At 45.6% G+C, this 121,861-nt stretch overlaps 1 protein-coding gene and 1 non-coding gene across 6 annotated transcripts; both read left to right on the forward strand.

Moving 5' to 3' along the window:
* The first annotated feature begins 657 nt into the window (after positions 1-657).
* Positions 658-100,019, forward strand: CHD8 (chromodomain helicase DNA binding protein 8). 5 transcript variants are annotated; one of them, XM_044274658.1, is made up of 38 exons: positions 658-799; positions 8,740-9,529; positions 26,378-26,728; positions 35,845-35,950; positions 41,495-41,768; positions 44,209-44,323; positions 45,052-45,237; positions 65,046-65,114; positions 65,203-65,258; positions 65,333-65,534; positions 66,703-66,840; positions 66,925-67,046; positions 67,167-67,410; positions 69,353-69,529; positions 69,734-69,877; positions 71,196-71,451; positions 71,541-71,751; positions 71,963-72,158; positions 72,475-72,642; positions 72,724-72,906; positions 74,110-74,220; positions 83,339-83,532; positions 83,743-83,942; positions 84,049-84,205; positions 84,696-84,785; positions 87,198-87,301; positions 91,865-91,991; positions 92,232-92,304; positions 92,416-92,467; positions 92,824-93,025; positions 93,169-93,377; positions 93,488-94,000; positions 94,708-94,838; positions 94,924-95,124; positions 95,268-95,375; positions 95,615-95,761; positions 96,834-96,947; positions 98,918-100,019. In XM_044274658.1, exons 2-38 carry the CDS (start codon positions 8,864-8,866, stop codon positions 99,317-99,319), a joined length of 6,999 nt encoding a protein of 2,332 aa, XP_044130593.1. In that variant the 5' UTR covers positions 658-799; positions 8,740-8,863; the 3' UTR covers positions 99,320-100,019. The 5 variants fall into 5 exon arrangements, with proteins under 5 accessions (XP_044130593.1, XP_044130585.1, XP_044130610.1 ...); XM_044274650.1 differs by having other exon boundaries at positions 659-760; XM_044274675.1 differs by having other exon boundaries at positions 659-760; positions 94,711-94,838.
* LOC122925290 lies at positions 92,046-92,158 on the forward strand. The gene has a single exon (XR_006387601.1). It is a non-coding gene; the product is annotated as a small nucleolar RNA U6-53/MBII-28 (small nucleolar RNA).
* Positions 100,020-121,861: the final 21,842 nt, after the last annotated feature.

Genomic DNA, 121,861 nt, shown 5'->3' on the forward strand with positions numbered 1-121,861 from the left:
CCCATTTGGAAATTTATTTTTTACTACATTTTATGCAATAGTAAATGGTTCCATTAAAAAGTACAACTTGTCCCGTAAAAAGCAGGCCCTTTTATACATCTATGCGAACAGAAAAATAAAAGCGTTATGGCTCTGGAAAGGCAGGGAGTGAAAAATGAAACCGCAAAAACAGAAAATGGCATGGTCCTGAAGGGGTTAACATCATTTGCTCCATTGAGGGGGGGGGGTGGAGGGTCCCCCTCTTGATGACCCCAATAGCTTGAATCCCCGCTGATACATTGTAACACATTTATTTATTACTTGTTCATGAATACAATTAGAATAACGGCACGCGTTTTCCTTCTTTTACTACACTGGTGTCAAACGAAGAATAACCCGTGTCTGACTCCTAATCATTCATTCATCCGGTCTTCGCGTTACATCGTGTGTTTTTTATTATTTTTTAATCAGGCATTTATGGGGCAGCCTAAACTGAAGGCCCCTCTACGCTCTTCCGCAGGCACTTCCTGATGAGCGCAACCTACACTCTGTGCGTGACGTCAGCACACTCCCCTGATTGCTATGTTTATCGACCAATAGGAAATAAAAAAGGGCGGGCTCTGGGGCATAGAGCCTTCTGCCATTGTCCCAGCTCGCCGTGACGTAGGGCGTAGCTGTGCGAGGCTGAGTTGCATCGCGCGGCGCGTCCATGCTCGGCACAGCCGGGACCAGCTCATAAAGGGTCAACAGCGGCCGAGACCCGGACGGTGTGACGTCACAGGTGAGACGGGGGCGTTGACGTCACAGAGTGGGGTCACAGGTGAGACGTGGGGGAGGGGGTATAAGCGGACTACAGTTCACGTACATACATAGCTCACGTACGTGGATGTAGTGTTAGGTGGATGTAGGTCGGGGACGTTTGTGCCGCACACGTGTGAATGTGCGCTTGTAGGGTGGCAGGAGGCACGGCTGGCACCATGGGATCGCCATGTTTGTTTAGGGTTAACGCTGTGAGGCTACATTGTATCTGGGGCCAGTGCCCCTCTCTGTACGTCCTCCTATCACTGTGCCCCCCATATACTGTGAAGGACTGTACCCTCTGGTGTTGCACTTAGCGTGGGTCTGTGTGCCGGCGTCCCGGTGTGGGCCCCCAACTCTTGGACGCTTGTGTAACGCCAGCAGGGTTGCCAATAGCGAATTGTTCAAGCGTTCGATTCGGCTGCTTCGCGGAATGTTACAGCTCCATGACGAATGACTTTGTCACAAAGTGCACATCTTTGTAGGTAGCGGGACCTCCTCCTCGTTGTACCCCTCAGATGCCGCGTTCATGCGTGATGTCAATAAAGCGTACTTGCCTGATCTCTTTACTCGCGCCGCCATCTTTCTTGAAGGTCTGGCGTGAAATCTTGCACGGCCGGTGGTGACGTCGCCCCGCACAGGATTTCATGTGAGATCTTCAACCAAGACGACTGCGACCGGCCCGTGGTGAGCAAATAGATCGGGTAAGTATTTATTTACTTTTTTTTTTCTCACTATTTTGGGTTAAATCTATTCACTTCTACGAAGCACGAGGAAATTTGGCTTAATAGTGAATCAGTCCTGGAAATCGCTCAACACTAGTGTCCAACCGTCCAGAAATTTCTAGGCAGCCTGTAAAAATAGGCGACTTTTTATTTTTCCTGTGTCTGTGGGGGAAAAAAAGTGTCTGATTATTTTTTTCCTGTGAGGCTGGTACATGGCTAGATGATTTTGGTGGTAATTCTCCTCACAGTGAAGGCTGGTAATGGGTTCCTAGCAGTAGATCGAGCTGTAGACATGGGTTAGTCAGAATCTTTATTATTCTTTGTGGTCTTTTAACTTGTCCGTAAAAGGTATTGGCCATCCGTGATTTTGGGTTAAAGGGGTTGTCCAGGTTCAGAGCTGAACCCGGACATCCCTCCATTTTCACCCCAGCAGCCCCCCTGACATGAGCTCCGGAGCAGTTCATGCTCCGATGCTCTCCTTTGCCCTGCGCTAAATCGCGCAGGGCAAAGGCATTTTTCAGAGTTCCGGTGACGTACCGGGCTCTCCATGGGGCTGACAGGAACCCCGGTGACGTCACCGGCACTGATGGGCGGGATTTGGCTCTGCCCTAGCCAGTAAAACGGCTAGGGCAGAGCTAAAGCCCGCCCCTCAGAGCCGGTGACGTCACCGAACACACTGCTGGGCGGAAGTTACCGCCCGGCAGTGTGTTATTAAAAACAAAAGAGCCTGTGCCCTGCGCGATCTAGCGCAGGGCACTGGAGCGCATCGGAGCATGAGATGCTCCGATGCTAGGCTCAGGGGGGCTGCCGGGGTGAAAATAAGGGTATGTCCGGGTTCAGCTCTGAACCCGGACAACCCCTTTAAGTTGTTCAGAAAAATTGGCAACCCTGAATGCCAGTGAAGGTCCCCTGGGGACAGATGCCTCTAAGGGTACTTTCACACTAGCGTTATTCTTTTCCGGTGTTGAGTTCCGTCCTAGGGGCTCTATACCGGAAAAGTACTGACCAGTTTTATCCTAATGCATTCTGAATGGAGAGCTTTCCCTTCAGGATGCATCAGTTCAGTCTCTTGCGTTTTTTGGATGGAGAAAATACAGCAGCATGCTGCAGTTTTCTGTCTGGCCATAAATCCTGAACACATTGCCGGATTCGGCATTAATTTCCATTGAAGCGTATTAGTGCCGGATCCGGCATTCATTTCTATTGAAATGCATTAATGCTGGATCCGGCCCCAAGTGTTCTGGCATTCTGGCAAAGCGGATCCGGTTTTGCAGTCTGCGCATGCTCTGCAAAATAGCCCTTTAAAAATGAGAAAAAAATACTGGATCCGTTTTTCCGGATGACGAGCAGAGAGACGGATCCGGTATTGCAATGCATTTGTCAGACGGATCCACCTCACAAATGCATCAGTTTGCCAGATCCGGCGACGTAACTGCCTCCCAGAATCCTCTGCCGCAAGTGTGAAAGTACCCTCAGGTGATGGGCACATGGGGCAGCAGATCGCTGCAGATTTTGGAGCATTTCTGCAGCAAAATCCGCTGTGTATCGGTAATAAATCCTGCAGGTTTCAGCCCGTGCACTGAAAAGGGGGAAATCGTCGGCGTAACTCGACATGTTGTGTTTTTTTTTTTTGCAGTGTTTGAGATTTCCTAAAATGTGCTCCACTTTGCCTGCACTGCTGCGCACATCTGTACGTGTCCGTTCTGTGCTCCTGATATATACCGTGGAGCTCTGGATCCGGACTGGAGTCTAAGGCCTCCTGCACACGAACCTGTGTGCCCCGTGGTCATGCTGCGGGCTGCAATGCACAAACACCGTCCGTGGGGCAGCGGATCACGGACCCATTCACTTTAATGGGTCCGCGATCCGGCCATTCCGCAAAAACATAGAACATGTTCTATCTGTTTACGGAACGGAAGTACGGGACGAAACCCCACGGAAGCACTCTGTAGGGTTCCGTTTCATGCTTCCGTCCTGCACCATTCCGCATCTCCAGATTTGCGGACCTATTGAAGTGAATGGGTCAGCATCCGTGATGCGGAATGCCCACAGAACGGCACCCGTGTATTGCGGATCCACAAATGCGGTCTGCAATATGGCAACGGGGCGCACATGTTGGTGTGCAGGAGGCCTAAGGCTACTTTCACACTCATGGTGTTAATTCCATTATTGAGATCCGGCAGAAGATCTCCGTACCGGAATTAAACTGATCCGCTTTGATTTTTCACGTCAGGATGCATCTAATTCATTAAGATGCGGTTGTGTGGGATCTAAACGGATCTGTCACTAAATACATTGAAAGACAATGGATGATGGATCCGTTTTTTTTAGGCTACATAAAAAACGGATCCATCACTTCCCTTGTTTTCAGTGCCGGATCTGTTTTCGTGACTGGACACAAAGCCACAGCTTGCAGCAGTTTTGTGTCCGGTCACCAAACGCAATGCTGCCGGATGGGAAGACGTCCTGATGCATCCTGAACGGATCTCTTCCCATTCACAATGCATGAGGACTAAACGGAAACGTTTCTTTCCGGTATTCAGATCCTCAGTACTGGAAAACAACTGCACAAGCGTGAAGGTGTAAATCTACCTCTCCAGTACATTTCTAGGACTGGCGGAGGTGGGTACTGTTCTGCAGTATTGTGTGGTGATAATGATGGCACTGCGAGCCTCTTCTGCCCAGAACTGCAGTAGGCATATACAGAGATGTTATATGCGCTGCAGTGCATTTCTGCATTGGCCAGTGTGGAAAATCGCCCATGATTGACTTTAATGGTCGGTGTACAACCGGGTGCTGTCCGTTCCACGCTCGAACAACACCTAGATGTAAATATTCTGATTCGTGGGGCTCGGAACCTCTGGAACCACTGTCTGTCCAGAGAAGAAAGGAGCTGTGGTCCACGGTTCCAGTAAGTCAGGCATGCTCAACCTGCGGCCCTCCGGCTGTTGTAAAACTACAACTCCCACAATGCCCTGCTGTAGGCTGTTCGGACATGCTGGGAGTTGTAGTTTTGCAACAGCTGGAGGGCCGCAGTTTGAACATGTCCTGCAGTAAGTGGATCCGGCTTACTAGCGAGTTAGGGCAGGTGATAACTGAAGGGGTTGTGGAACCCACAATCACTTCTCAGATCCCCTGTGTTCCAGGACTGATCTCGGTCTATGTGCTGGGATTGCTGCAGCCAGTCACAAGCGGGGGACTAGTGCATCAGCAGGGAGTGCAGAGACTTTCACACCTAGAACCTCCTTCATCTGTTGTCATTTTCTATGTTTTGTGCTTTTATCCTCTTACTGAGGTGTACCTACAGGAGCTTGCACTCCCCTTATATACTCCTACTGGCTTTCTGCTGGGCTCCCACTCATGGCAGGGACCCAGTACAGTATATAGGCAGCCTTCCCATCAGGCCCGCCGTATCGCGACATTACAGGACTCCAGTATGTCACTATACCTGATGTCATGAGATGTGACAGCACAGTCACTGGTGTGGGAGTATATATTATATGTGTGTTATTACATATATGTGTATATATTATGTGTGTTATATGTTAGATGAATGGTGCTGTGTATATTTAAATGTATTAAATTAATGGTGCTGTGTGTGTACATACACACTGCACCAATAATTTATTTTATATATATATATATATATATATACACACTGCACCATTATATATTATATACACACTGCACCATTAATTTATAAAATATATATATTATATACACACTGCACCGTTATATATAGACACACACACATACAGCGTTTGGCATGTGTGGGACTGGGGATAGGTGGCGGTACTAGTTGGAATTCCCCTTCTCCTAGACACCCGCTGTGTTTGCGTCCTGTACACCCGTGGTCACCAAGTAGCCATGCGTCTATTGGCACGGACGGTACTTGCGTTGCATTGACATTTGCGAGGAAACCACGCTAAATTTGGCTCCGCCGCCCGGTGCAGTGTGGCAGCAGCCGTGTCGGCCGTCAGCTTTGACGCTTTCATTCATTCTCTGGCGCGAGCCTCCGTGAAATCGAGCCTGGCTGCGCTTTTGCCTTGGATACGGCTAGGCCTCAGAGTGATGGGCGGAGCGCAAGTCTCAACCAAACGCAGCGCTGCTTGGCTTCTTTTGATGGACTGGAGACTTGGCCAATGGCAGCGCGCTGCAGCTGTGCGGGGCGGGGCCTGAGGCTGGTTAGGTTGCGCCGTGTGTATCTGTATGGGGAGGAGAAAGCTGTGTGTGCAGCGGCAGCATGTGTGTTACCGGGAGATTACATGTGTGCCGTTGTACGCTAGGTAAATACACGAGCTGGAGGGCGTGTAAGTTCCGGGGAGGACGGCCTTCCTGGTGGTCATAGGTGAGTGTGAGACCACCAGTGTTACCAGCGGCTCGTGGACACATGACAGTTCTTCCTGGCTCTGACAGCTGATCTGGTGTCCTGGCTGTGGCTGCTTTGTTTCCTCCCTGTTACTTTGTTGCTGCTCATCCAGAAGGGATGTTTTCCTGTTTGATAAAGGTGCTGTAACTTTCTAATATATAACTTTGTTTTAGCTTTTCCACCACTTTCAAGATCTCTGCCTGCTGTCAGTGAATGGGATCCTGAAGCCCCATTGCGGCCAAGAGTTTCCTACAGATGATCTGCGGCACAATTCTTGTCCTGGTCTTCAGTCGCTGCCGCGTATCCGTATAGTTGAACCGTTTCAGGCTGTTTAACGCGTTGGCAGCAGTCACACGTAGCAAAAATGAAGATTTCTTCTCGTCTAATTCCTCGGGTGAAGAATACGATCTTTAAGGGGGCATTCCAGCACAGTACAAAAGCGCTGCCATGGCCTGCAAATGGTTAATATATACTCTCCTCGCTGATCCAACTGTGCCCAGGTACATGGTTGGGAATGCCACTCTGCCAGTCGCTAGCTGAGTCAGGTCGTCTCTGCATCCAGCCATTAGCTTCCCTGGCCAGAGCTGGTAATGGAGTGCTGCGGCAGGGAGTAGGTGCCGTGAACATAAGCTCTTCCTTCTTTTTTTTTTTTTTTTTTTTTTTACCATTTGCTGCCCGTTTGTGTTGTGCTAGAATAGCCCTTTAAAAAAAAAAAATAATTCGCATCCACCTGCCCCAGAAAATTTCCATATGTAAAATGACTTGCAGTCTGCCTGCAAAATTCACAGAATGTCAGTTCTTTCTGCAGATTTTCCCCTTTTGCCATGCATAGGGTGAAACCTGCAAGAAAATCCTCGGGTAAAATGTGGGTTTTGCTGCAGAATTGCACACAGCTGTGGGGAGGGGAGGACTAGGTCTGTGCAGGTTCCTGACAGCAACCAGAGATCTTGAAAAATGTGGAAAATTGAAACTCAAAAAGCATGTACTTGTCTTTGACAGAATACAGCACGTGTTGGCAGCACCACCTCAGGCCGGGTACCTGACCCATCGGGCTGGAAACCAGCAGGCCATACAGCCACTATGGGGAAATAACCAAAGGCTGTACACCATTTTTCTGGCTTACCAGACCTGGAAACCTTTGCAAGACATATTCTACACTATAATCTTTTACTCTTTTGCTTTTGCGCTTTTCCCGTGACAGTTTAAAGGGAGCTTAGCAGGAGGTATATGGCTTCCCACAACCTGATGGACTGTCCGTAACTGATGCCAGAATTATGGCACAGATCTGATGGCCTCACTAATTTATTAAAAGTGCACCTTCTTGATTTGGTGCATCTTAGGGCTGACTCGCATGACTGGGACTCGAACTGACTGTATCATAGTGATTTATGATTGTTTGCTGGGGGGTCTAATGTACTGTACGCATCTTCAGGTGAGCACAGTACAATAGAGCAGCTATCAGATAAGATGCAGTCACTTCAGCTCAGGGGAGCTGCAGTCGGTCCGGCAGATGCGACTGACACATAGGTAGTGTTTCCTGGACCCAGGACGGTCGTGTCAATCATGCACTCCAGGTTAAAGGGTTTGTCCTACATTTGGAGTTTTTTCTTTGGAAGACCAATTTCACACAAGCACATTAAGTCCAGGACACACGCTTGTTACGAGAGCAGTATTTCAGCTGACCACCGCTCCTGTGACACAAACCCTCAGCATTATCATGATTTATAATGCTGTGAATTCCAGACTGTGGAGGTACTAAATTGTACTTGAAGGATTATGCGAGTACTATTCAGTAGATCTGAGGTCGGGCAGAACATAAAGCATTATACTGAAGTATAGAAAGTTTGTTTCACTGGAGCAGTGTTCATCTTGGGAAGTACTGCGGCCACCCGGAGTGTGTTTCCTGGACTGAATACCCCTGTGTAGGGTGTTAAAGGGCTTGTCATCATGGACAATGGGGGCATATTGCTAGGGTATGCCCCCATTATCTTATAGGTGCGAGTCCCACCACTATTATCGAGAACGGAGCCCTGAAAGTGAAGGAGGGTGCACTGCGTATGCACAGCCGCCCTCCATTCATTTTCTATGGGGACACCGAAAATAGCCGAGCGCTAGCGACTTGCCCCCATTGTCTATGATGAGACAACCCTTTTAAGGCCCTTTTTATTTTTATTTTTTTTTGCGGCTCGGATGCAAACCCATTCACTTCAATGGGGCCGCCAAAGATGCAGACAGCACTCCGTGTGCTGTCCGCATCCACACGTCTGTTCTGTGGCCCTGCAAGTAAGATAGAAATGGTGCTGGGACCCGAACCTATATCGAGAATGGAGCCTGGCAAGGTGGTGGCTGGAGGACTCCAGTTCCGCCACCACCAAGCCAGCTCCCCATAGAATTGAATGGGGGCGTACTGCGCATGCGCTGCCCCGCCCCCATTCATTTCTATAGGGCCGACGGAAATGGCCAAGCCAGCTATTTTCACCGGCCCCATAGAAAATGAATGGAGGGTGGCCGCACAGTGTGCACTCCTTCACTTGTGGGGCTCAGTTCTCAATATAGGTGCGGGTACCAGCGGTGGAACCCACACCTAGGTGTAGGGTTCCCTCTGAGATGGAATGGCATGAATGTAACACATATAGAAGTGGGATGCTTGTAGGTACAGTTGACCTTACAATTGCATTGAAATTATAGCGATTGTAATATTTTTGGTGGTCGGGAGGGTGAATTTGGCTATTGGTGAGAGGTGTGTTAATGGATTATGAATAGATACAACATTTTGGGGTCTCTGAGACATGATGGGGCGATGTGTGCAGTTCTGTGAGTTTCATATAATTGTTGGTAATGACTTCTCTTTCTTTTCTCTCTCCATAGATTACCATCCTGGCTTCTTTCTCTATCCATTCTCTTGCGACTGAAGTAAGTTTTCGCCTGCTCAGTATTCTCGGGGAAGGCTACTAGCCTTCCCCACAGAGTTTGGTCTAAGAAGAAGTCCAAGATGGCGGACCCTATTATGGACCTTTTTGATGACCCAAATCTATTTGGCCTGGATTCATTAACTAGTGATTCATTTACCCGTGATGGACCTGACACCATGGATGAAGCCCTTGGCCTGGGCAATGTTCTGGAGTCTCTGGAACCGCTCACCACTGATCGAGGTGGAGAACATGCAATTCCAGATGGAATTGAGCAGCGACCAGAGCCACAGATTGTGCAGGACATTCCTGTCCCAGTTGCCCCAGTAGAACCAGTGCTTCCATCCCAGCCAGCTACTATTCCGGAAGCTATAAACCAAGGCAATCCCTTTATGGGAACTTCCACTAGTGGACAAGCAGCTCCTAAAATCATGATTTTGAAAGCCCCACCAGGAATGACAGTGGGTGGTTGTCCTGTGACTCAAATTCAGACACTGACTCCTGGCCAGACAGCCAATGGAGGCAAAGTGACATTTGCTAAAGTCCTCACAGGGACCCCACTGAGACCTGGGGTATCTATTGTATCTGGGAATACTGTGTTAGCCAAAGTTCCAAACCAATCTGTCACTGGACAGCCAGGAGTGCGACCTGTTCGACAGTTACTACTTCAGCCAGTGCGGACTACAGCGAGCACCGACCTTCACACTGGCGTTAAACCTACAGTTACTTTTGCCTCTGCACCTCAGCAGGTAGAGTACTTGAGATTTTTCCATCATTTTATTGCAGTTGATCTATTTTTTCATGTTTGTATGAAAATGAAATAAATGTGAAGGAGAGAGCCCTGTAGGCTGGTATCACGGTAGAAGATAATGTCTTATGGATTTATGAGAATTATTAAATAAGGGCCCCCCCCCCCCCCCCTTTTAGTTATAGATCTGAAGAGGAATTGGGGGTGGGGTGTGCTCTGCTTTTTGTCCCTTCTGTCGCCCGGTAGTGCTCTGTATTAGGGCTCATGCACACAAACGTATTTTTTTTTCCGTGTCCATTCCGTTTGTTTTGCAGCCCGTATGTGGAACCATTCACTTCAATGTTGCTGAAAGAAATGGAAATGACTGTGTATGTATGTACACATGGCTAATCTGCCAAAAAATAGAACATGTTCACATTACCGACAAGGATAGGACTGTTCTATTAGGGGTTTTCGGTTCAGCAGAATGCACGCTGCCAGTATGCGGACCGCAAAATGCATGATATTAGGGCTGCCATATATCCATCACTGGGCGAGCATAGAGCCCTTAGATCAGGCATCCTCAAACTGCGGCCCTCCAGCTGTTGCAAAACTACAACTCCCAGCAAGCCCGAACAGCCTACAGGTATCAGCCTACAGCAGGGCATTGTGGGAGTTGTAGTTTTACAACAGCTGGAGGGCCGTAGTTTGAGGATGCCTGCCTTAGATGGTTAAAATCACAAGATCAATTAGTAATAAAACTGGAATGTAGTGATGCAAGGACTACTATCTGAAGGAAGATGTGCCTCACGTTAGATTTGAGAATGACCCTACTACAATGGGGACCAGCCGAGATCCGCCCATCACCACAAATGCACTATTCCATTTCCAAAGTCCGTCGGGTTGTAATAATTCAATTAAGAATTATTAATTATGGTCATAAAAATAATTAACCATAAAAAAATAAAATTTGTTATAATTTCTTAAAATCGTGACCTGGTGAATTGTAGACAACCCAATTGATACAATTCACATCTGAGTCCGACTATTTCCTCAGATAAATAAGTTCTTTTTGACGTGAGATGACGTTAATGATAAACATGTAGTTCTGCATTAAACAATGATACACAGGAATTATAAAAATATGCAGATTTATTGGTTACAAAATTATAAACATGCATAAGTAAATAAACACAATGATACATGTAAATGAAAAAATAAATATATATGCGTTAATATAAAGCATTGCAAGCTTAACTACTTGTCACATTATAACCAAGCTATTATTAGGTTAGGATATCAAAGTTGGAACATAAGTTATATACATCACTTCTGTTCAGAGAAAACCTCATGATATCAGGACGGGCATGTCTAATCCTAGACATCAATATGGAATGCTAAATACATTCCACCCCCCTCTAACCAACTACACATCACATGACTTATCCATCTAAGGTTAAACTTAGAAGAGATAACTGTATCCTTCCGCCCCATCCTGGACTATTTTCACACAAATAACTTTGATAAGACTATTAAGACAAATAACAGGGATCTAGGATCTTTCCTAGACCATATCTTAAATGGGAAGGACTTGAAATAAGTCTTTCCTGTGGGAATCCATCACTTAGCTTGGCGATGAATGAAGAATGTTAGATAGATAGAAAAAGTCCAGCGGGAGCACCAACCAGGCAGCGGGTGCAATGTCCACAGGGGCCGCGGCAACACCCCAAAAATGTAACTGGAAGAAGGCTCTTGTGAGCCGAAACGTCGCACAAGTTGCCACAATATGGGTGAATAAAAGTTCACTATTTTTCACTTTTAATTGGAGTGCAGTCCATTTTCTTCAAGATAGATAGATAGATAGATATGCAATCATTTTATACTTTGCTAGATTATGAGTCATGATTCTTCTGCAGGTAGAATGAAGTCTCACAATATCCTAAGATTACATCTCAATATGGAGATGATTGATTAATGTATTTATTTATTCGCCAATCTAGATGGTATAATGTCACCCACACTATCAAATTAGTCTTAATAAAATGAAATATCATTTTCTGTGTCTCTTACCAAGTCCTAGTAGGAATCTCACTTCTGCTCCTAGGAAGGCTGGGTGGTCCATCATAGCGCATCTCACCATGGCTTTCATCTTGATAGACCCCTCCTAGAGAGCTTAACTTGTCTCCTTCTCCTCCTTTTCTTGTGTGTCCTCGTCTCCCCCCTGTGTATGGTTTATGATCACAAACTTATCAGTTAGACACACCTTCCTAGTTTGGAACTTTCCAATCATTGTCGGATGGGTGTGACTATTGATAAGAAATATGACATCATAACCTTACCCAGAATGCACTTTTGCTACTGTTGTAATGTCACCTACTGATACCTAGGTGGCACTGCTGTGTGAGCTATTTGTATCATAGTATAAAGGGTTAACTTATGCAAGTCTGAATAAAACATATTCTATACATTTTGACCTTAAAAGCTTTAATTCAAAGCTATAGGGATTAATTCAGACACTTGTAGCAATTAGAGACAGACCTCTAGGCGTCTCTCTGAATGTTTCTCACACTGTTGATTTGTTAATCATAAAAAAACTTCAATGGCTTTGTTTTCTCACAGAGATATCAGTACCTCCTCTTGTCACACCAAAAGCTGTAATTCATGGTTACAAAACACACATCCACAGACACTCTTTTAGAGACAAAGATTCTCCTAATGAGAAATGTATATATAATATACTGGATACATGTTGTCTTCATCACATATAACCGTATAATATATATTATATGTTCTACTGATTGTCTTATGCTAAGGACTAAGGCTCATTAAATGAATACATGAATATTATATATTTTGCTTCATTGATAAATGCCTAATTGTATAGGTAATTATCACCAGCTGCATAGAGCTTATCTTTATCTCCCGTCATAAATTTAAAAGTAGACAAGGAGGCCTCTTCTCAGACTGGTACATTTATGAGAAGAATAACACTGAAGAGTAGAAACCTTTTGTGCGACCTTACTGTGGACTACTCAAGACATACAAAATTGTAACTATAGTCGAGCATGGCTCTTAAAGGTAATGAACATTCATCTTGACTAAAATAATTGGATATCAATGCATTTACCTATGAAAATGCACAAGTCTTCACCCTACTCATGTAAAAAAGGCTTCACCATATGGCTGAGGCATATAAATGGAGTATGATGGCTTTTTGCGGCAGTCTTTGGAACTAGGTTGAGCGCTAGGGGCTATGAGGAGGTAGTGATTTTAAAGCCGGAACGCAGAAAACAATACTAGATTTGTATTCTTCTTTAAATATAGTGCAGTGTCAGATCACATTAGACAAGTTGTCAGGAAGAATTGGCATATAATCCCAGCAGATGTAGATTTGTCTGACGTGCGTTACAACCAGCTCTGGCGGCGTGCCGTAGAAATAAACATTAGTGTTGGGGTCCTTTTCAGACATTAGGAAGGTCTGCACCAGATGTGGTACCTGTACTTACTGTAGACAGATGCGCACAGATGAAGCGTTACGCTTGGGAACTATTCCTCAATTGATTACATGCAAAGCAGACTTTGTGTTTGTATTAGGGTTGTTTTGGGTAGGAATCGACCGATTATCGGATTTACCGATATCGGCCGATATTCAGGATTTTGAACGCTATCTGTATCAGCATTTATTTTGCCGATATTCCGATAGCGTATGGGGAACACGGAGAGCGCTGCTGTCAGCGCTCTCCGTGTTCCCCTTAGCAGCACAGGGGGAGAAGGACCAAAATATTAAGTATAAATGAAAAAGAAAGATACACATTAACAATAAACATTTAATTTTCAGCAGATTTGTGGGAATTATTTTTATTTTTTTTTCAAAAATGAAAATTCCCAGAATATCGGTATAAATTATTAATTTTCAATACTTTTGTCCGGTATCTACCTCCGTACCAGGATTTGACATTTTCACAGAGCATGGAGCGTTCTGCTATCGGCGTGCGCCATGTTCCCTCAGCAGCACAGGGGAGAAGTAGATTTTAGATAGAGATATATATATATATATATATATATAATATTCTAATCTCTATCTCTCCACAGGCGGCACCACCGTCCAAATATAGCGTAAAAAATGGGTGCAAAATCCAAGTACGGCAGCAGGTGCTTACCCAGTAGTAAAGATGCAAAAATTGGACTGCACTCCAAGCAATTCTTTGAAAAAAATCTGTGTTTATTCACCCATCAATGGCAAAGCGACGTTTCGGCTTGAGAAAGGCTCAGTTGGAGCCGAAACGTTGCTTTGCCATTGATGGGTGAATAAACACAGATTTTTTCAAAGAATTGCTTGGAGTGCAGTCCAATTTTTGCATATATATATATATATATTTATATTATATAATTTTCAACCGCTCCAACATCCGTTTCCTGCCCTCGGACGCTTTTTCAAAGCATGATGGGATATTTAGATAATTTCTTTAATTTAAAACGTATGGACCTAAAGCTCCAATGCGAAGGATCCACATGATTTGTCAACCTCAAACGTCCTTTACCACTTCTCGCAGACTGTACAATTGGTTTCTGAATATAAACTAGGGTTTTTTCGATACCAAAAATTTTTTTTATTCGATCCCATAAAAAAGTATTGCAATACTCTATACCACATGAAAAAAAATAACTCCTAAAAAAAAAAAAGCAGCGTGCATTCCGCATTTTATGGAACTTCCGGCCCATAATAGAACAGTCCTATCCTAATTTTTGGGAAGACAAGGTAACAAAAAAAAAAAAAAAAAAGGCGACTCGCGCATTTATATATATTTTTTTTTTTAATTTTTTTTTCTGTTTCGGCATTCACCACATAGGAGATTTTTATTTTAACAGTTTGGACTTTTCGGATGTGGCAATATGTGATATGTTTATTTATTGTTTATATATTTTATATGTAAAATTGGGAAAGGGGGTGATTTACACATTTTTATTATTATTTTATTTACTGTTTATTTAATAACCATTTCCCCCTTAGGGGCTAGATTCTGGGATCTTTTCATCCCTTATCCTATTCACCCTGATCAGGGTGAACAGGACTTCACACTCTCCCTGCTGTCCTGTGCATAGTACACACAGGAGCAGGGAGGTTACCATGGCAGCAAGGGCTTCAGTAGCATCCTGGATGCCATGGTAACCGATCAAGCCCCAGGATTACACTGCTGGGGCTCCGATCGGAACTGCCACCATTGGGGAGGAGGGGATGGGGAGGGAGCACTGCAACACCAATAATAAGTAACGTTTAAAGGGTTTCTGTCATGAGAAATAATGTTATGTAGCTGACTGACGTTAGCGATGTGCTAATGTCAGCAGTACATAACAGCAGGGTGGATTTGATTTAAATCACTAGTCGGTCAGGCTTTATTTTCTACATAAAGACTAATTCTTGCTGGTATAATTTTTAATATGCAAGTAGAAGAAGATTTTTAGAATAACAACTTTTCATATTTGGTTGATTCTGTATTTATAGGTTTGTAGAAGTTAGGATTAAGGTCTTTTTCTCAACTTTTTCTGTTCATGTTATAACATTTTTGCTGCGAAGAAGAGGCATGTGATCTCTGCTGAGTCAAATTCAGCTTTAAGAACTGCAAAAGGAAACCAAGCATCTGTGATAATATCTTGTAGGCAGAGAAACTGCCCAATAATCAGTTTAATAATAAGAGCATGACCATATGAATGGATTAATGGAATTTATTTACCAAAAAAATTAAACCATATACAGCCTTATTCTACATAATTTTAAAAAACGAATCTTTATTTCATGATGGAATAACCTTTTGGATGGTAATATATTTTTCTCAAAGCATTTTATATTTAAAAAAAAAAATCCACTTTCTTTTAGTTTTATATCATTGATTTTTATCCACTCTGTATAACTAAATTGCTTCAGCTATACTTTTCGTACTTGCTGTTCAGTCCATATAATCGCCCCCCAACTACATCTTCTTGTCATCCTGTTCCCTTACAAATCTGGAGGCGTTTTATTTCCTTTAATAGATAGATATAAACCTAATAGAAATACTTCTAGAAGGTCCTTTTTCCCCCGTGCTGGAAAGTGGGTCAGAAATCCCAGGAGCTGCACCCGCCCGATCAGCTGCAGTTGTCCGGCTGTCACTGATAGCCGGACCCCTGCTGTATGCGCTGGCATTGGTGAAAACACAGATGCCGGCGCGTTAACCCTTGTACTGCTGCGATCAGCACTGGCTGCAGGATCCTGCCGGGTGCGGGGTGGCCATCGAGTCCCCATCACAGCAGCGCAGGGTCCCGATGGCAGCCCGATGCCTTCCTTAGGCATCGTGACTGCCTTCCATGTAACCGTGTGAGATCCAGCCCCTTGGATCTCGCAGACAGGAAGCTGTAAGTGTATTACAGTGAGTGATACACTTAGAGCCAATGCATGACAATACAGAAGTATTGTCATGCATTGTAAAGGGGATCAGACCCCCAGAAGTTTAAGTCTCAGAGTGGGGGGGAAAAAAAGTTTTACTTTTCTTTTTTTTTCTCCTATTTTGTAAAAAAAAAAAGACATATTCGGTATCACCGTGTCTGTATCAATCGGCTCTATAAAAATATCACACGCGCTAACACCGTAAAAAAAATAAAAACTGGTTAAAAAAACATTACTAAACCTTACATCACTAAAAGTGCAACACCAAGCGATCAAAAAGGCGTATGCCCCTCAATCGTACCAATCGCCTCATCCTGCAAAAAAATAAGCCCCTACTTAAGACAATCGCCCAAAAAAAAAAAAAAAAAAAAGATGGCTCTCAGAATATGAGACACTAAAACATCATTATATATATATATATATTTTTTTTTGTTTCAAAAATGCTTTTGTGTTTAAAGTATAACTGTCGTATTTTTTTGGGGGTATTGGATTGTGGTGATTAATATCTCCTTGGTGGCCCTATTTCAACTTTTCACTGTGTATTCAATTACCCCTTAATTCCACAGTTTTGTTCCCTGTACTGCCTACTTTTACCTCTGCTTAAAATAGGGTTGCTAGGCATGGTCCGTCTATGTGTTGATAGACAGAGGACGCAGAAGCACGCAGCCTGCAAGGTCAGATTACTGACAGCCAGGGACTGTAAGTAAATGATTAAAGCCAGGTCCTCCCCAGCAGCTGATAACAGTGCCTGGGCTGTGTGCACTTTACCCTGTCCCTGCGCTTGGCAGACGCTCCCTCACTCAGCAGAGCAGGAGAATGCAGAGTTGAAGCAGCGCAGACCAGGGAAGGGAGATCTGCCGTCTGCTCAGTGTATAAATGAAAGAAACATGTGGTAAGAGGACCCCTTTGTGCTGCAGGAGATTAACCCTTTAGGGGGAGGGCTCTGGTTACTGACACTTTTGGGGGGCTATTGTTACTGGCTAGTGAGGGCAGGCGGGATTAGCCTCAGGGTGAGGGCAGTGGCGGCCATCTTAACTGAATAGTGAGATTGCAGTTTTATGCAGACTGGTTGCTAAGGGCTGAATCTTATTAAATATGGGGTAAAGTCAGTCTAATAGTATCTGATTCTGGAATATCATGTTATTAGTAACTACATATATGAAAATTGAAATTGGGGTCGAAGTGTGACAGTTATCCTTTAAATGTAAAAAAAAAAAGTAGACCTATTAGGTATGGCAGGGCTTGACAAATCCCAGGTCGCCACGGCGACCAGGAATTTAGTCCTGGCGCTTGGGTATTTGTCAGCCCGTTTTCAAAGGTGCCCGGGCGATGGGTGCGGAGCTGCCGTTCTGTTGGGAGGCAGCACTGTTTGAAACAGCTCAGTCTGAGTCAGAGAGTCAGGGGCTCGGGAGGAGTGTAATCTGATCCTAGAGTGGAAGCTGCTTCTGCCAGCCCCTCCCCTCCCCGCCCACCAACCAATCAGAGCTGAGGCAAGGCAAGCACTAGCAGCTCTGAGTCTGAGTCACACACTGTACAGGGAGTCTAAGAAAGAATCGAATGAGTCTCAGGTTAAAAGACTCTAAAGATCCGACTTGGTTAGAGACTCATTCGATTCTTTGAGTTAGAAGAACCGTCAGTCAGACTCTAGAACAGTTTACACTGAGGCTGATGCTTTTGCAGCAGTGATAAGCTTAAGGGACAGGAGCAGAGAGATAAGAGAAGTGAAAGGACAGAGTCTAGATTACAGTTTGAATTAACCCTTTAGGATCAAATTGGCTTCTCAAGGAGATATATATGTAAAAGGCATCCCTTCTTCTGTCTCATTCAGTAGCTATATAACTAGGGGTACTTTCACACTTGCAGCAGGACGGATCCGGCAGGCTGTTCACCCTGTCGGATCCGTCCTTCAGCTGTTTTTGCTGGACCACCGCTCCGTCCCTATTGACTATAATGGGGACGAAGCTCCGGCGCAGCACTGCAGTGCATGGCGAAAGGCCGCCGGACTAAAAGTACTGCATGTCCAACTTTTTAGTCCGGCGGCCTCTCACAGCGAACTGCCGTGATGCGCCAGAGCTCCACCCCCGTCCCCATTATAGTCAATAGGGTCCGGGGACGGAGTGGCGGTATATGTAACATGGTATACAGCATTATTGGGGGGGGGGGGCCTGTATGGAGAAGTGGGGGGGAGCGCTATGGGGGCTTTATGATGCGGCTCCGCCTGGCTCCTAACTTTTTTAGCTGGCTCCTAGATTCCAAGGAAATTTGTCAATGCTTTATTATGTACAACAAAAAGTCATATTTGGTATTGTCGCGTCCATAACAACCTGCTCTATAAAAATAGCACATGATCTAACCTGTCGGATGAACATTGTAAATAACAAAATATAAAAAAAAAGGTGTTTAAAACAGCTATTTCTTGTTACCTTGCCTCACAAAAAGTGTAATATAAAGCAACCAAAAATCATATGTACCCTAAACTAGTACCAACAAAACTGCCACCTTATCCCATAGTTTCCAAAATGGGGTCATTTATTTTTGAGTTTATACTCTAGGGGTGCATCAGGGGGTCTTCAGATGTGACATGGCAAGTTAAAAATTATCCTTGTGAAATCTCCCTTACAAAAAACCATATGGTGGTTCTTTTCTTCTGTGCCCTGCCGTGTGCCCGTACAGCAGTTTAGGATCATATGTGGGGTGTTTCTGGTAACTACAGAATCGGGGTAATATTGAGTTTTGTTTGGCTGTTAACCCTTGCTGTATTACTAGATTAAATTGCAAATCTATCAAAAAAGTGAATTTCTGAAATTTCATCTACATTTTCCTTTAACCGCCTAACACAGGATCGCGGTCCGGAGGCGGCTGTCCCAGGCACAGTCACGCATACATGCGTCATCTCACGAGACGCAAGATGACGCGCTCAGCCGGCCCGCGCATGCGCATCGTGGGCCGGCAAAAGTTAGAGGGGGGTCACGTCATCAGCTTGCCAGCCAATGATCGTGGCTGGCAAGCTGATGATTTGTAAAAAAAACAAATCAGAAGCCAGTTAACACATTTATAAATATAATGTGTTAAATGGCTGCTGTGCTCCTCTGCTGGTCCTTTTCGTCGGCTGGTCCCAGCAGAGGAGCACAGTTCAGTGAGTACACACAAACAGCACACCTAGCCCCAGATCGCCCCTGTCAATCACCTAGTGAAAGGGAAAAAAGTGATCGGTGTAAACTGTCACTTTTTTTTTTTTTCACTGGTATTGACTGATAGGTTTTAGGATAGTTTAGGCCCCTTGGTTAGGTAGTTGGCAATCGGTTAGCGCCCAGCCCACCGCACCGCAGTCACTGATTAGCGTATCGCTAATCAGCATTTGTACTTTTATAGTATCTGTAAGTGATCAAAACTGATCATTCAGATCTATAATAGTATTAGTGTCACCTTAGCTCGCCCTCCACCCAAAACGCAGTGTTTGCCTGATCAGGCCTGATCGGTCGCCCACACGTGCGTTCACCCACGCCCGCCCTGCCGCAGTGACAAAAAATAATAATTTTTTTTGATCACTGCACAATCACTTTAAAAGCGCTGCGGCGATAAAAAAAATCAGTTTTGATATTTTTTTTAGATCAATCGCAGCGGCCTCTGGTACTTCGCTAGCCTCCCATTTGTAAGACAGGCTTGCTTTTTTTTCTTGGGTAGTCTCAGGGAATACCCCCTAAATTTAGTAGTCCAAATGTCAAACAAGGGGTATTCTTCTGAAGAGGCCTACAGGCTTCTGACCCAGTCGGATGAGGAATGGGAACCCTCATCTGACCAATCTAGCGGGTCAGAATATGAACCTGTAGAAAGCAGTGGCAGTCTGACCCAAAGTTCGGACGAGGAGGTAGAGGTCCCTGATACCACCAGGCGTACCCGGCCCCATGTTGCTAGACCACAGGTAGCGCAGGATCCGCTTCAAGGGCAGCAGAGTGGGGCTGGCGCTGTCGGATTACGTAGTGAGGCATACACCAGCAGCACAGCCCTCCCTGGACCTAGTACCAGCACTGCCGTACAACATGATGAAGTGGCGAGCACCAGAAGGGCAGTTGAAGCTGGTACGGTGGCACGTGCAATAGTTAACCCGTCGCAGCCACCGCACAGACAGGCCCGTAGACCCCCTAGAGTCCCTGAGGTGCTGGCAAACCCTGATTGGCAGTCCCGAACTTCAGCCGCACCATTAGTTCCCCCTTTCACCGCCCAGTCTGGAGTTCGGGTTGAGACAGCTCAGATCAGTTCGGCCCTGGGATTTTTTGAGCTGTTCTTGACTGCGGAGCTCTTGGACATAGTCGTGGCAGAAACAAACCGGTATGCCACTCAATTTATATCCGCCAACCCGGGAAGCTTTTATGCCCAGCCTTTCCGGTGGAAACCCGTCCAAGATTCCGAATTAATTTTTTTTTTCTGGGCCTTCTCCTCAACATGGGTCTAACCAAAAAGCAAGAATTGCGGTCATATTGGTCCACAAACCCAATTCATCACATGACCATGTTCTCTGCTGCCATGTCCAGGGCACGATTTGAGGCCATCCTGCGTTTCCTGCACTTTAGTGACAATAGCACCTCTCGTCGCAGAGGCCACCCAGCTTTTGACCGGCTCCACAAAATCCGGCCCCTCATAGACCACTTCAACCAGAAATTTGCTGATTTGTATACCCCTGAGCAAAACATCTGCGTAGACGAGTCACTTATACATTTTACCGGGCGCCTTGGCTTCAAACAATACATCCCAAGCAAGCGCGCCCGGTATGGGGTCAAATTGTATAAGCTCTGTGAAAGGGCCACAGGCTATACCCACAAATTTCGGATCTATGAGGGTAAAGATCAGACCCTGGAGCCGGTCGGTTGCCCTGACTACCTGGGGAGCAGTGGGAAGACAGTCTGGGACTTGGTGTCACCCTTATTTCTCAAGGGGTACCATCTTTATGTGGACAATTTCTACACAAGTGTGCCCCTCTTCAGGCATTTGTTCCTAGAACAGATTGGCTGCTGTGGCACCGCGCGAACTAGTCGCGCGGGCCTCCCCCAACGGCTTGTTACCACCCGTCTTGCAAGGGGGGAGAGGGCTGCCTTGTGTAATGAAGAACTGCTCGCGGTGAAATGGAGAGACAAGCGTGACGTTTACATGCTCTCCTCCATTCACGCAGACACGACAATCCAAATTGAGCGAGCAACCAGTGTCATTGAAAAGCCCCTCTGTGTCCACGACTATAATTTGCTCATGGGAGGGGTGGACTTCAATGACCAGATGTTGGCTCCGTATTTAGTTTCCCGACGCACCAGACGCTGGTATAAGAAGGTGTCTGTATATTTAATTCAATTGGCTGCATATAATAGTTTTGTTCTCTACAGTAAGGCTGGGAGAACAGGATCCTTCCTCAAATTTTCAGGAAGAGATCATCGAGAACCTCCTGTATCCAGGAGGTTTCGTGGCCCCATCCACCAGTGTAGTTAGCCGTCTACACGAGCGACATTTCCCCAATGTCGTTGCTGGTACCTCAACCCAACCGTCACCCTGAAAAAGATGTTGTGTCTGTAGCAGGAGTGGAATAAGGCGTGACGCCCGCTATTTCTGTCCTGACTGCCCTGACAACCCTGCCCTATGCTTTGGAAAGTGTTTCCGGAAGTACCACACACAGGTACACTTGGCATAGGGATCACATCTCACAGGACAGGCACACAGGGCTATTAGGGCCCATTCACACAGAGCTACTGCAAACCTCTCCTTTCACCTGGGACAAAGTGCATAATGTACTTCGCCACATCTTTGGGCGATTTGCGCTTTGCACATTGTCCCATGGGGAAGGAGAGGTTTGTCCTATAAAGGTAAAAAAATAAAAATAAATCACCAGTAAGCAAAAAAGTTTACGTTATGTTCAAAAAGTTAGTGTTTATATGTTCTGTTCAAAAGTTATTATAAAGTTAATAAATTTATTGCGTTGCGTCCTGGGTTTTTTTTTTTTTTTTTTACCTTTCAGGTGGACCAACCGATCGACCAGCTGCAGCACTGATGTGCATTCTGACAGAAGCATTGCGCTGCTGTCAGATTACACACAAGTCGGTGTATGCGGCGCTGCAAGATGAGATTTCTCCTCTGCAGTAAAAGATACGTTTGCCGAGGCATATGAGCTGAGGAGGTGGCGGTGTTCATATGCTTTGGCAAACACTTTGTATATAAAAAATAAAATAAAAAATCCCGGCAATGATTTATTCATCCACATCGATTGATGTGAATGGAGAAATCTGGTTTGCCAGGGCATACGAGCTAAGTGGGTATGGATGTTGGGCGGAGCTCCTATGTCCTGGCAGACGCCTTTCCCCCTCCTTTTTTTTTTTTTTTTTGGCAGAGATTTTTTTCATCCACATTGATCGATGCGAATGAAGAAATCTGTGCCGTTCATTTTTTCTTTCAGCCCAGAGGCTGAACGGAAAAAAATCTCATTACCTGTATGCTCAATAGAAGGAGAATAGCAGAGACTCCTAATGCTGGCCATAGATGTAATGATTGCGGAGACCCTCAAATGCCAGGGCAGTACAAACACCCCACAAATGACCCCATTTTGGAAAGAAGACACCCCAAGGTATTCGCTGAGGGGCATATTGAGTCCATGAAAGATTTAAATTTTTGTCCCAAGTTAGCGGAAATTGAGACTTTGTGAGAAAAAACTAAAAAAAAAATCAATTTCTGCTAACTTGTGCCCAAAAAAAAAAATTTCTATGAACTCGCCAGGCCCCTCATTGAATACCTTGGGGTGTCTTCTTTCCAAAATGGGGTCACATGTGGGGTATTTATACTGCCCTGGCTTTTTAGGGGCCCTAAAGTGTGAGAAGTCTGGGATCCAAATGTCTAAAAATGCCCTCCTAAAAGTAATTTGGGCACCTTTGCGCATCTAGGCTGCAAAAAAGTGTCACACATGTGGTATCGCCGTACTCAGAAGTTGGGGAATGTGTTTTGGGGTGTCATTTTCCATATACCCATGCTGGGTGAGATAAATATCTTGGTCAAATGCCAACTTTGTATAAAAAAAAAAAGGGTAAAAGTTGACTTTTGCCGAGATATTTATCTCACCCAGCATGGGTATATGGAAAATGACACCCCAAAACACATTCCCCAACTTCTCCTGAGTACGGCGATACCACATGTGTGACACTTTTTTGCAGCCTAGGTGGGCAAAGGGGCCCATATTCCAAAGAGCACCTTTCGGATTTCACCGGTCATTTTTTTTTTTTTTTTTTTTTTTCCAGATTTTGATTTCAAACTTCTTCTCACGCATCTGGGCCCCTCAAATGCCAGGTGTAACGGACTGTTTCAGCAGACAAGGGGTTAAAATCCGTTTAGGCGATATGCCCCTTTCTGAGAGACAGGCAGAGTTACTGCAGAACACCAACCTCCCGAACTGGATACAAAATAGCACTCCAAACTGGAACCTCGCGAATAGCTGTCAGCAGACGAACAGGAAAAGCATATCAGTCAGTCTCCAACAGCATACAGGGAATCCCCCCAATAACGAGACAAGGCTCCGTGTTGAGGGTCAAGCAGTGCTCAGGCTGGGTGTGCCAGCACGTCAGGTTTTTATTACAGTTGTTGCAAATACAGGTCCGCCCGCAGGGTTTTGAAATGCAACCAATCAGTATCTTACAACACACACAATGCAAGTACAGCAACCAATCGTTCCCGCCCCCAGAGGACCAGAAGGGAGACTGCGACACAGGACCGATACAACATATCCCCACAATGCATCATGGTTTCCTCCTCTCTGTCCCAGAGACAACCGAGAGCAATCCAATTATCTCTGAGGACAAAGGGGAGATCGCCAATACACATGTAGAGACAACAGGACAGACATCACCATTTAAACACACAATGGCACACCCCCACAGCAAACACAGACATTTAACATATCCCCAGATAGCTCAAGTCTGAGTGCATATCATTAGGTGAATGGCACTCAGAATACACGAATACAATAATATTAGCTATCTGGGTACCCTCACATAACATACAATTTAACCGAACGCATAATAACACAAAATACAATTCCACAGACAGATTTAAGCTGTGCGGCCGGTCTGTCTTCTCCTTTAAAGTTACTATGGGCCATAATCCTGAGGCAAGAGGCTTTTAAACAGCCCTCTCCAAAACCCCGTGGCGAGGTTGGTTTCGCCACACATCGTCCCCACCCCAGGGAAGACTAACCAGATACCTGACCTCACGCCGGTCGGTACCTGAGTTAGTCTGGCAGCCCACCCACAACCAAATACTGGACCTGTTGAATTTAGTAGCCTGTCTCTGTCCAGTGAATCCACCAAGGTTATATTGGTAGCTGCTACTCCCGGTCTCTGAGTTGCTCCCTGGCTTGGAGTGGAGGTTGCTTTGTGGGCAGGGATCAGCGGGACTCTGCCCTGGTACCAGCGCTACCATGGAAGAAGTCTGGTTGTTGGAGGGGGAAACCGACTGTCTCCCCTTTGGCTAAACAGCCCTGTTGCAGGGGGACAGGAACAACTTGGTCCGTTATACCAGGGCAGTATAACTACCCCACAAGTGACCCCATTTTGGAAAGAAGACACCCCAAGGTATTTTGTGATGGGCATAGTGAGTTCATGGAAGTTTTAATTTTTTGTCACAAGTTAGTGGAATATGAGACTTTGTAAGGAGAAAAAAAACAAACTTGTGACAAAAAATAAAAAGTTCTATGAACTCACTATGCCCATCAGCGAATACCTTAGGGTGTCTACTTTCCGAAATGGGGTCATTTGTGGGGGTTTTCTACTGTCTGGGCATTGTAGAACCTCAGGAAACATGACAGGTGCTCAGAAAGTCAGAGCTGCTTCAAAAAGTGGAAATTCACATTTTTGTACCATAGTTTGTAAACGCTATAACTTTTACCCAAACAATTTTTTTTTTTTTTTTTTTTTTTGCCCAAACAAATTTTTTTTTATCAAAGACATGTAGAACAATAAATTTAGCGAAAAAATTTTATATGGATGTTTTTTTTTTTTTTATGGTGCAAAATTTTACAACTGAAAGTGAAAAATGTCATTTGTTTGCAAAAAAAAATCATTACATTTCGATTAATAACAAAAAAAAGTTAAAATGTCAGCAGCAATGAAATACCACCAAATGAAAGCTCTATTAGTGAGATGAAAAGGAGATAAAATTAATTTGGGTGGTAAGTTGCATGACAGAGCAATAAACCGTGAAAGTAGTGTAGTGCCGAAGTGTAAAAAGTGGTCTGGTCATGAAGGGGGTTTCAGCTAGCGGGGTTGAAGTGGTTAAGCTAGGGGAGCTGAGGTGGTTTAGGCTACTTTCACACTAGCGTTCGGGCGGATCCGTTCTGAACGGATCCGCTCATAATAATGCAGACGGAGGCTCCGTTCAGAACGGATCCGTCTGCATTATATTAGCTAAAAAAAGCTAAGTGTGAAAATAGCCTCGGACGGATCCGTCCAGACTTTCAATGTAAAGTCAATGGGGGACGGATCCGCCTGAAGATTGAGCCACAGGGTGACATCTTCAAACGGATCCGTCCCCATTGACTTACATTGTAAGTCTGGGCGGATCCGCACGCCTCCGCACGGCCAGGCGGACACCCGAACGCTGCAAGCAGCGTTCAGCTGTCCGCCTGTCCGTGCGGAGGCGAGCGGAGCGGAGGCTGAACGCCGCCAGACTGATGCAGTCTGAGCGGATCCGCTCCATTCAGACTGCATCAGGGCTGGACGGAGGCGTTCGGGTCCGCTCGTGAGCCCCTTCAAACGGAGCTCACGAACGGACCAGCGAACGCTAGTGTGAAAGCAGCCTAAAGTGGGTTTTGGAAATTTTCTGAAACATTTCAAGATTTGCTTCTAAGCCTTCTAATGTCCCCAAAAAAGAAAATGTCATTCACAAAATGATCCAAACATGAAGTAGACATATGGGGAATGTAAAGTAATAACTATTATATGGGTATCGCTGTCTGTTTGTTTTAAAAGCCGAGAAATGTAAATTTGAAAAGCTGCAAATTTTTTATTTTTAATGAAAAATATTAACAAAAATGTACCACTATCATGAAGTACAATGTATCACGAGAAAACAATCTCTGAATGGCTTGGATAAGTAAAAGTGTTCCAAAGTTATTACCACATAAAGTGACACATGTCAGATTTGCAAAAATCGGTCTGGGATTTAAGGTTAAAAGTGGCTCGGTAGTGAAGGTGTTAATGCCGCATGTCTTTTGCCAGTGATTTATTTATTTTTTCATTGTCTCATTTAAAGAGCCATAATTTCTTTCAGTTGCTGTTTGAGGGCTTAGTTTTTGCGAAATACATTGAATTGCGTTTTTAGGAGATATTCTCCATCTCTATTTTGATGCCTTAATGCATTTTGTTCTGCCATCTTATGTTCTCTTGCTTTCTAGCTTACCTCTGTATATATTCGTTTCTGTTTTCTCAGGGGGATTCTAAACGTTTCACACTTGTGCTTCAGCAACCCACTCAGACTGCTTCTGGAGCACCGCAGGGTCAACGCCACGTGGTGCTTGGTGGTCTTCCGGGAAAGCTTGTTCTTCAAGGAAATCAGTTGGCTGCTCTGACCCAAGCCAAGACTCAAGGACAACCAGCCAAAGTGGTGACAATTCAGCTGCAGATGCAGCAGCCTGGTGTGGCCGGACAAACGCCACAGAGGTTTCAGATTGTCCAGCAGACACCAGGTGGCCTGACTATTGGAGGACAGCAGGCACATATTATAAGTCAGCAAGGTGCTCAGAGGCTTTCAGTACCTCTCAAGGTTCTCTTACAGCCACAGGTGAGTGGAAAAACAGTTTGAACCATAATTCTAAGTTATCCAAAATAAAAGGAGGCAAAGTGTTTGTTATGCATACTGGGTTCAGATGATAGGAATTGTGTTAACTGCTACAATTGATAGGACTGATGACTGAAACCAATGGGATCTGTCAGGGACTGTTCGTTAGGCTTCAATGGAAATAACATGATGTTAGGGGTGGGCGATATGGCCTAAGATCTTTATTGCGATAGAATTTGAAGCATGTGGGATATATATATTGCGATGTTATTTTCTTTATGTATACAAAAAATTCAAATTGCAAAACTTTTCAAGAGATTTTTAATGTGTATTGTGTAACAGATCTTCTTTTTTTTTTACCAAACAATGTAAAGATGAAGAATAAGTGTTGGTAAAACACACATCATACATGTCCCTCAGAGCCAGTGCCATCAGCCCCATGGCATTTGCCGTCATCATCATCATACATGTCCCTCAGAGCCATTGCCATCAGATCAGCCCTATGACTATCCTTTGCAAATAGATCTCCAGCCCCCCCAGAAGAATCGCTGTTATTATACTTGCCTTTTCTGCAGGGTGCTTGGCAGCAGCTGGCTGGAGTCCGCAGGTGTTGCGCCTTCTTCCCAGCATGCATTGGGCGGGACCTGACGTCACACACAGCGTCAACCAGCGGGCTGATGCTGTGTGCACACCAGGCCCTGGCCAATACACCGCTTCTTCAATTCACTACCGCTCCGTGGTCATATCGCGGTCCGGCAATATAGACCAAATCGCCCACCCCTACTTGATGTGACTTAAATTTCTAAAAATGCCATCTGTCTAGGCTTACACAATACACACAGGGCTTTGCACTGCCCCCAGCTGTGATGTGAAAGCCCCCGACTGCTTTAGTAATGACAGTGTGTATATCGGGCATCCTCCATGTCCATTATATACAAGATGCCTCCAGTACTCTGTTACAGGAGCTCAATCGCCCCTATCATCGACTTGTTTCTGCACCAGCATCAAAGTACTGGAAGCCAGGAACGGCCTGAAGCAGTCAATGACCACCTCCATCATTGACGCGGAAGATGTCTGGCCTGTATGTGTACATCATCTATACCAGGGCAGCCAGAGGCCTGCCCTATCACAGCTAGGTGACCGTCCAAAGTCCTGTATACTTGCATTAAGCAAACATGGCTGCTTAGGCCATTGTTTAAAATTGAAGTCTTAATTGGCCAGTGCAGAAACCATGATTAGGCTTTTTATCGAAGCGATTACCCAGACATTTATCATCTTCCAGATCATAGAGCCAAACAAGTCCTACCAAATACACCACAAAAGCACAAACATCGATAAAGTTTACATTTTTAGGACTCTTTCGTACAACAATTTGCAGACCACAAACCTGGGATCCGCAAAACTGAGGCACCAGCCGTATGCACCTCGCATCATGGTGTGAAACCATTGACTTCAGTGGTTCCACGATCAGTACGATGCGGCCAAAAATAGGACATGTCCTATGGAACTACATGCTAAATCCTAATATTTGCATGTAAAAGTTGGTTGGTGTATTACTATGGTCTTGGCATTTAATTCACATTCTTTGGATTTCTTTAAGGGGTTTGTGTCATTAGCTTCTCTTCATTCTAAAGTTTATTTTCATCAGTTCCTCCTCGGATCTTTATTTAATTTTTTTTAAATTTACCTCATTTACCGTTTTCTTATTTCCCGTGCTTGAATCCTATTTCCTGGTTTGTCATGCCTTATAGCGGTGAGATGTGTCCTGCCATCAGCAGATCACGTGGCCCTAGCCACGCTTCCTACGTTACAGGGCTCCAACAGTGGATGATTTGTCACAGGGCGCAGTTGTAGGCTAACTACTTTAGGTAGTATTTAGGGAAAAATGATATAATGGTGATATCCACTGGTTGCGATAGTGGCACAACCCCTCTAACATATGCAGCACTGAATGTAGATGTGTGGTATGTAGGGATCGACCGATTATCGGATTTACCGATATTATCGGCCGATATTGAGGATTTTGAACGGTATCGGCATCTATTTTGCCGATATTCCGATAGCGTATGAGGAACACAGATCGCGCTGCTGACGGCGCTCTGTGTTCCCCTTAGCAGCACAGGGGAGAAGGAAGCAGTCTCTCCTCCCCCTGTGCTGCCGCTGCCGCCAATGAGAGGAGGAGGAGGGAGGAGAAGAGAAGGGGAGGGGCTGTGGCCACTGCGCCACCAATGAAGCTTAATCTCTCATTTATTCATATACAGGAGGCGGGAGCTGCAGAATCACATAGCCGGCTCCCGACCTCTATGAGCAATAGCTGCGATCTGCGGTAGTTAACCCCTCAGGTGCCGCGGATCGCAGCTATTGCTCATAGAAGTCGGGGGCCGGCTATGTGATTCTGCAGCCAGCTCCCGCCTCCTGTATATGAATAAATGAGAGATTAAGCTCCATTGGTGGCGCAGTGCGCCCCCCCCCCCCCAAGCCCACCCCAGTATTAATCATTGCGCAGTGTGCCCCCCCCCCCCCCCCCCAAGCCAAGTATTAGACATTGGTGCAGTTCCGCCCCCCCAACCCCAGTATTAGACATTGGTGGTGCAAAAATGAGAATTCCCAGAATATCGGTATAAATTATCGGCCTTAAAGTTCACAAATTATCGGTATCGGCCCTAAAAAATCTATATCGGTCGATCCCTAGTGGTATGTATGAACTCCTCACATCTTAGTTTTTTGCAGACTACATTTTATTGTGCAGAAGAACCTTTGCATTTTAGTCGCAAACTTGAATTGTCCAATTTTTGCTTCTAATCTGTTTGCTGTAGAGTGTGCATTTGTAATAAAGTGGTGACATGTCCCCAAGCGGCACAAAACCCAGCGGTGATGTGCTCCTTGTATACACGTGATGTCTGAGGCCAGCGCATGGCTAATGTGGTGCACGGAAGGAGTGATGAACGGGCCCTCAGCGCAGTAAAAATTCAGGGAGCAGATGAGTGTGGGTTTCTTTTTCTTTAGGTACAACGGTGTCCTTCCAGTTATTCATACATTTCTAGCAGGAATAGCAGAGTACCGTCATTACACAGACTTGGGAGACTAGCAGTACAAGCCATTCGTTATGTCCAACTGTATGTAGCGTAGAATCTTTTTCTTATAGGTCCGAGTTCCGTGTTGGTAAAGATATAGAAAATGTGAATTCTCTGTGGCCTCACTAAAAATCTCTGCAGGTCCACGTCGGTTCTGAACAGGAGTTGAAAGGATATATTTACTTTTGCAGACAATTTATTGCTCCAGTGCATCTTGCATGAAAAATGAAACCACTTGTACAACACTGATTGTAGGGCTGCAACCATTAATCGATGTTATCGATAGTATTCGATAACTGGATTTGTTGTCAACGAATCCCGTTAGCAACGAATCGCACGATTATTCGATGAGCGGGCGATCAGGCGCTATGCCTGCGGGTCCTTGAACTTTAAATTCCGCATCTTTATTACCTTACAATGAAGCTCCAGTAACAGGCAGAGCGGGCGGCGTAACATCACTTACTCACGTGACGCGCAATCTCCGCCTGCTCCATGCATAAAGTGGGCGGAGCAGGCGCATTACGTGAGTAAGTGACGCTACGCCGCCGCCTGCTCTGCCTGTTACTGGAGCTTCATTGTAAGGTAATAAAGATGCAGTGATTTAAAGTAAAAGTTACTGCCGATTAAGGAATATTGCTGTTATGGGGAGGGGGATCTGTGTATGGCACTGTTATAGGCGCTCCCCATAACGGCGCCGTCCACAGGTCCCGCTCCCCATAACGGCGCCGTCCACAGGTCCCGCTCCCCATAACGGCGCCGTCCACAGGTCCCGCTCCCCATAACGGCGCCGTCCACAGGTCCCGCTCCCCATAACGGCGCCGTCCACAGGTCCCGCTCCCCATAACGGCGCCGTCCACAGGTCCCGCTCCCCATAACGGCGCCGTCCACAGGTCCCGCTCCCCATAACGGCGCCGTCCACAGGTCCCGCTCCCCATAACGGCGCCGTCCACAGGTCCCGCTCCCCATAACGGCGCCGTCCACAGGTCCCGCTCCCCATAACGGCGCCGTCCACAGGTCCCGCTCCCCATAACGGCGCCGTCCACAGGTCCCGCTCCCCATAACGGCGCCGTCCACAGGTCCCGCTCCCCATAACGGCGCCGTCCACAGGTCCCGCTCCCCATAACGGCGCCGTCCACAGGTCCCGCTCCCCATAACGGCGCCGTCCACAGGTCCCGCTCCCCATAACGGCGCCGTCCACAGGTCCCGCTCCCCATAACGGCGCCGTCCACAGGTCCCGCTCCCCATAACGGCGCCGTCCACAGATCCCGCTCCCCATAACTTTCTAACCTCAAGTTTAGCTAAGTGACTGCAGGACAGAGACACAGCATGCTGTTCAAATGGAAGTTCTTGGATGTGGTACATCACACGGGGGCATACACAGATCTCATAGGGCCCTACAGCAAAACTTAGTATGCACCTTTCTACTATGTGCGTCTTGGGGCTCATTCACACGAACGTGTGATGCCCGTTGCCGTATTGCAGATCCGCAATACATGGGCACCGTTCCGTGGCCATTCCACATCACAGATGCGGACACATTTATTTCAATGGGTCTGCAAATCTGGAGATGCGGAACGGAGCACTATGGAGTGCTTCCTGTGGTTCCGTGCCTAAGCACCTCAAAAAGATGGAGCAAGTTTTATCTTTTTGCAGAACGGACGGATCACGGACCCCATTCAGGTGAATGGGTCCACGATCCACATGCGGCTGGCCAACGGTCTGTGCCCGCAATTTGCCGTCCACAGTACTAGCACAGAGCCCTTACGTTCCTGTGAGCAATCCCTTATAGATCACAGCCATGGGAATGGAGGTATAATACATGGTTTGTCAGACTGTGGAGAGTGAGGAAGCCATCCAAGTCTTGAGTCAGGCTACACAGGCGGGTTCAGAAATTTGTGGAAGAAGATTTAGTGTGTGTGTATATATGTGTGTGTGTGTGTGTGTGTGTGTGTGTGTGTATATATATATATATATATATATATATATATATATATATATATATATATATATATATATATATATATATATATATATACAGTCATGTGAAAAAATTAGGACACCCTTTGAAAGCATGTGATTTTTTGTAACATTTTTAATAAAAGGTTATTTCATATCCGTTTCAACAATACAGAGAGATTAAAGTAATCCGACTAAACAAAGAAAACTGAAGAAAAGTCTTTTCAAGATCTTCTGTAAATGTCATTGTACAAAAATGCCTATTCTAACTGAGGAAAAAGATAGGACACCCTTGCCCCTAATAGCGAGTGTTACCTCCTTTGGCTGAAATAACTGCAGTGAGACGGTTCTTGTAGCCATCTACCAGTCTTCGACATCGGTCTGAGGAAATTTTACCCCACTCCTCAATGCAGAACTTTTTCAGCTGTGAGATGTTTGAGGGGTTTCTTGCACGTACAGCCCTTTTCAAGTCACCCCACAGCATCTCAATGGGATTCAAATCTGGATTTTGACTTGGCCATTCCAGGACTCTCCATTTCTTCTTTTTCAGCCAATCTTTGGTTGATTTACTAGTATGTTTTGGGTCATTGTCATGTTGCATGGTCCAGTTCCGCTTCAGCTTTAATTTTCTAACTGATGGTCTCACATGTTCTTCAAGCACCTTCTGATACACAGTAGAATTCATCGTGGATTCTATGATGGTGAGCTGACCAGGTCCTGCTGCAGCAAAGCAGCCCCAAACCATGACACTTCCACCTCCATGCTTCACAGTTGGTATGAGGTTCTTTTCTTGGAATGCTGTGTTTGGTTTACGCCAAACATGTCCTCTGCTGTTGTGTCCAAATAATTCAATTTTGGACTCATCTGTCCAAAGAACATTATTCCAGAAGTCCTGGTCTTTGTCAACTTTATCTCTGGCAAATGTCAGTCTGGCCTCGATGTTTCTCTTGGAAAGCAAAGGTTTCCTCCTTGCACACCTCCCATGCAAGTTAAACTTGTACAGTCTCTTTCTGATTGTAGAGGCATGTACTTCTACATCAACAGTAGCCAGAGCCTGCTGTAGTTCTCGAGATGACACTTTAGGGTTTTTGGAGACCTCTTTTAGCATCTTGCGGTCTGCTCTTGGGGTGAACTTGCTGGGGCGACCAGTCCTGGGCATGTTGGCAGTTGTTTTGAAAGCCCTCCACTTGTAGACTATCTTCCGGACAGTGGAATGGCTGATTTCAAAATCTTTTGAGATCTTTTTAAATCCCTTCCCAGACTCATAGGCTGCTACAATCTTTTTTCTGAAGTCCTCTGACAGCTCTTTTGCTCTCACCATGGTGCTCACTCTCACTTCAACAGTCAGGAGCACACCAAACTAAATGTCTGAGGTTTAAATAGGGCAAGCCTCATTCAACATGCAGAGTAACAATCTACTAATTATGTGCACCTGGTGTGATATACCTGTGTGAGATCTGAGCCAATTTAAGAGGGAATACATGTGAGGGTGTCCTAATCTTTTTCCTCAGTTAGAATAGGCATTTTTGTAGAATGACATTTACAGAAGATCTTGAAAAGACTTTTCTTCAGTTTTCTTTGTTTAGTCGGATTACTTTAATCTCTCTGTATTGTTGAAACGGAGATGAAATAACCTTTTATTAAAAATGTTACAAAAAACCACATGCTTTCAAAGGGTGTCCTAATTTTTTCACATGACTGTGTGTGTGTATATATATATATATATATATATATATATATATATATATATATATATATATATATATATAATCTATCGCACACAGTACAGACCAAAAGTTTGGACACACCTTCTCATTCAAAGAGTTTTCTTTATTTTCATGACTATGAAAATTGTAGATTCATACTGAAGGTATCAAAATATGAATTAACACATGTGGAATTATATACATAACAAAAAAGTGTGAAATAACTGAAAATATGTCATCTTCTAGGTTCTTCAAAGTAGCCTCCTTTTGCTTTGATTACTGCTTTGCACACTCTTGGCATTCTCTTGATGAGCTTCAAGAGGTAGTCACCTGAAATGGTTTTCACTTCACAGGTGTGCACCGTCAGGTTTAATAAGTTGGATTTCTTGCCTTATAAATGGGGTTGGGACCATCAGTTGCGTTGTGGAGAAGTCAGGTGGATACACAGCTGATGGTCCTACTGAATAGACTGTTAGAATTTGTATTATGGCAAGAAAAAAGCAGCTAAGTAAAGAAAAACGAGTGGCCATCATTACTTTAAGAAATGAAGGTCAGTCATTCCGAAAAATGGGGACACTTTCAAAGTTTTCCCAAAGTGCAGTCACAAAAACCATCAAGCGCTACAAAGAAACTGGCTCACATGCGGACCGCCCCAGGAAAGGAAGACCAAGAGTCACCTCTGCTGCGGAGGATAAGTTCATCCGAGTCACCAGCCTCAGAAATCGCAGGTTAACAGCAGCTCAGATTAGAGACCAGGTCAATTCCACACACAGTTCTAGCAGCAGACACATGTCTAGAACAACTGTTAAGAGGAGACTGTGTGAATCAGGCCTTCATGGTAGAATATCTGCTAGGAAACCACTGCTTAGGACAGGCAACAAGCAGAAGAGACTTGTTTGGGCTAAAGAACACAAGGAATGGACATTAGACCAGTGGCAATCTGTGCTTTGGTCTGATGAGTCCAAATTTGAGATCTTTGGTTCCAACCACCGTGTCTTTGTGCGACGCATAAAAGGTGAACGGATGGACTCTACATGCCTGGTTCCCACCGTGAAGCATGGAGGAGGAGGTGTGATGGTGTGGGGGTGCTTTCCTGGTGACACTGTTGGGGATTTATTCAAAATTGAAGGCATACTGAACCAGCATGGCTACCACAGCATCTTGCAGCGGCATGCTATTCCATCCGCTTTGCGTTTAGTTGGACCATCATTTATTTTTCAACAAGACAATGACCCCAAACACACCTCCAGGCTGTGTAAGGGCTATTTGACCATGAAAGAGTGATGGGGTGCTGCGCCAGATGACCTGGCCTCCACAGTCACTGGACCTGAACCCAATCGAGATGGTTTGGAGTGAGCTGGACCGCAGAGTGAAGGCAAAAGGGCCAACAAGTGCTAAGCATCTCTGGGAACTCCTTCAAGACTGTTGGAAGACCATTTCAGATGACTACCTCTTGAAGCTCATCAAGAGAATGCCAAGAGTGTGCAAAGCAGTAATCGAAGCAAAAGGTGGCTACTTTGAAGAACCTAGAATATGACATATTTTCAGTTGTTTCACACTGTTTTGTTATGTATATAATTCCACATGTGTTAATTCATAGTTTTGATGCCTTCAGTGTGAATCTACAATTTTCATAGTCATGAAAATAAAGAAAACTCTTTGAATGAGAAGGTGTGTCCAAACTTTTGGTCTGTAGATAGATAGATATCTATCTATCTGGACAAAGCTCCAATGAGAGAGCTGAAACATTGCTGTCTGATGGGTGAATAAACCATCCACTTTTTCTTCATCACCATTTGGAGTGCTGCCTTTTTTCTTCTATATAATCACTATGCACAGTTATATAAGGAAGACTGTCAATCAGTGATGGACCAACCACTGGACTTCATGGCATAAGAAGGGGTTTTAGTAAATAAATGATGATTTCTACTGAATCCTTTCCTATAAAATTAGACAACCATGTCGTCGTCGTCCCCCCCCCCCCCCCCCCCCCCCCCAACTCCTGCTGCTCTATTGCATGTGCCTTCATGATTGGCACTATATAAAATCTCAAAATGACCAACCAATAGGAGGCGCTGTAAACAATATTATAGGGCGCTTACTTATTGTTAACAGCCCACATCCAGTGTCCTATGCCCCCACAGACTGCACAGTGATCCGACCTTAAACCTGGCAGTCAGGGCACATGCCCTTAGATGTCCAGCAGCAGCCTCCATTGAATAATGCTGCCTTTGGCATTGGAAGCTACCGCATGCAAAGTATTTTCAGTGGGTCCTGCAGGTATAGTCTGAGATAATCTGCAGTGTCTTGTAGTAATACTAATAACTTGTTGTTTAATAAAGGTTTTCTGATGTCTGCCACCAACCTTTGTGTTTCCTTCCAGGCTGGTTCTTCACAAGGTGCTACACAAAGTCTGTCTGTGGTAAAGGTTTTGAACGCAAATGAAGTGGCAAATCTCACAGCTAGCCAATCTATAGTGAAAGTCGGAGGTATGTTCTACAAGGCTAATGTTTTTGCTTATTTACTGTAGATTCCTGAAATATGACTCCATTCAAAATACATATTTCCTGTATTTAAAAAAATAAATGTTTTATACACCCTTCACGACATCCAACAAATGTCAGACGTTTAAAGATGGTACCGGCTCGACCTGTGCCATAGCCTGCTGGTCACGGCTGTGTTGCGCACCCATAAATAAGCAGTGTCCCTGGTCATAGAGAACTTACACCTAACCCCCTTAGATACCACAGTCAGTAGCAGATGCAGCATCTGAGCAGTTAGTTGGAGTAATTAGGGACCCCCGTAAACCCCGATTGGCACCACTGCAAATTTGGTAGCCTGGGACCTTGTGAAGGCTCCAAGATCTGCCTCAGCAATTCTTCTATTAAGTCCTATCTGTGGCATCGCTTAATCCTTTCTAGCCCGGAGGTTTTTTGACTTTTCGTTTTTCGCTCCCCGCCTTCCCAGAGCCATAACGTTTATTTTTCCGTTCACATAGTCGTATGAGGGCTTATATTCCAAAGGTGGTGGAATTAGAACAAAAAAATTAAAATAACGCAATTTTGCCACACTTTTACGATTTTTTTTTTATTTTTATTTTTTTTATTTTTTTTTGCGGGGCGATGTGTACTTTTTCATTGATGCCATTCTGAGACATATATGGCTTTTTGATTTACTTTTTATTTATTTTTTGGGAGGAGAAGCAGCCCAAAAAAAATTTAAAATCTGCCATTTTGACTTCCCCCATTTTTTTGGGCTTTTTCCGTATGGGATTGATACTATTATATTTTGATAGTACGGGCATTTACGCACATGGTGATACCTATGATGTGGATTTAAAAAACGTATTTTTCTTCTCATTTTAGGAAAAGGAGGCGATTTGAACTTTTACATTTTTTTTTTTTTTTTTATTATTTCCGATAGGGAAATATAACAATCAAACATTTGATTGCTATTATCCTTCTCTAATGCACTTGCTACTTTCCTATGGAGCCCTATTACAGGCAAGGGCTCCATAAGAAACACTGCAGCAGCCTCCTGTCATTCACAGGGGCTGCTGCACCCAACTCCGGCTTCTCTGGTCTCCACACGGGGGTGCCGGAGCATAACTGGAAGCGTGTGCTTCTGGTTTTCAGTGCGCTCAGATGCCGTGGTCAGGTTTGGTAACTTTCATATACTACATATTGGTGAGTTATCCTGGCAGACTGCTCAGTCATAATGACATATTGTAGTCAGGATCAATCGTTACCATCTATTGTAGAGCAGTGTGGATAGGCCCCATCCGCTTATCCTTCCCTTGGTAGCTCTGCAAATGGTGGCAACCAGTTCTGTTCATATTGTAGGACAGGCTGTTGGTGGCCATTTTAAATCCTTTGTGGAGAACCCTTTTAATACATAGACGTTATAATTCCGATATTCTGCAATAGTAAACTGTTGTAGTCTGTGCTGGAAGTGATCAAACAAGTGAAAAGAAATACAAAATTGAAAAAAATGTCACAACTTTTCCCAGTTTTACATATAAGAATAAACAATATATTTTTATCATTTTGTATCGTTGCATCCACAATTGGCCAAATAACATATAAATGTTTTTTACCTGTACAGAGGACGCTATAACTGAAAGTCGTCGGTCATATGAACTCCAAAATGGTACCAATAAATACTGCATCTTGCCCTGCAGAAAACAAACCTACATACTCTTTAGATAGAAATATAAAAAAGTCATGGATGTCAGAATATTGTAAAAGTAGTAAAACAAAATATAAAACCTATAAATTTCGTACCGCTGTAAAGGTAAGATGGATGCCAGTTTTTACACACAGTGAGCATTTTAAAGGCCATCTGTCAGCAGATCTGTGCCTATCACACTGTTCGACCTGTGACATGTGCACTTGGCAGCTGAAGACATCTGTGTTGGTCCCATGTTCCCATGTGCCCACATTGCTGAGAAAAATGGTGTTTTAATATATGCAAATGACTCTCTAGGAGCAATGGGCTCGGCTCTCTAAAAAATGACAACATCCACGTTGCTCCTAGAGGCTCATTTGCATATAATAAAACATAATTTTTCTCAGCAATGCGGGCACATGGGAACATGAGACCAACACAGATGCCAAGTGGACATGTAACTGGTACAAATCTGCTGACAGATGCCCTTTAAACACAAAGGCAATGGCAGAGTTATTTATTAATTTTTTTTCCCCAATTTTTGTCTTCACTCCACAATTATAATTTTTTTTACCCATTTTTGAATACATACATACAACTTAGAACAGGTTGACATGAGAGCTGTGTATACTGTACTTCCATCTCTGACTTCAGCTTGTGCGGAGCAGCAGGAGAGGGTTTGGAGGACGACGAGCAGGTAGCTTGCGCAGAGAGGAGTCGTCTCGCAGACCTTCCTCCAGTCCCTGTATGGGTTTAGACATGTAGGGCTGTTGTGCACGAGCGAGTCCATTGCACGAATCGCGCTCTGTGTGTGAGTGTGATCCTCTGTTCTGGACTTGCAGAAGTGCACCGCATGATCATAATTTATAATGCTGTGTGCCTCTGCTTGCCCTTACTGCTAGAGGATTATACTGACGTAATGCTGTCACTATGATTCTGTAGAAATAAGGTCAAGCAGAGGCACACAGCATTATAAATCATGATAATGCAGTGCATTCCTTTGGCATCTAAGTAGTTTTTATAGAAAATTTAAAATAATCTTTCAAAATCCACCAAGGGCCCATGGACTAGCCAGTTGACCCAGTTAGACGTTAAGGATATACTGAAATTAAATTCTGTATTGCTATATGACTCTTATCGGACTGTATTGTTGATGTTTTCTCCATAGGGCTTGCATTATGCAGCTAATACAATCTAACATGTCCTCCTACTACATGCCCCTGTCCCCACATAAACCCCTTAATGTAGATCTTTGGGAATGGCCTTGTATTCTAACGGTGTGGGAGGAACTTGTGTAATGTTTCAGTGCGTCACAATCCAATTATCTCCTGCGTGGGGACTGTTTAATATTTCAGATGACCAAACCACTGATAGATTTAGTGCTGCTGAGCGGAAAATCTTGTTTATTTGGGCAGCGGCCATAGTATCCTTCACTGCTGCGTACTACCAGACCCCTCCGACGAGCAATGTGGCATTCTTGTATGTATCTGTACAATACTTGACTGCTTCCAGTTTACATCATGTTGTATTCTGGAGCAGTTGCACAGATGCAAACCTATACGAACTTGAGGACTATCGCTCCTAGCATCATATATAATATGTGTTGTATCATTTTTTTTATATTGTTTTTCAAAACAAAAAAATGGTCACATTGTGATTTCTGCTTCACGGCTGCACTCATGATGTACGTTGTCCTTGTTTTATGCTTTTGACCTATTGAAATAGATTTAGGTAAAAAATGCTGACATTGCTGCCACCCCCCCCAAAAATAAATAAATTTTGTAGTGGATTTGCTGCTCTCATTCCCTTTAGAGCAGTACCGCTGCTACCAGGTCTGCCCTTTTTACACAATGGGCGTAGCTGTGTAGATCCAGCACTGGAGTTACAGAAAAACAGCTGATTGGAGTGTGCAGGGTGTTGGACCCTGTCTAATCTGATAGCCTAGCCTTAGGATAGGCCATCAGAATGCTAAAAAATCCATTTAAAGCTAAAGTTAGTTAAAGGGGTATTTCGGTAGGTACAAGTTATCCCCTATACACACAATAGGGGATAACTATTAGATCGGTTGGGGTCCTACTGCTGTGACTCCCACCGATCACAAAATGGGCCCCCGTACCCCTTGCAGGCCCCTTGCTGGCCCCTTGCTGCTCCTGAAATGACCCGAGTGGCCGGCCACACATGCACGCGGTTGCTCAATTACTTTCTATGGGAGTCTTGGAGATGGCCAAGTACAGATCTCGCATATCTCTGGAACTCCCGTAGAAATGAATGGAGTGACTAGCCGCCTCGGTCATTTTAGGGGTGCAGCAGGGGGTATGGGCCCCCATTCTCGTGACCGGTGAGGTTCCCAGTGGTAGGACCCTCACCGATCTGATAGCTATCCCCTATCCACATGACTTGTACTTAACGGAATACCCCTTTAAGTTGCTAAGAACTTAAAATGTGTCTAAAGAGAACCTGCCACCTCTATTATGCCCTTTCTGAGGATAGTATAGTGACGTACCCGCTTTCACAGTACTGACAGGGTGAACCTCGCAGTGTGTGCCAGACCTGTGAAGAAGGTGTCTAAGATTTGTGGCTCTGCCCTGCCACATCTCCTGCCCACGATTGGCAGCTTTCTTTCATTTAAGGCTACTTTCACAGTAGCGTTTTTTGTTTGTTTTTGTGGATCTGCAAAAAACGCTTCCGTTACAATAATACAACCGCATGCATCCATCATGAACGGATCCGGTTGTATTATGTCTTCTATAGCCATGACGGATCAGTCTTGAACACCATTGAAAGTCAATGGAGGCTGGATCAGTTTCTATTGTGTCAGATAAAACGGATCTGTCCCCATTGACTTACATTGTGTGCCAGGATGGATCAGTTTGGCTCAGTTTCATCAGAAACAGCATTTTGGTGTCCGCCTCCAAAGCGGAACGGAGGCCAACTGATGCATTCTGAGCGGATCCTTTTCCATTCAGAATGCATTAGGGCAAAACTGATACGCTTTGGACCGCGTGTGAGAGCCCTGAACGGATCTCAGAAACGGAAAGCCAGAATGCCAGTGTGAAAGTAGATTTATGCATAGGAGAGTAATGGTGGAGGGTGTAGCCACTAGTCTCATCAAACTCGTCTGTTGCAGGGCTGTCGCACGATGTGAGGTTCGCCCTGTCGATACTGGATTCTAGACGAGAAGCGACAGGCCACAGAAAACAGCGGGTCTGTCACTATACCAGGCATGCTCCACCTGCGGCCCTCCAGCTGTTGCAAAACTACAACTCCCATCGTTCCCTGACAGCCTACAGCTATCATCCTACAGAAGGGCATCGTGGGAGTTGTAGTTTTACAACAGCTGGAGGGCCGCAGGTTAAGCATCCCTGCACTATACTTTGCTGCCCTTAGTGAAACTAGCATAGTTGAGGTGACTGGTTCCTTTTTAAAGGGGTATTCCTGTTGTGAGAAGTTATCCCTACCGACAGAATAGGGGATAATTGATTCGATCAGTGGGGGTCCTACCACTGGCATGCACACTGCTGCTCCATTCATTTCTATGGTCGTTCCAGAGAGCTGTACTGTCTCCAGAGCTCCCATAGTGGTAAATGGAGTGGCAATGTGCATGCCTCATCTGAGGTGTGGGGTGCAGGTTCCCGTTCTTGTCATCAGTGGGGGTCCCAGCGGTAAGACCCTCGCCAATGTAATAGTTATCCCCTATCCTGTGAAAAGGGGATAACTTCAGGCATACACAGTAGCATAGGGGACCCTGGGGACCCATGGGGGAGAAATGTGTGAAATGTCATTCTGAAAACCAGTAGTTGTAGTTCACTTTATTTAGTTTTTTTTTTAATGGTAAAATCGGAAATTATTTATTTTTCTGTCTCTAGCTGGTGAATCGCGTAAACTGGATCATCAGAAGAAACAGGAAAAAGCTAACCGTATTGTGGCAGAGGCCATTGCCAGGGCTCGTGCCCGAGGACAGCAAAATATTCCCCGTGTCTTAAATGAGGATGAACTTCCAAGTGTCCATGCTGATGATGATGATGGAAGTCGGAAAAAGAGGAAGAAGAAAAAGGGTGAACCAGGAGATGGTGCTAACGACAAGTCCAGAAAGTCTAAATCGTGCAGTAGCTCACGGTCTAAGAGCAAATCGAAGCCTAGGTGAGTAACCACGCGCTAACATCTTTACCACCATGTCCACACATGGATTTTAGGACTGGCCATATAGCCTAATCTAATTTCATGTCCTGAAGTGTTTTTCTCCTTAGTAGGCAGCCTAGACAAAGCCATGTGTGGACTTGTAAAGCCTGTAGGGACTTGGGTCTCAGCACAAAGTATGACCTAAGCAGAAGGGACGAAGCTAGAAATTGCTGCCATCCAAACCCAATGGCCGTTTACATTGATCGATAATCAGGCCAATTATCGGGGGTGAGCGTTTGTAGAAACTCTTGTTCCTGATTGGCCTATATAAAAGGAGCTGATGATCACCTGGTGAATGAGAACACGCTCCTTCATTAGGTGAGCGGTTCTTTCAGTCGCACCAAAATGACCATTTTGTGCTGCCCAGAAACAATGGTTTTCTATGGGAATGAGTAATCCGTGTAATGATCTGTAGCCCGCAACCTCCACTGACTATTGGGAAATATCTGTTCATGTGAAAAGACCTTAAGGCTTTGTTCACACCTGTCTGTCTTGGAGGCTCACTTAGGAGTTGCAGATTATGTAAAATAAAATAAAAAATGCCAGACAGAATAGCAGTGTTCTGCACTATTTTATCCTGTAAAATGGTGGATGTTGTCTTGTGACATATCCTGTTTGGCTTGTATTCTGTTTTTCTGTGCCTACGAGGAATAGAATTTGTGACACCAATATGAGCAAAGTAGGGTTGTTTTGATACCATAAAGTATTGCGATACCATTGCGGTATCATTCGATACCACGCGAAAAAAAATAAAACGCCAAAAATTGGGAAAGGGGGTGATTTGTACTTAATATTTTGGTGTTTTTTTATTTATTTATTTTCTTTTACTTTTTATTTAAAAACTATTCCCCCCCCCCCCTTTGAGGCTAGAACCTTGGATCTTTTCATCCCTTGTCCTATTCAGCCTGATAGAGCTCTATTAGGGTGAATAGGACTTCACACTCTCCCTGCTGCCCTGTGCATAGTACACACAGCAGCAGGGAGCTGACTATGGCAGCCAAGGCTTCAGTAGCATACTGGCTGCCATGGTAACCGATCAGAGCCCCAGGATTACACTGCTGGGGCTCCGATCAGAAGCTGCCACTGTACCACCAATGAGGGGGGAGGGGACCCTGTGGCCACTGCAGCCAATGATTTTAATACTGGGGGGGGCATTGCGCCACCAATGATTATAATAATGGGGGAGGGGAGGGGGCGCACTGCGCCACCAATGATAATTTACATTTAATACCTGAGGCGGGTGCAGCACCTGAGGGGTCAACTGCTGCTGACCGCAGCGCCCCACCAGCACCCGCCTCCATGGAATTGTATTAAATATTTACTTTCATTGGTGGCGCAGTGCGCCCACCCCTCTCTCTCCTGATTGGCAGCAGCACAGGAGGGAGAGACTGCTTCCTTCTCCCCTGTGCTGCTGAGGAGAACACGGAGCGTGCTGAGAGCAGCGTGCTCCATGTTCTCTGATACTAGACTGCGCAATAGCGAAGCCTAGTATCGAAAAAAGGCAAATCCCGGTATCAAGGTCGTTACCAGACAAAAGTATGGATTCGGTATTGAAAATTCCATACCCGAAACAACCAAAGCCTTTACATTTATAATTTCAGTCAAAACTGCCTCCCCAGCAGCGAGTGTGTGTGCCTCACAGTTTAGAACATGAAGTAGGCCTATTTTGCTGTAAAATTTAGCACATCATGGCCCTACATCTTAGAGGTGTTGTGCCACCTTACACATTGGTGCCATATCACCTCTGGGACCCGCACCAATCTCTAGAACAAAGCCCCCAAAGTGAACGAGAGCGCACCATGCATACGATTCATTCATTCATTCATTCATTCATTCATTTCTATGGGAGTTTCAAAAATAGCTGAGTATGATTGCTTAGTTAGTTATTTTCAGAAGTCCTATAGAATCGAATGGCGAAAATACTGCGCAAGTGCATCCTCCTTCCCATTCACTTCTATAGGACTGCCCTGTAACACAGCCGGCGCTCAGCTATTTTTTGGAACTCCTATAGAAATGAATGGAGGGTGTCCGCACATGTTTACTTTGGGGGCTCCGTTACAGAGATAGGTGCAGGTCCCACCTCTGGGACCCACACTTATGTGACATTAGTGGAATATCCTAGTGACAACCAGTTTAAGCTAGGTTCACACAGTGGTGCAGGTTTTCAACCCCAGTCAGCATAAAGTTATCCATAGTTTACCACAGTGACTCACGCTGGCTTATACATTTTGGTGCATCTTTGGAGGCTTTTTTTTTGCCTACCTTCACACCTGTTGGTTGGCTTATAAGCGGCCCCTTTCTCGCTAAACGACGACCCGTTCTAGCTAAACTGTGCCCCTTTGTCTATTAAGGAGCAAAAGTGAAGTCCTTTGGTTACAAACTGTCTTCATTTTGTTTCCAGTACCATCACTCCTATTGTAAGTAAGAAAAGAAAGCGCAACCCATCATCTGATAACTCTGATGCTGAAGTGGTGCCATCTCAGGCTTCTCCAGCTGAGGATGAAGATAGTGTCCAGGTACTGTGCTCCCAATGCTGGGGCCTCCGTCTGTAAATGGTGTCCAAATGGCTTTTTATGCAGAGATGTCGGTATACAACGCAGAAACGTTCCTTCCAGAATAAGAACTAAGGGGGTGATATAATAAGACCGCCGCTTTAGACGCCTGTCTTAATAAAGCGCTGGCGGTGGATCGCCGAAGTTATGAAATAGCGCCTGCCTCCCCATAACTTCGGCGCATCCAGCGCCGCTTCTAAATGTAAGACAGCTTCCTAGTTTTCTTACTTTTAGACCATTTTCTACGTCTAGGCATAGAAAATGGTGAATGAGACATTCCTGTCCCCTTCTCCACCCACTTCTTTTAGACCTGGCATGAGCGGGGAAAAGTCTCGGATAGTGGCGCAGCTAACCATTGCGGTTATAGGTGTATTTCAGGTTAATAAATGACCCCCTAATTCTTCAGGTCAGAACTCTAACTCTGGTTACAGAAACAACATTGAACATGTACAAAGGCCTGCGCTGCAGGGCAGGTAGATGAATGGCTGCGGAGGCTCAGATAGGCCAAATGTCCTCATGACTGGCAGTTTAGGAGGCCAAATAGTGGATAGGTCATACACTTGTCGGAAAACTCCCTCGCATCAGATTTACTCTTTCTTTTTATGCTATTTTATTGCTAACTGTTAAATTACAGGATAAATGTACAGTACTTAAAATAGTTGTCGCATTCATTTTTTTTCCCTGCACTTCAGAAGAGACGATCAAATCGCCAAGTGAAACGTAAAAAGTACACTGAAGATTTGGACATTAAAATTACCGATGACGAAGATGATGAGGAAGTCGATGTGACTGGTCCTGTCAAAAACGAGCCTGTCCTTCTGCCTGAACCCATCCTGATGCCTGACAATGAAGCTGTCCCTTCCATGCAGTTCTTTGTTGTGAGTATTACAGCTTCCTTTACAACGATTGTTGCCCCTCCAATATGAAGAAGCATATCCTATACATTGTGTAAGGGAAGGTCTATACACAAACTTACTTGTTGCCCCAATTTTTTTTAAATCCTTTATGCTCCTCGTTTCTTAGAAAATACTCTAATGGTTGGTCTAGTATAGTGTTTAACCCCTTAAGGACCGGGCTCATTTTCACCTTAAGGACCAGGCCATTTTTTGCAAATCTGACCAGTGTCACTTTAAGTGGTGATAACTTTAAAACGCTTTGACTTATCCAGGCCATTCTGAGATTGTTTTTCTCGCCCAGTTTCCTTGGGGGACACAGAAGACCTTGGGTATAGCTCATCTCCATAGGAGGCGTGACACTAAGTGAAAACTGTTAAGCCCCTCCTCCACAGCTATACCCTCAGCCTGGAGAGAGAGACTGCCAGTTTTTAGCTTAGTGTCCAAGGAGGCAAGACACTCCCTGCTCTGCAGGGCTGTTTTCTCCTTGTTTTAATTTTTGATTTTTACTTTTTTCTTTTCTTTTTGTTCCAGAACATCAGGGACAACAGAGACGCACTAGACCTCTCTGTTTCTCCCGGGGTCGAGCTGCGCCAGTGCCGGTCTTCCGCACTGCTGCCTCCCCCACAGAAGGCAAGGTGGATCAGGGCAGCCCAGCTCCCCTACATCCCGCCAGCACAAGGGTCGCCCGCACGCCAAGTCCCTCTTCCAGCGTCCTGCCACTACGGTGCCAGTAGCTGAAGGGGCGACCCTGCTGGAACGGACCGAGGGTGAAGACGGCTATGGTGAGAGATTGGCTTCTCCAGCCCTACGTCCGTCGTCTCCCCCCCCCCCCCCCCCCCCCCCCCCCCGGTCTCCTGCGTGCCTGACCCCCATACTGACAGGGCCTCTGGACCCTTTTGTCCCTGCTAGCCCTAGGCTGGCCCCTGGCTGCCACAGGGCGACATTCTGCTCCCTCTCCTCCCCTCCATAGGACATTGGCACCCTTCTCCCTGCAAGAAGCATGCCTGGGGAGCTGCAGAGGTTCGCACCTAGCTGCCCCTGACGGTGGGGTTATGCAGGCTTCCCACCCTCACAGACTCCAGGGTCCCCCTCCCTCTTACCGGCCACTGCTTTCAGGGCCAGAGGGCCCGCGCCTTGCTGCCCCTGACCCATCACGGGCACCGGTCCGGTCAGCACTAATATTCCGGTGCGGCCGGGCGCCGCAAAAGATTTTAGGCTCCGCGGCTCCCGCGGCGGGCCGCCATTCCAGGCCCCCTTACTCTTCCGGCCGGCGGGGTGGGCTCCCGCGGCCAGCGAGCCGCCATTCCGGCCCTCCTGTCTCTTCTGGCGGCGGGGTGGGCTCCCGCGGCCGGCAAAACCGCATTCCGACCCCTGTCTCTTCCGGCCGGCCGGGTGGGCTCCCGCGGCCGGCATTGGGCTTGACTATGCCCCAGCAGGTGCCGGTCGGCGGGGCTCCGCTAATTTGGTCCCAGGCTTCACGGCCTGCTGGGCCGCAATCCCGACCGGCCCGCGGGGTGGGCTCCCGCGGCCGGTTTGAAGCGCCGTTCCGCCTCAGGTCCCGGCGGTATGACGGGCCGGGCGCCGCAATTTAGCCACCGGCTTCGCGGCCTACTAGGCCGCAATATTCCGGTCTCTGGTGGAGGGGGCGGGAACTTCTCCAGGCGCGAATTTTTCCCGCCTGGAGGTTCCTCCGCCCCCAGGGGATCGCACGCCGCCCTCCAGGCCGGATCCCTGTTAACCCTTTGGGTGCAGGCCGGCTCCCAAAAATGGGTCTGTATAGTTGGCCCCCTTTTTTCTCCTGTCTCTCAGGGCCCCTATATGGTGGCTCCCCTTTAGCCTCAGAGGCTGAGTTTAAATAATAAAAAAAAAAAAAAATAATTATAATAATAAAATAAATAATAATAGATCATGATTTCTATTGGGCTGCGCAGGACGCTGCAGCCTCATCAGTAATGCTGCATGTCTGCATGACCTCTTTCCACAGGCGGCATGGTGTTGCGCTCCCAGCCTGCGTCGCTGCTAGGGCATTTCCCCTTTTAGGCGGTTTTCTTGCCTCTTCCAGGATACGGCGCTGGCCAAGTGCATTCGGCCCTTCTGTAGGCAGCATTCATCATCTCTCCAGTTATGGTGCCTGCCATGTGCATCCCCCCCCCCCCCCCCCTCCTAGGCGGGCTACTGCACTCTCCCTGGCTGGCCATGTGCATGACCCCCTTCTTAGGCGGAATACTGCACCTTCACCGGATACGGTGCTGGCCTTGTGCACGACCCCCTTCCATAAGCGGAACGCTGCACTCTCTGGATTTGCTGCCGGCCATGTGCGTGACCCCCTTCCGTGGGCGGAACGCAGCACTCACTGGATTCGCTGCCGGCCATGTGCGTAACCCCCTTCCTGGGCGGAACGCAGCACTCTCACTGGATCTGTTGCCGATCATGTGCATGACCCCCTTTTTTAGGCGGAATACTGCACTCTCACCGGATACGGTACTGGCTATGTGCACGACCCCCTTCCATAGGCGGAATGCTGCACTCTCGCTGATGTGCTATGATGTACTTATGTACTATGTTATTATGCTGCACTCTCACTGGTTTCGCTGCCGGCCATTTCTTAGGCGGTATGCTGCACTCTCATTGGATTCCCTGCCGGCCTTGGGTATGCCTCCTTCCCTCAGGCAGCATACATACATCCCTCTGTCTTTGGTTGTTTCCTCGCAGGTACGTTGCTGGCCACGTGCATGTACCCCATACATGGCAGGGTGCTTGCACTCTCGCTGGATCCGCTGTCGGCCATATGCATGACCCCTCTTCCGTAGGCGGTGTACGCACTCTTGCTGGATTCGCTGCCAGCCAGGGGCATGCCTTCCTTCCTCAGGCGACATGCACGCATTCTTAGTGACTGTGTTTGTCTCTCGCCAGTACGTTGCTGGCCATGTGTATGTGCTCGCACTCTCCCTGGATGAGATGCTGGCCATGTACTTTACCCCCTTTTTTTCTGGGCGGTGTGCTACACTCTCACCGGATACATTGCTGGCCATGAGAATGGCCCTCTAACATGGGTGGAACGCTTGCACTTCCATTGGATACGGTGCTGGCCTTGTGCGTGACCACCTCTCACTTCAAGGGCAGAATTTGGCACGCTCATGGGATTCACGGCTGTCCTTATATGGCTGTGCTGGACTTGTACATGTCCCCCTTCATTGGCAGAGTAGTTGCACTCTCGCTGAGTTCAGTGTTGGGTGTATTATTGCACACTCATTTAATGCTAGGATACCCCTGTGCATGTTCCCCTTTCACTAGGTGGACCTCCTGCGTTCCTGCTGGTTTATAGGGTATGTCCTGCTTCTCTGAAGTAGGTACGGCCTTAGGCATCACTCCCTTTTGGGACGAGTCTTTGCACTCTTGCCGACTGCAGTTGGCCAGGTACAATTTCCCCCCTTTCGGGGTGGACTGATTGCGTTCCATCGCATGCTATACTAGGTTTGTGCATAACTCCCTTTCAGGTTGCACTTTGCAATTCCGTACATGCTGTGGCGCTCTGGGACGAGCCCCCCCCTTTTTTCTAGGTGGGTTGGCCTTCTCGCTGCTTACGGGGCTGCTCGTACGTATGCCTCACCTGCTTCCTGCGGCATACCTTTGTTTCTTGGGAGACGATGCTTGCCGCCAGCCTTGCACTCGTCCCTAGGGAGTTTTCATTCTGTCCTCCTGACCGGACAGGCTCTATTTCTCTCTGCTGCACCGAGCTGGGTGGTGCTCATTCATTTAGTTGGCCTTTCATTCCAGGGAGTGTTCGTGGGTCCTAGATGCATGCCCTCTGCGTCCTTCTGCGGCATTGCTTCCCTGCGCTAGTGGTCACATGGTCGGGAGTGCTGTTGTCTGCAGCGCCTCTCGAATTCTTCATTGGCTCTGGCAGGACTGCGGTTCCCTTGCCTGCTGCAATTTCCTCCTCTTCGGATGCAGTGTGGTATGAGTCCTTCCTCTTGGCGCCTCTACGCTTCTGTCTGATCTGCTACCGGGTTCGGGCTGCTCTTCTCGGGACGGTCACCCAACTTCTCTTGGGTTCTGGATTACCCAGGTCCGGAGGACTTCCGCCTTGGGTTCTTCAAGGTATTCACCTTCTGCGAGGCGGTGGACCGGGCGTCTCACAGTGTAGCGGGTTCTGCTTTTGAGCTGTCCTATGGCTTCCCTGTTGCCCACTCCTCCTCCTTTCGGTTGGAGGGTGTTATGTCGGCCTCTGTCTCGACTGCCTTATCTCGCCGGCTTTGTTTGGCTCCCGCTCTATACAGTTCACTCCGATGTGGCTTCCCACCAGACTTCGGAGGCTGTATTTTCACTGTCCTCCCCCATGGGGTGAGCATGGTTGTTCATGTGGATGGTTCCGGTGTTCCTTTTGGCCTCGTACTGTCTCCCTTGTTCACGCTGGCTGTATTAGCTGTGTGCCTATTTACCGGGTCTACCGCGTTCTGTCCTCCCGCTGAGTGCAGATTGCGTGGCCCATTCTGAGACGATGGTCCTGATGTAGACTTACCTTCTCGATAACTTGGGGGGGACTACCTTTTCGGTCCAGATTGTCCTTTGATCTCCCACACCGGGGCTGTACAACGTGGTTACATCAGCATGGACTTTAGCCTGCCTTCTCCTGGCGTCTGGCGGATCCTTTGGGTTCTTTCCATCTGTCCTTCTGCTCCCCCACTCGGGTGGATACGGGACAACGTTGTTCGAGGGCCGACGGGGCTAGTTTTGTCGACCCTTCTGCCCGTGTTACTGGTCTGCGCCTGTTCACATTGGGTTTTCGCCTGCTTGCCAGGCGACTCCAGCGGGTTCGCTACTGTCCACTCCTGGCTGTGTCTCGTCCAGGATCTGTCGTAAGACTTAGGGTTTTTTTGTCTGGGGTTCTGTGGGAAGCTGTGCATTCCCCACTCTGAAGTTCTTTCCCCATGGTTCTGTCTTTTACTTGAGGTGTCAAGTGTCGGCGCTGTTCTTCCTCTTCCAGCGTTCCCGGCCCTCTGGGCCTGCCAAGGCCTTCTTCCTCGGAGTGGCTCCTTGGTTCCTCTGTACTGTCCTTCGGTACCGCCCTGGGGACTATATACTGAGCTCTCGGCGCTCCAATCTTGTCCTTGGAGCCGTTACAGGAGTTCTCTCTACCCCTTCTGTCCTGTACGGTTGTGTTCTGTATCAGTCGTGTCTCTGACGGGTGCCGGAATGGCCCCTTTTTTTGTTACGAGCTTTCTGTCTTTTCCAGGACAGGGCTGTTCTGCATCCTGTTTCTTCCTTCCTTCCTTCTGAAGGTGGTGTTTGCCTTTCGTTTCAACGCCTTACCTATTTGGACGTTGTTTGGGCCTTGCCGTTTTTTACTTGGAGATCTCCGACTCTTGCAGACGTTCGGCCTCTTGGGTTTCCGGGAGGTCTGTGCATAGGGTTGATAGACTCCAGGGTGGTTTTCCTCCGCTTGATCAGATTGGCTATTGCTGAGGTTACCGCACCAAGGGCGGGATTCTTTCTTTGGTGTCACCGTTCCTTTCACCAGAGCGGTCGGTGCCTCCTGGGCCGGAGGCATTGGGCTTCGGCCGTGCATTTGGGCACGGCGGCCACAGGTCTGCCTTGCACGCCTTGCTGAGTTCTACAGGGTGCATACTCTGACTTTGGCAGCTGCTGCCTTGCCCCGCCTGGGTTTGCAGGCGGCGGTTCATTGATGCCTTTCGGGTGCTTCACCTTGGTGCTGTGGTCCCTCCCCCCTTTGGACTGCTTTTGAACGTCCCAAGGTCTTCTGTGTCCCCCAAGGAAACTGGGCGAGAAAACGAGATTTTTGTATAACTTACCAGTAAAATCTCTTTCTCGCTCTTTCCTTGGGGGGACACAGCACCCTCCCATTCATTGTTTTTTCTCTGTACGTTTTCCGAGTTTTTGTTACCCGTTGGGTCGTTGGCTTGTTGGTTCCTTGTTGGACTTTGCCTTTTCTCACTGCTTGGACACGCAACTGGCAGTCTCTCTCTCCAGGCTGAGGGTATAGCTGTGGAGGAGGGGCTTAACAGTTTTCACTTAGTGTCACGCCTCCTATGGAGATGAGCTATACCCAAGGTCTTCTGTGTCCCCCAAGGAAAGAGCGAGAAAGAGATTTTACTGGTAAGTTATACAAAAATCTCGTTTTTCGTCACATATTGTACTTCATGATACTAGTAAAAAAAAGTCAAAAAAATTAATTTTTTTGCATAATAAAATACCTAATTTACCAAAAATTTAGAAAAATTAGCAAATTTCAAAGTTTCAGTTTCTCTACTTCTGTAATACATAGTAATACCCCAAAAAATTGTGATGACTTAACATTCCCCATATGTCTACTTCATGTTTGAATTATTTTGGGAATGATATTTTATTTTTTGGGGATGTTACAAGGCTTAGAAGTTTAGAAGCAAATCTTGAAATTTTTCAGAAATTTACAAAAACCCAATTTTTAGGGACCACTACAGCTCTGAAGTCACTTTGCGAGGCTTACATAATAGAAACCGCCCAAAAATGACCCCATTCTATAAACTACACCCCTCAAGGTATTCAAAACTGATTTTACAAACTCCGTTAACCCTTTAGGTGTTGCACAAGAGTTATTGGCAAATGGGGATGAGATTTGAGAATTTCATTTTTTTGCCTAATTTTCCATTTTAACCCATTTTTTCCACTAACAAAGCAAGGGTTAACAGCCAAACAAGACTGTATCTTTATTGCCCTGACTCTACTGTTTACAGAAACACCCCATATGTGGCCATAAACTACTGTACGGCCACACAGCGGGGCGTAGAGTGAAAGGTGCGCCGTATGGTTTTTGGAAGCCAGATTGTGCTGGACAGTTTTTTTGACACCATGTCCCATTTGAAGCCCCCCTGATGCACCCCTAGAGTAGAAACTCCATAAAAGTGACCCCATCTAAGAAACTACACCCCTCAAGGTATTCAAAACTGATTTTACAAACTTTGTTAACCCTTTAGGTGTTGCACAAGATTCAATGGAAAATAGAGATATAATTTCAAAATTTCACTTTTTTGGCAGATTTTCCATTTTAATATTTTTTTTACAGTAACAAAGCAAGGGTTAACAGCCAAACAAAACTCATTATTTATGGCCCTGATTCTGTAGTTTACAGAAACACCCCATATGTGGTCCTAAACTACTGTACGGGCACACGGCAGGGTGCAGAAGAAAAGGAATGCCATACGGTTTTTGGAAGGCAGATTTTGCTGGACTGGTTTTTTGACACCATGTCCCATTTGAAGCCCCCCTGATGCACCCCTAGAGTAGAAACTCCAAAAAAAGTGACCCCATTTTAGAAAGTACGGAATAGGGTGGCAGTATTGTTGGTACTAGTTTAGGGTACATATGATTTTTGGTTGCTCTATATTACACTTTTTGTGCGGCAAGGTAACAAGAAATAGCTTTTTTGGCATGTTTTTTTTTTTTTGTTATTTACAACATTCATCTGACAGGTTAGATCACGTGGTAATTTTATAGAGCAGGTTGTCACGGACGCGGCGATACCTAATATGTATACAATTTTTTTTATTTATGTAAGTTTTATACAATAACTTCATTTTGAAAACCAAAAAATTGTTTAGTGTCTCCATAGTCTAAGAGCCATAGTTTTTTCAGTTTTTGGGTGATTATCTTGAGTAGGGTCTAATTTTTTGCGGGGTGAGATGACAGTTTGATTGGCACTATTTTGGGGTGCATATGACTTTTTGATCGCTTGCTATTACACTTTTTGTGACGTAAGATGGCAAAAAATTGCTTTTTTTACACAGTTTTTTTTTTTTTTTTTTTTACGGTGGTCACCTGAGGGGTTAGGTCATGTGATATTTATATAGAGCCGGTCGATACGGACGCGGCGATACCTAATATGTATACTTTATTTTTATTTATGTACATTTTACACAATGATTTTATTTTTGAAACCAAAAAAAATCATGTTTTAGTGTTTCCATAGTCTAAGAGCCATAGTTTTTTCAGTTTTTGGGCGATTATCTTGAGTAGGGTCTCATTTTTTGCGGGATGAGATGACGGTTTGATTGGTACTATTTTGGCGTACATGCGACTTTTTTGATCACTTTTATTACCTTTTTTGGGAAGTAAGGTGGGCAAAATTTCAATTTTCTCATAGTTTTTATTTTTTTATTTTTATGGCGTTCACTGTGCGGGGAAAGTAACATGACCATTTTATAGATCAGGTCGTTACGGACGCGGCGATACCTAATATGTGTAGTGTATTTTATTTTTTTAATTTTTATTCAGTGATAAATGTTTTTTTTTTTTATCTTAACTTTTTTCACTTTTTATTTGATTTTTTTGACCCAGACCCACTTGGTTCTTGAAGATCCAGTGGGTCTGATGTCTGTAAAATACAGAACAGAACCTATATAGGTTTCTGCACTGTATTTTACTTACACTGAACAGGTCTATGCTTTCAGCACAGATCTGTTCAGCACCATGGACAGCAGGACGCCTGATCAGGCGTCCTGTTGCCATGGGAACCTTCCCCGTCTGCTCAGTTATGGTCAGAACTTCGCAGACGGGGAAGGGTAAGGACGGGGTTCTGGGGGGGCTGTCTGGGGGCTCTCTCCTTCTCCCATCGGGGGGCTGCAAAGGCACAGCAGCCCCCCGATCGGAGAGGGAGGGAGCTCCCTCTTACTGTTAACCTTTTCCATACAGCGGTCCGTACGGACCGCTGTATGGAAAGGGTTAAACGGCTGACATCGCATCAACGATGTCAGCCGTTTATACCAGGGTGCCAGCAATGTGCTGGCACCCTGGTATACCCACTGTACACCAACGATTATGCAATGGGAGGCGGGCGGGGGATCGCGATCCCGCCTGCCGCACCGCCCGCCTCCCGCAACGCCCCCACTGCATGCGACACCCCCCCTGCACCACCCGCCGCCATCAAATCGTGCAGGGGTGCAGGGGGGGGTTAACAATATTGATTTCGGGCACTCTGAAGTTTCTGACCGCGGGGATCAGAAACGGCAAAAAGCGCAGCAAACCGCAGGTCTGAATTGACCTGCGGTTTTCTGCGATCGCCGATACGGGGGGGTCAAATGACCCCCCCCCTGCGTTGTTACGGGATGCCGGCTGAATGATTTCAGCCGAAATCCCGTTCCGATTAACCCCAGCGGCGCCGGAATTAAGATTTTAAGTTAGGACGTACCGGTACGCCCTTGGTCCTTAAGGACTCGGGAAATAGGGCGTACCGGTACGCCCTATGTCCTTAAGGGGTTAAAGGTGTATTCTGGTTTGCAGTTTTCAATCGACAGGAAATAACACGTTATCACTAGGGGTGAGCACATCGACTTAGAATGCTTCATCTGAAGTCTATTCACATAAAGCTTTGTAAAACTGTACGAAGCAGCTCCGATGAGACTTTGTGTAATAACTTTGTGAATGAATTATTACTGTAAAGAACCTTGATACCGAACTAGGGTTCAGTACCAAGGTACCAGTCTCGTGAGACTTTGCAAAGCAATAACTTTGCCTCATCGGAGCCAATACATTCTAATACTGTACAAAGTTCCTGCTCCATACAGTATTACAACGAAGTCTTATGCGATGTCTATTCGCTCATCCCTGGTTATCACTTACTAATAGTGATTGTTTATATGTAATCCCCCGTTTGCAGGACTTTCGTCTCCGCTCAAAAATCATATTCTGAGCAGAAACCGAACGGACCCTATTATAGTCTATGGGGTCTTTAGGCTCCGTTAGGTCTCAGTTATCTGTAGAATCCATTCTTTCCGTTCTCCTGCTCAATGGAGCTGGAGAACGGAAAGGAGAAACGGTGATGTGAAAGGAGCCTTAGTCACATGACACTTCCTACTGTGTTGGTTCCTTGTCCTGATGACCTCCTATCTATCTGAGCCGTAGTAAGGCTTGTAAAGGCTATGTCCTGTTGACTGGGCATCATCAATGACCTTACCTCTGATTGTGGTGGTCTGCGTATTCTTCTGGGCCCCACCCCATAGACTTGATGCTGTGTATTAGGGCAGGGCTTCAAGCAGGCTTGGATGTGTGATGTTCAAGCTGGGAGGGGAAGGAGAGGCGGAGACCTGATGCTTCAGACGCTCCCCGTGAGTCGTGTGCAGGGATTTAAACGCAGAGTGCAGGTCAAAAATGCACTCAGAAATTCTGCATCTGACTTCTGTATTGCAGTAAAGTTCAATGCTGGTGTTTTAATTTTTACATTTTTTTTAATCTTTTTTGTATGAAACCAGAAAACCCCCTTTTAAGCTATTATTATTATTATTATTTATTATTATTTTCTTAAAGGGGTTGTCCGAGATAATTAACCCTTTTTCACCTTCCTGTTCCTGCCCAGGCCGTTTTTTGCAAATGACATGTCACTTTTTGTGGTAATAACTTTGGAACACTTTTTCTTATCCAGGCCATTCTGAGATTGTTTTCTGGACACATTGTACTTCATGACAGTGGTAAATTTGAGTCGATATATTTTTCCTTTATATAAAAATAAAAAATTTCCAAAGATTTGGAAAAATTCACAATTTTCTAAGTTTGAATTTCTCTACTTTTTAAGACAGATAGTAATGCCTCATAAAATAGTTATTTTGTCTATGTCTACTTTATGTTGTCATCATTTTGTAAATGTCATTTTATTTTTTAGTACGTTAGAAGTTTAGAAGCAATTTTTTCAATTTTCAACAAAATGTCCAAAACCACTTTTTTTAAGCACCAATTCAGATATAAAGTGATTTTGAGGGGCTTGCATAATGGAAACCACCCATAAATGACCCCATTTGAGAAACTACACCCCTCAAATTATTCAAAACTGATTTTTACAAACTTTAACCCTTTTAGGTGTTCCACAAGAATTAACCCCTTAGGGACACAGCATTATTTCACCTTACGGACTTGGCCATTTTTTGCAAATCTGACCAGTGTCACTTTAAGTGCTGATAACTTTAAAACGCTTTGACTTATCCAGGCCATTCTGAGATTATTTTTTTTTCATCACATATTGTACTTCATGACACTGGTAAATTGAATAAAAAAATAAAATAAAAAATCATTTTTAATTATAAAAAAATACCAAATTTACCAAAAATTTGTAAAAAAAAAAACTTGCAAATTTCCAAGTTTCAATTTCTCGCCCAGTTTCCTTGGGGGACACAGAAGACCTTGGGTATAGCTCATCTCCCTAGGAGGCGTGACACTAAGAAAAAACTGTTAAGCCCCTCCTCCACAGCTATACCCTCAGCCTGGAGAGAGAGGCTGCCAGTTTTAGCTTAGTGTCCAAGGAGGCAAGACACTCCCTGCTACTGCAGGGCTGTTTTCTCCTTGTTTAAATTTTGATTTTTACTTTTTTCTTTTCTTTTTGTTCCAGATCATCAGGGACAACAGAGACGCACTAGACCTCTCTGTTTCTCCCGGGGTTGAGCTGCGCCAGTGCCGGTCATCCGCACTGCTGCCTCCCCCACAGAAGACAAGGTGGATCAGGGCAGCCCAGCTCCCCTACATCCCGCCAGCGCAAGGGTCGCCCGCACGCCAAGTCCCTCTTCCAGCGTCCTGCCACTACGGTGCCAGTAGCTGAAGGGGCGACCCTGCTGGAATGGACCGAGTGTGAAGACGACTATGGTGAGAGAGTGGCTTCTCCAGCCCTACGTCCCCCACCCCCCACCCTGGTCTCCTGCGTGCCTGACCCCCCATACTGGGCCTCTGGACCCTTCGGTCACTGCTGGACCTAGGCTGGCCCCTGGGGTGCTGCGGGGCGACATTCTACTCCTGCTCCCTCTCCTCCCTTCTGGCCCTCATGGGACGTTTTAGCAGCAGAATGCTGAGAATAGGCATTCACTTATCAGCATCCCTCCTGGGAACGCTGTGCTCGCATCCTCACGGGCACCCAGTCTCAGGGTCCCCCCATCCCCTCACCGATGCGCTGCTCTGGACCGGGGGCTTTTTCCTGACGGCAGTGCTGCTTGGGTTTTTTACTTCCCGGCCTGCTCGGCCGCACCTCCGGCGCTTCTTCCCGGCCTGCTGGGCCGCACCTCCGAGCTGGGCCGCACTCCGGCACTCCTTCCCGGCCCCCGACTGTTCTGGCCTGCGGGGTAGACTCCCGCGGCCGGCATCTGGCTAAGCACGATGCTCCAACGATTCCGGCCGGCCGTCGGCGACTTCCGGTCGGCCGGGCGCCGCAAATTTTGGCCCAGGCTTCGGGCCTACTAGGCCGCATTCCGGCGCTCCACCCGGGCCCCTGACTTCCGGTCCGCGGGGTGGGCTTCCGCGGCCGGTTTGTCCGGGCAGTCCGCTCCGGTTTCCTGTGCGGCCCCGGTCAGCCGGGTGCCGCAGAAAATTTAGGCCCCGGCTTCACGGCCTGCTAGGCCGCAATCTTCCGGCCTCTGTTGAGGGGGCGGGAACTTCTCCGGGCGCGAATCCTTCCCGCCTGGAGGTTCCCCGCCCCCAGGGGATCACGGCGCCGCCTCCTCCTCCCTTCCAGGTTGGTTGGCTGTTAACCCTTCGGGTACCGGCGGCTCCCGATGGGCCTATATGGCTGGCGCCCCTCCCCCCTCTACTTCTATGCTGGGCACCTGTATGGTGGCACTTCTTTCTGCCTCAGTGAGGCTATTTTTTATTTAGAAATGCATAAAATGGTTAACTAATGGATATCTTGTGCGCTGCGCAGGACGCTGCAGCCTTATCTCGGTAGCGCCGCCTGTATGCGTGCTCCTTCCATGAGCGGCATTGTGTCGCACTCCCCGGCTGGTGCATGTTTCCCTTCTAAGTGGTTCTTGCCCTCTCCGGGATACAGCGCTGGCCAAGTGCATGCGCTCTCTTTTTTTCTGTAGGCAGAGTTCGTCACCCTCCAGCTATGGTGCCTGCCATGTGCAGACAACCCCTTCCTAGGCGGGATACTGCACTCTCTCGGGTTGCAGGCTTGCCTGGTGCATGACCCCCCGCTTAGGTGGAATACTGCACTCTCACCGAATACGGTGTTGGCCATGTGCACGAGAACTCTGCACTCATTGGATTCGCTGCAGGCCATGTGCACAACCCCCTTCCATAGGCGGAATGCTGCACTCATTGGATTCGTTGCCGGTCTTGTGCATGTCCTCCTTCCATAGGTGGAATCTGCACTCTCACCAGATACGGTGTTAGTCTGGTGCACGACCCCCTTCCATAGGGGAACGCTGCACTTTCACTGGATTCACTGCCGGCCATGTGCGTGATTCCTTTCCATAGGCGAAACGCTGCACTCACTGGATTTGATACCGGCCATGTGCATGACCCCCTTCCGTAGGCGGAATGCTGCACTCACTGGATTCGCTGACGGTCTTGTGCATGACCCCCTTCCATAGGCGGAATGCTGCACTCACTGGATTCGCTGCCGGTCTTGTGCATGACCCCCTTCCATAGGCGGAATGCTGCACTCACTGGATTCGCTGCCGGTCTTGTGCATGACCCCCTTCCATAGGCGGAATGCTGCACTCACTGGATTGCTGCCGGTCTTGTGCATGACCCCCTTCCAGGGGGGGAATGCTGCACTCACTGGATTCGCTGCCGGTCTTGTGCATGACCCCCTTCCTTAGGCGGAATACTGCACTTCATTGGTTATGGTGCTGGGCAGCCGGCCATGTGCATAACCCCCTTCCATAGGCGGTATGCTGCATTCTCATTGGATTCGCTGCCGGCCTTGGGCATGCCTTCGTCCCTCAAGCGCCATGCATACGCCCTCACTGACTGGGGTCGTTCTCTCGCTGGTAAGTTGCTGGCCGCGTGCATGACCCCCTTCCATGGTGGGATGCTTGCAACTCACTAAATCCACTGCCGGCCATATACATGTTCCCCCTTCCGTGGGCGGTGTACGGCACTCTTACTGGATTCGCTGCCGGCCATGGGCATGTCTCCTTTCCTCAGGCAACATACACACACTCTCACTGACTGTATTTGTTCTCTCGCCAGTGTGCTGCTGGCCAGGTGCCTGACCCCCATCCATGGCGGGGTGCTCGCATTCTCCCTGGTTGCAATACTGGCCATGGGCATGGCTCCCCCTTCTGGGCAGCATACTGCACTCTCACCAGATACGTTGCTGGCCTCTAAGATGGGTGGAATGCTTGCACTCCCATTGGATACGGTGCTGGCCTTGTGCGTGACCACCCCTCATTCCATGGGTGGACTTTTTGTGCGCTCACAGGACTCACAACTGTCCTTGTATATGCTGTGCTGGACTTGTACTTGTCCCCATTCATTGGCGGAGTAGTTGTACTCTCACAAAATTCGGTGTTTGGTGGATTATTGCACACTCACTTAATGCTAGGATTACCCTGTGCATGTCCACTTTTCACTAGGTGGACGTCCTGCTGGATGCGGTGTGGCCATGTGCATGGCCCTCTTCTGGGCGGAATATGGTATGTCTTACTTCTCTGAAGTAGGTGCTGGTCTTGGGCATCACCCCCTTGTGGGGCGGGCTTTGCACGCTTGCTGCCCGCAATGTTTGCCAAGTACATTGCCCTCTCTTCTGGGCGGACTGCTTGCGTTCCGTCGCATGCCATACTAGTCCTTTGTGTATGTCCCCCCTTCCGGTTGCACTTTGCACTTCCGTGGATTCTGTGGGACTCTGTGGCTGGCCCTCCTTGCTGTTTGACTATTTCGCAGTGGGCGGACGCTCTTGGGCACTCTGTGCGTTGTTGGGCCGTGTATGCCTTCTCCTTCCGTAGGTGGGTTGGCTTTCTCACTGCTTATGGGGCTGCTTGTACGTATGCCTCCATTCTTCCTGCGACTTGACGTTTTTCTCTTGGGATACGGTGATTGCCGCCGGCCTGGCATTCTTCTCTGAAGAGATCTTTCTGTTCACCTGGCCTGGACGGGCTCTATTGCTCTCTACTGCAGCGAGCTGGGTGGTATCCATTCTCTGTTCAGAGGGTATATTTGGTGTTTCCGTTGTGACGGTATCCACCATATTCGTTGGCCCTTCCGCCTGGGGAGTGTTTGTGGTTCCTAGATGTGTACCCATTAGTTAACCTGTGGCATTGCTTCCCAGCGCAAGCGGTCACATGGTCGAGAGTGCTGTCTCCAGCGTCCCTCGCAGTCTACGTTGGCTCTGGCGGGATTACGGTTCCCTCGCCTGTTGCCTTTCCTCCTCTTGGATGCGTTTTGGTTTGAGTCCTTCCTGTTGGCACCCTCCGTGCTTCAGTTTGTTTTGCTACCAGGTTCTAGCCGCTCTTTTCGAGCAGGTCGCCCAACTTCTCTTGGTTGCTCGATTACCCAGGTCTCAGGGACCTCCACTTTCGATTCGTTAGGGTATTCGCCTTCTGCGAATTGGTGAGCCGGACATCTCGGAGTAGCGGAGTTCTGCTTTTGAGCGGTCCTGTGGCTTCCCTGTTGCCCGCTCCTCCTTGCGGTTGGAGGCTGTCATCCGTCTTCTCGGCTATTTTTCTCTCGACGGCTCTGTTTTGGCTTCTCCGGGGTCAGTTTTACTCCGATGTGGCTTCTGCCCCGGCCAGGCTTCAGGGGCTGTTCCTTCACTGCCCTCCCCCCTGGGGAGACCATGGTTGTTCATATGGATGGTCCCGGTGTTCCTTATGACCTCGTACTGTCTCCATGGTTCACACTGGCTGTACTAGCTGTGTGCCTATTACCGGGTTTGCCACATTCTGTCCTCCCGCTGGGTGCAGATTACTTTTACCTTTCTGGGCGATGGTCCTACTTGGACTTTACCTTCTCGGTAACCTGGCGGGCCTACTTTCTTCTGTCAAGATTACCCTTCAGGCCCCCACACCGGGACTGTAGAACACCACCTTCTTGTGGTGGCTACAACGACAAGGACTTTAGCCTGACTTGTCCTGGAGTCTGTTGGATACTGGCCGGGTCCCTTTCGGTTCCTTCCGTTTGTCCATCTGCTCCCCCACTCCGCGTGGATTCGGGACGGCGTTGCTCGGGGGCCGACGGGACCAGTTTTCCCGACCTTTTTGCCCGTGTCACTGATTTGCGCTTACTCGCATTGGGTTTCCTCCCGTCTGCCCAGACGAGTCCAGCGAGCACACTAGTGTTAGCTCCCGGCCGTGCTTCGTCCAGGTTCTGTTGTCTGACTTAGGGTCTTCCCTGGGGTTCTTTAGGAAGCTGGTCATTCACCCAATTCTGCCTTTCTCTTCCCATGATTCGGTCTTCTCCAGTCTGGCCTGGACCTGCGACTGGGACTCTGTTACTTGAAGTGTCTGCGGTTTTTTGTTTGGACGTCTCCGACTCTTGTCGACGCTCGTCTCTTGTTTCCAGGAGGTCCGCGCCAAGGTTAACGGCTCCTGGGTGCTTTCCTCCGCTTTAACCAAATGGCTATTGCTGTGGTTACTGCTCAAGGGCAGGGTTCTGTTTTTTTGGTGTCACCGTTCATTTCACCAGAGCGGTTGGTGCCTCCGGGGCCGGAGGCCTTGGGCTTCAGCCATGTCATTGTGCAGGGTGGCCACGGTCTTCCTTGCACTCTTTACCAGGTTCTCCTGAGTGCGTACTCTGGCTTCGGCGGCGGCTGCTGCCTTGGGCCGCCTGGTTTTTGCAGGCGGCATTTCCTTGCTGCCTTCGGGTGCTTCGCCTTGGTGCTGTGGTCCCTCCCCTCTTGGACTGCTTTTGAACGTCCCAAGGTCTTCTGTGTCCCCCAAGGAAACTGGGCGAGAAAACGAGATTTTTGTATTACTTACCAGTAAAATCTCTTTCTCGCTCTTTCCTTGGGGGACACAGCACCCACCCATTCTTTGGTTTTCTCTGCACGGTTTCCGAGTTGTTTTACCCGTTGGGTAGTTGGCTTGTTGGTTCCACTTTTGGACTTTGCCTTTTTTCACTACTTGGACACGCAACTGGCAGCCTCTCTCTCCAGGCTGAGGGTATAGCTGTGGAGGAGGGGCTTAACAGTTTTTTCTTAGTGTCACGCCTCCTAGGGAGATGAGCTATACCCAAGGTCTTCTGTGTCCCCCAAGGAAAGAGCGAGAAAGAGATTTTACTGGTAAGTAATACAAAAATCTCGTTTTCTCTACTTCTATAATACATAGTAATACCTCCAAAAATAGTTATTACTTTACATTCCCCATATATCTACTTCATGTTTGGATCATTTTGGGAATGGTATTTTATTTTTTGGGGATGTTACAAGGCTTAGAAGTTTAGAAGCAAATCTTGAAATTTTTCAGAAATTTTCAAAAACCCACTTTTTAGGGACCAGTTCATGCTTTTATGTAAAACTGAAACAAAGAAAGCAGACCTATTTGATATTATCGCGTCCGTAACAACCTGCTCTATATAAAATAGCACATGATCTAACCTGTTTTTTTTTTATTTTTTATTACCTAGCCCCTCAAAAAACAGAATATAGAGTGATCAAAAATCATATGTACCCCAAAATAGTACCAATAAAACTGTCACCTCATCTTAGTTTCCAAAATGGGGTCACTTTTTGGGAGTTTCTACTGTAGGGGTGCATCAGGGGGGCTTCAAATGGGACATGGTGTCTAAAAAAAACAGTCCCGCAAAATCTGCCGTCCAAAAACCATATGGCATTCCTTACCTTCTGCCCTCTGCAGTGTGCCCATACAGCAGTTTACGACCACATATGGCGTGTTTCTGTGAACCGCAGAATCAGGGTAATAGATATTGAATTTTGTTTGGCAGTTAACCCTTGATGTGTTGCAGGAAAAAATTGGTTAAAATGGAAAATCCATCAAAAAAGTAAAATTTTGAATTTTCATCTCCATTATCCTTTTAATTCTTGTGGAACACCTAAAGGGTTAAAGTTTGTAAAATCAGTTTTAAATGACTTGAGGGGTGTAGTTTCTAAAATGGGGTCATTTATGGGGGGTTTCTATTATGTAAGCCCCACAAAGTGACTTCAGACCTGAACTGGTCCTTAAAAAGTGGGTTTTGGAAATTTTCTTACATTTTAACAATTGCTTGTAAACTTCTAAGCCTTCTAATGTCCTAAAAAAATAAAATGACATTTACAAAATGATGCCAACATAAAGTAGACATATGGGGAATGTTAAGGAATATAAAAAACTACAAATTGGCGTGGTAATGAAAAGCAGAAAGTGCTCAACCTCATATGCAGTGGCGCATCTACACCGTGGGGGCAGATCCTGTACTTGTGGTCCGCTGCTAATAGCAAGCCCCAGCAAAAATGCATACAATGGAGGATACCCGCGGCAGACCACAAGTACCACAATAGACATCCTACACAGGATAGCAAACGTGTGGATGTGATAAACAATCAAACAAAATAACATTAACTTTTACAAAGACAGGTGCACTCTGCGGTCTTACTAAGCCCTCATACTGATGTAAGGCTTCGTTCACATCACCGTTCAGCCTTTCTGTTCTCCTGCTCCGTTTAGGGGCAGGAGAACGGAAAGGACAGATAAGCACATAACTGACACCAAACTGAGCCTGAGGACCCCATAGACTATAATGGGGTCCGTTATGTTTCCGCTCAGAAGATGATTTTTAAGCGGAGACAAAAGTCCTGCATGCACAACTTTTGTCTCCGCTTAAAAATTATCATCTGAGCGGAAACATAGCGGACCCCATTATAGTCTATGGGGTCCTCAGGCTCAGTTTGGTGTCAGTTATGTGCTTATCCGTCCTTTCCGTTCTCCTGCCCCTAAACTGAGCAGGAGACCGGAAAGGCTGAACGGTGATGTGAACGTAGCTGAAAATTGAGAGATTAGCCAACATATCCTACTGTGGAGGACATATCTCCACAGTAGGATATGTTGGCTAAGCTCTCAATTTTACATCAGTATGAAGGTTTAGTAAGACCGCAGAATGTATAAATATTACATAAATAGTAATAAATATTTTATGAGGTATCAATTTCTGTTTTAAAGCAGAGATTTTTTTTTTTTCATAAATAAAGGTGAAATATATTGACTCAAATTTATGACTCTCATGATGTTCAATGTGTTATGAGAAAATCTCAGAATGGCTTGGATAACTGTTCCAAAGTTATTACCACATAAAGTGACACATGTCAGAAGGGGACCTGAGATTGTGACTTTGGGGTTTTCCTAAACTATAATCCATAATCATCCAAATTATAACAAATAAAGGCGTGAAATTTCTCACTTTGCATGTGATGAGTCTCTCATATATATTGGTTTCACCTTTTAAGTTGCTTTACTGAAATAAATGAACTTTGCACGATATTAAAATTTTTCGAGTTTCACCTGTATACTTACAAAAAAAAACTAGGATATGCATGCCTGGACTGTCTCTTGAGGTGTTAACTTCCCCTCAGTAGTCACAATAGAGTTCCCCTAGGCAGCTGTATATAAATCACGCATGCAGTTTTGACCCTTCTTCTTTTTTTTTTTTTTTTTTAAGCAATGGGCTCCTTCCCACAGATTAATTTTCTAGCTTTTTAAGTGGTTGTTAAAAGCTTGTAAAAGTCATACCTAGAACATTCTTAAAAAAAAAATAAAAAAAAAAAATCCGGAAACCAAAATTCTTGATCTTTACTTAACACTTTACAGTGACATCTGGCCACAGTGTTTTTTGATTAAAAAAAGTGGATATGAAAAAAGAGGATCTTTCCTTTACTCGTTTACAATACATGTGTGAATCCATCCAGGTTTGGTAAAACTTGTTTCCTTCACTTCCCCAGACGTCACAGCGGCCTCTAAGCACTTCTCTGGTCTTTTCCTCCTCCTTTCCCCCCCCCCCCCCCCTTTTTTTTTCTCCTCCAATATTTAATAATATGCAGTTTTGATTGTTTAGTAAAAAATAATTTGTATTATATCAAACATTATCGTTCAAATAATTCTTTTTTTCAGGAGAACCCAAGTGAAGAAGATGCTGCAATTGTAGACAAAATCCTGTCTATGAGAGTGGCGAAGAAAGAGGTAAGGAAATGTCCATCGTTATTAGATTAACTTTTTTTTTTTTTCCTCCCTCTTCTGACGTAGCTTTGATATTTTTCTGTCTTCTCAGCTTCCTACGGGAGGTTATATTGATGCGGAAGAATTTTTTGTCAAATACAAGAATTAGTGAGTATGCCTGAATTCAGCACTTTATAATTGCACACATCTTCCTACTTTTATGCCAACTATATTTCTTTTAGCTCTTATCTGCACTGTGAATGGGCCACCATTCAGCAGCTGGAGAGAGACAAACGCATCCACCAGAAGCTCAAACGTTTCAAGACCAAGATGGCTCAGATGCGCCATTTCATGCCTGAGGATGAGGAGCCCTTTAATCCAGACTATGTTGAGGTTGATCGAATTCTAGATGAATCACATAGTATTGATAAAGACAATGGGGAGGTATGTTACATTGTTTGAGAGAAGAATTACTTAAAGGGAGTCTCCTCTTTGTACTCTCCCTTTCTGTGTGTCCCACTAGAGCTTCTCATTGAGAGCATCACACTTGTGTACTTTACAAAGCTGAACATTGACTTCGTAACTTTCTCTACATGAGCAATACCATTTGCTGAAGACAATCCCTTTAAAAATAAAGATGCCAGATAACATAAGAGCTAAATTTCAGTTGTCGGCACAAGACTTTACCTGCATTGCTGGAATCTCTGAAGCCACACATTATAGGTTGTGTTCTGTAAAATCTGTACAATAGAACCTCTTGGACAAGACTACCACCTTAGGGCTCATGGACACGACCGTATGTATTTTGCAGTCCGCAAAAAAAAAAAAAACACATCCGCAAAATAATACTGATGACATCTGTGTGTATTCCATATTTTGCGGAACGGAACAGCTGGCCCTTCATAGAATAGTACTATCCTTCTCCATAATGTGGACATTAATAGGACGTGTTATATTTTTTGCATAACGGAAATACGGACATACAGAAACGGAATGCACACGGAGTAACTTCCGTTTTTTTTTTTCTGTGGACCCGTTGAAGTGAATGGTTCTGCATACGGTCCGCAAAAAAAAAAAAAAAACGGAACTGACGCGGAAAGAAAATATGTTTGTGTGCATGAGCCCTTATCCACATTTCCTGAGATTTTTCAGTTCCACCATATATTATATAGACTGGTCGCTTTCTTTGTAGGCCACTACTACTTTTCCATGCAGTTTTGGTTGGTCACGTCTAAGATGTTTTACTGTAAGGTGGTGATGCAGATTACAAAGGGAAGAAAAGCAGTGCTATATTCTCTGTCAAAATGGCAGACACTGCAGCAGAATCTAGCGGACCCCTTCTGAAGTCAGCGGGGAGCAGCAGTTGCTGCCACATGCATTTTGCTTTCCATTTATAACAGAAACCACAACGCAGATGTGAACAGAGCCTTACAGCTGAATGAAAAAAAAAAACAGTGACTTAGGGTCGTATTACACAAACAGATTATCTGACACATTTTCCGACCAATCATTGGTCAGATGGCCGTTTACACACACAGATCTTTACGCACCAACTATTGGTCTGATTGGTCAGTGTGATACAGCCCTTAGACCTGCTTGCTCCCTCTTTCAGCCCGTGGTGTATTATCTGGTGAAGTGGTGTTCATTGCCTTATGAAGACAGCACTTGGGAACTTAAAGAAGATGTAGATGAAGGGAAGGTTGAGGAATTTAAACTTATAGAATCTCGTCTGCCCAGTCTGAAGCGTGTGGTGAGTAGCAGCTCTGTTGGTAAAGTAAATCTTTCAATCTGTAGATTTCTTTGAAGTAATCTGATTTCATTTCTTCCCATTAAGGCAAGGCCGGCCTCTACGTCTTGGAATAAATTAGATCTGTTGCAGGAATACAGGAATGGAAACCAGCTGAGAGAATACCAGTTAGAGGGGGTGAATTGGCTGCTCTTCAATTGGTACAACAGGTGCAGCTCATGGCTTTCATTATTACATCAGTATTTGAAATACTTTCTTGCATGTTCATGTAGTACTTAAGATAGGCCTTCAAAGAAAATCTTTAACCATATTCGTGTTTCTCTTTGCAGGCAAAATTGTATCCTGGCTGATGAAATGGGCTTGGGAAAGACGATCCAGTCCATTACATTTTTGCAGGAATTGTACAATGTAGGAGTCCAGGGGCCTTTTCTAGTTATTGCTCCGCTTTCCACCATTACCAACTGGGAGAGGGAGTTTGCAAGTTGGACTCAAATGAACACCATTGTATATCATGGCAGCTTGGCGAGTCGACAGATGATTCAGCAGTATGAGATGTACTGCAAAGACTCTAAGGTCAGTTCCCTCAGTAATTGGATGACATTGAGTGCATGCATTTGACAGCAGCATACCACCAATTTTAAAGTTCTTTCCTTAACCTGTTCAGTACGGCGCTTGCTACTGTGTTTAAAATACCAGTGGCGTAGCACTACAGCACGCTGATCGGGCGGGTGCAGGAACTGCGCCCGGCAGTCACTTATAGCCAGACCCCTGCTGAATGTGCTGGCACCAGTGAAAACACTGATGCCGGCGCATTAACCCTAGATGTGCTGCGGTCAGTGCTGACCACTGCATGTGTGATGTCTGTAGAGGGGAGTGAGCTTCCATCGGGTCCTCGTGCTGCTGTGACAAGGACCCAATGGCAGGGAACGCAGCCCGATGACTTCCTTAGGCATCGTGGTTGCCTTCCTGTGAGCCTGTGAGATCCAGCCCCCTGGATCTCACAGGCAAGCAAGCTGTAAGTGTATTACTTACAGCAATGCATTACAATACAGATGTATTGTAATGCATTGTACAGGGGATCAAACCCCCAAAAGCTGAAGTCCCAGAGTGGAACAAAAAAAAGTAAATAGTTTTACACAATAAAATGAAAGGGTCCTTTTCCCAAAATTAATTTAAAAATAGGGAAAAAAAGAAAAGTAGACATATTAGGTAACGCCGCGTCCGTATTGACCGGCTCTATTAAAATATTACATGTTCCACCCCGTCAGGTGAACGCTGTGGAAAAAAAAAAAAAACGGTGCCAAAACAATTTCAGAATGGCTTGGATAAGTAAAAGCTTTCTAAAGTTATTACCACATAAAGTAACAAAATCGGCCTGAGATTTAAGGTGAAAACTGGCTTGGTAGTGAAGGGGTTAAAGGGGTTTTCTGATACTTTAATACTGAAGACCTATCCTGATCAGTCAGGATCAGACACCCGAGACCCCCCCGATCAGCTCTTTTGAGAAGGCAGTGGCGCTCACAGTAGCGCCTCAGACCTAGGTCATTGACTACACGTTCGTTGGTCACATGGCCGAGGCGCTTCTCAGTCCCATAGAATTAAATGGGGCTAAGCGTGATAAAAACACAGCTGATCCTGGGTGTCGGACCCTTACCGATCAGATACTGATGACCTGTCCAGAGAAAAACCCTTTTAAGCATAACTACAGACTAGTTAATATCAATCTCGGCACAGGACCAGCCCTTGGATATGATTGGTGAATTTTTCTAACATCACAGTTGCTCTGCACAAAACATTCTCCACCCCAGTTGCATAACTGGACTTGCTGTCCATAGGCCAGTCTCCTTGGACACCCAATGGGAGTCAGTCACCAGTTTTATGTCCTATCTGAGAAATATCTGGTGCCGTACAACAGGTTGCTTACTTTTTAGCATTTTTGCTAAAATCATCTCACTAGAGATGTGCAAATTGATTAATCTCCATAGTAGGACTTCAATTGTTGGGGGTTGTCCCAGCAGTTGAAGTGCCAACCTGCTGCTAGATTACGCCCAGCCCTGACAATTTTCTGCCTGCACCGCTTCTCCAATTAAGAAATCATATAAGACCTCAGAAAAAGAACTGTGGACCTTTGGTAGTCTGGTACATCCTTGAGAGCAATTTTCATATGCGTGAGCTAGGAGCTCAGGAATGTGAGGACACAGCTTGTTCTGGAGTTAATATAAAGATGAGAAGCTCTGCCTTGGAGCAGCAACTGCAGGTACCACTACACTTCCAGGCAGCAGCACCTGCGCAGTCGCTCCTCCAAAGCTGAGCCACAGGTGAAGAAGTCCTGCTGATGAGAAGAATCAATTTGTTAGAATTGAATTTATATGGTTCACGGCAATTAATTTATGGAGGTTTTATGGCTTTGTAATATTGCTACATACCTACTCCATGTAAACTTATCTTTATTCTTCTCTGTATATTTGGAAACCTTATTTAGTCTGACTGTGGACTTACTGGTTTCAATCAACAGGGTCGCCTGATTCCTGGAGCTTATAAGTTTGATGCCTTGATCACAACATTTGAAATGGTGCTTTCTGACTGCCCTGAGCTGCGAGAAATAGAATGGCGCTGTGTCATTATTGATGAAGCTCATCGTCTAAAGAACAGAAACTGCAAACTGTTGGATAGCTTGAAGCACATGGACCTGGTAAGTATAAAAACATGGAGTTGGGGTGGGTGTCTCAAAAGATATATGGGAATTGGAGTGCTAGTCAGTTTGAACAGAGAATTATATCATTGCAACTCCACAGCGACTGAGTTTTAAGTATTCAGTTTTCACTATGTACGGACTGCATGCTCCAAAATTCTCAATTTCGTTTAATTAAAAAAAAAAAAATCTTTTTCTTTTCAGGAGCACAAAGTTTTATTAACTGGAACGCCATTGCAGAACACAGTGGAGGAGCTTTTCAGTCTGTTACATTTCTTGGAGCCAACTCAGTTTGCATCAGAGGCAGAGTTTCTGAAAGACTTTGGAGATCTGAAAACAGAAGAGCAGGTACATGAAGCATGGCTATTCTAGCTGATTGTTAGGAATGAATGCCTATGTATTTACAAGCTTGCACAAACCAGATGCACCGAATTCCTCCCTTGTCTCAATTATTCTAGAAATAAAGGGGGTCATTTACTCAGATATATGCCAGTTTTCTGGTGTAAATCTGTTGCAGATTGCAGTGCAAAGGAAGCTGGCATATGTTTAGACTGGCGGTGGATGCACCAAAGGTATGTAGTTATGATCAATGGGTTCCCCTGCCAATCTAATAGTAACAATTTTAATATTTGGAAAACCCCTTTATATTTGAAAGGACATATAAGGCTTTATATTTATCGGGGTTTTTGTCAGTTGTTTGTAGTAAACCATATTTATAAAGCATGGTTTTCTGGCTGCAATGATGGCGTTCCTGTGTATCGCATGGCTGTACCACATACTGGTCTTAGAGGTGTATGACATGACATCCCTGAGGGCAGTGAATTATAGCAGTGCCCACATACAGTATACGGGCACTATAACACATCCGGCAAACAAAGCTGCAATGTACTATGAAACATAGAGGCTGCAGAAGCCAAACGGTGCAACATTGTTAATGAAAACCTTTTAAACAAATGTCTTTTGCCCAAAATACATCTAAATCAATAAGGAAAATTACAAAGGTGTCCAAAGCCTTCAAAGGGAACTCTAGACAATGAGCCGACTAAATTACCCAAAATAAAAAAAAGATGTGTCTGTGTCTCGTTCCCCATGCTGCATTTTTTGCTGAGTAAGTCTATCTCCAAACTGTGTGTAAGGAGTTCATGTATGGTAGCTACTAACTGGACAACCTGCAGGACTTGAAATCTTAGGATAAGCTCATGGTACCAATGGTTTTTACAGCTTTGACTTCTGTTGCTGCACCATATAGAGCAGGCATCCTCAAACTGTGGCCCTCCAGCTGTTGCAAAACTACAACTCCCAGCATGCCCGAACAGCCTACAGCAGGGCATTGTGGGAGTTGTAGTTTTACAACATCTGGAGGGCCACAGTTTGAGGATGCCTAGTATAGAGACTGTGTACATATCGGTTCCTATAGCTTCATTTGGATGTGATATATCTACCTCAGAAGCAAAAGCATCTAAGTGGCAATTTTCTTTGAACCCACTTTTTCTATAAATGAGTTGATGCTCGCTAGAAATCCTATATTTAAATAGGATAGAAGTCTACAGACTTCATGCAGGATCAGCCATGGCCTCATCAAAGCTATACAAAGAACAGTACCACATGGGATTTGTCTACTGTTGATAGGGCCAGTTAATCCTAATGTATATCTTTTGATCTTTAGGTGCAAAAGCTTCAAGCCATCTTGAAGCCGATGATGCTGAGAAGGTTAAAAGAAGACGTAGAAAAGAATCTTGCTCCTAAGCAGGAAACCATTATTGAAGTTGAATTAACCAATATTCAAAAGAAATATTACAGGGCTATTCTGGAAAAGAATTTTTCATTCTTGACTAAAGGTGCCAGTCAGTCCAATACACCTAATTTGCTTAACACCATGATGGAACTGCGGAAATGCTGCAATCACCCCTACCTCATTACTGGTATGTGTGTAACATATATTGACTATATATTTGCCTGGTTTTCTTTCATTTTTTTGGTCACTGTTGCGCTTTTATTTTTGTCCACTAAGGAGCGGAAGAGAAGATACTGTCTGACTTTAGGGAAGCAACCCCTGTGATCCCTTCAGACTTCCACTTACAAGCTATGGTGCGCTCCTCTGGCAAACTGGTGTTAATAGACAAGCTTCTACCCAAGCTTCGAGCTGGAGGCCACAAGGTTCTGATCTTTTCCCAGATGGTTCGATGTTTGGATATTTTAGAAGATTATCTCATCCAGCGCAGGTAAGCATCATAGGTCTTCTCATCTGTTGATCAAATACATTTACCTGATATCCATACACTTTCCTTCAATAATATATTAGCTGTAGGATCAATTTTTCAAGTTGTTTTCACAACTGTTCCCACCGTTTTATAGCTTTTTAAGAAATCTTATGGTGGTTTAATTGTTTTAATGTATTAAACAAGACATGGCTTTTAATTCCCATATCTTTAGGTACCTCTATGAAAGAATTGATGGTAGAGTTCGTGGGAACATGCGACAGGCTGCAATTGATCGTTTCAGTCGGCCAGACTCTGACCGCTTTGTGTTCTTGCTGTGCACACGTGCTGGTGGACTTGGGATCAACCTGACAGCTGCAGATACTTGCATTATCTTTGACTCTGACTGGAATCCTCAAAATGATCTCCAGGTACAATTTTTTATTTTTTTTTTTTTTTTTTTTTTTTTCTGCATTGTATAAATCCACCTTTTTTGTCTTGTGATGTTTTACTAGTTTTGTTTGCCTTCTTTGACTTGCCAGTGGCTCTCAAAGCTTGGTGAGAAAGACAGTGGTGAGTGAGTGACATGGACTGCAGTATATTCAGTCTGCAGTTCAGTAGCTCATGAGGACGCAGCCGGCATACATTAGATGTACATAGTTTCTTGTGCTCTTTGTACTGACCGTTTATATTGTCATTGTTTTGTTATTTTGCTGTTCACAAGATTTAAGCTTTTTCATATTTAAGGCACAAGCTCGCTGTCACCGAATTGGGCAGAGCAAAGCGGTTAAAATTTACCGGCTGATAACCCGAAACTCCTATGAGAGAGAGATGTTTGACAAAGCTAGCCTAAAGTTAGGGCTGGACAAAGCCGTGCTCCAGTCCATGAGTGGTCGAGACAACCACCTTAGTGGGGTGAGTATCTGTTGAAAGAAGCAGTGCATATCTTATATTGATGGGTTTATACAAGCTAACCTTTTAATCTGATGCTTTCAGCCAATCCAACAGTTTACAAAGAAAGAAATTGAAGACCTACTCAGAAAAGGAGCTTATGCGGCCATCATGGATGAAGATGATGAAGGTTCTAAGTTTTGTGAGGAAGACATTGACCAGATTCTCTTAAGACGAACCACCACAATTACTATAGAGACAGAGTGCAAGGGCTCAACCTTTTCCAAGGTTTGCATCTCTACAGATCTTCAGTATCTGTGCTGATTAGTGTTATCTCCTATAAAGAGATGTTTGGATGGAAAATTATATATAAAATGGGTTAATTGTGAAATTATTGGATTGAAATGGAGTAACTTATTTAAAAGATTGACGTTAAATGGACAGTAATGATGTATGGTGCGAAGCACACACTTCTGCACAATTAGTTTATCAGCGTTGTATTTTGTGGCCTTGTAAACTGCTGCTTACAAGCTAGGGTAAATGACTGCAGTATCGGCCTTACATTTTTAGCCAGTTCAGCCCTTTTCCAGTTAGTGCACAAATGGCGTGGTGACTGATATATTTGGTACATTGGTCAATTCTGCTGGTTCCGAAATGGAAATCATGGTTGCTACAGAGCCCTTGGGCTAATTTAATGTGGCTTAAAGCGAACCTGTCGCCTCCAAAAACCATTCCAAGCCGCCAGCAGTACCTGACAGTAGCCAGCAGAGTGTTTCCGACGATAATTTCCTTCCTGAAGGCCGATGCGGCTAAATCTCAGAAAACGTTCTTTTATCCCCCGCCGGCGCGCTTCTCTAGTCATGCGTGACATCAAGGGGGCAGCAGCCTCCTTCCTGGCCCCTTTGCTGTGACTAACAGCGCTTATGCAGAGAGTTCGGCAAAGATAGCCGAACTGCCGGCTGTCAGTCACAGCGAAGGGGCCAGGAAGGAGGCGTGGTTATCTTGACTTGAAGCAAGGAGTCCGCTGCCCCCTTGACTTCAAGCATGACTAGAGAAGCGCGCCTGCAAGGGATAAAAGAACGTTTTCTGAGCTTTAGCCGCATCGGCCTTCAGGAAGAAAATCATCGTCGGAAACACTCTGCTGGCTACTGTCAGGTACTGCTGGCGGCTTGGAATGGTTTTTGGAGGTGACAGGTTCTCTTTAAATTTTACAATTGTGACTCAACAACAAACCTATAAGGAATAAGCTAAATGCTGTGCCACTAAATACAAAAACTACCTAGAAGATGGGGCACCTAGCAAAATAAATATAATTTTATATTTGTAGGATGTTTTTCATTAATTGCAAGTTTAAAAAAACGACTCTCCTCATTTTTAAGCTTTGAAACTCACCAGCCTAACTTTTCAGGATTTCAGCTTTTCTTGCTGGCTGTAATTGACAACTTCTGTTTTCTCTAGGAAAATACCTAATGGTTTTCTTTTCTTTTTAAGGCAAGTTTTGTGGCTTCTGAAAACAGGACAGATATTTCACTTGATGATCCTAATTTCTGGCAGAAATGGGCAAAGAAAGCTGATCTAGACTTAGTCCTCCTCAGTAGTAAGGTAAGTTCACATGTCTTTTTGGCATGCATGTTTAAAAAAAAAAAAAAAATGAAAAAAAAAAAAATTGTATATTTATATACCGTATTTTTCTCCCTACAAACTCACTTTTTCGCCCCCAAAAGTGGGGGGAAAATAGCAGTGCGTCTTATGGGGCGAATGCTCCAATTTACAATGATACCCGGCCGCCGCGATGCCGCACATCAACTGAGAGGGAGGAGGGGCTGGGGGCCGGCATTTGGATTCTTTTGCATCGGCCCCGCTCACTGTTGTATAATCTTATCTAACCTGCATTGTTAAGATATAATAATCATGTGTTATCCATCTGTATTACTTACAACATTAAGTTCCGTAGCAGGGAGGAGGCAGGGCAGGCGGCGCGTCACTCACTACGTCATGCGCCTGCGCCGCCCGCTTTATGAATGAAGCAGACGGCATGGGCGCGTGACGTAGTGAGTGACGCGCCGCCCGCCCTCCCAGCATGCCTCCTCTCTGCTATGGAACGTAATGTTGTAAGTAATACAGATGGATTACACATGATTATTATATCTGAACAATGCCTACAGGTTAGATAAGATTATACAACAGTGAGCGGGACCAGCGCATTAGAATACAGGTACTGCACTGTCCCCGCTGTCATTCCTAATCCAGATGCCAGCCCCCAGGCCCTGATTTGTGGGTCATTCACACTGCAGGGACACTGTTATGGGGGGGGATCTGTGGATGGCACATAGCATAAGATGTCCCCTCCGTAGTAGTGTGCCATCCACAGACCACAATTAGTTCAAAACCCACCAAAAGCACACCTTTTTGGTTCAAATTTTTTTTCTTATTTTCCGCCTCAAAAAAGGTGCGTCTTATGGGGTGAAAAATAGTGTATGTGTGTGTGTGTGTGTGTGTGTGTGTGTATATATGTATGTATGTATATATATATATATATATATATATATATACACATTCAAAGAGTTTTCTTTATTTTCATGACTATGAAAATTGTAGATTCACACTGAAGGCATCAAAACTATGAATTAACACATGTGGAATTATATACATAACAAAAAAGTGTGAAACAACTGAAAATGTCATATTCTAGGTTCCTCAAAGTAGCCACCTTTTGCTTTGATTACTGCTTTGCACACTCTTGGCATTCTCTTGATGAGCTTCAAGAGGTAGTCACCTGAAATGGTCTTCCAACAGTCTTGAAGGAGTTCCCAGAGATGCTTAGCACTTGCTGGCCCTTTTGCCTTCACTCTGCGGTCCAGCTCACCCCAAACCATTACGATTGGGTTCAGGTCCGGTGACTGTGGAGGCCAGGTCATCTGGCGCAGCACCCCATCACTCTCCTTCATGGTCAAATAGCCCTTACACAGCCTGGAGGTGTGTTTGGGGTCATTGTCCTGTTGAAAAATAAATTATGGCCCAACTAAACGCAAACCGGATGGAATAGCATGCTGCTGCAAGATGCTGTGGTAGTCATGCTGGTTCAGTATGCCTTAAATTTTGAATAAATCCCCAACAGTGTCACCAGCAAAGCACCCCCACACCATCACACCTCCTCCTCTATGCTTCACGGTGGGAACCAGGCATGTAGAGTCCATCCGTTCACCTTTTCTGCGTCGCACAAAGACACAGTGGTTGGAACCAAAGATCTCAAATTTGGACTCATTAGACCAAAGCACAGATTTCCACTGGTCTAATGTCCATTCCTTGTGTTCTTTAGCCCAAACAAGTCTCTTCTGCTTGTTGCCTGTCCTTAGCAGTGGTTTCCTAGCAGATATTCTACCATGAAGACCTGATTCACAAAGTCTCCTCTTAACAGTTGTTCTAGAGATGTGTCTGCTGCTAGAACTCTGTGTGGCATTGACCTGGTCTCTAATCTGAGCTGCTGTTAACCTGCGATTTCTGAGGCTGGTGACTCGGATGAACTTATCCTCCGCAGCAGAGGTGACTCTTGGTCTTCCTTTCCTGGGGCGGTCTGCATGTGAGACGGTTTGTTTGTAGCGCTTGATGGTTTTTGTGACTGCACTTGGGGACACTTTCAAAGTTTTCCCAATTTTTTGGACTGACTGACCTTCATTTCTTAAAGTAATGATGGCCACTCGTTTTTCTTTACTTAGCTGCCTTTTTCTTGCCATAATACAAAGTCTAACAGTCTATTTAGTAGGACCATCAGCTGTGTATCCACCTGACTTCTCCACAACGCAACTGATGGTCCCAACCCCATTTATTAGGCAAGAAATCCCACTTATTAAACCTGACCGGGCACACCTGTGAAGTGAAAACCATTTCAGGTGACTACCTCTTGAAGCTCATCAAGAGAATGCCAAAAGTGTGCAAAGCAGTAATCAAAGCAAAAGGTGGCTACTTTGAAGAACCTAGAATATGACATAAATGTTTCACACTTTTTTGTTATGTATATAATTCCACGTGTGCTAATTCATAGTTTTGATGCCTTCAGTGTGAATCTACAATTTTTATAGTCATGAAAATAAAGAAAACTCTTTGAATGAGAAGGTGTGTCCAAACTTTTGGTCTGTACTGTGTGTGTGTGTGTGTGTGTGTGTGTGTGTGTGTGTGTGTGTATGTATGTGTATATATTATAATTTTTCTTTTTTTGTGGGGTGTTCGAATCGGACCAAGGACCACATCTGCATGAAGTTTGTATGTTCCCCCCATGTTTGTGGGTTTCCTCCAGGTACTCTGGTTTTCTCCCACACTCCAAACACATACTGATACGGAACTTGGATTGGTGAGCTGTATTGGGGACAACAAGTGATGATGATGTCTGTAAAGTGCGGTGGAAAATTTTCCCCACCATAGAGTTGCATGCCATCTCAACTAGAGTGCCCAGTTCCCATTTCTGGTGCAGATGTGGCTGTGCTTTACAGTCACTTTCCGCTAAAGTGAGTGGGAGATATGGAAGCAACCCGGAATCCTTCGTCTTGAGATTAGTGGGGAATCTAGCAGTTAATGAATGCGTTACTAAAATGTTTGGTAAGAAGCCAATTTTAAACATTTGATTTGCCTTTTATTAGAATTGCCACATGTGGAACTACCAGGACTAAACCTGTTTGAGTTCTGTAAATTAGCTTTCTCGCCCATTTTCCTTGGGGGACACAGACCTTGGGTATAGCTCAGCTCCCTAGGAGGCGTGACACTAAGTAAAACTGTTAAGCCCCTCCTCCATCAGCTATACCCTCAGCCTGGAGATAGAGGCTACCAGTTTTAGCTTAGTGTCCAAGGAGGCAAGACACTCCCTGCTACTGCAGGGCTGTTTTCTCCTTGTTATTTTTACTTTTTCTTCTAATTTTGTTATTTTATTTTTTCCTAGGGATACCAGAGACGCATTTGACCTCTCTGCTCTCCCGGGGTTGAGCTGCGCCAGTGCCAACTTATCTGCACTGCTGCCTCCCCCACAGAAGCAATAGGAGGATCTGGGCAGCAATGGCTCCCCTACATCCCGCCAGCTAGGGGGTCGCCCGCACGCCAAGCCCCTCTTCCAGCTTCCTGCCACTGCGGTGCCAGTGGCTGAAGGGGCGACCCTGCTGGAAGGGACTGAGGGTGAAGACGTCGTTCGGTGAGATGGCTATTCCAGCCCATACCCCGTCCCTATCTGCAGCATCTACCCCTCTGGGTAAGGGGGGCACCCGTGGTCGCTCATTCTGAGCGCTCATCTGCAGGACAATGCAGCACAGCAGCATCCTCAGCACCCCCACGCCGTTCCCCCCCACGCTGCTATCTTTCTCCCCCCCCTCCCCCTCATTCGGGGCTGACTCCATTTTTCTCTTCTCTCTCTCCCCCTTCCCGCCGAGAACGGGGGGCGGGGCTTAGCGGTCCCGGCAGGGGGCGGGGCTTACGCGCGCGTCATTTTGGGGGCGGAGCTACGTTCTCCTTCACAGGAGACATTTCAAGCGCTGGAGGGGGCGGAGCTTGTTCCCCGTGCTTTCTGCTGAGGTTTCCCGCGCTTCCTCACTCCTGACAGGAAGCTGGGACACGGTGGGGGACTCTAACCTCCTGTGTACATCGCTCGGCTTCTGTGGGCGCTCTCTGCTGCTCTCTGCTGCTCACTGCTGTTCACTGCTTCTCTGCTGCTGCTGATCTGGGCCATCTCCTGACGTTCTTCTGAGGCACTGGTAGGACAGTTAACCCTCTCCTAACCCTCCTGGTCATAGCTGCTATAACCCTTTGTGGTCTCTATATTAGAGTACAACCACACTTCAGCATGTCAGATCCCACAGGTGCCCCCAAACCCTGGTACCATGCCTGTACCGCCTGTAAGGAACTTTTTCCGCGTGGGCAATCTGAGCCGCATTGCCTTGCATGTCAGGCCCCGGTGCAGGGCCCGCTTCCCGCTGCGCCCCCCGGTGCCTCTGAACCCCCTGACTGGGCTAGGTCTCTGTCTCAGGCGGTGGAAAGCCTTACACACGTAGTGGGCCGTCTCGTGGATAGACCGCCTCTCCCGCAGGCTGCCACAATCCCTGTCGCACCCGCTGGGACTACCGTTTCTGCCGCCCCCACTGGTTCCCTGCCTCCCAGCGAATCTTCCAGGGCCCGGCATACTCAGAAACGTTCAAGGGTTGAGCGCACATCTTCTCCAGATGCTTCGCTCTCTCCGCCATGCGTGCGAGCTCAGTCAAGTCTATCCTCTCAAAGGGATCCGCTTTCTGAGGGAGAACTGGCAGATTCGGACGTGGACATGGACTCAGAGCTTCCGTCCAAATTGGCGTCCGCGGTGGGGCATCTTGTCACTAGCATCCGTGATACCTTTCAGCTACACGATGACCCCCCCAGCTCTGAACAGGCCGGCGTGTCCTTTCTCCGCCCCAAACAGGCCTCCAAGGTTTTTCCCATACACGCTGATTTTTCTTCTGTGGTATCCAAGGCTTGGACTCGGCCTAACGTCCGCTTTATTACACCCAAAAAGCTGGACATTTGTTATCCCTTTCCAGCGGATTCTGTGACCACGTGGACATCCCCACCTAAGGTTGATCCTCCCGTGGCTCGCCTGTCCAAAAGCACTACTATTCCTGTACAGGACGGATCTTCCCTCCAGTCTGTTGAGGACCGTCGTACGGAATCCCTCTCCAAGGCCATATTTACTGCCTCTGGTTCGGCCCTTAGACCGGTCTTTGCCTCCGCCTGGGTTGGCAAAGCGGTCTCTGAATGGGGTTTGCAACTGGAACGGGAGTTAGGGTCGGACGTCCCTGTTCAGGACCTCCGTTCCTTAGCCCAACTAATTGTTCAGGCCGGAAAATTCGTCTGTGAGGCCTCCCTTGATGCGGGTGCCCTCATTGCCCGTTCCTCTGCCCTGGCAGTTTCTGTCAGGAGGGAACTCTGGCTGAAGGTTTGGGCGGCGGACGCCGCTTCCAAACGCTCTTTGGCCGGCCTACCATTCACGGGTTCCCGCCTGTTCGGAACCCGTCTGGACGAACTTATATCAGAGGCCACGGGTGGGAAGAGTACTCACCTCCCCCAGTCCAGGCCAATGGGCGCCCCCCGTGGTCGCGCTGGTTCGTCCCGTTTTCGGTCCTTTCGCAAGCCCACCGGGTCTAGACCCGCGGCCAGTTCTTCTTCCTCTGGCCCAGCCCAGGATAGACGCAAGAAGCCGTTTTTTTCGGACGCAACCTACCTGGCGCAAGTCCCAGCCTGCACGGGCTCCCACAGGCCAGCAGCCCTCTGCCTGAAGGTGCGCCCCCACCCACCCGGGTGGGGGGCCGCCTTCTCCTATTCAGGAACGTATGGCGGGCCCACATCTCAGACGCATGGGCGCTCGAGATTGTATCTTGCGGATACAAAATCGAATTTGCGTCCATTCCGCCAGACCGTTTCTTCCGATCCCGTCCTCCGCGAGATCCCGTACGAGTGGCCGCCTTCTTCGCGGCCATTCACTCTCTAATGGACAAGGGTGTCGTCGCCCCCGTGCCTCCGACGGAAAGGTTCAGGGGGTTCTACTCGAACCTCTTTGTGGTTCCCAAGAAGGAAGGCTCAGTGCGTCCGATCTTGGACCTAAAACGCCTGAACCGTTTTCTCCGACTGCAGAGATTCCGGATGGAGTCTCTCAGGTCCGCAGTGGCCTCCCTGGAAAGAGGGGATTTCATGGCCTCAATCGACATTCAGGATGCATACCTCCACGTTCCGGTTGCTCCGTGTCATCACCGCTTCCTGCGCTTCGCGGTGGGGGACGATCACTTCCAATTCGTCGCCCTTCCCTTTGGTCTGGCGACGGCTCCTCGAGTGTTCACCAAGGTCCTGGCCCCTGTCTTGGCCCTTCTACGTTCAAGAAGTGTCTTTCTTCTCCCATACTTGGACGACATCCTGGTCAAGGCACCCTCCTTCTCTCAGACATCCCGCAGTGTGGAACTCACTCTGGAGACCCTGACGCGGTTCGGTTGGATTATCAACCACCCCAAATCTTCCCTTACCCCCTCCAGACGGCTGATCTTCCTGGGGATGCTCCTGGATACAGAGTTGGCGGAGGTCCGCCTTCCGTCGGACAAGCGTCTGGCCCTTCGCGGGTCGGTTCGCAGTCTCCTTCGTCATCACCGCCCTTCCCTCAGATCCAGCATGCGGTTGTTGGGAAAGATGGTTGCCTGTTTCGAAGCGGTGCCGTTCGCACAATTCCGATCCCGCACCTTTCAGAGGGCAATTCTGTCGGCCTGGGACAAATCACCGAGGAGTCTGGACAGGACCTTTCTTCTGCCTCCCCTGGCTCGGGCTTCCCTCGGCTGGTGGTTGCATATCCCTCTAAGGGGGAAGTCCTTCCTTCCACTGAACTGGCTGGTGATTACCACAGATGCCAGCTTACGGGGGTGGGGGGGGGGGTTTCCCTCCCCGGTCCGTCCAGGGCGTTTGGTCTCTATCGGAGTCCAGACTTCCAATCAATATTCTGGAACTGAGGGCGATTCTTCTGTCCCTCAGACACTGGACCCATCTGCTGAGGGGCCACCCTGTTCGGATCCAATCGGACAATGCCACGGCTGTGGCATACATAAACCATCAGGGAGGCACTCGCAGCGCTGCAGCGATGCAAGAGGTGACCCTCATTCTCCTCTGGGCGGAGACGCACGTGCCGGCCTTATCTGCGATTTACATCCCGGGGGTGGACAACTGGGCGGCGGATTTCCTCAGCCGGTCCACCATCGACCCGGGAGAATGGTCCCTGCACCCAGAGGTGTTCGAAGCCCTTTGTCTTCGCTGGGGTCGCCCCGACGTGGACCTCATGGCCTCCAAATTCAACCACAAGGTCCCCCTATACCTGGCCAGGGCACGGGACCCGAAGGCATACGGCGCCGACGCGCTCGTCCTTCCGTGGCGCGAATTCTCCCTTCTGTACGTCTTTCCTCCTTTTCCCCTCCTGCCACGGGTTCTTCGGAGGATCGCGGCAGAGGGCGTCCCCGCGATTCTAATCGCCCCGGATTGGCCCCGCCGGTCTTGGTACGCCGACCTAATGTTGCTGTTGGCAGACGCACCGTGGCCACTGCCCTCCAGGGAAGACCTTCTCTCTCAGGGACCGATCTTCCACGAGCATTTAGGCTCGCTACGTTTGACGGCGTGGCTATTGAGACCGCCGTCTTAACGCGACGGGGTTTCTCCGCGGACGTAGTCCGCACCATGATCCGGGCTCGTAAGCCCGTATCCTCTAGGATCTACTATCGGGTTTGGAGGTCCTATCTGGGGTTCTGTGAGTCCCGGAGCATCCCACCTCTCCGGTTTTCTCTTCCCACAATCCTGTCCTTCCTCCAGTCGGGTCTGGACCTGGGGCTGTGCCTCAGTTCTCTGAAGGGTCAGTTCGGCGCTGTCTATTCTTCTCCAGCGTCCCCTGGCCCCTCTAGGGCCAATTAAGACCTTTTTACAAGGGGTGGCTCACTCTGTTCCGCCGTACCGCCCTCCAGTTCCTTCCTGGGACCTGAATGTGGTGCTCTCGTCGCTCCAATCAGCCCCCTTCGAGCCTTTACGGGAGGTCTCCCTTCGCCTTCTGTCCTGCAAGGTCATCTTTCTTGTGGCCGTCACGTCTCTCCGACGGGTGTCGGAGTTAGCGGCTCTTTCTTGCTCCGAACCTTTCCTGATCTTCCACCAGGATAAGGTTGTGCTTCGGCCTGTCCCGACTTTCCTGCCAAAGGTGGTCTCCGCCTTTCACATCAATGAGGACATCGTCCTTCCGTCGCTCTGTCCCTCTCCTTCCCACCCCAGAGAACTGCACCGTCTGGATGTGGTCAGGGCGTTGAGGATTTACTTGGAGGTCACCGGGTCCTTTCGGCGCACGGACTCCCTGTTTGTGGTTCCGGAGGGTTCGCGCAAAGGGTTGGCGGTCTCCAAGGTGGCTATTGCCCGTTTCATTAAACTGGCGGTGTCTGAGGCTTATCGAGCCAAGGGCAGACCTCCGCCTTTCGGCGTCACTGCTCATTCCACCAGAGCAGTCGGAGCTTCCTGGGCGCAGAGGCATCGGGCCTCGGCTGAACAGTTGTGCAAAGCAGCCACTTGGTCCTCTCTGCACACTTTCACAAAGTTCTATAGGGTGCATACGCATGCATCAGCGGATGCTGCTTTGGGCCGCCTGGTTTTGCAGGCAGCGGTTTCCTGATGCTCTGGTGGTGTTCCGCCTTGGGTTTGTGGTCCCTCCCTTCTTGGACTGCTCTTGAACGTCCCAAGGTCTGTGTCCCCCAAGGAAAATGGGCGAGAAAAGGAGATTTTTGTATAACTTACCAGTTAAATCTCTTTCTCGCTCTTCCTTGGGGGACACAGCACCCACCCTTCTGTGTTTGGTTACAGGGTTATGGTCTGGCGCCCCGTTGGGTTGCTGGCTGGTTGTTTTCGTTATTGGTTGTTATCCTTTCACTACTTGGACACGCAACTGGTAGCCTCTATCTCCAGGCTGAGGGTATAGCTGATGGAGGAGGGGCTTAACAGTTTTACTTAGTGTCACGCCTCCTAGGGAGCTGAGCTATACCCAAGGTCTGTGTCCCCCAAGGAAGAGCGAGAAAGAGATTTAACTGGTAAGTTATACAAAAATCTCCTTTTTTAGTCCCCCATAAATTATACAGAACCCTACCCAGTGTTCGTCTGTAATTCTGGAAACCCACGTTTTTTGAGCAGTTTTTATATCCTCATCTCTCACTTCCAGAACACTTTGGTAATAGACACGCCACGTATTAGGAAACAGACCCGGCACTTCAGTAACAAGGATGATGATATGGTAGAGTTCTCAGATTTGGAAAGTGATGACGAAGACCGTCCAAGAGTTCGGCGTCAAGATCGTAAAAATGGATATGGCCGTACAGACTGCTTTAGGGTGGAGAAACATCTGTTGGTATATGGGTGAGGCGCTATATAATTTTGAGATGTTATAGCTTGTGCAGCTTATGGCTGATATGTTTTTCCTGGTGATTTTTACTATGGCCAAAAGTAAAATATACTATGGTGTTTCATGGCAAAGGTTATTTTGTGTACTTTCAAGTCTTACATGTTTTTATTGTTTTCTTTCAAAGCTTTCAGTGTTGTACTTAAATTAACCCTTTTCTGAATTAGATGGGGACGTTGGCGGGATATTTTATCACATGGTCGCTTTAAGCGTGGAATGACCGAACGGGATGTGGAGAGAATCTGCAGAGCCATCTTGGTCTATTGCCTGTTACATTACAGAGGAGATGAGAACATAAAAAGCTTTATCTGGGACCTCATCACTCCTGCAGAGAATGGCAAAACTAAGCAGCTGCAAAATCACTCTGGTAATTCTGCTGGCTCATTTGGTGCCTTATGCAATTATTTGAATTTCAATCGCTATTAAGAATTTAATCAGCAAATTATTTAAACTGCCTTCATGTATTATTACAGGTCTTTCCATCCCAGTCCCTCGGGGACGCAAAGGGAAAAAAATCAAATCCCAGAGCAGCTTTGACATTCATAAAGCAGACTGGATTCGGAAATACAACCCAGACACCCTTTTTCAAGATGAGGGCTATAAAAAGCATCTGAAGCACCAGTGCAACAAGTGAGTATACTTAAGGGTACTTTCACACTAGCGGCAGGGGAGTCCGGCAGGCTGTTCCGGCTGGTGAACAGCCTGTCTGATCCATACTGCACATGTGCCCCCGGACTGCCGCGCCGTCCCTATTGACTATAACAGGAGCAGGGCGGAGTTCCGACGGCGGCGCATGTCGAGAGGCAGCCGGACTAAAAGTACTTTTAGTCCGACTGCCTCGTGCCGTGCTGCCACCGCAACTCCGCCCTGCCCCTCTTATTGTCAGTGGGGACGGAGCAGCAGTCTGGGGGCACACGTGAACTAGTGGCAGGACGGATCCAGCAGGCTGTTCACCCGCCGGAACAGCCAGCCGGACTCCCCCTGCCGCTAGTGTGAAACTAGCCTTAGACGAAAGTAAAATGGTTCTTAGGATCTTTACTGACACTCATTTAATCAAATTCCTATTACAGAGATGGCCAAAAAGTATGCGATATAGCTTACTCTTTATTTTCATCCCTAGGGTACTGCTGCGGGTTAGAATGTTGTATTATCTCCGACAGGAGGTGATTGGGAGCCAAGCTTCAAGGGTGCTGTCAGGGGTTGATGCTAGGTGAGCGTTTTTCTGGTTGATGTAGTACATGTATTCCCCAATATACTTTTTAGTTGAATATTAAAGGTTTATTCCAATCTAAAAATGATGTATCGCTGTGATATGCCAACACTATCGGATGGGAATAGCCCTGTAAAGAGGACCTGTCAGCACTCCTGCACACGTCTGTTTCATTTAATGCCTGTATTTGCATGAATTCATTCCAGAGCATCTTTTCTTAGGCTCATGGATTAAATTGATGTATGTGCCGGGACCTTTTCTGGTGTATACATCAAACAGGTCACTAAAATTTAGGACTCTCCGTTGTGCCGTCCCGGTTTATACCTCCTACAAATTCATGAGTAAATTAACAAGTGGGTGTTGCCATTCCTATAGTCCTACATGTCTCCAGAGAATCACAACTGACTGGATCGTACCTGAGTGTGTAGAGGCAAAACCCTAACTGGTAATAACTAGAGATGAGCGAATTTCATGTTAAGAAATTCGTTCCCGCTTTGTTTGGTGGTAAAAGCAGAATTGCGTTATGGATTCCGTTACCATGGACCATAACGCAATTCTATAACGGAATGCATAATGGAATGCCTTTTAGAGGCATTACGTTATTCATTCCGTCATAATAGAAGTCTATGGCCTGCAAAACAGATCTATCCCGTTTCCGTTATGCAGGGGAGTCCTCTCCTGCATAACGGGGACGGATCCTTTATACAGGCCATAAACTTCTTCTTTTTTTTTTTTTTTTCTTGAAGACAAATTTTTAATTTTTCATCTCGACATCGAGAACAACACATAGAAACCCCCTCCCCCAGCCCCAAAGTCCAGGTGCAGTCCATCTTGGAAAAAGTTTGCAGCAAAGTCCAGGATACGATCTAACCCAGAATCGCACTACAAGCACTCCTGCTCATACGCACACCACTCCTTTAAGTACGCTATATCCAGATTGCATGCTACCTATAACTGTCCCATCCTACCCTAACCTTAGACCCCTATCCTAAACGACCAGATGGAAATGTTCAATCCATGCATACCAGATTTTGTTGAACTTTTTGTTATTCCCTCTCTTTTCATACACATAACTCTCAAGTTGCACCAAAGTGTGAATTGCCTTCACAAATTCATGCACCTACGATGGATCTGAAGCAATCCATCGGGACGCTATCCGCTTTCTGGCCTGATATAAGATGCGCTGAATTGCTAACTTAACCTCTTTAAGCCCCGATATTCCCCCAACATACCCCAATATGCATAATAAAGGTGAACATTCAACCGTGACCCCATAAACCTTCCCAATGAGGTCAGCCACATCCTTCCAGTATCTGCGCAAGCGCGGACAGTTCCACATTAAGTGTATGAGATCGGACGTAACTCCGCATCTAGGGCATTTATCGTCGGCACGAAACCCTATTTTATGTAACATTTTCGGGGTTCTATATACCCTGTGAAGCAACAGCAATTGTGAGACCCTGTGAGCCTCACTTACCGCTATATCAGGGAAGTCAGTAAGCACTTTTTCCCATTGGTCACCCTTCAATTCTGGTATATCTTTTTCCCATTTTTCAAACAATTGCAATGGATTTTTTTTAATGTAAGGCTTCCATTAGGCTTAGATAATGCAGCGATATCACTCCCCCGGAGCCGCCCCTAGTAGCCGTGAGGTCTATGATCAGGTGTTTCTGGGCAGGCAACAGCTTCTCCCGCCGCTCCTGCACTTGTATGGCATGTCTCGCTTGCAAATAAGGCCATAGATTTCTACTATGACGGAATGAATAACTGAAGGGGGCTGGGGTCTAAGCCAATATTTGGCAAATAATTTCCTGGCCTGGAAGAACAAACGCTGCACCCCCAGGCGCGAATTGCGATTTGTAATGTCACAGTCCCAACACACATGTACTAGGAGCAGGTGGGACCACAATGTGATGAGCATCTTTAATACAGGTTAGCACGCCTGCCCAGAAATTCTGAAGCTCTGCACAGTCCCAGAACATGTGCATCAGGGATGCAGGACTCTCCCCACATCTAGGGCAGGAGGCAGCATTTCTAACCCCGATCTTGAACAGAAAGGATGAAGTCTGGTATACACGGTAAATAAGAAGTAATTGGGACATGCGCTAGCCCCCACAGACTCTGATATATAACCTCTGATGTATAACCAACCTCCCCCTCCCAGTTTTGTTTGACCACCAAGGAGTCATGCCTCACGGCAATGCAAGTATTTACTACAAGAGATATGTCAGGAGAGCAGACATGTCCTCTTCAATATACATGGGTGTAGAAAACCCTTTTAACTGTTATAAAATTTCATTTTTCTAAATTATATTGTGTAGTCTTTTATATTGAAAAATACTGTAACAAAAAAATAGGTTTCCCCACTTTCAGTTTGTAATTGTGGTAATGTGTGACTCTTCTTCTTTACAGAGAAATAGATATATGGGTTCCTCAGGTTGATCAAGCAGATGCCCCCTCACTCTGGTGGGACAGAGAGGCGGACAAATCTCTTCTCATTGGTGTTTTCAAACATGGTGAGTCTGGGTAGGAATCATAACATGTTATGCTAACGATATGTAGTGGCCCAATCTAGATTGTACGTTGAGTCAGAAAATATATATATATGGAAAGCAGCACACAAAGGATGTGTGTGGGTGCAAAAAATCCTCCAACGAGATCTGTGACCAAGATCCCAAATGTAGATAATTTGTAGAAAAGAAGGCAGCACTCCAATAGATAGTGAAAAGTGGACGATTTATTCACTCATGAGCTGATGAGTGAATAAATCGTCCACTTTTCACTATCTATTGGAGTGCTGCCTTCTTTTCTACAAATTATATATATATATATATATATATATATATATATATTTATATTTATTTATATTTATTTATTTTTTTTTATTTTTTTTCTGTTTACGTAGCTGTATGAGGGCCCTTTTCCAAATGGAGTGGAATTGGAAAAAAAAAAAAAAAACGCAATTCCTCCACCGTTTTACCGTTTGTTTTTTTTTTTTTTCCCCACAGCGTTCCTTTTGCCCTTTATTCTCTGGGTCAGTACGATTACAACAATACCACATATAGGTTTTTTAGGTCTAAATAGTGTAAAAATAAATGCAAACTTTTGAAAGAATTTCTTTTCACCATTTTCTGACCCCCATAACTTTTTTATAGTTATATCTACTGAGCTGTGTGGGGGCTCTTTTTTTGTGGGACAATCTGTAGTTTTTATTGATTTTTGGAGTGTGTGTGACTTTTTGATCACATTTTATAAAAAAAAATTGGGGTAAGAGAAGCAATGAAAAAATTGCAAATTGGCCATTTTGACCCTTTTTTCCATTCACCATATTGGAAAAATATTTTTTTATTTTAATAGTATGAGCGTTTGCGGTCGCAGTGATACCCATGATGTTTGTTTCGTTGTTTTTTTTTTTTTTATTACACGGGGGTGATTTGAAAAAATTTATATATATAGCAAAGAAAATCCGCAGCACTCCTTGAAGTATAAAAAAAAAGTGTAGTTTTATTCACACATGTCAAAATAAGACAACGTTTCGGTTCTCTCACAGAACCTTTCTCAAGTCAGGTGAACATAAAGTGCATATGTGTTAGCATAAATACATCATCACATTGTGACCAATTAATTCATCAACCAATACAAAACCAGTACACTCCCATATTTGAGGCATGTTACAATTCATTCATCTCAATGTGCATAGATAGAGACGACTCACAGTGCTTCTTCATTATTTCAATATCAATCTTGATTCTTCATCACCATATTTAGTAAATGAAAGTGCATACAATAAAGTGCAATATAGATCCTATAATAAAATACCTTGCTGTGGCTACATGCGGTAGAACAGAAGGAGATGGCGTCTAGACTTGTATAGAGGCACGCCACTGCTCCGTGTCTCTCCCTCCTCAATGCACATGTGTCAATTCCTTCCCTACTGACGACGCAGTACATAACTCCTATGCGTCATCCGTAGGAGGAGACCTAGCGTCATGACGTCCGGTTCACTCGTCAGCGGCTACCACGCACACACGTGTACGCTGCGGCAGTGATCCGAGCCCGGTAACAGGTCTTTTCCGCCATTTTTCTTTAGGGCAATCGTTTGGGCATTATCTTGCGCCATTTACTCCTTCTACTCCCCCAACCAGCTAAGGTAAACGCCTGAACCATACTTTCAAAGAGTACAATTATAACATTCTGACGTGGGTCAATCATGTAACATCCATTGGGTCCACCCCATACAGCATGCTAGATACAAACAGATAGGAGCAGCAAAAAGGTATTAACTAACCATCCCTCCTGTCACCCTGAATTCGACATTTAACCCTTTGGGTTTGAGTATCCAACCGGAAAATCCACCTGAGCTCAGTTTTTTTTAAATGGTTAAACTATCCCCTCCTCTATCTAATGGTTTTACATGGTCCAAGACCATAAATCTCAGATCATTCTCTTTATGATTTTTTTCAAAAAAATGTTTCGACACAGGCAAATCACGTCTTTTGTTCCTAATAGATTGTCTGTGATTGTTCAACCTGGTTTTTACATCACATGTGGTTTCACCCACATAGAGCATTTTACACGGACACCATAGAACATATATCACCCATGATGAATCACATGTGAGATAATGCTTTATGCTAAAGATTTCCTCCCGTGTCTGGATGCGCGAACACCGACCCTTTTATGCATCAGTTTGCAATTCACGCATCCCAGACACTGGAAAGATCCCATACGTTTTGTTTTAAGAAACGTCTGTCTCAACTGGCCCTTTTCAGGTAATCTAGAATGCACCACTTTATCCCTAATATTAATATTAGCCTGTCTTTGTTTCAACATTAACAATTCCTCTCTCGGGATATCCCTTGCTCTATCAGCATGTTTTTTTTACTAACCTGCTAGGGTACCTTATACTTCAAGGAGTGCTGCGGATTTTCTTTGCTGCTTAAGTCCTGAATCGAGGGACCACCGCGGGCACCCCACAGCTACAGCTGCATAATAAGAGGAGTGCTGCCTGACTTTTTCTATAGATATAGAGATATAGATAGATATATAGATATCTCTATCTCTATCATCTCTATCTCTATCATCTCTATCTCTATCATCTCTATCTCTATCATCTCTATCTCTATCTCTATCATCTCTATCTCTATCTCTATCATCTCTATCTCTATCTCTATCATCTCTATCTCTATCATCTCTATCATCTCTATCTCTATCTCTATCATCTCTATCTCTATCTCTATCTCTATCATCTCTATCTCTATCATCTCTATCTCTATCATCTCTATCTCTATCATCTCTATCTCTATCATCTCTATCTCTATCATCTCTATCTCTATCATCTCTATCTCTATCATCTCTATCTCTATCATCTCTATCTCTATCATCTCTATCTCTATCATCTCTATCTCTATCATCTCTATCTCTATCATCTCTATCTCTATCATCTCTATCTCTATCATCTCTATCTCTATCATCTCTATCTCTATCTCTATCTCTATCATCTCTATCTCTATCTCTATCATCTCTATCTCTATCTCTATCATCTCTATCTCTATCTCTATCATCTCTATCTCTATCTCTATCATCTCTATCTCTATCTCTATCATCTCTATCTCTATCATCTCTATCTCTATCATCTCTATCTATATCACTATCATCTCTATCTCTATCATCTCTATCTCTATCATCTCTATCTATCATCTCTATCTCTATCATCTCTATCTCTATCATCTCTATCTCTATCATCTCTATCTCTATCATCTCTATCTCTATCATCTCTATCTCTATCATCTCTATCTCTATCTTCGAAGTCGATTTGCATAAAACTTTGTTCCAATACTGTACGGAGCAGGAGCTCCTCACAGTATTAGAATGTATTGGCTCCGATAAGCCAAAGTTATTGCTTTGTGAAGTCTCGCGAGACTTCGGGTAATAACTTCATAAATTAATTTGTATTGTAAAAAAAAATTATATATATATATATATATATATATATATATATATATATATATATATATAATTTTTTTTTTTTTTTTTTTTTTTTATGATTTTGAAGCTCGTATTTGAGTGTACAAAATCCAGAATAAAAATATATATATTTTTTTTTATTATTAAGAATTGCTCATTTCTTATGTTGGCCTGCCACCTGGTGGCCAAAATAAGAAATGCAGCTTCAATATCCTGGGTCTCTTCAGCGAGACCCAGAGCATTGAAATCAATTACCGGCATCCTCATTGGCTGCAGAAGATGCCAGAAAGAACCCCGGAAGCTCGTGGGTTTTTCACCCTTTAGATGCCGTGATCTCACTTGATCACCGCATCTAAAGGCTTTAATTACCGCGTTCGGCATTATTACTGGTCGCTGTAATTAGTCACGGGTCTCTGCTGTTTGAAACAGCAGAGACCCACTGGCCATGACGCCCGCTGCATTTGCGAGCAGGCGCCATATTTGCACATCGCTCCAGCGCCGTACATGTACGGTGCTGGTAACGAAAGAGTTAAGTCCAGCATCGCTGTGTAGTGGTGATCTCATGGAAATCAATGGGTCACAGTGAGAGTTGCATGTGTGCTGTGACTGCGCCCCCTGCATCACACACAAGCCAACTCTGTTGGACTTTTTGGGATTCGGGGGGTCACAGTCATGGCACATTTGCAACTCGCACTGCAACCCCGTTCATTTCTGATATGACCACTACACTGCAATGCCACTATGACCCTGGCCTCGACCAATGTTGCAGTGTAACCTTACCCATAACATGTTAATTAAATGTCCTTTTGAAATGAGAATATTCGAATCAAAAAATTTGATATGTAGATGGAACAAAAAGACTGCAGCCTAGGTTTAAGTAATTCAACTCCTTCCCCATCATCTAGGACTGACATGCATTAATTAGGGCAAATAAAATGTTAGTAAGTGAATACATTTGTATGTAGTATGTGTTTCCATATTGAATTAGATATTAAAATGGAACAAAAATGTGCATAACTGACTACATTGTACTTTTTTTTTCTTTCTCTAAGCAGTATGTTCCTTGAACTGTCGTACTACAACACTCAGTGACCCTTTTACTTTCCATGCAGGTTATGAGAAGTACAACACCATGCGTGCTGATCCTCTGCTTTGTTTCTTGGAAAAGGTGGGAGGACCAGATGAGCAGGCAATTGCAGCCGAGCACCATGCACAAGACTTTGCTGAAATGCCTGAGAGGTGAGAATGGTTTGCCAAAATCTAACAAGGGTAGAACAAAACAGTGTATGGTGCTGTCAGTGATGAATTGCCATGCTAATACCGACGCAACAGCCAGGGCCTTGAAGGACCTGTGCTGGGGGCGAGTGAGTTAAATCCACTTCTCAATCTGTGAGTGCTGAAGGCAGCTAGAAATGAGGTTAAGCAGATGCCTAATATTCTGTGTTTAGTAACCTATTGCAACTCTTCTGAATCCTTCAGTGGAGACTTTGATAGGGATATAGAAGATCCAGAATACAAACCACTACATGGCCAGAAAGATCCTGAGGATGAGGTAGGCTATGCCATCTTGGACTCCTTTCCCCTCTTCTCACTTCATTTTCTGCTACTTTTGTTTTTATTTCTAAAACACTCCGACCTATGTAAAATTGCTGTGTTTCTGTAGATGGACCCTTTAATGATGGATGAGGAAATATCTGTAGTTGATGGTGAAGAAGGTGAGTTAATTATAAATGAATGTACCCTAATGTCACTGTGCCATCGTCTAGGAGGCTAGCAGTCCACTAGCTGATGATGCGTTGCTATCTGCCAAAATAAAATAAAAAAACGTGAGAGATAGATTTGTCTGCTATGCTTGCCATTGTCTCATTGATAATGACTTTTCAGCTAGGTAAGAGAACCTCAGAGAGGTGCATGGTCAAAGAATCCTAGAAATAACTGTGAAACATGAGAGCAACTTTCAGGTGTTCTCTTCCGAGGGTAGATGTTGGGACTTATACCGTGTAAACCATTAGCAAACGAACATTGTCAGTTTCGAACATTCTTCAACTCGCTCATGTCCTTTTATTTTTAGCAACACCAATGCCAAGTGGCATGTTATGGCCACCAGGGTCTGCTCTCACAGCTCGTCTCCGTCGCCTTATTACTGCCTGCCAACGTAGCTACAAACGTGAACAACTAAAGATGGAAGCTGCAGAAAGAGGTGACAAACGGAGGAAACGTTGTGAAGCCGCTTTCAAACTGAAAGAAATTGCACGTCGAGAGAAGCAACAAAGGTTAGTACGTCAGATGACTTTCAATAAGGGCTTATTGTATCCACTAACGGATATAGAGAGCAGGTATCGAGGTTTCCACTACACTTATTCTTGTATTCATTCCTTTCCCTAGCTTTGTACTATTGTATATTTTCTTTTCACAGGTGGACACGGCGTGAGGCCTGTGACTTTTTCCGTGTGCTATCCAGCTTTGGAGTGGAATATGATCCAGACACACAACATTATGACTGGCATAGATTTCGTAGCTTAGCAAGGTTGGACAAGAAAACAGATGACTCTCTGCTTAAGTATTTTCATGGTTTTGTGGCAATGTGCCGGCAAGTGTGTCGTTTGCCACCAGCCGCAGGAGATGGTGAGTAAAACTGGTGCTTGTTTAAACTCTAGATCCTTTTGTATAAATGCTGGTTGTGAGAAATAGAAGGGTATCCTGTGTCTCATAGTTTATTTAAATCCTTTCTTTAGAACCACCAGATCCATCTCTGTTCATTGAACCCATATCAGAAGAACGTGCCTCGCGAGCTTTGTTCCGTCTAGACCTCCTGCGTAGGGTGCGCGAACAGGTCCTGTGCCATCCTTTACTTCCTGCACGTTTATCTCTTTGTCGGCCAGACCTAGAACTGCCAGAGTGGTGGGAGAGTGGCCGGCACGATAAAGAACTACTTGAAGGAGCAGCTCGCTATGGTCTGAGCCGCACTGATCTCGCGTTAATGCCAGACCCCTCGTTTTCGTTTTTAAGTTGCCGCCTCAGCTACCTCCAATCTCGGGATGTGGCTAATCACTCCCGCCCATCCACTCCCACGTCTGTTGCTCCTTCGCTGCCTCCCCAAGAACTTCATCAACCTCATATGCTTTCGCTTTCCTCATCTGTGAGCTCTTCTCCAGCTCCACGCAGATCCTCTTGTTCTTCATCGTCTTCATCATCTAGTTCAGATGATTCCTCAGATGAGAATGAGAACAGATTATCCAAACTTAATGGTGAGTATATGCAAGTAGTCAGTTAAATATAAAATTAAACTTGCTAATAGATAATGTACATGCATACAGAATTATTATCTTTTTTTGTTAGTACAGCTGACCATCTCTCACTTTAGAGAACCTGACCTGGTTTCAGGGGGAACTGTGTAATGCTTTATTTCCCCTGTGGTTGGCACTACAGGAGAATAGACTTGTTGGCATCTTCCCCCACCTGTTACACCTGATAGCCAGGGGTGGATTAAGTGGCCCTAAGGCCTGGAGCCGTTCCTCATGCTTGTTCCCCATGAGAAAAAAAAACTGGTATACTGTGATGCAGGCCTGTGTTACCAGTTCCCGATGCGGGCGGTCACGATGACATCATCATGCACATCTGTGCCTCCCTACGGCCTCCTAGGCTTCAGGCCTAGTGTCTTGTTGCCTATGAGACTGAACGGTGGGGATGGGAGCTATGGACACCTGTACCCTGCTGTAGTAGTCAAACGCGGGGCACTGGGCAAAACATCTGGGGCCCAAGCCCTGAATGTTTGCCCAGAAATATTGGGCATTTTGAGTGGCCATAGGCCCCTTAGCAGCGTCAGGTCCGGGGGGAGGCCAACCCAAACATCTGTTGTAATCCACCATTGCTGCTAGCTATTGATTCCTGTAACTCCTTGTAATCGGGAAAATTGGTTGCATATTCATTAGACTCTGTTATGTTCTCTTTTTAGCAGGCCTGCCACATTCTCGTTTATTTGATGAAGAAAGTCGCGTGTCTCTCACTGCCTCCCCTGCTGACCTCAACACAGAGGACAGTGCTCAGACGGTTTTGGAAAATCCACACAGTGCAGACTGGCCAAAGGTAACCCCCAGACAATACTTCTTTTGAAAGCCCATTGCATCTGGTGATCATATTTAGTGATCTGCAATAACGTCTGTGTTTATAGGACCGAGTTCTAATCTGTCGAATTGAACAAGTTTGTAATGCGGTGTTGACTGGAAAATGGGCTTCACCACGAAGAATAACCGAGCCACTAAGTGACAGTCCTGACAGCCTCTCTCCATCACCAGAAGAACGGAGTCCTGCCTCTTTTACACACATACGCTCTGTACCTGACCCAAAGGAATTTACCGTACAAATCAGAAGTGTAAGTAAATGGATCTCTGGTAGCAGCACCTTTCTTTGGCTCTTGACTGGTGGTATACAGCTGTAACTCAGCCAGTCCTGAAACCACATGTTTCCAAAAGCCATATCTAATATCAACCCGTTATTCTTTATTTCCTCCTCTAGGAAGAAGGGCTGAAAATAAAGTTTCAGAAACACAAGCTTCTAGGTAATGGAGCAGTGGAGTCTGTACAGCATGTCCATAAGAAGAAAAGTAAAAAGAAGCTGGCACAAGTAAGTAGTTTTCATGATGGTAACCACAGAGAAAAGAGGATATGAATGTGAACGGCTGGCTTAGGAATTAAGAAATTACGTGTATTGAGGGGACCAAAGCGGCACACAACACTTTCCCCCAGCAGGTCTCTGGAATTATTACAATCAGAGATTTGACTTAGACCATATCTGGTATTAGTAATTCTACTGTATTTGTTGTGTAGTGATCCATGTCTGACCATCTACTCGTTACATTTCAGATGGATCTAGATATGGATGCTCGAATACCAGTTGTCAATCAGAGGGATGGCACGGTGCTTCTTGGAGAGGAAGCCCCAAAACGCTGTCAGTTGCATGAATGGCTGCATAGACACCCGGACTACATTGTGGATCCCCGCTTTATAGCAGTAAGGTTTTTTTTTTCCCTCCATGTTCCATATCAATGTATGTTTTATTCATTGTAGCTGTCCAAAGAAGAGAATTTTGGACTTGGCTGCAGGGTTTTCCAACTTTATATTATAAGTTAGTCAACTTCTAGTGCTCTCCTTTTTATGAGGCCACATGCAGTCATCACTTTTGCTCCTGTTGGTTTATGAATGCAGGGGCATTTCCTATATTCTAAAATGTGTGGTTGTTTATTGATGGGAGCTTTATCATTAGAAAACCGCAGTCTTGGGAATGATTATCTCTGATTCAGCTTCACAATTTCTTCATTGCACATTAGCTTTGGTGATCCCTTTAAGACCATGTTCGCATGTTGTGGATTGTGTCAGCATTTAGGTGCAGCTTTTGCTGTTAATTCTAGATTAAATCCACAACAAGCTTGCGTCGTTCACATACCTCAGAAAATCCAGTCTAGCTTTATTAAACTTCAGCGGAACTAAATCCGTGTGCGGATCGTATGCCGATCGATTCACTTGATGGTAATCCTTCGCAGGAATTCAAACTATGATTTCTGCTGTGGATTATCAGAATTTACCATGAATGTGCCCAGTGCAAACCCAACCATGTCAACACATGAATGGTTTGCATTGTCTTCTCTTGTAATTTTTATATGCAAGTATACTAGACCAGTGTTTCCCAACCAGTGTGCCTCCAGCTGTTGCAAAACTACAACTCCTAGCATGCCCGCACAGCGAGTTGTAGTTTTGCAACAGCTGGAGGCACACTGGTTGGGAAACACTGTAAACTAGACAACCGCAGACAAAAGCCTGAATAGTCAGAAAATGTTAATTGTAGAATAAAAACATGTCAAATAATACTCGTGCATAATTACCATGTCCTCAGTTTTAGATTAGTCAGGGACTAATATAAAATACTCTAAACTGACCGCAACGACAAATACGGACTTCTACAAAGATAATACTATATGTGAAACATGCTGCGAATAGAACGACTTGGTAAGCGATTTGTATGCTGTTCGCGTCATTCATTATCAAGATCCATGATTTATTTATCTTCTCCATTTTTTGCCCACAGTATATGGAAGACCGAAGGAAACGCAAAAAGAAGAGTAAGAAATCAAAATCTTCCTCAACAGCGCTTGGAAGTGTGGGCACTGTGCAGCAATCTCACCATCATAATGGTAAAAAGGTAAAGTAGCTGGCCCCTGAGGGCTGAAAATCTTCAACTATTTAAATGTCTGCAGGATGTAATTCTACCTTACTGGGACACTAAACCTAGATACTAAAGATGAAAGGGTTATCTTGCCATCCCGCAGGATTATCTGTATACGCCCAAAACGCTTAAACGCTATGGACACCTTCAGGATTTTTTTATTACATTTTACACATTTTGCTTATTTTTGGGCTAAAAATAAAACTGATCTTTTAATAAATAATCAGTCTGTTTGCAGAGGATTACTTCTCAGTCCTGTCAGCTGACGGCTCATGTGAAGCCCAGTCAGGAGAACAGAGACCACATAAACATTCATTATAGCTGAACTTTTATCAGACTGATAAGAATATGGCTTAAATGTGTAAAATGTAATCGTAAAATAAAATAGATTGCCCCGAAGGTGTTCATAGCCTTTAAATAAGGTCTGCTCAGAACAAAAAACGGGTTAGAGAGATTGTTGCATCTCGCCGTTTCCAGTGGCAAGATGGGACTAGGCGCTGTCCCCAGGTAGCTGGGTTTGTGGAAGCTGCCGAGTGGACCGGCACTGTTTCCGTAACTCTCATTGCAGTGGATGGGAGCTAGGTAAACAGTGTGGCAGAAGAAGCTGTACTGCTTCTGTTACAGGAACAGTGGAGTGCCGACCCGCTCGGCAGTTTCAGTAATTCACCTGTGTGCGCCGCACTTAGTTCCATCTCTTCATGGAAACGGCAAGATGGGACAACCCCTTTAATTTCCTGCCTTGTGTTCTGTTTTAGGTTACTGATGGGTGGGGTTTGGCCATGGAGGTGTGGCTTAACAATCTTTCGGTCCTAGTGCAGGCATAGCTGCGAAGGATGGTGGCATGTGTTCTAGGGAATTATACCGTGAGGCAGAATAGTATCAAAGGAAAGGAGATTTTGTGAGGCGTTTGCTGTAGCTTTTAGTATTTAGTGCTCTTTTAAAGCCTAAGTAGGCAACCAGTAATTTGAGATGTACTGGGAGATCTGACAGGTCCTGAGTAGATTACCGAATTCTAAGTTCACCAGTGAGCAGGGGAGGACTGGGAACATAGTGGCCCTGGAAAACAATAAGTGGCCCCATGTTATAGGCGGGTCCAAAAGTAGCAACACTTTTACCTGAGAGTACCTGATTCTCACAGCTTTAGTTATCCTTGAGAGCTCATTATGTACCTGGGCAGCGGCAGAAAGAAGGGCTTGGGCCCATCAGCCCACTGGGAAACTTCCCTGTAAGGTCTATGGCCAATCCGCCCATGCCAGTGAAGAAGCCTCATGCTGTAGTATCACACTCAGTAGATTGAAAAGTTGGATTAAAGCTCCACTAATTCTTACTACTTGAGGCCTCTAATTTTGATAGAATATAGGCATTTCTTTTCCACCTTTTGATCTGCAAATTTCTGTGATGTGACTTGTCTACGAATATCTTTTGCTTTTGGTCCTTTTTTAGAAAACCTTTTCAGGGTTACAGTGACTGCAGTACATAAATGTACAAAATAAAAATCTTGTAAAACTTTTAGAACAGATCTTTTTAAAGAGAAAAGAATTATGGGGCACATTTATTAAGACCGACATTTTAGATGCCAGTCTTAATAAGCCCTATACCTGGAGGTGGATCTCCGAAGTTATGTAGAAGCGCCAGCCTCTACATACCTTCGGCGTATCCATCGACTGTTTTAAATGTAAGACCGCTTCCTTGCTGTGTTACTTTTGGAACATTTCGTAGAAAATGATCAATGAGACTGGCCTGTCGACCTTCCCCGTCCACGCCCTGCCCACTCTTTTTTTTCAGACCTGGCATGAGTGGGGAAGAAGTGCGACAAACTGCTCCAGATATGCGACACTCGTATATCTGATCACAAATGACCCCCTGTGTTTGAAAATTGGTCTTGTAATGATGAAGCAAGTCTGAACCTACTCTTGTGCCATTGCTCATTATGTCTTTCTTTTCAGTCTTCTCTTCCAGAGACTACATTTGATACTCAGCATCTTCCCACATCTGCTAAAAAGAGGAAGAAACGTCCTCCTTCCAAGATAATAATGCCACCTGTGATGCACACAGCTGGGGACTCTTCTCATTCCTTTACCCGGGACCCTAGACCAGAACCCGCTAATGCTTTGCGGGCTATGTATGGAGCAGCAGGGGGAGGAATCCTACACCAGTCTGGACTTGGAGGAATGGGATTACCCCGTTTCCACTCTCTGCATGCAGCGTCGGCAAGCAGAATTCAAGGACCTACATTTGGAGATGATTTACCTGGCTATGAGCCCCCACAACAACATTTTTCTTTGCTGGATGACCCTATGATGCCAGCAAATTCTTCTTCTAGTGACGATGATTTGGACAGACCCTGATAAGACCATGCCCATTGTGGGAACTATGAACAACTCAGAGATGCAGGGCCAAAACCTCTCTTTAGAGCCTTCACAATTTTCTCATCGGTAGCCTGTTTTTTTTTGTTTTTTTTTTTGTTTGTTCTCCCTTCTCCTTAACAGAACTCCAAACTGTTTCCAGCTTCTAGTCCCAGGATTTCCCGCGGCAGGATTCACGCTGGATCACAAAGGACAAATGATATATATATTTTTTTTTATTTTATTTAATATTAACTCTCTTGCTGGAAGGGGCCTTGTACCACACTAGCACAGAACAGGTTCTGGAACATGATGAACAGTCTTAAAGTGCAATAAAGCACTTGGGATCTGGGTGGCAAGGTCCCTGTCCCATTTTGGGGTTCTCCACTATTCACCCAGCCCTGATGTGCATCACTCCCATAGGTCACTGTTATGGGGATAAGATGAATTGGATGTGTTGCGGTCACATAACTGCAACTTAAGTTGCACAGGACATAAGAAAATCTTTGCAAAGCAGAGTTAGATCTGTGTAACATCTGTATGAGGGAGGGGATGGGCACTTTCTGTTTGTGTGTACATGCGGGACCTGACACTGAGGAGCAGAAAATGAATTTTGTAGGGTGCAGGAAATGTGAGGAGCCAGCCCTCACGTTGCCTCCTCAGACATCCATAAGAAATTAATAAATTACTTGATTTAATAGAATGTGTGTGTTGTGGAATTAATATGTACGGTGTATTAATCATTACTGCATATTTGACCACTTGGCTTACCCTGCCTTTCATCTTTTTAGATCTCTGTGCTGCTCGTTTAAACTCTTACATCAAATCAAATTCAGGCCAAGGCTACACAACGACTATTGAGTGTGAGACGGACTGCAATGTAAGGCCCTATTCAGACGAGCAAGTGTCACGCTCGGGCACAGCAGCCCGTCCTGAACTTCCAGCACTGCCAGGGTCACATAGCATTGTATTGATTTATGATGCTATGTAACCCTTAGAGGTCTGGAATGTACTGGATAACATTGACATAATGCTGTCAGTGTTATCCAATACATTCCAGAACTGTTGGGTTGCATAGCATCATAAATCAATATAATGGTATGTGACCCCAGCAATCGTCAAACCAGCCTAACTCTGGTTACAGCACAGCTAATCGTAGTGGATGTGTTTGCACTGAAATCCAGCAGGTTTGGCTTTCTGCTGGCGGTCATACCACAGCTGCTGTACCTTGTGGGTCGCAACCCAAATTAATTCTACAGCATCCTCTGTCACATGACAAGTTGGTGTATAGCCCTAGAATCTCAGACATGTACGCTAAATATTTTACCGCAAGTTTCAGAGCCAATGGACACATGATCAGTGCCTTTTAATGGCGTCATTTAAAGGGGTTTTACCATCTCATGGCTGCAGTAGGATTAACCAACAGTAAGCAACGGCCCCAGGAGGCAGGGCTGTGGAGTCTGACTACGATTACTGCATTTCATCACACTCCTGCTCAAACTTCTTCATAAATGGCCAGTAATTTAGTAATACATTTTCTGTAGTAAAATGGTAACATTACTTACATGATGGTGAGAAAAAGCATCAGGCTACTTAGATGGAACATTAACTATATTTCTTGCTCGTATCATTGGGGGACACAGGACTGTGGGTATAGCTGCTGCTGCCACTAGGAGGCGACACTAGGCTAAAAAGTGTTAGCTCTTCCTCTGCTGGCTATACCCCCTCCAGCCTGGAGAGAGCATATTGGTTTTAAGCTTAGTGTCGTAGGAGGCAGACCTCCCTCCTTACAGGGCAGCTTCCTTTTTGTTATTTTTTTCTTTTTTCCCTTTTAGGTAGGGGAAACAGAGGCGCCTAGCCCCTCTGTCTACCCCGGGAGCAAGGCCGATGTCTGATTCCCTCACCACCCGACCTCCCCCAAGAAGAAAATGTGGACCAGGGCATCCCAGCTCCCCACCAGCCTAAGGGTCACCTGGATCCAGCGAGACAGCCCCCCTCCTGCCACTTTGGGTGCCAGCTGCTGAAGAGGTGACCTGCTGGACTCTGAGGAGGGGTGAAGAGGATCAAGATGGGGGGGGGGAGTACTCTGGATTAGGTATTATCTGCACCCTCCATTCCCCTCTCCCCTTCCCTCTCCATTCGGCAACCGAGTTGGGATGGAAGCTTTCCATCCTTTTATTTTTCTCAGGGGGGCACTTGTCATTGCCAAGGCGTAGAACCGTCCTGATCGTCTCTTTACCACGTCCAAGCGACTTGATCTACTCTATCCCCTTTCGGAAGACTGGGGTGGATAAATGGTCCTCTCCTCCTAAAGTAGATCCTCCGGTCGCATGCCTCGCCAAACATCCGCCATTCCTGTGGCCGATGGCTCATCCCTCCAGGACCCTGTAGATCAGACGAGCACGCCGAGCATGTGCAGTGGGGCCTCCTTCTGGAGATAAGAGTAGCTCCCAGAAGTGGGACCTGTACATGTCTCACGTATGGATTTTTTTTTTTTTTTTTTAAGTCCGTTTTTCGCGGCAAGTGGCTCAGCACTTAGCCCCATTTTTGCATCCACCTGGGTGGCTAAGGTGGTCTCGGATTGGGCGCTCCGGTTAAATCAGAACTTGGCGGCGGACCTCCCTCTAGCTGAGCTCAAGTCTTTGGCCTTGCAAATCTCACAGGCAGGGAAGTATCTCTGTGAGGCTTCCTTGGACACGGGTGCACTGGTTGCCCGTTCATTGGCTCTCACCGTAACCTTACGCCGCAAGCTGTAGCTTAAGGTTTGGGCAGCGGATTCATCGTCAAAGTGTTCCCTTACAGGCCTTTTTTTTTTTTTTTTTGGCTCCCGATTATGCAGGGCCCAGTTAGATGAAATCCTCTCTGAGACTACAGGCGGTAAAAGTACTCTCCTCCCAGAGGGCAGATCCACGCGCATGTTTGCGCTAAGCCTTCAAATGCCCGAGCCCATTCCTTTTGCCGCTTCCCTGGTGGTACACGACCGGCAACAGGAGCCCCTCCCAGGGCCTCCACGCAAGATCAGTAGTCCTTCTTTAGGCCTCGACCAGCCTGGCGCCCACGAGCACAGCCCGCTAGTTCCTCGGCCAACAAGCAGTCCTCCGCATGAGGATGCGCCCCACCCTCTTGGGTGAGGGTAATATCCTCCTCTTTCAGGGAAGTTTGGCGGGCCCACATCAGTCGCGTGGGCCCTCGAAATCGTAACCTTGGGTTGCAAGATCAAGTTTAGCTTCTCCAGGCGATACGGTGTCTCCTCGCTCAAAGTGTGATCTCCCCGGTTCCCCTAGTGGAATAATTCACAGGTTTTTATTCCCTTTGGATTGGCAATGGCACAGTCAGTCTTCACGAAAGTGCTCGCTTCTCTCCTTGCCCTTCTTCGTACCAGAGGCATCACCCTGGTTCCCTATCTGGACGACATCCTAGTCAAAGCAGCGACCTTCAGTCAGAACGAGGACAGCCTACGTATCACTCTGGACACCCTGGCACGCTTTGGATAGCTGGTGAACTTCCAGAAGTCTTCCCTACGTCCCACCAGGTGGATCACTTCCTTGGCATGATCCTCGACACGGCCGCAGCGTTAGTTCGCCTCCATCTAGACGAGCAGCTAGTCCTTCTGCGGTCAGTTTGCCTTCTCCTCCGGCGCAGGTACTGTCAACTCCGGGCCATTCATCTAACCCTTCTCCATTGGGCCCCTCTCCTGAGGGGCTGGCCGATCCAGATCCAGTCAGACAACGCCACGGCGGTGGCTTACATCAATCACCAAGGGGGAACCCGCAATCAAGCGGTGATGGAGGAGTCGTCCAAGATCCTGCAGTGGGCGGAGACACATGTACCAGCTCTATCGGTGGTCTATGTTCTGGGAGTAGAGAGTTGGACGGCACATTCCCTCAGTCGGATGACCATGGACCTGGGAGAGTGGTCTCTGCACCTGGAGGTGTTTGACTCTATCTGTCTCCGTTGGGGCCAACTGGAGGTGAACTTGATGGCATACAAACTCCCCGCTTTCTTCTCTAGAACAAGAGATTCCTGGGCGTGCGACGTAGACGCACTGGCACCATGGGGCGGGTTCTCTCTATTGTATGTATTCCCTCCTCTCCTGCCCCGAGTCCTGTGCAGGATCAGGATGGAGGGCATCCAGACTATTCTCATCGATCCGGATTGGGCCCCATTGCGAGTGGTACACCGACATCATGCTCCTTCTAGGAGACACGCTGTGGCCTCTTCCGCTCAGTTGATCTCTCTCAGGGTCCTGTCTTCCACCAGCATTTAGAGTTGCTACGTTTGCCGGCGTGGCGGTTGAAACCGCCATTCTGAAGCAGCAAGGTTTCCCTGACAAGGTCACCCAAACCATGATTAAGGCCAGGAAATTTATTATAGGACTAGGGTTTTTCTGCACTTCTGTGGGTAACATAGCCTCCCTCCACTGCGCTTCTCACCATCCTTTCCTTTCTGCAATCGGGTAGGGATTCTTTTAAAGGGAAAAGTGTCGGCGCTGTCAATTCTTTTTTTTTTTTTCCAGCGTCCGTTAGCAAGACAGGCCCCGGTTAAGACCTTCTACAAGGAGTGGCTCGCATTGTCCCTCAGTATAGCTCCCCCTTTGCCCCCTTAGGACTGGGACCTTGTCATCAGTTCCCTCCAATCTGCTCCTTTTGGAGCCTCTAGACGCTGTTTCCCTCCGTATTCTCCTGGAAGGTTGCATTCCTGGGGGCAATCAAATCCACCTGGCGCGTTTCGGAATTGGGAGCGCTTTTTTGTAAGGAGAATTTTCTTGTTATCCTCCAAGATAAGGCAGAGATCTGCCCAGTACCTTCTTTTCAGCCGAAGGTAGTCTCTGCCTTTCACATCAACAAAGATATCTCCATCAGCTCTGGATGTGGTTCGGGCTCTGAGCATTTACCTGTCCATTCTAGTTCGTTCCACCGTACGGACTCCCTATTTGTTGTTCCTGAAGGTCCCCTCAAGGCTTGCCAGCCTCTAAGATGATTATGACCAGGTGGATTCGCTCGGCAATCGCTGAGGCATACCACTCCCAGGGCAAGTCACTGCCCCTCTGTATCACAGCCCCCACTTCACAGCTGTTCACCAAGTTTTACCAGGTGGGTCTTGCAGGCAGCAGTGTCTTAAGCTTCCGCAAGGACGTTTTCCATTGGCGTGTGGTTCTTCCCTCCCGGTGGACTGCTTTGGAAGTCGCACTGTCCTGTGTCCACAAAAATCTCGTTTTCTCGCTTGCATCATTGGGGAACTCAACTGTAAAATCTTTCTTGCTTAGTTCATTGGGGGACTACAGCTCCCACCCATTGTTTTCTATATTGCCGCAGGCTATGGCGGTTGGTTTGCCGGTAGGATCCTCAGTTCTGGTTCGGTCCTACTAGTATTGGTTGAGTTTTGGGTACTTTTATGTTTGTTTTTTCTCCTACTGCTTGGGCACAAACTGATTTGTTCTCTCCAGGCTGGAGGGGGTATAGCCGGCAGAGGAGGAGCTAACACCTTTCAGCCTAGTGTCGCCTTCTAGTGGCAGCAGCTATACTCATGGTCCTGTGTCCCCCAATGAACTAAGTGAGAAATAGATTTTACAGGTGAGTTCAGAAAAATCTTGTTTTATTCGAATAAAATTTTAGAAATTTTTCTAAATTCCTGTAAGTAAATATGCAATTGCACTGCATTTAATAACTGAAAAACTGTTATACACTTGTACGAAATCTATAAATGTGTCCTCAGAAAATTAGAAAAGCTCTATATGTATGTCCTGGAAACGCAGAGAATCATGTGCAGGTCTAAATAGGAATAAAAGAAACCTATTAAAAGTGCAGCTCCGGTCCTGCGCACTGGTTTTCGTATGTCTTATGGTCCGCGTATGTATGGTTTCGTATGTCTTATGGTCCGCGGCTTGTTTACTTCCTCTCCGCCATGATCATGTGTTCCTCTGCAGCCAATGAGTGGATTTAAAGGTGACGTGTTCACAAGAGATGCAGGAGACTAATTAAACAAGCCGCGGACCAGAAGATGGACACATGGGAGCCAGGGCGCAGGACCAGAGAAATGGGTAAGTATTCTTTCCATAGCAGAGGCAGGTTGTTGGCTCCTGTGAAGTTACTCATTCCCTGTTGTCCTGTTCTGTCTAGCAGTTCGGAGACGACTGCAGGCATGCCCAGTAGTAAACGTCCTCCTCTGGTCTTTAGAGGAGGAACTTACTACTGAGCAATATGCAGCACAGTTTCAGGCATTGTAACTAAGGGCCTTGGATCAGGATGAAGATGCCTTGTATAAGAGACAGTAGAGGTGAGAACTGATTATGGTATCTATGTTGTATATCCAAGTGTGTATCCCATGGACTAATATCAGCTAGTTCTTTATTTTAAAACCGCAAATGTACTATCCTACATAAAGAAGTAAAAAGTCCTTGAAGCATCACATTTTATCTTTCCGTGTCCAGACTGCCACGTCTCCATGCATTCCAGTCCATGTGCACTCAGTTAATGCTCAGTTAACAGCTCAATCGGACATCGAATGAGTGCACATGGACTGGAATGCAGTAGCCTGGACACAAAAGTGAATGTGATGAATTAAGACTTATGTGCAATAGTACATTTCCTGTACTAGCGGCTATTAGTTAGTGGTATATACACGTTGGATGAGTAGCTAGTAGAGCTGCTGTGTATGAGGACTTTGCCACATATTTTCTATATTTTGTATTCACTGATTATCCCCACTAGGTAGGAGTAAACTTCTGTTTTCAAGTTCAGCATGCAAGTTTCGTGTTGTCTCAGAATTCCATTATGGATTCTGCTACCACGGACCATAAGTTATTATCCGTGGTAGCAGAATCCATAATGGAATTCTTAGATAACCTGAACCTTGTACGCTAAACTTGAAAACACAAGTTTGCTCAACACTAATCGCCACTAAACACCCTGTTCATAGTATAAGGGACAGGGGAGAACACAGGAAAAGTGACAACTGATTATCTATCACCACTAGAGGCCATGAACCGAGGCTTGCTGAAGCAGGCGAATGGTGAGCAGCCTAATGATGGCTTGCTTCACTGATAGTGACAGCTCTTTGGATCTCATCTGAAGAGTTGACAGCAACAGATTCCAAATGCAAATAGCACACTTGAAATGAACTCTGGACCTTTTATCTGCTCATTGTAATTGGGATAATGAGGGAATAACACACACCTGGCCATGGCACAGCTGAGAAGCCAATTGTCCCATTACTTTTGGTCCCTTAACAAGTGAGAGGCACATAGGCAAACTGTTGTAATTCCTACACCGTTCACCTGATTTGGATGTAAATACTCTCAAGTTAAAGCTGACAGTCTGCAGTTAACCACTTCAGCCCCCCCTAGCTGAAACCCCCTTAATGACCAGGCCACTTTTTACACTTCTGCACTACACTACTTTCACCATTTATTGCTCGGTCATGCAACTTACCACCCAAATGAATTTTACCTCCTTTTCTTCTCACTAATAGAGCTTTCATTTGGTGGTATTTCATTGCTGCTGACATTTTTACTTTTTTTGTTATTAATCGAAATTTAACTGAATTTTTTGCAAAAAAATGAAATTTTTCAGTTGTAAATTTTATTTTTTTTTTAAAACGACATCCATATATAAATTTTTCGCTAAATTTATTGTTCTACATGTCTTCGATTAAAAAAAAAAAGTTTGGGTAAAAAAATATATGGTTTGGGTAAAACTTATAGCGTTTACAAAAATGTGAATTTCCGCTTTTTGAAGCAGCTCTGACTTTCTGAGCACCTGTCATGTTTCCTGAGGTTCTACAATGCCCAGACAGTAGAAAAACCCCACAAATGACCCCATTTCGGAAAGTAGACACCCTAAGGTATTCGCAGATGGGCATAGTGAGTTCATAGAACTTTTTATTTTTTGTCACAAGTTAGCGGAAAATGATGAATTTTTTTATTTTTATTTTTTTCCTTACAAAGTCTCATATTCCACTAACTTGTGACAAAAAATAAAAACTTCCATGAACTCACTATGCCCATCATGAAATACCTTGGTGTCTTCTTTCCAAAATGGGGTCACTTGTAGGGTAGTTATACTGCCCTGGCATTTTAGGGGCCCAAATGCGTGAGAAGTAGTTTGCAATCAAAATCTGTAAAAAAAAAAAAATGGCCTGTGAAATCCGAAAGGTGCTCTTTAGAATGTGGGCCCCTTTGCCCACCTAGGCTGCAAAAAAGTGTCACACATGTGGTATCGCCGTACTCAGGAGAAGTTGGGGAATGTGTTTTGGGGTGTCTTTTTACATATACCCATGCTGGGTGAGAGAAATATCTCGGCAAAAGACAACTTTTCCCATTGTATAAAAAAAATTAAGTTGGTATTTGACCAAGATATTTCTCTCACCCAGCATGGGTATATGTAAAATGACCCCCCAAAACACATTCCCCAACTTCTCCTGAGTACGGCGATACCACATGTGTGACACTTTTTTGCAGCCTAGATGCACAAAGGGGCCCAAATTCCTTTTAGGAGGGCATTTTTAGACATTTGGATCCCAGACTTTTTCTCACGCTTTAGGGCCCCTCAAAAGCCAGGACAGTATAAATACCCCACATGTGACCCCATTTTGGAAAGAAGACACCTCAAGGTATTCAATGAGGGGCATGACGAGTTCATAGAATTTTTTTCTTTTTTGGGCACAAGTTAGCGGAAATTATTATTTTTTTTTTTCTCAAAGTCTCCCTTTCCGCTAACTTGGGACAAAAATTTAAATCTTTCATGGACTCAATATGCCCCTCACGGAATACCTTGGGGTGTCTTCTTTCCGAAATGGGGTCACATGTGGGGTATTTATACTGCTCTGGCATTTTAGGGGCCCTAAAGCAAGAGAAGAAGTCTGGAATATAAATGTCTAAAAAATGTTACGCATTTGGATTCCGTGAGGGGTATGGTGAGTTCATGTGAGATTTTATTTTTTGACACAAGTTAGTGGAATATGAGACTTTGCAAGAAAAAACTAAAAATCTATTTCCACTAACTTGTGCCCAAAAAATGTCTGAATGGAGCCTTACAGGGGGGTGATCAGTGAGTCTATATGGGGTGATCACCCCATATAGTCATTGATCACCCCCCCTGTAAGGCTCCATTCAGATGTCCGTATGTGTTTTGCGAATTCGATCCATGGATGCGTGGATCCGTAAAACACATACGGACGTCTGAATGGAGCCATACAGGGGGGTGATCAATGACAGGGGGGTGATCAGGGAGTCTATATGGGGTGATCAGGGGTTCATGAGGGGTTAATAAGCGACAGGGGGGGGGTGTAGTGGTGTTTGGTGCTACTTTACAGCGCTACCTGTGTCCTCTGGTGGTCGATCCAAACAAAAAGTACCACCAGAGGACCAGGTAGCAGGTATATTAGACGCTGTTATCAAAACAGCGTCTAATATACCTGTTAGGGGTTAAAAAAAAATCGCATCTTCAGCCTGCCAGCGGCGATTGCCACTGGCAGGCTGTAGATCCTGTCTCTTGCCTTGCGATCCTGTGAACGCGCGCGCCTGTGTGCGCGCGTTCACAGGAAGTCTCGCCTCTCGCGAGATGACGCACGGATGCGTCCAGGAGGAATGAATCGACCGCCTCCCGGACGCATCAGTGCGTTACGAGGTCGGGAGGCGGTTAAAGCACATCTAGTTTGTTTCATTTCAAATCCATTGTGGTGGTGTATAGAGCCAAAAATGTTAGAATTGTGTTGATGTCCCAATATTTATGGACCTGACTATGTCCTCTCATAGCTCTGGGTTTGCGAAAGATGAAGGCTCATCGACCAAGCCTGAAGTAAGTCTATGGTTTGGGACTTGAAGTGGCTGCATGTGTAAGTGACTGCACAGAAATGTATTATGGGAGGAGAGGCAGTCTCTCTTCCTGTAGGTGTATCATGGAAGACGAGGTGCAATATCCTGCATTGAGACTTCTGTAGCTCAGGGCTGCAGTAATGAGTGTGACCAAAGCTCCAGGTGAGACACAGGGTCTCTGAGAGAAGAAGCAGAAGACTTAGTACAGCAAGGCCAAAGAGTGGCCAATGCTCTAGTTCGGGGTTCAGCAACCTTCGGCACCCCAGCTGCTGTGAAACTACAGCATGTGCACCTATTTGGCTGTTCTTGTAACTCTTAAAAAAGTGAAAGGAGGATTCTGGGAGTCGTAGTTTCGGAACAGCTGGAGTGCTGATTACTGCTCTATTCAGTGCATCAGCCCATGGGAACGCAGGAGCAGCAGGATGAGTAATGCCCTGGACAAGTGTGACAACTGCAGAAGGAGAGGTTGCCCTCATCTGGGCAGGATGTTTGCATGCAGAACTTCCTTTTTTTTATTTTTTTTCTCTGCCTCCTGCTTCTGTTTTTAACCGCCTCCGGACCGCCTAACGCAGATGTGCAGTCTGGAGGCAGCAGCCCTGCGCAGTGACGCATATAAGCGTCATCTCGCGAGGGCTGAGATTTCCTGTGAACGCGCGCACACAGGCGCACTCTCACAGGAACGGAAGGTAAGCGAGTGGATCTCCAGCCTGCCAGCGGCGATCGCTCGCTGGCAGGCTGGAGATGTGATTTTTTTGATAACAGCGTCTAATATACCTGCTACCCGGTCCTCTGGTGGTCCCTTTTGTTTGGATCGACCACCAGAGGACACAGGTAGCTGTGTAAAGTACCACAAAACACTACACTACACTACACCGCCCCCCCCTGTCACTTATTAACCCCTTATGAACCACTGATCACACCTGATCACCCCCCTGTCATTGATCGGATCCGCAAAACACATGCAGACGTCTGAATGGAGCCTTACTGGGGGGTGATCAATGACAGGGGGGTGATCAGGGAGTCTATATGGGTGATCACCCCCTTGTCATTGATCACCCCCCCTGTAAGGCTCCATTCAGACGTCCGTATGATTTTTACGGATCCACTGATACATGGATCAGATCCGCAAAACACATGCGGACGTCTGAATGGAGCCTTACAGGGGGGTGATCAATGACAGAGGGGTGATCACCCATATAGACTCCCTGATCACCTCAGTCATTGATCACCCCCCTGTATGGCTCCATTCAGACGTCCGCATGTGTTTTGCGGATCCGATCCATGTATCCGTAAAAAATCATACGGACATCTGAATGAAGCCTTACAGGGGGGTGATCAATGACGGAGGTGATCAGGGAGTCTATATGGGTGATCACCCCTCTGTCATTGATCACCCCCCTGTAAGGCTCCATTCAGACGTCCGCATGTGTTTTGCGGATCCGATCCATGTATCCGTAAAAAATCATACGGACGTCTGAATAGAGCCTTACAGGGGGGTGATCACCCCATATAATCTCCCTGATCACCCCCCTGTCATTGATCACCCCCTGTAAGGCTCCATTCAGACATTTTTTTGGGCACAAGTTAGCGGAAATTGATTTTTTTTTTGTATTTTCTCACAAAGTCTCCTTTTCCGCTAACTTGGGACAAAAATTTCAATCTTTCATGGACTCAATATGCCCCTCACGGAATACCTTGGGGTGTCTCCTTTCCGAAATGGGGTCACATGTGGGGTATTTATACTGCCCTGGCATTTTAGGGGCCCTAAAGCGTGAGAAGAAGTCTGGAATATAAATGTCTAAAACATTTTACGCATTTGGATTCCGTGAAGGGTATGGTGAGTTCATGTGAGATTTTATTTTTTGACACAAGTTAGTGGAATATGAGACTTGGTAAGAAAAAACAAAAACAAAGTCTCATATTCCACTAACTTGTGTCAAAAAATAAAATCTCACATGAACTCACCATACCCTTCACGGAATCCAAATGCGTAAAATGTTTTAGACATTTATATTCCAGACTTCTTCTCACGCTTTAGGGCCCCTAAAATGCCAGGGCAGTATAAATACCCCACATGTGACCCCATTTCGGAAAGAAGACACCCCAAGGTATTCCGTGAGGGGCATATTGAGTCCATGAAAGATTGAAATTTTTGTCCCAAGTTAGCGGAAAAGGAGACTTTGTGAGAAAATACAAAAAAAAATCAATTTCCGCTAACTTGAGCCAAAAAAATAATAATTCTAGGAACTCGCCATGCCCCTCCCGGAATACCTTGGGGTGTCTTCTTTCCAGAATGGGGTCACATGTGGGGTATTTATACTGCCCTGGCATGTTAGGGGCCCGAAAGCGTGAGAAGAAGTCTGGGATCCAAATGTCTAAAAATGCCCTCCTAAAAGGAATTTGGGCCGCTTTGCGCATCTAGGCTGCAAAAAAGTGTCACACATCTGGTATCGCCGTACTCAGGAGAAGTTGGGGAATGTGTTTTGGGGTGTCATTTTACATATACCCATGCTGGGTGAGAGAAATATCTTGGTCAAATGCCAACTTTGTATAAAAAAATTGGAAAAGTTGTCTTTTGCCAAGATATTTCTCTCACCCAGCATGGGTATTTGTAAAATGACACCCCAAAACACATTCCCAAACTTCTCCTGAGTACGGCGATACCAGATGTGTGACACTTTATTGCAGCCTAGGTGGGCAAAGGGGCACATATTCCAAAGTGCACCTTTCGGATTTCGCAGGCCATTTTTTACACATTTTGATTGCAAAGTTCTTCTCACACATATGGGCCCCTAAATTGCCAGGGCAGTGCAACTACGCCACAAGTGACCCCATTTTGGAAAGAAGACACCCCAAGGTATTCCGTGAGGGGCATGGCGAGTTCCTAGAATTTTTTATTTTTTGTCGCAAGTTAGTGGAATATGAGACTTTGTAAGAAAAAAAAAAAAAAAAACCATTTTCTGCTAACTTGTGACAAAAAATAAAAAGTTCTATGAACTCACTATGCCCATCAGCGAATACCTTAGGGTGTCTACTTTCCTAAAAGGGGTCATTTGTGGGGGTTTTCTACTGTCTGGGCATTGTAGAACCTCAGGAAACATGACAGGTGCTCAGAAAGTCAGAGCTGCTTCAAAAAGCGGAAATTCACATTTTTGTACCATAGTTTGTAAACGCTATAACTTTTACCCAAACCATTTTTTTTTTTTGCCCAAACATTTTTTTTTTTTATCAAAGACATGTAGAACAATAAATTTAGCGAAAAATTAATATATAGATGTCGGTTTTTTTGCAAAATTTTACAGCTAAAAAAGTGAAAAATGTCATTTTTTTGCAAAAAAATCGTTAAATTTTGATTAATAACAAAAAAAGTAAAAATGTCAGCAGCAATAAAATACCACCAAATGAAAGCTCTATTAGTGAGAAGAAAAGGAGGTAAAATTCATTTGGGTGGTAAGTTGTATGATCGAGCAATAAACGGTGAAAGTAGTGTAGTGCAGAAGTGTAAAAAGTGCTCTGGTCATGAAGGGGGTTTTAGCTAGCGGGGTTAAAGTGGTTAAAGGGGTTCTCTAACAAAAACTATTCTAGGTGCTTAGTATTTAGAACCTGGATCTAAATATTTTTGTAATTGCATGTAATTAAAAATATGGAACAACCACTGAGTTATTCAATAAAGTATATCTGTATAGCGCCACCTGCTGTTTGTTTTTATTTTTTTATTTTTTTGTCCTGCTTATTGAGTTGGCAGCACATGCTCAGTTTCATCCTTCCACTGCCTCCTGAGCTGTGATAGGGAGAGCTGAGACACGCCCCCTTGAGCTGCAGCAGAAAAGACACGCCCCCTTGAGCTGCAGCAGAAAAGACACGCCCCCTTGAGCTGTCAGCTTGATATAAATCTAGCAGAGCAATGACTGGGGATCTATGTGAGGTCCAGGGCTGGTTCCTGTTTTTTTAGAAAGAGATTGCCATGTGCTTTATGATGTCTGATTAATTTTTTTTACATTAATCATGGGATAACCCCTTTAACAAAACCCAGTATGCTTTGCTCTATAACAGGGGTCAGCAACCTTCAGCACTCCAGCTGTTGTGAAACTACAATTCCCAGGATGCTCTATTCATGTCTGAGAGTTCTTAGAAGAGCAGAGCATGTTTGCATGCTGGGAGTTTGTTTCAGAACAGCAGGAGTGCCAGAGGTTGCCTAACCTTGCTCTATAATGTTACACAGGGCTTGCTCCACTTATCACCACTAGGGTTGAGCGAATCGAAGTATCCAAAGTGGACTTCGATCCGAATTTCAGGAAAAATTTGATTTGCCGCAAAGCCAAATTTCCCTGTGCTTCGTGGAAACGAATACATTTTCCCTGAAATCACATAAAAAAATAATAAAAAATAAAATAAAAAAATATATAGAACAAATGACGAGGCAGCACTTCCAGCTTTCAGTGGTAGGGTGAAGACCCCAAAACAACTTTAATCCAGCAACGTTTCGGCCTACTCAATGAGGCCTTTATCAAGCTACATAACAGTGCATAATAACAGGTATATATACCCACAATTCAATTCAAAACAATTACAATTAGTGATTCCACATGTCTTCAATTAGGTCACATGATCACCCACTACATTATCACGTGACAATTGTGCGTGTTAAACATTAATCAGTGATTCATACAGAAGTATTACAACTAAAAAAAGTGATCATACAAGAATACGATAAATATATATATTGTCAAATATAATATGCACGTCTATCACTAAACAGAATTTCTATCCCTTACGTCCATATCAACAAAACGTACATAAAGTGTACAAGTGCTCAGTGTATACAGGGTTAAAAACACTAGTCTGTGATGCAGCTGCATCATATCTAAACATTAAAAACAACCTGATGGAGCTCACCATCCTTGGGCCCGTGGTCTCAGTCAGCGTTGGCGTCCCCACATCCGCAGTGCGCATGCTCCGGGTCAGACGTCACTGGTCCCGCCCCCAACGTCACCGCGCACCCGCGTGTCAGCTCCATGGACCGCAACGTCTCAAATGGAGCGCATATATATATATCACACACACACACACCCACCTCATCCATTTGAGCGCAAAAAGCCCGCCACGGCAATTTTAATTGAAGATTCACGCAAGATTTCAAAGATTTCACATGGAGTCTTTAATTAACCTCTTAAGGACCGCTGGACGTGACTTAAGGACCGCTGGGTGCTGGGGCAGGATCGCAGGGGAATCGGGGCACCATGGCTGCTGTTGATTTTTAGATAGTGTTCTTTTTTTTGTATTTGCAGTAAATTGTTAAATAGAAATCAATTTTAGGTAGTGCACGCACATAATATCTCTGTGCATGCGTCCTGCACCTGCTGAGCACTGATCAGGAACATCCATTTTTCTGATCGGTCTGCTCTGTGCAGATGTTTTATAATTTTATTTTTTCCGTATAGTTAGTTTCATATACAGTGTATATATATATATAAAATTCAATTTTAGTTAGGTAGTGTTAGTGTACATTTTTGCACAAAACATCCAGCAATTTTTTTTTCTTTTCTACTTTTCTCTATATTTAAAATGTATTACAAGCCCCTTCACGTGTGAAAACACTACATACACATCCCATACTAAATAAAGGTTTACACATTTCACACGTCACATCCCAATAAAATAAAAATGGCCCGTCCATCCCACTGAGTATACTCAGCTGAAGAGGCATACGCCATGCTTGCCTCCCTCCGATACTGAATCTGCCAGTGAGGGAGAAGAGGATGCCACTTTCCTCTACCCCCTCATCATCATCCGCTCATGAAGGACCCTCTAGAAGGCGCCCCAGAACAATACCTGAGGCAGCTCCCCCAGAGTGAGCCCATATGGGCCCTACGCTCTGACGATTATCAGCCCCAAATTCCGGGCTTCACTGAACTATTTTTTTCTAAGTCTTCTTCTTTGAAGATTTTGTTAATTTTAATAGTGGCCCAAACCAATTTATACACCCAACAATTTATTGATCAGAACCCTACATCGGCATACGCTAGACCCCTAGGTTGGACCCCAGTAAGTGCAGCTGAGATGGTGAAGTTTTGGGGACTCGTGCTGCATATGGGCATAGTAAAGAATCCAAACGTTAGAAAATATTGGAGTTCGGACATTTTCTACCAGACTCCAATTTACAGTAAAACCACGACCCGGAAACGATTTGAGTCCATTTGTAAATTCCTACACTACACCGACAATGCACAGTGCCCACCCCAAAACGACCCGACATTTGTTCAAGATTAGACCTGTCATTGACCACTTTAACACCAAGTTTGCTGGGGTGTACAACCCTGATAAAAATGTCTGTGTAGATGAGTCCCTATTACTTTTCAAAGGGAGGATTAGATTCCGCCAGTACCTGCCTAGCAAACGGGCAAGGTATGGCATAAAGACATACAAAATTTGTGAGCGTAGCTTCGGGTACACCCACAAGTTCCGCATTTACGAAGGGAAAGATTCCCGGATAGAACCCTCAGAATGCCCCCCATCCTAGGAGTTAGGCCTCCTTCACACGACCGCATGGCTTTTTCAGTATTTAGCGGTCCGCAAAAAAACTGATCCGCAAAAAATACGGATGACCTCCATTCCGCAAAAAAACGTAATGCACACGGAACATCTGGCCCCTAATAGAACAGTACTATCCTTGTCCATTATGCGGACAATAGGACATGTTCTATCTTTGAACGGAACGGAAACGGAAGGCATATGGAGTACCTTCTGTTTTTTTTACCGATCCATTGAAATGAATGGTTCCGTACACAAAACGCAAAAAACGGAATGTAAACGGGAAAAAAAAAAAACATTTGTGTGCAGGAGGCCTTAGTGGGACTTACTGCACCCACTGCTGGATAAGGGTTACCACCTATATATGGATAACTGTTATACCAGCATACCCCTATTCAAGTCCCTAACTGCCAGAGGTACTGTGGCTTGCGGCACAGTGCGCAAAAATCAGAGAGGCCTCCCTAGAACCCTGGTAGGGCAACCACTAAGAATGGGTGAAAGTAAGGCTCTCCTCCATGATAACATGCTGGCATTAAGTACAAGGACAAGAGGGATGTCCTTGTACTGGCCACCATTCACACTAACACCAGCTCCCCTGCTCCTGTACGAGGTACCACAACCACTACCCCCAAACCAGTTTGTATCCTGGACTACAACAGGCACATGGGAGGGGTGGATCATTCAGATCAACTTTTGAAGCCCTACAGCGCCACACAAAAAACAAAAGTGTGGTACAAAAAGCTGGCCGTACACATTGTACAGATGGCAATGTGCAATGCGTACGTGCTATTTCAATCTGTGGGCCACACAGGAACTTTCCTCCAGTTCCAAGAGGTGGTTATCAAGGCCCTAATTTTTTTAAGCCAGGCCGGGGAGGGTCCCAGTACTTCAGGAAGTCATGGTGCACGTTTCGTGCCAGGGCAACATTTTCCAGGTTAAGTCCCCCAGACGGCAAGGAAGGGAAGGACCCAAAAAAGATGCAGGGTGTGTTGTGTTACAAAAGGGGATAAGGAAAGACACCATTTACCACTGTGAAACCTGCCCTGAATAACCTGGCCTGTGCAGGCAGGAGTGTTTTTAAATCTATCACTTATTCATAAAGTATTAATTTAATTCCATCCATGATGTACCCTGTAGTATTACCACCTTGTATCTCTGAATTAGTCCGCATAGCTTACAGATCCACTTTTCACCAACCACTACATATTTATTTCTGTGAAACACCTGTTAGGTCAAAAGTACCCTTTCCTTCCCTTAAAATGTTCGTACGGGGGTGCTCTTTCCAAAATGGGGTCACTTTTTGGGGTTTTTAATTTCTGGGGACCTCTGGAATTTTTTTAATGCAACATGGCACCTAAAATCAATGTCTGCCAATTCAGGTCAGCAAAATACATATTTTGCTGTTTGACTCTAGAGCCCTGCTGTGCGCCCAAACATTATTTTTTGAGCACATATAGGGTGTTTCCGTATTCGGGGGGGAAATAGGGAACAAAATTTGGGGTGCATTTTCTTCTGTTACACTTTGGGAAAGTGAAAAATGTGGGTGTAAAGCAACTTTTTTGTGGAAAAAATTACATTTTTCATTTTCACTGTAGTGTTTCCTAATTCTAGGAAACACTTTTGAGGTCAAAGTGTTCACTACACACCTTGAAAGATTCCTTGAGGGGTGTAGTTTCCAAAATGGGGTCACTTTTTGGGGCTTCCACTGTAGGGCCACCTCAGGGTATCTTTATATGCGACATAGCTCCCAATTACCATTCCAGCTTAATCTGCTCTCCAAAAGCCATATGGTGCTCCTTCCACTATGAAGCCTGCTGTGCGCCCATACATCAGTTTTTAATCACATATGGGGTGTTTCTGTAAACTCCAGAATCAGGGTAATAGATTTTGAGTTTTGTTTGGTTGTTAATCCTTGATGTGTTGCAGTAAAAAAAAAAAATTTAAATTTAAAATCTGCTAAAAAAATAAAAAGTGAAATTTTGAAATTTCATTCCCATTTTCCTCTAATTCTCATGGGACACCTAAAAGGTTAACAGAGTTTGTAAAATCAGTTTTGAATAGCTTGAGGGGTTTTAATTTCTAAAATGGGGTGATTTATGGGTGGTTTCTAATATGTAAGCCCCACAAAGTGATTTCATAACTGAACTGGTCCTTAAAAAAATTGGGTTTTGGAAATTTTCTTAAAAATTTTAAGATTTGCTTCTAAACTTCTAAGCCTTCTAACGTGCCCCCCCCCCCACCCCAAAAAAAATGTAATTTTCAAAATGATCCAAACATAAAATAGACATATGGGGAATGTAAAGTAATAACTATTTTTGGAGGTATTACGATCTATTTTAAAAGTAGAGAAGTTGAAATTTGAAAATCTTTCCAAAAATTTTGTAAATTTGCAATTTTTTTTATAAATACAAATGAAATATTTTGACTCAAATTTACCACTGTCATGAAGTACAATATAATATGTGACGAGAAAACAATCTCATAATTGCCTGGATAAGTAAAAGCGTTTTAAAGTTATCACCACATATAGTGACACATGTCATATTTGCTAAAAATGGCCTGGTCCTTAACCCCATAGGGACCGCGCTAATTTTCACCTTAATGACCAGGCCATCTTTTGCAAATCTGACCAGTGTCGCTTTATGTGGTGATAACTTTAAAACGCTTTGACTAATCCAAACCATTCTGAGATTGTTTTTTCGTCACATATTGTACTTCATGACACTGGTAAAATGGAGTAAAAAAAAAAAAAAAATTATTTTTTATTTATAAAAAAAATACCAAATTTACCAAAAATTTAACACTTTTTTTTTTTTTTACGGTATTCACCTGAGGCCTAGGTCATGTGATATTTTTATAGACCATGCTATTACGGACGCGGCAATACCTAATATGTATACTTTTTTTATTTATGTAAGTTTTACACAATATCATTTTTGAAACTAGAATAAATAAATAAATCATGTTTTAGTGTCTCCATAGTCTGAGAGCCATAGTTTTTTCCGTTTTTGGGCGATTATCTTAAGTAAAAACTGTGCTAAATAAACAAATTTTTTTGGTGTTCATCTGAGGGGTCAGGTCATGTGATATGTTTATAGAGCCGGTCGATATGGACGCAGCGATACCGAATATGTCAACTTATTTTTTCCCTATTTACCAATTTTTTTAACTTTATTTGCGGGAAATGACTTTTTTTTTGTTTTTTTACTTGAAACTTGCAATTTTTTTTGGGGGGGGGGAAACTTTATTTTTTCAACTTTTTTTTCACTTTATTTTTTGTCCCACTTTGGGACTTCAACTTGTGGGGGTCTAATCCCCTTTACAATGCATTCCAATGCTTTCTGTATTGGAATGCATTATCTGTATGAGTAATACAGTGTGTATTACTCATACAGCTTCCGTCCTGTGAGATCCAGGGTGGCTGGATCTCACAGGCTCGTCACAGGAAGGCAGCGACGATGCCTCAGGAAGGCATTGCTCTGCCTTCCATGCCAGTTGGGTCCCCCATACAACCCCACGGGGACCTGATGGCACCGCCGCCCGCCGCAACATGTAAAAGACGCAAACCGCAGGTCTGAATTGACCTGCGGTTTGTGGCGATCGCCGACACGGGGCGGTCCCGCGCATTGACCCCGGGTGCCTGCTCAATGATTTGAGCAGGCACCCAGTGGGCGGTGATTGGAAATACATAGGACATACAGGTACGCCCTGTGTCCTTAAGTACCGGGACATCAGGGCGTACCTGTACGCCCTATGTCCTAAACAGGTTAAGGTGAAAAATGGCAGGGTCCTGAAGGGTTTAAGATGGCTGTGGCGAGTATTATTTATTTTAACTGATTACCTCCTGAAATCCCTCATTGTTTAGCTCAGATGTTGCGATCAGCAATAAACGTGGCATCTGAGGGGTTCAATGACGGGGGCGGCGCCGTAATTGAGCACACTACTTACAAAGAAATCCGCTTTGTGTACCTCTGTTTGGCTGGCTAATCCGATTCCTTTTCTCTGCCTTAGATGCCCAAATAGAATCACAGCTAGAAAAGGATGCACAAGTCCCACCATAGGATATGTGTAAAATGTAGCCAGCTATTACCTAAGAGGACTTACCTGGAGATATCTGTGATGTATGCATGTTTAGTGAGGATCATGCACCCTCAGAAGTTAAGGAGTTTTCTCGCTCATATCATTAGGGGACACAGGACCGTGGGTATAGCTTGCTGCTGACACTAGGAGGCGACACTAGGCTGAAAACTGTTAGCTCCTCCCCTGCCAGCTATACTCCCTCCAGTCTGGAGAGAGCATATCAGTTTTTAGCTTAGTGTCGTAGGAGGCAGACCTCCCTGCTTAGCAGGGTGGCTCTGTAGTTTATTTTATATTAATTTTATTTCTCAGGTTTTGGGACAAAGTAACAATGATCGGCGTCATAGCAACCGAGGACGCCGTGCGCTCCCTCCTGCCGCCGGAATACAGTGATACTCTCTTATAGATCATAGCAGTGTATTACTGTTTTCCGGCAGCAGGAGGGAGCGCACGGCGTCATAGCAACCGAGGACGCCGTGCGCTCCCTCCTGCCGCCGGAATACAGTGATACACTGTAAACATTGATTGAGTGCGCCCCCCCAGTATAATAAACATTGAGTGCGGCCCCCCCCAGTATAATAAACATTGAGTGCGCCCCCCCCCTAGTATAATATACATTGAGTGCGGCCCCCCCAGTATAATAAACATTGGTGGCGCAGTGGGAAGTGCCAATGAGGGTTAAAAAAATAAATAAAAAATTAACTCACCTCCACCAATTGATCGCGCAGCTGCCGGTCTCCTGTTCTTGCTTCAGGACCTGTGATGACGTCACTGAGCTAATCACATGGTCCATTACCATGGTGATGGATCATATGATGTACCATGTGATGACCACAGTGATGTCACCACAGGTCCTAAAGAAAGAACAGGAGACCGGCAGCTGCGCGATCAATTGGTGGAGGTGAGTTAATTTTTTATTTATTTTTTTAACCCTCATTGGCACTTCCCACTGCGCCACCAATGTTTATTATACTGGGGGGTGGCCGCACTCAATGTTTATTATACTGGGGGGGCGCACTCAATGTATATTATACTGGGGGGGCCGCACTCAATGTTTATTATACTGGGGGGGGGGGGCGCGCGCGCACTCAATGTTTATTATACTGGGGGGGCGCACTCAATGTATATTATACTGGGGGGGGCCGCACTCAATGTTTTTTTATACTGAGGGGGGGGGGGGCCCTCACATACATTGTCGGCTCCAGAAGGATGACTCATCCACATGAACGAGCACACAAGGACTGAGCTCTCAGGGTGAGTCATGAGGAGGCGTGGCCGGCCTTCACTAAACTGCCGGAGCCAAACCAGGAAGTTATCAGGACATCTACTGCTGGTAAGATTGAAAAAGCAAAGTGGGACAACCCCTTTAAAGTTTGAGCAGCAGATTCCTCCTCTAAGCGCTCGCTTTCAAGCCTCCCTTTTACCGGGTCTCGACTCTTTGGTTCCCGGCTCAACGAGATCATATCGGAAGCGACGGGTGGGAAGAGCACTCGTCTTCCACAACCCAAGGCAAAATGTTCCTTTCGTCCCAGACCTTCGACTTCCCATTATCAGTCCTTTCAGAGGTTCTCTGGCACCCGTCCGGCAGCTACCTCGGCGGCCAGACCGCCAACACAGGACCAGCGAAAAAAAAAGCCATCCTTTAAGCCCCAGCTGGCCTGGCATCCATGGGCTCAGCCACCTCATTCCTCTTCAGGAAAAACAGACTTCTGCATGAAGGTGCACCCCCCCTCGTGGGTGGGGGGTCATCTCCTTTTTCAGGAGCCCTGGCGAGCTCACATCTCGGACGCATGGACACTCGAGGTCGTCACCTCGGGTTACAAAATAGAATTCAAGTCCATCCCTACCAACCGTTCTTTCCTCACAACCCCCCAGGGATCCAGTTCGGGCTGCGGAATTCTGTCAGGCAGTTCAATTCTTTCTCAAGCGGGGGGTGATTATTCCAGGTACCACTTAGAGGAAAGATTTACAGGTTTTAGATTCAAACCTGTTTGTAGTCCCCAAAAAAAAGAAGGCGAGGTCTGACCGGTACTAGACTTCAAAGTGGTAAACCGCTTCCTCCAGATTCAGAGGTTCAGGATGGAGTCTCTTCGCTCCGTGGTTGCTTTGTTGGTCCAAGGAGA

Source organism: Bufo gargarizans, chromosome 1 (assembly GCF_014858855.1).
Source record: "Bufo gargarizans isolate SCDJY-AF-19 chromosome 1, ASM1485885v1, whole genome shotgun sequence".
Classification (NCBI taxonomy): domain Eukaryota; kingdom Metazoa; phylum Chordata; class Amphibia; order Anura; family Bufonidae; genus Bufo; species Bufo gargarizans.

Coding starts and splice junctions, on each gene's coding strand:
- CHD8 (XM_044274658.1), top strand. CDS start 8,864: ATGGCGGACCCTATTATGGACCTTTTTGATGACCCAAATCTATTTGGC. Junction 72,907..74,109: donor AGGGCTCAACCTTTTCCAAG/GTTTGCATCTCT, acceptor TTTCTTTTTAAG/GCAAGTTTTGTGGCTTCTGA. Junction 92,468..92,823: donor TGTAGTTGATGGTGAAGAAG/GTGAGTTAATTA, acceptor TTTTATTTTTAG/CAACACCAATGCCAAGTGGC.